Below are 106,585 nucleotides of genomic sequence, written 5' to 3' on the forward strand. Positions count from 1 at the left end.
TGATGGATTTGTTGCAGTTCCGCTGATGTGAGAGAAGGTGCACGACTTCAGTTCCCAGAGAAATTCCACCTGACGAGCGTTTCACACTGTGAACAGAAAACCTGACGATTCCCAAGAGCCAGAGTCACATGGTGCCGTACAGTACACACACACACACACACACACACACACACACACACACACACACACACACAGACTGTAAGATTTTATTCCAGATCTTCATACTTGAGGTTCCTGGGGGAAAGTGTGTGAATAGATCCTGACCCGTGTTCTCTGTCAGAGTCGCAGTCGAGTGTGATGAAGAAAACACCTCATGTTCATCAGTGGAGAACACACACACACACACACACACACACACACACACACACACACACACACACACACATTCAGTCTTGGATTTTTGAATTTCAAAGCATCTCTGTTCGTTACCATAAATATTAATAATAAGACACTTTATTTACATTTAAATGGGAATAGAGAGTTAACTGGGATGACACGGTGTCCTGGTTCTGGTTCTGGTCCTGGTCCTCGGCGACGCCCTCGTGATTCCATCAGTTGAACCTTCTGCATGTTTCTATGTGTGACTCCTCCCATCGAGCACAGAGGGTAAAGAGAAGCGTCCGGACGATGTGACTAAAGCAAACATGTTGGAACTTTATCTTCGCCATCGTAATAACTGGAGATGTGGTCACGTCCCGACTTTGAGGTTTTGTCGAGTTCACCAAAGCGAATTAGTTGTGTTAAACATTCCAGTAGTAGCGAGTTGTGTAAGAAGCTTAACAGCGAACGTGGACGTCACGCTTTCCTCTCGGCAGCGTCGGAATTCTGTCTTCGTGCATCGAGCATCGTTTCATTCTCCACGGAAGCTGGACAGAAGACGGCTGCAGCGACATTCTGTCACTTCACAACATCTGAGCTGCATTGATCTAGAGTCAAACTATCAGGGTCTGAATGTGTGTGTTTGTGTTGTTTTGTGTGTCTCTTGTTCTGTGTTGATGCTGCAGAGATACTCATTCATCATCATTAGTGAGTCGTCCTCAAACACTTCTACAAGGAAATGTCACTTTTTAGTGTTTGTGTGCCGGACGTCGCCTGCAGAGCTTCATGTGCACGTCAAGGTTAAGCTTAGGTTTAGGATAAGGTCAGGATTAGGATAGGGTTAAGGTTAAGTTAAGGTTTATGTTTAGGTTGAGATAAACTATTATTTTAGGGACAGTAATTAAATTGAAATTTAAAAGGTCACAAGGTCGGCAAGGCCGAGGGAAAGATATGGGTTAAATTGGGTTTAGGCTTAGACGTGTGTGTGTGTGTGTGTGTGTGTGTGTGTGTGTGTGTGTGTGTGTGTGTGTGTGTGTGTGTGTGTGTGTGTGTGTGTGTGTGTGTGTGTGTGTGTGTGTGTCTTGCCATCATTCCAGTTGCAGCACTCAATGAATTGTATTGCAGTGAATTGATATTGTTGACCTGAAGGTGTGTAACTAAAATCAGTGATGAAGGTGATTACAGTTTAAAATCTGCTGCTCATCATGTGACGACCACATAAATGAATTATAATTAAAGCTGTAGAGGTTATTAGAGGTCATTCGAGAGAAAATTAGATTCCACCGCCGGCCGCTCGGCCACAGTGTCGCTCTTGTTCCTGAACTTTAATTAGTTTTCAGCCAAGACTCACAATCATCATCATCATCATCATCATCAACAATTTATCATGTGAAAACCAACTAACATAAGTTTTTTATATTCTCAAATCCTGCAACGCTTCGACTCATTCCTTTTTGAAACAACTGAAATGTGGAAAACAACCTTGAGCTGAAATATTATTAATAAAATAATGAAGTTAATTATCAACAGTTTTGATGATCGATTAATCACGTATGAAGTTTAAAGTTTCCTGCTTTTCTCACGTCATCGTAAACTGAATATTTCGGTGCTTTGGACAATTCAGTGAGATATTTCCCAGCACTGGCACCAGTGAGTTCAGATTAATGTTTGATTTTGAATAGAGTTGATTTTGAAGTGAACCAGAGAAGAACCTGTTTCCGTTTAGTGCCGATTATTAGGTTATGTTTTGATTCCTGTTTATTAGTCAGCAGGATTACTCAAAAATGACTCAACTGATTTCCATTAAACTTCAATGGCGGAGTGGAGCATGACCCGAGAAGGAAGTGATTAGAGTTCAGGATGGATCCAGTAAATGTCTAGAGTCTAAAGTCTCTGAGTTTCCGTCTAGTTTCTTTATTAATATTTAATCATTTCATTAATCCATTATTTGACCATGGGACCCAGGATTGTTCCAGTTCATCATTATGAGTCTTTCAGCAGTGATAACTTTTGAATTTGCTCCTCGTTGCGTTCGGTATTTTGTTCTGTCGCCGAGGAGACGAGATCGTGGATGTAATGGTCGAGGGGAACCGAGCGGATTCCCCAATATTTCAGATATTTTCACACCAGACTGGGTTTTACTATAATATCTGACCACACATGATCTTCAGTGTTGATTGCAAAGTCCAATAACGTTAAGACCTTGTTGCAGAAATACTCATGTGGCATAGTTTGGTGTTGTTTTGTTTCTTTGCTCCACTGACTGCTGCCAAAATAGTAGTTTTTCTTAAATGTTTCCACGAGTTCTTTCCATGATTTTCCATCTTTAATTTGTTTCTCTGTACGACGAGTTTTGTTTCGAATTGACCCGACCTCTAACTTCCCCCGTGTTTCCCCTTTTCAATTAGCGGGTCCACGTGGTCGAGGGGTCACGGCCTCTGCAAGAACGCCGCGCTACAATCCATCACGTCGGCCGGTCTGTCCCTCTGTCCATCTGTCCGTCTGTCCGTCCTCCAGTCAGTCAGCAGGTCTCGTCACGAAAAACAACATACCAGCAGATAATTTGTCTCCCTGTGAAGAATGAATGATGCCGCTTCCAATCGGTTTCTACGTGAGCGCGGGTGTTTGGGTCAGTTCTCGGACCTGCACTGGAATCTGCACTGATCTGAGCGGAGCTTGTAAATCACTTACAGATCATCGCACAAACAGGAATGTGTTCTTCAGTCTCGTAGCCTGTCGGACACATTCCTGCATCGGCCTTCATCAGGAGAGAAATTACCCACAGTCACAGGACAGGAAGTCCTGTTTTTAACCCTGTGTCACTTACACACACATGTTGTTTAATTCTCTCCAGTTTAAAATTCGGCCTTTTCCTACTTTTTGACATTTTGATTAATCTTTTGCCTTAAAAATCGTCTGTTTACATCAATGTATCAGTGCTAAATTCACTTTAATTCTATAGCAACTAAAAAAAAACATAAAACTTCACATGAAATACAGAATTTTAGGAGGAAGTTGTCGAGAAATAAAAAACTAAATATCATAAAATAGTCCTGGAACGATTTGACAATTAATTTACTGGTCAGATAATTTCCTAAAAATATTTCTCATTTAAATAATTTTTAAAGCAAAAATACGGAACGATCGTTTGTTTCTAGCGTCTTAATTTAGAGGATTCAGTGTTTGTCTTTTTATATTTATATTATTATATTTATATATCCGTTTGTACTTGATGATCCATGTTTTCTGATATTTTCAAGGCCAAACAATTGATTAATTGACGTGTTTGCATGATGGACATAGTTTGTACTGTCGCTGTCGAAATACTGACATATTAGCAGATTGTTTATAAAGGCAATTATTTATTCTATGAATTAGTAATTTACACTGCACACTAACTAGTACTAGTAGTGTGCTGCTGTATCCATCCCTCCGTCCGTCCCTTTGTTTTGCAGCAGCTCTCCGTCGTTGTTCTGTGAGTTTTTGCTGAGTCAGCCTGGTGGACGGAGGCTTCCTGAGCCAAACACCGGTTTTACTGCGCCGCAGAAAACCAACGTCTGCCTGCAGAGAAACATTAAACCCAGACTGAGGCTCCACAGGATTCATACTGTCCCCACAGCTTCAGGTTCACCTTCACTGAGTGCTGTGTCATCTGAGGGTGATGGATGGATGGATAGATAGATAGATAGATAGATAGATAGATGGAAAGATGGAAAGATAGATAGATGGAAAGATAGACAGATAGATAGATGCTCTCCTCTCGTGTTTAAGTGGAAGCTGTAGCAGTGGTTGTGTGCAGACGTGCACGTGTTGCTCCTCCTCATGTGAGGCCACTCCCTGAACTCGTCTCACCGACATCGACTGTAACTCTGCTCCCATGGAATGAGATCGATCTATCTATCTATCTATCTATCTCTCTATCTATCTGTCTATCTATCTTTCTCTCCGTCTATCTGTCTCTCCGTCTATCTATCTATCTATCTATCTATCTATCTGTCTATCTCTCCATCTATCTGTCTCTCCGTCTATCTGTCTCTCTGTCTATCTGTCTCTCTGTCTATCTATCTGTCTATCTATCTATCTATCTATCTGTCTCTCCGTCTATCTGTCTCTCTGTCTATCTATCTTTCTCTCCGTCTATCTGTCTCTCTGTCTATCTATCTATCTATCTGTCTCTCCGTCTATCTGTCTCTCTATCTATCTGTCTCTCTGTCTATCTATCTATCTATCTATCTATCTATCTATCTATCTATCTCTCTGTCCATCTGTCAGACCCACACAGATGAACACAGAGGAAATGCAGTTAAAACAACAACTCATGCATTGTCATGTTTTATCTGTGGTTCTATCCCTACATGTGAAGTCTAACCAGGGTTGATGTGTGTAAATATCTCCCTGTGTCCTGGAGCTCGTATCTGATACGTTTCTTTTCCTACTTACCAGTGTTTATCTTTGCAGTTTCCTAAATCAACTAACATGTAAACACACAAATAAATAGTAAAAGGCATGATTGAGTCTCCATGGAGACTCCGTTAATTGAGTTTTCCACGGAGCAGCCATGTGGGAAGCTTTGTGTTGTTGTTAATTAGACTAATTACAGACAGTAAATTACATTAAATGGTATTTTATTAGATTATTTCCATTTAGTGAGACTTTTACATCTCAGTGTTTTTCTGACAACACGAGTAACTAGAGTTCAAACGGCCAACCCGCTCCCTGAGCATCTTCTGAATTACATCAGGTTCATAGTTTGATAATTTGCACTTTTAACATTCGAGAACATTTTGCAGATAATATCAGTTTTTTTGTCACAGAGCATTTTTCCATCGGTTCTTTTAAAGTAGAGCTTTTTATGCAGCTGCAGATCTGCAGCAGAGGAGAAGGTGAAACACGAGATGCAGCTTCTCTCTCAACACTTTCCTCGACTGGGACAGTTTCCAGTGAACTAAGTGACTCTCGGAGGAACCGTGTTGACCCACTGGAACAACCTGTGGCTCTTATTTCAGCAGGAAGTGCACAGATCAGATCAGATTCCCTGCATCCGACTCCGGCTCCTAGTGATGCAGCTGCAGAGACGCCACACGACATCATCAACAAGCACCACAGGACACAATCTGCACAGTCATGCTCACCACCAGCACACTCCTGTCTTTACTCAAAACCTCCTGCAGGGGGCAGCCTCTGCTTTCGTTTGACTCCTCTGTCTTGCATGTAAAAAACACAACAAAGGGCTCGTTGTTGCCCTGAGCTGAGACTCGCAGGCTGCGCCCGGCCTGTAAGGACCTCTCCTGGTCAAATGCTGCAGGTTTTACATGTTGAATGATGCGTCCACATGATGTCGGAATATGGAAAATGACTTCACAACAATTCACTCGTAGTCGAAACAACAACTCTGACCTCGTCACATATTAACCATTAAACATCATTAGCTCTAAATTGTAGATTTTAATGTCGGATGTTTCACTTTTGTCATTTACAAACTTCATGTCCATGTTCATAAGCCATTCAGATGTTTTTTATGAACAACATGCTCATTATTATGCATATTTATTTAAAGGGGAGTTAAGGTTTTGTTTAAACACATAAATACAACACGTTTTGTTTACAGCCTCCGTGTTTTTTACACATTCCGACGTTACAGCAAATGAAATGAAGCCGTCAGAGGTTAAAGCTTGGGTTGGTAATCTCAGACAAGAAGGCAAGAGCAGGCTACAATGAAACATGTAACTGAAACTTCCCATCTCCTCCTCTTCGTAGCCAATTCTCCGGATTTTACCCGCAGGTCATGTCTGAAAACGGCCGATCAATTTATCCGGACTTAATAAAGTGATTGGTCGTGTTTGTTACATTCCTGTGAGGCCACTGGCTTTTTATCTCTTCACCTAAAGCCCTGGAATCTCCTCGTCTTTCCAAGTTGACGTCTTCGTCTTCTGCGTGTACGGCTCCTCTTCTTCATCCTGAGATAATTGGGTTCTTCCAGTTTCACGTCCTCTCGCTCACTGGGAAGCTTCCAGACATTGTCCTGCTGTTTTCTCACATGGACACACGCTGTCATTTTACAAGGGGGCTGACACTTCTCACTTTCAGCTCCTCTGGATGATTTCAGGAAAACGTACAGTGCAGGTCTGAAAGCAGCATCAGGTTCAGTCCGGGGGTTAAGCCTTTCAGAGAAGGCAGGATTTTACTGAAGCCTGAGAGTAATGTTTGCCTGTGAGGCAACACTCAGGGCAGAAAACAACAGAGCACCTCATTGTTTATGCACGGCTGCGGCACAGGCATGTTTTTATATGTTTTAAGAGGTTTGCCGGAATATTAAACGTGTAATTATTAGTTTTATTGTTTGTCTTCTTTTATATCTTTGACCCAACAAACGACACAAACCAGTTAAGAGTGTTGTTGCGTAAATGGAATGAAGACTCACACCGTGAATTCATTTTCTTTTACTGTGTCATTGAATAAAATCTATAAAATATTCCACAGAAAAATACAATACATTATTAATTATCCTCTCATTACCCAGCATCCTTCAGTTACATGTACATCATCGTCGTCAACAACACATAGCTTGTGCTTTAAAGACCCAAACAATTATAAATAACTCTGCAGCTTTCTGCTGGTTCGATTCTTTCTGTCTGATAGATTATGTAAGTGGGGGAAAAAAACAGCAGGTCTTTATTTCGCAGGCTGAAATGCAGCTGATCCACACACTGTCTGTGCATCAGGAGCGAAAAACAAGTTGTTGTTGAGGCAGCAGCCCGCTCCTCCCACGCCTCGTGTGATTGGACCCTGGTCCGAGTTCGGGGCAAAACAAGCTTGAAACTCCTCCCACTGAGCGAGTGACGCAAGTCTCCACCTCCTCCGCCTCCTCTTCCTCCCACCTCCTCCTCCACCACTGCTTATTTTTCCCTCCTGGCCCGGGCTGCCACCTCCTCCCTCAGCTAGTTCACTGTCAGCCTGTCAGGATGCGTTAAGCTCATACGCCGGCAGTGTTCAGTGAGCGCAGAGAAAAAACAAAAAGGGCCGAGAAGAGGCAGGAAACAATGACGGTTCTGAGGCTCGGTGCTTTTACATAACACCCCCCCCCACTGTTCTTAGGTTGGTTTATCAATGAGGCTGGAGCCCAGACGGCCACAAACGGCCCAACACAAATAATTAAAAAACAGTAGTAAGGCACATTGTGGACATGAGACCAGAGACGAAGACGAGGACGGATTACTTTGGTCGTTGGATTATCGGCCCAGTTCACAAACAATGAATTAAACAGCTGTAGATGGTGTCCACCAGTAACACAGAGTCACAGGAGTGTCCAGGTCAACTGACATACGGAGGTAGAACAGGAGTAAACCACAGGAAGTGAAGGTCGAGCATCTTGACTCGTCGCGACCTTCTGATCTCTTCATCTCCTCTGCCGGACAGGAGACGTGAGTTTCAGGTACAAACACATATAAAAACATTGAACAATAAAAATTCACATCACCAAGGCCATAAAAAGACAGGCATCTGTTGTCATTTACAATTCTGAGACATGGCGAGCTCGTGGTTGACTCGAGGCGATCGTCTCCTCGGTCAGAAGCAGACATTTGAAATACACGTTTTACGCTGCGTTGGATTTAAACACCAGCTGCCGACGAGGAGTAACTGTTCACGTGGCGTCGTCATGGTGACAGGATATTACTTGTACAGTTTGTCCCGAGCGGTGCCACAGGAGGGGTCACCAAAAGCAAAATGGCCGCCATCACGCCGCGTAAGCGGTAGGTTGCAGTCGCACCCGTACAAACGACAAAGCACAAATAAAATCTGCTGCGGTTTTTCATTCATAAATAAGGATGAGAATAAAGCCAGTCCAGGTCCTCTTGTGATTGGACGTGAGCGTGGCGTTCGGTGGTTTGAGTAGACGGTCGTTTCTGCTTTAAAGATCCTACACGGTGCATTAAAGTCCCCGAGCTGAAGGGAAACCCAGGCCTTTGCCCCCCCGTCCGGCTGAAGCACACCCTCTTCAAGTAATTGAAGGGATTTCAATTAATAATCAACCCGGGGCCGGTCTCACAGCCGGAGTGACGCACACACACACACCACGGCTTCTCAGGTTCCTTCTTCCTGAGCAGCGGATTCACTCACTCACATAAAAACTTAATTTAAAAAACAAACAAACAGAGAAAAGTGACATTAACACTTGAGACGTTTCAGTTTCAACCTGCGTTTGTTGATTTAGGGGGAAAAAATCCACTTTTGACATTTTAACACTGTCAAATGGCTTCGAGCCGACGTTACGACACTTCCCTCACGAGTGCTGCAATACTCCTTTTTCACAGATTACTCAAAAGACAACCTGAAGCCGGACTTTCTGTCTGCTGCTGTAAAGTGACAATTATAGAATAATTTCTTAAATAACTGATTCATAATTTGGTCCAGAAAATATCAGAAGAAAGTGTAAAACAGTAAAATACAGAGAAAAGCAGCAGATTCTCTCGTTTGTCTGATTATTCTGGATTTTCCACCTGAATGTTTGTTCTGTTTCTACCGTTTGACGCCACAACCACAGTGCAACGTGTTTTAAAGTGGATGTTTTCTTCACAACAGCTGAAGCTTAAAACTCATTTTCATGTAAAATGTCAAATGGAGCCTTGGATGGACCATCATCGACCCTCACACCAGTGTTTGAGAAGCTGCTCGTCCTTGATCGATCAAGTGTCGTAAACGTCCACAACTTCATCCTGGTGGTCAAGACTTCACCAGGATCTCCATGATGTGGTCCAGCTCATTCAGGTCCATCCGACACGACTGCAGACTCCCAGGTGAGACGTGGCCTGGCGAGCGCATTTTCACGTCCTCGTCCGCCCACAGCGACACGCTGACGGGCCACAAAGAGCCCGTCGCCCAGGCAGAAGGCAGATCTGAAGTCTCGTACATTGACGTGTCAATGTCCTCAAAGATGTCATCCAGGGTGAGGTCGCCGAGGTAGCCCATGGCGTTTACTGCATCACTAAAAGCACTGATCGTGGCGGCGGGCGGCGGTTTCTGCTGGTCGGCCGAGCTGTTTGCCTCCTGAGAGGGGAACTCAGGGGACAGCGGTGGAGACAGGGGCAGGTCGTCCCTGTCATCCTCTGCACACCCCGGGCATGTGACCGGCATGTCCTCCCTGATGTCGTCCCTGAGAAGACGAGACTCAGGGTGGACGCCGTGGAGGGGAGCGTCCGGGCTGCAGGCTCCAGCCCCGTCGCTCTGTATGTCCTCCTGGATCTGCCGGAGCGTGTTGATGAGCAGCACCGAGCGGCGGAGGCTGAGCTCCATCCCGGCCTGGTACCGCTGCAGCTTCTCCAGACAGAGGCCGAGCACCAGCTGACGCTGCTGCAGGTGGTTCATCTCGGATATGGACGGCGCCACAACGAGCTCCACCTCCCCATGCTGCTCCTTCTCCTCCGTCACTGCAGCGGGGACCATCTCCGCCTCCAGCTCCTCCAGGCAGCTCCACTTTCGCTTCACGCCACGACCCAACATCGACCTTCATCAGAGAGAGTCCATCAGTTAGAATGGGATCAAAATACCATATGAAGACCGATGAAAAGCAGCTGATACCACAACTAATATTAAACTTGTCAGAATAAAACTTGAGTAGTGAAATAAACTCTTTAAGACAAACTGACTCGTTTGAACTTAATCAGAAGAGAAACATCAGCTCAACTTAACAAGATTAGTTTTAGTTTAGTTTATTTCACACAACTTAAATACAAAATACATAAATGAAAAGTTAAAATACGTTTTGGGGGGTCGGAACATAACACAAAGCTGGGGACACAATTATTTTCATGATCAATTTCTTTGTAGATAATTTCTTCCTTTATTCATTTTGTGCGTGCGTATTAAAACTGTAGGTAATAGGATGTATTTATTAGACTAAACCTTGAATCCCCTTTAAATCCGAGCACCAACCTTTCAAACTTCGACTCTCCCATTCACTTTAAATACTACCCAACCAAGTACTAACATTAAAGTACAGTTTCACACAGATATTCATATGACACAGACGTTTAGAAGGTGGGTGTGAAGATCTGAGTCACAGTCAGAGACAGACTGACTTTACTCATCTATGACACATCACTGTCTCACACACTTTACTCATGACAAACACAATTAAACCCTTTTAATGACAGTTTCTCACGTGAGCAGAATCAAGCTGTGACTTCATATCACGACACATTCAAATGTATGAAGAACAAACTCAGTCCTTCACTTTAAAGCCTTTAAAATGAAACGATAAGATAATAATTCAACTCTTACTTATATATAAACTTAAATACAATATTACTTATTGTACTCAGGAAACCACAGAGCGACCCCTGACGCCTGAAACAGACTTCAGCTCAGAGTAAAGCTCCAGGAGGAGAAACTACTTTCAGATGATAAGAAAATAAGAATAAGGTGTAAAGTATTATCAGGTGTAAAGTATTATCATGTGTATAGTATCCTCAGTTGTAAAGTATCATCAGCTGTAAAGTATCCTCAGATGTAAAGTATCATCAGCTGTAAAGTATTATGTGTATAGTACCTTCAGATGTAAAGTATCCTCAGATGTAAAGTATATTCAGTTGTAAAGCATCTTAAGATGTATAGTATACTCAGATGTAAAGTATCATCAGCTGTAAAGTATTATCATGTGTATAGTACCTTCAGGTGTAAAGTACCTTCAGATGTAAAGTATCCTCATGTGTAAATATCCTCAGGAAGTATCTTCATGTGTAAAGTATCTTCGGATGTAAAGTGTCCTCGTGTATGACGTCTCCTCATGTATGAAGTATAATAAAGTATAATCATGTACAGAGTACACAGTCCCGTGTCTCCTCCGTCTCGTCTTCTCTTCTTCTCTGAGAGGAATGTACTGTACACATCGAGGGGGCGGGGCCTGAGCGCAGGGCCGCCGCTGATTGGTGGACTCTGACGCTGATCAAGCCTCCGCCCCCGCATCTCACGGGGCAGCGAATGTGCGGCCGCTGCGTTCAGGGGCGTCCCGGAAAAACCAGCATCGCATCTTCACAGAACACGTGAGCGGCCTGAGTGGAGGAATATGATGCAGGGAAATGTTGGTGTTTCTTGCATTGCCTGTGTTAAAAAACAGACTTAAACATATGTATGATAGGTTTGGTTTAAGGTCATTTAAATAATAGTTCGGCCCGACATTCAAATCCAACTGAAACAGAAACAGCGTCATGTTTTTAGACTAAATGACCTTTAAAATTACATTTTAAATGCTTTTCTTGCCCTGTTGGTGTTTGAAGCTACTGGTGCACACATTTCCTTTGGGATCAATGAAATATTGATCTGTCTGTCTGGTTTAATCTTTAACTGTGCTTCATATTTTATAACCTAATTTCTGTTTTGCATGCAAAACCATGATCTAAAGAGAAACTTATATATCTTAGTGACGTAAATAGTGGATTCAAACGTGTAATATTTACCCCTGGAGTGTAAATAAATAGAGATATAGAGCAGCAGGAAATAGTCAAGTTAAGTAAAGTAAATATAATCACAATACCAAAGCGATTTTGGATTGAGCAGAAATTCCAAGTGAAATGTGTTGGAATCCTCGTGTTTTTCAAATATGTTCAGGCTTTAAAGCAACATCAGACACGAGCTGAAGTGTCAGTGAGTCCCTGAACGCAGCGTTTTAAAGAGACAGATGACTCAGAGGGCCGGATGTGACGGAGGAGCGGGGGAAGGCAATGCCCATATAAGGAAACTGTTCATTCACAGTTTTTCTTCCTCTTCCTCTTGAACCTGCCACAGACTCGAACTTCTTCTTTCCTCTTCTCCTCAACAGAAAGTAAATGTTCAGCTGCTGCTTCGTCGTCCGCTGAGCGACAGTTACACACGTTGTAGGAACACGACTGCAGGGCCACTCAAATACACCCTGAAATACAAAAACACAGAATACTAAATGTGCCAAAAATATAGAATTATGATACTTTCACTTGTCTTTAAAACTGCTGCTTTTCCTGTATTGTCTTTTAACTGGTTGTGCAAACAGGTCTTGATAAACACATTTCTTTGCACTGTTTGTTTTACAGATATGGCTCGAATGATATAATCAATAAACTTGAATCTTGAAACCGCACGTTTTCCAATATTTCTCACGCACGAACAAATAATAAAATGGATGTTGTGTCGAGGTTTGACTGCAAAGAAACTACAGAGTCATCCTGGAGACACAGCTTGTTAGTAGCATCAATTCATTATTGGCTTCACAGAATTACAGGCTATCACCACTTTAATGTGTCATTGAAGAGCTGGATTATAACTTGTGTTACGTCTCATTCAGAGCAATCCATCACTCACTGAGGTAATTCATCAGAAATAATGAGAGTAACTTGGCAGTTGTGTGGAGAGAAATTCAAAGTGTGCTGTATTTATCTACCACCACAGAAAAGTTTCTCTGTTAACTCCCACTGAGTGAATACTGATTAACTGAACAGTCAATTAGTCAAACACGTTTTACTGATACTAACCTGATTAAGACAATAGTCTCAATAAGACACTGATAACAACAGTAAACAGCATTTTCTCATTAACTGATTAAGATCATGTGTCACATGTATACGTCTTAAATTAATTAGAACGTCCTGTCGGAGTTTTCATGGCTTTTCACAACATTGACAATTCTGGCGAGAATGACGAACGTATGACGTAGTGGATGGAATTTTCATGAATATTGTCCATTTAAAAAGGAACCATTGCCTTTGATTAGTAACATTATTGTATTGATCAGAAGGTAATTGATCAAACAAATGTATTATTATATTTCAATATTCCAAGGCCACCTTCATATCCACAGCTATGTCTGCAGTCCCAGATCAGTTGGATTGGAGTTGTCCCTCCAACATGTGAGTGATGTCAAACTCCTGAAAGTGAGTCGTGCCTCGGCTGCAGTGAGACCTTTGTCCTCCTGCTCCCTCACGTGTTGACGCTGGGCCGTGAGATTCTGCATTAGATATGCAGAGTCACAATGGATTCAACCGAACGGGACTATTGTCTGTGGGGGGGCTATGTGCGCACAGACAACCTGTTCACAGCAGAGCAACACTAAACCCATTTTAAACATGGTCTTAGTAATGAATGGCCCGGTTCAGGAGAGCAGAGAGAGGCTCTTCATATTCTCAAACATGTCGCAATGAAATAATTTTTCGCATAAACTCTTGTCTGAATCAGTCAAAAAGGTATTTGTGCATAAAATTGTGGCTTACTCTGCATGTTGGCCGGCCGCCTGGTCTTGGTTAGACTATAGTTAAAGATTAATGGCCCCTTGGTGAGTCAGCAAAACGGCAGCCGGAGGGAAAAGACTCGAGAGAGAGAGAGAGAGAGAGAGAGAGAGAGAGAGAGAGAGAGATTGAAGAAGCAGCACCGGTGAAAACAGGGTGAACATGATGCAGAGGATCCGTGCAGGGTTTGAAAATGTGCACTAGAAACACAACTGTTCCACCATGTGATGTCCCAGTGGGCGTGTTTCTGGACTTCTGACATGTCTGCAAGCGATTCACTCTGAGCTGCATGATAATAAGAACATGCTCGGCTCATAGCACGTGTGTTGTCTGTTTGTCAGAGGACGAACCTGCGTAGAAAACGTGAGTCTTCAGGGTTAATGAGTAGACAGGCTGCTGCTCTCGTGGTGCCTTCAGGTGCTTATCAAAAACTAGAGATCTGAAGTCCACACGACCGTTTGTCACATTCAAAACGAAAACAGTTTGGTTGAAAATAAAATACTCACAAGTAAAATGTTTGAGTACTTCCTTCCCCACTGCTTATTTCAAACTTGTTTACCTGCGAGCTTAAAAGGTGTAGATCTGATTTACAAATCAGATCTACAGTTGTTTCAGGAAAAGAACGCAATTTAAAAAGTTCAGTATATATTTGTGACCCCATTTCTAAAACGGTTCTGCAGGTTTAATACTTTTTAAGTAGGACAGATATGAATAGTTGGGTCACGAAATAAGTCACACTTCCTCTTAACTGAAGATAAGGTGAAGGAGAGAAAACCCTGGAAACACCACCTTCAATAAACATACTTTAGTACGTGTACAGTTTGTACGAGAGGTTTTAAGACACTGCAGCAGTAGAAAGGAATCGGCCCGAGTGTTTTAAGACGAGTTAACTCATTGATTTGGGGATTTTGGTGACAAAAGTATATTATCAGCTTCAGTTCTCGAAGCTCACTCACATTAATTGCAGATTAAAATCACACCACACAATCTATAGTTGCACCTTTTATTATAAAAAATATTTACAAAGATGCTACAATGTTTTTTCCTTAATATAAAAAAATGCATACATTTTACAACGGTAATTAGTCTTTGAAGTTCTAGCTCCCATTCAGACCAGAGTGACATCCTTCAGGAGTGTTGCGGTAAGGTATTAAGCGTGTCGTAATACTGTATTTTATTCAATACATTTTGTTTGCCTGAGTTAATCTCTTCATCACGATAAGGAACAATTTTGAAAAATGCATTTGATTTTCCACATCTTTAGGAGAAAGGCAACTGTTTGCATAAAGGAATTAAAGGACATTTGAGTCGTATACAATCATTTTGAAACACGTATGACAGAGCTGCATAGTGATTTGAATAGAAACCCGGTTGTTGTTATTACTAATAAAAAAAAAATGTGAGGAATAAATAGGTACTGCATTCAAAGCGGAGGGCGAAATTTGGATAAATATAATTTCATCGGGCCAATGACGTCAATATGGCATGTCTGTACCTAGATATAATAAATACAATAAATAAAACAACAATAAATTAGATGGGTTAACACAAAGAATTCTTCATTTGTTGTAATTCGAACAAATGAGAGAAAGAAATATGGCTTCTTGATGCAGTTATCACCCGGGGTTTCTCCAAGCGCTTCAGAAAAAAAGCTGCTATTATTATTGTTATTAGATCTGTGAAGAAAAAAAAAAAGGGCAGGAAACCACCTTTCATTCGTCCACTGACTCTGACGTCAGCCAGCGTCTGGTTGGCCGGCCGACGGTAAATCCCCTGCCCCGCGTAAAGCTTTAGAGAAAATGAAAGAACAGCGCCTATAAAGTGTGACCACGACACCTGTTGCAGTTGACTTGTTATACCAAACCATGGGAAGACACTGTCTCGAGTCTGGCTACATTAAAATTTTAAAAATCCTGGGAGGGAAAAAAATAATAATATCAAATGATACTTGCAAAATCCCCCAGCTGTATAATGCAAAAAATATATTTCTATATACACATACGTACATATACATATATTCCATTCATAATTGCTCAAATCTTTAGGAAAATATGCATTGATTCATAGATTTGGATTTACAATTTGTTCTGGTTTCTGATGCATGTAGTGTGATGAATTGTTCCTCAGTCCATGTAACAATAAATAGAAATGGACAAAATGGCAGAGAGTACGACCAGAGGGAGGAGCTAGTATGACAGAATGAATGACAGACGTAAACATGGAAAATACGTAAATAAGAATGCATCATGGTATAGGTAATTATCTTTGCCCTCTCACAGGTGTTGCAGAGTTTTGGATTTCATCAACAGAGTAGGAAACTAACTGCGTCGCCCACAGGCCAGGGAGGCTTGTGAATCCCCAAATTTATTGATTTCACCCTCAGCTCCTCAAGCGCCAATTGTTTTGTTTTTTTGTTCAGTAAAAGACGAAGGCCCCAACCCGCAGCTGCCGACTTGTCTAAGTGGCCGTCTGAGGAGACTGACTACGTCTCCAACAGCCGGTCCCCCATTCTACTTGGCTTGCTGTTAATTTCCCAATTTGTCCCAAAACCCCCAACAAAGTCTGTGTGTAACAACACCACATACAGAACATGCACGTGTAATGTGCATAGTCTGTTAAGAGTCTGTGGGATCAGTACAGGCCGGAGGAATGTTCGGTTTCAGGATCCCACTATGATCTCCATGATGTGGTCCAGTTCGTTCAGGTCTGACCTGCAGCTCGAGCTGGAGCTCAGGGCCGTGGGCCCGTGAGAGGAAAGGCTCTCCAGCAGATCGTAAGGCCCCATCTTGGGGGAGCTCTGCATGCCTGTCAGCACCGTATCGAGGTCATAGTAGGACGGGTCCACATCGGAAAACAGTTCCTCGAGTGCGGGGTCAGGGGGCGGCGCCGGGTGCTTGATCTCAAAAGTCCCAAAAACCTGCTCCCCTGTCCTGGAGTCTGCGTTCAGGGTGTCCCGGTCCCCCTCCTCTCCCTCCGACACACACTCCTCGCTGTCCTCCTCTTCGTCCTCCTCGCACTCACCGTCGTCGTCTTCCTCCTCCCAGCAGGGCCCCATGCCAAAGGGTCCGGCCAGGTAAGAGGCCGAGGACAGCTGAGGGGAGACTGGCGACAAGGTGGACATGGTGACCTCTGTCTCCACGTCTCCCTCCATCACCACCTCCTCGGCGTGGTAGCCCTCCTCGAGACCAACCACCGAGAAGGGCTTGGGGCTCTGGCTGGCCTGAGCTGCTGCGTCAGTCTGCCGGCACAACACCTCTGTGGCCACCAGGCGGTCGGCGGGACACTGGGCAGCTGCCAGGGCCTGGGTCATTATCTGCCAGGTGCCGTCCTGGGTCATCTCTTCCTGGATTTGCCGCACCGTGTTGGCGATGAGCACCGAGCGGCACAGGTTTGGCTCCACCAGCATGTGGCAGAGCTGCAGCTTGATCAGCGACATGTCAAGCAGCGACTGCCGCTGCAGGCTGTACGAGGACGTCAACGTCCGAACCGCTGCTGCAGATGATGCCGCCTGGCTCTGGTCGGCGCTGGAGACTGGCTCCTCCCCGGGGTCGGAGAACTTGCGCTTGGTGCCCTTTGGGAACATGTTGTCTCTCTGATGATGTGAGGAGACAGAAACACAGTCAGACACACAACCACGACACTCAGCGACAAATTGATCACACTGAAAAACACATTAATGCCTAATGTACTGAATTTTCACTAGCTAGGGTCAGAGTGAAAGAAATAAGTACCATGTAATTAATAATGTAAATGTGTGATGTAATGAGGCTATGTGGTGTGATATTTGTGTATGGACGTGAGGGAGCTAGCTCTACAATCTGCTCAACAGCAGCTGTGACTGTATAAATAAGCTCTACAGGTTTTAACTCTTTGTAAACTACAGTAAACAGTACATTGTTTGTTGTAGTTGTTTTTTGCTTAAAGTTTGCTATACCTTTCCTGTTGAGAGGCACAGGCAATAGCAATGCAGCTTGGTCCCGGCTGCAACGCTTCAAGTACTTTTGTACGAGCGACAAGCAGCTTTTGTTCAGCACCAGTTCTGCCCATTTTAGGCCAGTCTGAAGCAAGACTCCTGCTGGGCGGAACAACCACACTTTTAACAGACCACTGAGCCACCGAAAATAGCATGGTTACCAACTAAATACGGACGCTGCATCAAAGTAAGCACAGACCAGAGAGACCTTTGTCAGAAAACAAAAAAACAGCACTCAAGTTACATGATCAGTGCACTCACTCTCTCCACTGCCACCTGTGATCAAGAAAATCAAAAAGAGATCCTAATCAATAAAGTGCTTTTAAGGGGGTAAAGGGGAAAATATGAAAAATAAATAGCATTCAAAACATTCACAATACATTGTACCACCGTGAACCGCTAATATGTACAAGGGACATCAGGCTTCCAGGTCTACACACACACACTCACACACCAAGCTTCAAAAACTAGTAGAACGAGATTTTCACTTTCTCTTCACTGAGGAGGGGAAGAAAAGCGGAGTCAACTTCCTTGTTACACACCACTTCGAACACACAGATGTCTTACAGGAACACAACAACACTCGTGCTAGCGGTAAAGCCCTCGGACTCCCAAAATAAATGGGATGCAAGTGAAACTGGGCGACGGGGCTCTGAACGGCAGCCTGTGGCATTTAATTTTCCATCAGACAGAAAAATAGCGTGCAGTGTCCGGCTGCGTCTCCTCAGTGTAAAACCTGTGGGCCGGGCAGTCAACGTGAGGGACTCCACTTTCTTTCGCTGATAAATTTGAAAGACAAATCACAAAAAGTGTCATCAAAAGGTACAATGAAAATATCTGTCACACATGTTGGACTCTAAAGCATCTGGGTTTACAAAGTAGAAAATAAATAAAGAGTTGTTAACAGTTTCACAAAAAACCATCCAAACGTCTGTGGAAACCAGGAAGAAGCTAAATACACTCGACACTGAGGTTATTGTCACAAATCATCTGCAAACCAACAAGGAAGAATTTGTTTTTCTTTAAATTTTAATCTCATGACACCAGACAAAACGAATGCCAATAAAATCGAAAGCATGTTAAAATTAACACATTTAAGAGTTTATGGCCAGAAAACAACACCATATTCTTAAACATTTACACAACATAAATCAAACGTGAAATCAAAAAGTGATTTCTAATTATTAGGAACAAACTAGACACTAGAGTTGTTTCTCTGAATGAGAGAGAAGGATTAAATTACTGTCTTCACCTGACTGATCAGATGATTTGACTAAATCAGCAGCACATTTTCAACAAGTCACAATCCATACCAAATCGAGAGAGGAGAATCTAACGGACACTTGGGAGTCGGGAGGTCTTTGAGTCCCCGCTTGCATAGAATTACATTTCCTGACAGTGGACAGAATAGGAAAAAAAATAGAAGTCATTTATGAAGGTGCCCGGACATCTAAAATACAAAGAGTGAGAGAACAATTGAAAATGGACATGTGTCGTCTTCTTGTGTTGTGCATGTGGTGCTGGCCCCTGTCAAGTAAGAGTCACTAGAGAGCACTATCTCCCTAAAGGAAAAACAACTTGTAAAAAGTGTGATATGAAAGCAGCAGGAAGAGCGACATCCTGAGAGAAAACACACTGCACACAGAAGAGAAAACAGTTTGTGGACATGAGATTTGTTTGACAGGTATATTGATCAATGCTTCTGAACACCCCCCCCCCCGATATTTCAGCATTCTGGGGTTAAATCTCAAAAACTGGAAATTACTTCTAAATACCATAAATCGACAGAGTATTGGCCAGTGTTTTAAATTCTCTTTATTGTAAGAAATAAGACTCAAAATGGCTTTTTATTTGGATCGCTGCCATCAAACATCTGTAGGAGACGAGTGTTACATCATACAACTCACACACGCTGCTTTCCAGACAGTGGAGATCTGCTAGAGATACTCCAACTATGTGGAAGGACATTAATATCCAAAAATCACACGGATACTGCTTCTTTACTCTGTTAATCAATCCTTACATGTGTTTTTCTTGTTTTTTTAATACAAAATATTAAGGGAAAACTGTCAAATGTGATAAAGTTCCAGCCTCTAACACGAGACGAGTTGTTGCTTCTCTGTGTGTTTCACTTTTACGTTTCATGTATTTATCATTAACAACTGAATCTTTGTGGGTGTCTGACAGAAACAAGACATCTGAGTGCATCACTTTGATCCCTGGGACGTCCCCATGATTCATGGACATTTAACAGACTAACGTGTAATCAACAGAATTATTTGCACGTCGATCAATAAGGAAAAGGATAAAAAAAAATGACAAGCGTTAGTTGCAGCTCTGTATTTCGCAACGAATTAAGAATAATTTGCAGCAAATTCCCAAAACTGATGGAGACATTAAAATGAACAAAATGTCAATAACAAAACACCAATAACCTGAAATAACAACAAAACCAGAAAGTGTAGGAAAACCCCCCCCATTAAACATTACAAACTTTAATTATACTTTTCTGTGTATGTATACAACTTGTACTATTCAAGCTCCAGACGCTGAATTGTAGTGACTGAAGTTTCCTGCTCATTAAACTCATCCTTCATCTGAACCTCACACTTTGCTGCTGAGTCCTCGGCAGGGAACTAAAAAACTTCAGATATCAGGAAATGAGGGATCGAGTGTGAGAAGAGGAAGAGGAAGCTGGTTGAGTTCTCACACACACACACAACCAGATGTTCCACTGATAAAGGAGTGAATACAGATGTTCATGTGTGAATATGTCGGATCCAGAGTTGGGATTTGAACCGAACACTTGTCCTGTTCCATGCTAGGAGCCTCGCTTTACGTCAATGGCTGCTAGCATGACCCATCCCCCACTGCACTGAAAACCAGCACTTCCACAGCTAGCCGGGCTAAATTAACAATTCAGCCCAAAAACACGGCGGCTCGGACAAACCCGAGTCCTCCCTCCGGTACCGACGTGTGTGTGCGGTGGGCGGTGTGGCCGGGGGAGTGTGGCCGGGGCCCGGGGAGGCTCGGCCCGGGGCTGCTGGCCGTGACTGCCGCATGCTTTGTCTTTTCAGCATCGGAGCCACCGAGCGACAATGAGGCCATTTTGCGCTAGTAGCTAACAGCTAGCCGGCTAGCTAGGCTACGAGCCGCCGCTGGCTAACCGGGCTGAACGTGCTCCCTGAAACGGGGAAATCGGCGCCTCGGCGGGGCGAGCAAACGTCTGGCAGCCGGTTCACTTCGGTTATTTCCTCCCGCTCCGCTCGCTTGTTAAAAACACCACATGCTAACAGGCTAATTAGCCCAAAGAAGCGCCCTCCCACCTCCTCCTCCACCGCCACCCATCCTCCGCGGTCCTTCCTCCCTTCGAGCCTAAAAACAAGAGTTTTCGCCGCGGCTCGTCTCCGTAAGTTCCCCCGAAAAACAACAGCCCGCCGCCCGCGGGAGGAGCGGCCGCCGGCGGACGTGTCGTGTGGCCGCACTCACCTCGTGTTTTGCGTTATTCGGGTCCCGTCTCGCTCATAGGATCGACGGCAGGGAAAGCGGAGATCAGGTTCAGATGAGATCATTCATGCCACGGCTCCAGAAACTGAAGTGGCTGCTGTGTCCTGCTGCTGCTGCGGAGCGGACGGCAGGAGGGACGGCTCTGAGGGGGGAGGGGAGCCGACACCAGCAGCCATATGCCCGGGATTCCTCCCTAATGATTCCTGCCTGCTCCGCGCACATCCGACGGACAAGTGGAAACCTGCGGTCCGCTCGGCGAACACAGAGAAAATGGCTGAAATCATTACGGATGTTACAGAGTATTTGTAACATGGGGCACGTGTACTTTTACACACACACAAAAAATCTTCACTATTTCTTACAGAACATTTACTTTTAACACTGTATATTTCTACACTGTAATAATACTTGTTTATACAATTTAAATAATAAAGTACAATAATCCTACAATTACCTCAAAAGTATGCTTTAGTACAGTGAGTTACTTTGGATTGTACTACACTTATTCAAGTAATTTACTTTGGTATTTCCTTTTTATAATACTTCTCACTTCAACTATTTGCATTACTACTACTAAAGAGTATTTCTTCAGCTAAAGGCACATTACATTTTTACTCCAATTTATGTAAAAATAGAATTAGAACAATAAAAATTAGTACTTTTTGTACAAGTAATAATACTACTACTCAGTTAGAATACTTTATGTTATATGCTATTACACTACAAGTGGTAGTTGAAGAAGTACCCAGGTCTTTATTAGTAATGGTCGAAAACGTGTGCAGTTACATAACATTTAAGTACTCAAGTACCTTACAAGTTGAGTATAGTACTTATATAAGTTTACTTGGTAGGCTAAGTACCACACAAGTACTCTGCTGAGGCAGCCTTTGAGGTAATTGTACTTGACTTGAGTATTTCGATTTTATACTATACTTTATACTACTTTATAGCATACTAAACTATACTATACTTTAATACTATATACTTCTACTCTTTTACATGTATTTAATATTCAATAGTTACATGCTCCTTGTTTTTCTTGATGAAGATTAAATCACTGGTTCCAAACTGTTTTTGTATAAGTAGTAATAACAAAGTGTATAAATACTTTGTTTCAAGTATTATATTGAAAATTAGTATCACATTTCTTTATAATTTTCATATGTTGAAGCAATAGTGGAAGAAGTACCGTGTTCTACTGGCAGTAGAAGTGTGAATTAGCATAAAATTGAAATACTCAAGTGTATTACAAGTTTCATTATTGTACATAATTATAGTACTTGAAAAGAAGTTAACTTAGTGAGTTCAATCACTCACAGTACTGTACTTAAGCAGACCTTTGCAGTAATTGTGCTTTACTTTAGAACATCATTTTTTAAATATAATTTCTTATAATACACTTCAAACCTAGTACATTTATCCAGTTATACATAAGTCACATGCTCCTTCCCACATTAAGATTACTCCTCTGAACTACTTTGTAAAAGTGGTAATACTACAGTGTATAAGAATACATTTTTAAAAAGAGTGGTGCTGGAATTATTGATCCTTTACATCAGTATAACAGTACACTACAACAGTTGTGGAAGAAGTACTCAGGTTTTTAACTTCAATTAATGACTACTACTACTACTACTACCAATAATAATAACAATAATAATAATAATACACCAATCATAATAAACAAGTGAATGTGTTTTATGCATCATTGTAGGATTATGTATTTTAGGTGTTGGTTAAATTATGTTTATGCCCCTTTATGTTTGTAAATTGCAGTTGAAATAATGAATCAGTAAATACTGTTAATCAAGGCCTTCTGTATCAGTCGTCTTATTTCTCTCTAACACCACGACCCCCCCACACAGCACTCTTCACTCTGACTGCTGTGATTATCAGTAATTATCAGTGCTGGTGATGGTAATTACCTCTGTCACGGAGGTTTTTGTTTTCAGTCCCGGTAATTAATCTAATCAGCCCTCCTATTAATGATTTATTTCAAACATAACAACCGATTGAAAAATTTGTTGGAAAACAAAAAAAGAGCTCATTAGTCTTCACTGTTGTGAAATCCAACGGGTTCCGTAATTATGCTTGACACCAGCCCTGCAGGGGGCGCTGTTTAGGGTCAGATATTTGATTTCACTCAGTTTAAATTATCAAAATGATATCGAGCACGTTTTATCCATCACAGGTAACTTAAGTTAGTTTCATTGACAAACTGAAACACAATCCTCCCCGACCAGTACCGGGGATTAATGACATGATCCCAAAGTTTTTTAACAGTGTATTTTACCTTGAGCCCTTCAAATTGATTGATTGATTTATTGATTGATTGATTGATTTATTGATTGATTGATTGATTGATTAATCATATGTCTGTGATAAGAACTACCTAAAATGAAAAAAGAATGTATTTAAATAAAATGTATTTGACATGTACTTTGACTTTTTTTGATTCATGTCTCATCTGCTAACATGGAGGAGGTGGGGTTTCTGGAATGTACTGCAGCCAGCCACCAGCACAATCAGTCATTTTAGACTTCAAGGTACTTTTTAGATGTCATCATTGTTCTTACTAAAATGAATATATCTGAAATAACAACACCTCTCTAACTTTCTTACCTTTGTTATTGAACATACACATAATACTCACAGAGAGGGTTAGGGGTTACCGACCTGTAACATTTCCCATATTCTTTTTTATTCGGACAGTCTAGATTCATCTGAAGGTTGACATGATAATCCTAATGGGTAAATATCATAGTCTCTCTCACTCTGATCCCGTGAAGGTCATCCATGCTTTTATTTCATGTTGTTCAGATGATTGTAGTTCATTGTATTCAGGGGTGAGCCAAAAATAAATGTCACGCCCTCAGCTGGTTCAGAGCGCAGCTGCTCGGCTTTTAACAAACGCTGGAAGACAAGATCATGTCAGGCCCGTTTTAGCCTCTCTTCCCTGGTTAGCTGCTAGTTTTAGAATTGATTTAAAATTTTTACTGATGACTTTTAAAGCACTTCAGCTCCCAGCTACATTTCTGAACTGCTGCTCAGGAGCCTCAGATCCTAGTCAGGGCCGTGCTGACTGTCTCTAAGTCCCGGCTCAATGCTAATGGTGATTTGACATCTTTTAAATCACTTCTCAAAACATCTTGTTGGGGGTCTTATTTGTTGTTATATTGTTTTTTTTTTTTTTTTTTTAATAATTGAATATATTTGAATCTGTCCTGTAAAGCACTTTGTACCGTTTTGAAAAGTGCCGTTTAAAGCTAGGTTTTTTTTAAGAAAACAAAGGCAAATAAGGGCTTTGTAGCACTTTTCTGTATATGCATGTGTTGTAACCTTTTTGCAGCGCATGTCATCAAATTGAAAAAGTAATTTTCTTAATTTTCAGTGCGCTGAGAACTCTCGGCCAACGTAATTATTATTATTCTTTTTCTTGTTATTCGTATTTTTCTAATTATCCTTTCAAGCCTTTATACTCGGTCTGTGATTAAAGCCACAGACTGCGAGCCCGCTTCAAAGGACTTCCGGTTTGACGCGGAACCTTTCTTCGGCAGAGGAAAGAGGACATTTTCTCCTCCTTCCACAAGGTTCCGGTTCCAGCACTTTCTGCGCACGGCCTACTAACGCGGGAGCACCGCCCCATAGCGCCCGCAGCCACCGGAGGCTTCTAGAAACAACGTGCACCGGGACACTCACCGGCGAACTCACCGGCTCCCTGCTCCGTTACTGTTCAAAGCGTCGCTGACCGGCTCGATGGCGAAGTGGGGAGAAGGGGACCCTCGCTGGATCGTGGAGGAAAGAGCCGATGCTACTAATGTCAACAACTGGCACTGGTGAGATGTGATGAGAGGACACCGACTGCTAGCTAGCAGGCTAATGCTAATACCCCCCCCCCCCCCCACACACACACACACACACACTGAGCTGGTTTTAGTCCCACACTGCAGCTGCTGTTGCCTCCAACTCGTCCCGCTGCTCAGACCTGATGGTGTCACCACCTCCTCAGCGTCACACGTTCGATACCCGTGAATCAAAGCGCCTCGGTGGAAGCTGTTAGCCGCGATTAGCTCACCGTAGCATCCCTTTCAAGTTAGCTTCGCGTGTGGCTAGCTGCTTTAGCTTCTTGTGCATGCACCGAGGCGGTGGAGCCTTCGGTCGTGAGTTCAGGACACAACAGACGTGTCTGTGCCTCACGCAACACGTGTGTTCGTGTGTCACCACGTGTGGAACGAGCCTCGTGTTGATGTCAGTAGGTTTTCATATAGAATGTGTGGAGAACACGTGAGGAAGCCCCATGCACAACGTGACTGGCGGGTTCTGACTCGCAGCTCGCGGGATGCGATCAACTATTTTACTGCTTCAATAGTTTGAACAGTTCTAAGAAGCATCTGCAAATGAGTCATGATGTTTGTTTCAGTGGCTGAAGCAAAACGGGCTGGATAAGATATAATTTATTCATTTTGATTTACATAAGTTTATTTCATTCATTAAATGCAAACGCAAAACCTCAAATGTTGAATGAAGACAACTACATCATCCTGATGTGGTTCATTCATTACATTTGATGTAATGTCCAACATTATTGTGTAGTTTCACCTTAAGTATTGTATAATCGTGCACAGCATCAAACTGAATGGAGATGAAGTGAGACTGACAGCTAATCAACATGGTTCCCATTTTAAAGAAGGAAAGAAAGCTGTGTGTTTGTGCCGTTTACCTGTTTGGATCTGTGTGTTTTCATCACTGTGAATCTCTGCCGGACTTTTCAGGACCGAACGAGATGCAACAAACTGGTCGTCGGACAAGTTAAAATCGCTGCTCCTGGGTCTGAGCGTGGAGAACGACGAGGGGATGTGCGAGGTGACCGAGGTCAGCAAGGTGGAGGGCGAGGCCTCGATCAACAACCGCAAAGGGAAACTCATCTTCTTCTACGAGTGGAACCTGAAAGCTACTTGGACTGGTGAGGACTCTGGTTCCTGTTAGGATGTTCAGTTTGAGTCATGAAGTGGATCGTTATTCTAACAATGGAAGGAAACTAACCTCATCACCCGTCTACTGCAGTTGGTCGTGTCTTTATATCTTACTTTTTAAAATGCATCAGTGGCTCGTACAGGAAAGCAGCGGATCCAAATCATGCGTCTTCACATCTTTGTCGCGCTCGGTATGAAATAAAAAGAAGCAGCTTTGATTCTGTGCTGACACTTCTTCCCTTTGTTTCACCAGGAGAGTCGAAGTCAGGAGTCAAATATAAAGGAGCGATTGAAGTTCCCAACCTGTCGGATGAAAACGACATGGAGGATCTGGATGTGAGTTCCACAGCATTGTGTGTGTGCAGTGACTGACTGACAGCGGGGGTGTACGCACCGTGTGCTGATGCTTGTCATGTGACCTTTGTCCAGATTTCTGTGTCGTTGAACAAAGACGAGCCCGACACGCCTCTGACCAACCTGATGAAAACAAACGGAGCTGAGAAGATCCGTGAAGTCCTGGGAAGCTACGTGGGTTTCTTAAAAACCGGTGAGTGAAATCAGACGTGGAGTTTTGCTTCCATCTTTAAAATTCAACCAGAAATAGGAAAAACATCTAAATTCAAAATACTGTCAGATACAAAGTCCTTGTCATGAGTTGGATGTATATACTTGTAATTAATATGATTGGAAAAGTCAGTGATCATTGATATTGGTCTGGATAACCCTGTATTTTCACATTATCTTTTTTCATTGTGATATAAAGTTTTATAATTAAACTCTTTGTATTTGATTGAAGTTGAGTTGATGGAGACGAACTTGCTGTGAAGCTGAAGTGTTTATCTCCTTACAGAGTTCACACAGGGGATGATCCTGCCGACAGCCAACGGAGTGACCAAGCTGCAGACCACGTCCCAGTCTAAAGCCAAGCTGAACAAAACTCAGGTTCGTGCTGAAACAAAAGACAAACAAACAAGTGTAACAGAAACCTCGTGGTGTTTTACAGTCTGTGGTGCTGCAGATCTTCACCTGACCTTTCCTTCTGGTTCCGTCAAACAGATTTCCTCCTCGAGCGGCACAGCTGCCCCAGTCAACACCGGCGTCAAGATCCCCACCTGTAAATTCAGCATGAGAGAAAAGTTCCTCACGTCTCCACCGGACCTCTACAGGGTCTTCCTCCACCAGGAGGTGAGCGTCACCTGCGAGTCCTCAGGCTGCAGCCATGCTTTAAAACTAAAACTAACCTCCATCCACACCAGCCTCTTAGCTCCACATCAGAAGTAATACTAACACCTGAAAGCATGAAACACAGCCCCCCAGTTTTCAGACTGATACCAGGTCAGCTGGTTCAAAAACTTCTCTGTTTCAGGAGCTTGAAAACTCCTCAGTAGTGTGGACAGCAGGTGTAACCATAGCAACAGGGATGAGTTTTTAAAACTAGAATATAGTGATGTGGCTGTAGCCTCAGTTTCTCCTCCTGCACTGGTTCAGTTTTCAACAAATGTTCACTTCATTCTCTCGGACAATGAAAGAAGTTAACGGATACAAATCTGAAAGTTACACAAACTCCACAAAGATCTGATTTGACTTCCTCCGACCAGCAGCTGTTTGATTTCAGCCGTGTGATTACATGTGTGTGTGCTCACAGATGGTCCAGGCGTTCACACACGCTCCAGCCTCCGTGGACGGAGAGAAGGGAGGAAAGTTCCGTCTGCTAGAAGGAAACGTGTTCGGTGAATTCACGCAGCTGGTGAGAACAAACGTCCACTTCTAAACATGAGAATAAAGAGGATTAGTCAGTGTCACAGATCATTTAATTAAGAAGCTTTTTTATTTCATATTGGTTGAATTGAAAATGTCGTGTTTTGCCACCAGGTCCCTGATGAGAAAATAGTAATGAAGTGGAGGTATAACAACTGGCCCTCTGGTATGTTCACTCTGTTTTATATTTAGGAGACTTTTTCTAATGCAATCACTGTTTTCTCTCTTTTATTTAAACAAACTTAAGAACTTAATGAATATTTTTAAGTGACTAATGCTAAATTAAGCAATTAATCATTTTACTGACCATTTCAATTTGCAGGTTTTATTTGCTTTGGTTATCTTTGATATTCTTATTTATAATTTGGATATTTTGGGGGTTTTGCTTTTGAGTCTTTGACAGAATATATATTTTAATCGTACTAATCCAGTGAATGTTCTGAACGGGCTGTTCTTTTCTCTTGTGGTGACGCTTGTGGCAGCTTTTCTTTCTGAAACAGTCGAAGTGACCTGCAGTAATTGAGCCGCTGCAAATAAAGAGCTGCTCAGTGAAGCTCACTCAGTATTTAATGTCCAAATCAAACCAAATTCAACTCTTACTTCCTCTTGCCCGTAACAATACACATGAGAAGTGAGAAGCTGATAAGATAAAGACAGATTATTATTATTAGTAGACAGACGCGTTGAGGCAATTTTAGAAATATTATTTGCACATTTTATATATTTGACAATGATTCTACAATTTTAAAATAAGAAATGACCTCGACTGCTGAGTCATGAATCAGTGTTCTGCAAAAAAAAAATAAAAACTTTGAATCAACTGAAATAAAAAATGTTTCCTGTCTCAGTGCCGAGGTTTTTAATAGAATCTATTTATGTTGTATTTGATATTTAACGTCCTTGGCTGCTTATTAATAGTCTTTACCACAACGTTAGTCACTGACGGTGGAGTGACTGGTTTTCTCCACAGAGCATTACGCCACAATCACGATGACCTTCTTGGACCGGAGCAGCGAGACGGAGCTGAAGGTGGATTGTCGAGGCGTCCCGGACAACGAGGAGGAGCGGACGAAAGAGGGCTGGAAGAGATACTACTTCGAAGCTATCAAACAGACTTTTGGCTACGGAGCGCGGCTCTTCTGAAGACGGTCGGCTGTTTGTCTTCTGTCCTCGTGTCCTCAAACCTCTTGATTCTCTCTGGCACCAGGCGTCCCATTTTAAAGTCGAGCAAACGAAAGAGACGGAGCTAAGGTGAGACCAAACGCGTGTCGCCTGTCTGTGAGTGTAGATGTTTTTAATTTCTGAACTTATTTAAATTTAGGGTTTTTCGTTTCCCTCTTCAGTATTTGGGTCAGTTCGTCATAGGAGTGTAAATGGACTGTGCCTCTGGATTGAAAATGATTTGAATAAAGCAAAGAAGAATTTATTGAACCACTAATGCAAATTGGCCTCCACTTCTATAAATATGTAATTATCGCAAGAGTGACAAATTAAATGTTTTTTTCTTTTATTTGAAGTAAAAAAAACTAAAAAAAATGTTGCTTTGAAAATGAACTTATTTTACTCTTTAAGTGTAACTGTAGTGAAGATGCTTTCAGCCACGATGCATGTTAGACGGAGGAATCACCGCCGGATCTGAGCCGTACTCGTCAAGTCCGTCACCTCTAGATCAGTACTGTACTTTCTGTTATTTCATTCACGCCTGATTTCATGCACGTTGTCGTCAGTCTGTGATCGGAGCAGCTTGGTCCTTCAGCAGGAAATTCAAATGTTAAAAGTGTCAGAACATCCACAGTTTCGGTTCCTTATGCAGCAGGTAGCTAGCGTAGCAACTAAAGAGACGTTTCACTTTATTTGGCATCAAAATGTACATTTCCATTTTATAAAATGCTTTTAGTACGAAGTGCATCTATTTATTCCTCATTTCATCCGATCATGATGTAAAAAGATTCGTTTCTGGGAATAAACCGACTCCTGTATGTTTGTTTTTATTTATGTGAGCACATCTTTTAACTTCTCATTAAATCTGTTCAATCAGGAAAAGTTGAAATGAAGTTATTTATTTAGACTTTTCTTTTTTTTTTACATTTCATCTTCAAATGTTTCCTGCCTTTTTTTAAAACATTAATTTACAAGCGCTTTAAAAATCAAACGCTCAAAATGGAAACCACAAGAGGGCGCTATACAGCTAAACAAGCACTTTGCCTAGTGTCGCTGCAGGTCACAGGTTTGCATCTTCTACAACTGGAAAACAATAAGATAAGTAAAGAAGAAAAAAATATCTCAATATGATCAATCACATGAAAATATCAAACATAAATAACTTAAATATTTTATACCCAAAAAAATAACGTTAATGTTGACGTCAACAGTTTCCTCTTGTTTTCTCACAGTCATAAACAGATGTAGAGCTCCGACTCCTGCAAGAGGAGGAGGAGGTCAGTCACAGACCATAAATAATACATTTTGTTTGAACGGTGCTTTTAGAGGAAAAGGATTGAAAGATTACAAAGAATGACTAAAAGATAAAAACATGTCGCACATTGAAAGCTGTTGTGAAGAGGTGAGTTTTGAGAAGGGATTTACAAGTCTGTGCACTGACGGACTGGGGGAGAGAATATAATAATGATAATAAAATATAAAACACAAACATTGAAGTTAAACAACATGACTTTTCTTTGATGCTCAGAAAGTAAAAATAGTGTTTTCTGGAGTGTAATGAACATTTTAGCCTCATGGGGGCGCCACACAAACAACCTAATGCTGAAGTGTTTGATCTGTGATCTTATATTAATGTAAAAAGATAAAACATCTTATTGTTTGTGTGGGGGGGGGGGGGGGACAATGAGGATACGTACACTGGAGCTGGAGTCGAGGCTCCTTCTCGTCACCGTGTCGACCACATCCGGCTTTTTCTTAACAGAAAGTTCACTTTGTTTGGTCCTGGAAACAGAATAAGAATAAAATGGTTTAACAGAAAAACATGATAATAATTCTCAACTAATTGATAATTGATTAGTAATTAAAAGCTGCAGATGAATCAATAATGAAAATAATTATCAGTTAATATAATAAAGCTTTATCCCCAGTGTCCAGTCTCTACCTGTATAACGGCCACATGCTCAGGCCTCTGTTGTCCCTCTGAGCCGTCGTAGACGTCGCTTGCTCCGCCAGCTCCTTCAGGAAGTGGAAGAGCTTCTCTGACTCGATGCACTGCTTCCTGAAAAATAACATCATGTTCTTCATATACACACACGACTCAAGTTCCATATTCTGAAAAAACAGATGCTGCTCCTGATTCTTAATACAAACTAAAATAAAAGACAGAAGTAAGTTAATTCATTTGTAGATTGTAAGAAATGTTGATTTGGGGTTTTGTGACAATCCAGTCAGCACAGCTGCAAGGGCAGAGCAGAAACACACAGGAACAGTCAGTCAGTGTATATATGTAAACACTGCATGAGGTGAAGTAAACTCACGGAGCTGCAGGGGACGGAGCTTCGTCTTGTGCTCAGCTGCACATGATAATAAACAGGCACAGCAGTGTGACGGTGGAGCAGCGGACGTACTCACATGTGAGCCACAGACACCACGGTGCTGTGCTTGGACTGAGTTATCAGACAGGTCTTGGTCAACAGGGACTTCAGGAACATCTCCAACGCCCGAGCTGATCTCTGAGGTTCAGGACGCCACCGCTGCACGACTGAGGCTGGCCACACACACACACACACACACACGCACACGCACACGCGTCCCCCAGGGTCTCAGCAGAGAACAGATTCTATCTATCTATTCTATTAAACGGCAGATCCAGGACTTTAACTATATTTTATGGAAAATAAGTAATTTAGGTTATCAGACCACTTCATGTTTTCTTCTATATTTTTACTATAAAGATGCGTTTTATTAAATTGCTGATTGTGAGGTCTTTCTTTTAATTAAAGTCTCATTGTAAATGTATTTTACTGAGTGAGGACGGAGCTTTCACTGTTTCACAGAGCGACAAAAACTGGGAAAAAGAAGAGTTAGTGAGACTTTTAGTTGCCAATAATAATTCCTCACAAATGTTTAACTGTAAAATATGAAAACAAACAAGTACACTAATAATCGTACATTCAGCAAACCGTTCAGAATAAGCTTTGATTGGGTTTATATTGAATATTAGAAGATGTTGCACGCCGACTACAACTCCCAGCATGCCTAGAGGTGCTGAACCTGCAGGTCTGAAAGGATACAGATGATCACGGGAACCGCCAACGCAATCCTCCCCACCTCCGTGTCCTTCTGCATGATCTTCTTGATGCGACTCTGCGACAAATAACAAAAACACAGATTCTCACACAGACCTTAAAAACAAGTTAAGATGCTGCATTCGTGTGCTCCTCGTAAACTCCTGAACTCTGTTGGAAGGGTCTCATTTAGTTTGTTCCTAACTGAGTGAAACGACCCAGAAGGAATTCAGCAGCCGCCATAATAAGAGCTGTTTGAATTCTCTAAATAAAGTTATATTCTCCTGACATGATCCATAGATCCTCCTCCTAAATAATTACAAATATAAAAGTTACTTCAATCCCCCTGATTGGAGAATGCACACAAAGATTAATTCTCTCCACTTATTTAAGTTTTTCTCCACATATACTCCTCACATTATTATATTATTCCCACATGTCAGTCCTGTTTGTTATTTCCTGTGAGTAGCTGATGGTTAAATGTTCCCTCAGGACGTGTGCTTGTGTTCTGACTCTTCTCTGAGGAGCCGGACTCAACGTGTCGGACCTCCAGCTGTGAACAGATTCATAAAGTGAAGCTATTATTACTAATCAGTCCATTTTGCCTGATTTTAATATGAACGCATGAAGCTGGAGGAGATGATGAACATGACGAGACAGAAGTTAAGTATAAAAGACTTCAGATCACTTCTCTTCAACGCTGGAGGTAAAAACACGAGCAGCACCGAACACCGAACCTCCCTCCGCTGCTGATGTGGATTCACCTCGGTGACTCTCTGAATGAAGTCAAAGACTGTCTCCACCACCACTGACATGTTTTTACTTTGCTTTGTCTGGTCAACAATCAAGACTTCCCACTGTCCCTGAACGCAGCATGAGCTCCCTCACTCGGTGCTAGCGTCAGTTAGCATGTTAGCAGTTAGCATGTTAGCATGTAGCCGGTTAGCTCCGGCGGTTTTCTTCCGCTGTAACGCAGGAAGGAAACAAACACTCACCGGGGGGAATCGAACGTTGTACTTCCGCTTGTGTCCGGGCATCTCGGTCGCTTCAGTCCGAACCGGACCATCGCATTTCTCATGTTTTCACCGAGAAGCTCCGCGGAGGCCATTTGTTTACCTGCGGCAGGAAGACACGTGACGAGGGGTGACACCTGAGGTCAAGGCCCGTGACCCCCGACGTGACCCCGTGACCCCGGGAGCTGTTTGCATTGTATATGTCATATGTATATATGTGGTTTACATCCCATTTACTTTGTTTATATCCTGTTCACATTGTACATATATATTTGATATGGTATAGATATCATGTTTACGTGGTGTATATATGTTTTTTATGATTGTATATATCATATTTACATATTTATTTACTTATTACTCTTTTACCAACTCATCTTATTTCCACTGTCCCCTTCACTGCTGATGTGAAGTTTGTGAGACTAATTTTGAGATTAAAGATTTATCTCATCTTGAAATGTTTTAGATAATGTAACGTTTTTAAGTTTTGATAAATGCTTTTACATTTAAATGAATTGTGTTTGAACAGTAACTGAGTTAATTTGATTAAATAAATAATCTTTTATTTGTTTAACGGCCTCTTTAACGACTTGTTCTATTTGCACAAGCAGGAATAAGGAGGTAGAATCCGGTGCAGATATTGTTTGCACGTGAAATCCTGATAATCTGCAGTTTATTACTCTGTCAACTCGTTTTCTTTTGCTTGCGGCTTCAAAGGTCAAAGATAAGACTGATAATTATTCACTGCAAAGGTCACACGACATTAAACCGACCCGACCAAACTCTCTATTATTATTCCTCTTTTTCTCTTATTGGGAGAAAGACGCAGTCATGCTGCTCTGGCTTCTGTGTGTTTTCTGTGTGTTTGCCACTCGTCATGTGAACGGTAGGTGATTAAATACACGTGTGACTGTTTATGTATTTTCTTGTTCGTGACGGTGAAACTCACTTTAATGACTTCACCGTGGATTTAAACCAGTTTGTGAAGAGAATCTGTATCTAAATGTGTAATTTCTCTCTCACAGGCCAAACGCTGAGCGGAGGAGAAGACGTCCTCAACCAGGTATTCTGATGCGTCTCCATCCAAACAGCCGCGGCTGCGAGTCAGTGTGGACACGTTAGATAAAACCAGTCGAGTTGGTGGAGGACACAGGTTTCATTCCATTAGAAGGTCGACTATTTCACTGGTGGGCCGATAAAAATCTGCCGATATGAGTCTTTCGGTATCAGCGTCTGTGTTCGCAGATATGAAAACGTTTTTATTTTACAAAATAGATGATGCAGAAAAGATATTTTAAGTAAAAAATATGTTTATTTTCTTGATTCGAGTTCTATATGTTTGTTTGCTTTTGTGTTTACTTTTTTATTTTGAATTAGGTTCATGGTTAAATTGTAGTTCCTGTAAATCCCAGTTGGCCTCGTAGAGCTGAACAATCTGTGCAACGTCCTCTGCTCTTCTTTGTTTGGTTTGATAACAAACTCTCAGGAATCATTGCCAACGTTTTTAAAAATACATAAATCTACAAGTATATGAGTATAAGAATTTAGTTTACTCCTGAATATTGGTGTCGTCATTTGCCTCAAACATCCAGACCTGAAGTGTCAGAATCCACAGTGAGCTCCAGACCATCACAACGATAAACAACACAACTAATTAATGTAAAATCATGAATGATATTTCTAACACAATCACGTAGAAGGATTTTATCTCCTAAAAACTATTTTTTCTTTTGGTCTTTTTCCTGCAGGATGTTTCTGGATCAGATTTTCTTCAGCGTCGTCTTCATCCTCTGTTTCACTGCGCTGACGTGAGTCCGTCTCCAACCGTCCCCTCCTCAGGTACCTGTCTCCTCTTATAACATCTGTGGGGTCGAATCCCTTTAAAGTGAGAACAGCTGCACTGCAGGTTTACATCCGCTGAGAAAAGTGACTCCATTGTTTTATGTCTGTTTTTGAATAATTTATGTGTGAGCGTTAAAAAAGCGCAAAAGAATCTCTGAAATTCAGATAGAAATAGAAATATAAACCTTTGTTTTTATTCCCTACAGACACCTCATGCTGGATTTTTATCAGGAGAATAACTCTGCTTTATTTTTTAGGACTTATTCTATAATGTTTTTAGTGCCTTTGAAGTTTTTTCCTTCTGTTTCAGTTGAATTTGTCAAAGCTGCAGACGTGAAAGTCATCGCTGCTCTGGGAGACTCTTTAACTGTGAGTGAACAGACAAATGTATATGATATTCAATCATTTTAATGGGAGATATATAATTCTAATTTGTATTTGCATAATAATATTTCTTTCTCTTGTTGCAGACGGCTATTGGAGCTAATGGCTCCACAATTGCCTCGGTACCTTTTGAATTTCGCCAAGTTTCCTGGAGGTAAATCTGAGATCTCTGTGTTTTTCTACCTGTGAAACCAACAACTCCTCCTTTCACCTCAGAGGTCAGAGGTCAGAGGTTATAGTGACATAACTCAAACGAATCCAGTTTGTTTTACAACTGTGTTCAAGTTCATTTCCCTTCATCTTATCTAATCAGTCAGATTAGAAATACTGTTAATTAGAAAATTAGTTTTCTATTATTAGGACTCTTGTTATGGTTCCGATTTACAATCCCTGTCGCTTTCTCTTCTTTCTCTGCAGCATCGGAGGTTATGGGACTTTTCAAAATGTCATTACACTGGCAAGTAAGTTGTAGTGAGTGTGTGTTGTGGTTTACAGAATGAAAAACTCAAAGGTTCACCAGAGCAGAAGTAATCAAGGCTCCAGTGTCTGAAGCCCACAGACCACAGGAAGTCATCTTTATCCTGAAATCTGTTTTTCCTCGTCTCTGTTTCCAGACATTTTTAAACTCTTCAATCCCAAACTGCTCGGTCCGGCCCCGATGATGACGATGCACAGTCGACCCACGACCGTCAACGAGACCGGCTTCAACTTCGCCGTCACCGGCCACAACACGCTGTGAGATCTGTTTTTACCTGTTTCTCTTTTTGATATATATATATAATATAATATGAGCCTCACTGAGGATATTTTGGGGAAAGTAATCTGTTATTTTCAACATTTACACGTATCTATTGACTTGCACCTAAAAACACCTTTAACCTTAAATACTTGTTTTTTTAGACCAATGTTTCAGCTGGATAACTTTCTATATCCTTATTCTACTTCTTTCTATATATATTGTCATATTTTTTCCCATGTCTTATATTTCTATTAATAATTCTCTAGGTCTTTATATATTTCTATTTTTGGTTGAAGCATCTGTAAGAATCCCAAATTCCCACACAGTGATAAATAAAGTATTTCTGATTCTGATTGTTGAGTTAATTCAAATCAAGTCTGAATTAAAAGAATAAGTAAATAATTCTGTGAAAGTTGCAGAGAATAGGATTAAAAAATTATTCTAAAATAGAAAATTTTAACATTAAATTAGATCTAAACTGATGGATGGTGGGACAGGATCTAATGTGGGGCAGCAATTGGGTTAAATCCCAAAACATTGAAAGTGAGCTGGAGGAAAATAAAGGATTTATTTTGCAGCATTGTTTTAGCTGAGACTAATTACAGCTGCAAATCATTTGATAAATACATGATCAAGTTTTATTGACGTGAATAAAGCTGGTGACTCATCACCGTGTGTCTACAGGAACGTCTCCGATCAGATAAGACACATGATTCACACGTTCAAGTCGTATCCAGTGAGTATCAAGGTTCAGACGTTTTTAATTAGACGATTAATAACCTCGTAAACGTGAAAATGAGAAGTTTCTCCTTCAGGGTCTGAACTTCCTCGAGGACTGGAAGGTGGTGACGATGCTGATCGGCATGAACGACATCTGTGATTACTGTAAAAACAAGGTGCTGACAGTTTGACCTGAAATATATGATTATTATTATTATTAATCTCTTCTTCTACTCCTCTTTATTCTTGTGAAACTAAATATGATACAAATGTTTATTTTAATAGAGGCAGGAGACAGAAAATGGGATATTTATTAAATGTTATAAATTAAAAGATGTGTTTTAAGAAAAGTTCCCGATGTGTTCGATCTCTCCACAGATTTTATTCTCACCCGACAATTTCATCCGCCACATAACAGAAGCTCTGGACATGATGATGAATGAGGTGAGATTTAATAAAGATATCTGTAAGAAATCAAAAGCATCAGAGGGACGATATTAACCCTTCACGTACACTTCGCTGTACACGCAACAATCAGACTTATTTACTATGGAATAAAACAAAAAAGCTTTAATTTGGTCAGAAGGAGGTTTTCCGAGATACAAGGGAGAGATAACAAAGCTTTGATAAGTATAATTCAGCCTCGTAGTCACAGCATTCAATTACCATAATTAATAACTATAACAGCTGAGCAATGTATTTGGAGTTTATTTAGCAAATGAAGCCAGATACAGGGCGGCTGTGGCTCGGAGGTTGATATATAATAATATTGATAATGATGATGATGATAAGAAAGATAATATGAAAGAAATGATCAAAAACAAACAACATCCAGTTAGAAATCAGGCATCAAGAGGCTTTTAATGCTTAAATTATGTTTGAAGAAATGATTTAAAGAAAAGTAAAGAGCTGGAAAGTAGTTCCAGAGTCTAATGGCAAAAACTTGTTACCAGTCTTGACTTTAGGACTAGTTAGTGTTGGTTAAAGATCTTGGTTTATGGTTTGGAGCACACAGAGTTAGTGTCTCTGGGGTCCCGACCTTGCTGGGAGAGCAGCTGGTACGTCAACTGGAGGGTCGGTAGATCCTGGCTCGTCCAGTCCCCAGTTCCCGAGATTCCCTGGGCAAGAAACTGGAGCCCAAGTTTTACGGCCGAGCCTGAAGCTCTGTGTGAATGAGTGAGTTACAACTGTACTGGGAAGAGCTTTAAATACCTTCCACTCAGTGGGAGAGACGGCCGCTCTGAGAAACTCCTGATATCTCCATTTCAACACGAGCATAACAACATGCTTTTGTGCTCTTTTGGAGGCAGCGAGTGAAAAGGTCGGGAGGTCGACGACACGTTTAGGATCCAGCCTCGGGGGATCACTGACATCTGCAGCAAATGTCAAGTCAGCACGGCTCATATTTGTCAGGATATTTTCAGGCTGGACCAACGAGCTCGACTCTAAACTGACTAAAAATACACAAATTAACAGATTCATTCAGCCGGTGTCACAAATCAAACACACACACACACACGAGGTTCTGTGGAGGATCTCTTTACACACTCTCTATGGTTCAGATCTCTTTACTCACACTCTCTATGGTTCAGATCTCTTTACACACACTCTATGGTTCAGATCTCTTTACACACTCTCTATGGTTCAGATCTCTTTACTCACACTCTCTATGGTTCAGATCTCTTTACACACACTCTATGGTTCAGATCTCTTTACACACTCTCAATGGTTCAGATCTCTTTACACACACTCTATGGTTCAGATCTCTTTACACACTCTCAATGGTTCAGATCTCTTTACACACTCTCTATGGTTCAGATCTCTTTACACACACTCTATGGTTCAGATCTCTTTACACACTCTCTATGGTTCAGATCTCTTTACACACACTCTATGGTTCAGATCTCTTTACACACACTCTATGGTTCAGATCTCTTTACACACACTCTCTATGGTTCAGATCTCTTTACACACACACTCTCTATGGTTCAGATCTCTTTACACACACTCTATGGTTCAGATCTCTTTACACACTCTCTATGGTTCAGATCTCTTTACACACTCTCTATGGTTCAGATCTCTTTACACACACTCTCTATGGTTCAGATCTCTTTACACACTCTCTATGGTTCAGATCTCTTTACTCACACACTCTCTATGGTTCAGATCTCTTTACACACTCTCTATGGTTCAGATCTCTTTACTCACTCTCTATGGTTCAGATCTCTTTACACACACACTCTCTATGGTTCAGATCTCTTTACACACACACTCTCTATGGTTCAGATCTCTTTACACACTCTCTATGGTTCAGATCTCTTTACACACACACTCTCTATGGTTCAGATCTCTTTACTCACTCTCTATGGTTCAGATCTCTTTACTCACACTCTCTATGGTTCAGATCTCTTTACACACACTCTATGGTTCAGATCTCTTTACACACTCTCAATGGTTCAGATCTCTTTACACACTCTCTATGGTTCAGATCTCTTTACACACTCTCTATGGTTCAGATCTCTTTACACACACTCTATGGTTCAGATCTCTTTACACACACTCTATGGTTCAGATCTCTTTACACACTCTCTATGGTTCAGATCTCTTTACACACTCTCTATGGTTCAGATCCCCAGAACCATCGTGAACGTGGTGCAGATTCTCCCCATGAAGCCTCTGAGAGACGTCCAGAGACCGACGCTGGGATGTCAGCTTCAAAAGTTACGAACAAAACAAACATTCTCTTCTTCTTGTTCTTCTGGTTCAACCTGCTAATCTTGATTCAATTATTATATCATGTTAATAAGGTTTGACTAGCTCCCTTATAAAGATTGTTATTATAGATAAGTCTCTGTTTAATCACTCAAGCAGCCGCTTAGCTTCATTTCCCTCAAACTTAAAATCCTATAATCTTATTCATGTTCATATTCAACCAGAACCAGCAGGAAATCATATTTACCTTTTTAAGAGAGTTTTTTAAATAAAATATTTTAGAATATACTGAATTGTATAGCATTTATATTTACGTATTTAGATGGTATTATTTCATTGTATCCATATTGTAGTATTTATATTTATTCTTATATTTATGTCCATTTTAACCGCATTTCATTATTTCATCTTTATACTACTATTTGTATATATCATATAATATTTATGTATTTATATTGTATTATATACATCCTGTAGAATTTAATCATATACATGCTGTAGTATTTAATCACACAGTGGTATATATGCAGTATTGTAGTGTCCAGGATCTTTACTTCACCGGCTTCATGTCAGAGTCGAAGACGACAGCTCATACCTGATAATCTGATAATCTGATAATGTGACAACCTGATGAAATGATAATCCAGTCGTGTGATAATCTGATGAAGTTATGATCCAGTCATGTGATAATCTGATGATCTGATCACAGGAGATTCTGCTCGTGTCTCGTTCAACCTGAAGAAAACTCCACTGAGCTGAAGGAGCTGGTTGAGATTAACTATGAATTCCAGGTGAGTCTCTGTTCAGTGACGTGTGAGGAGCCGCTGCAGTGAAACGTTTGATAAATATGATCAAATCTCGAGCAGGAGAGTGGAGCAGAAATATTAATACTATCCATAATCTGTCATTGTGAACCAATAAGATGAATTCATATATTAGATTCATGACATGTTGCCTTTTTTAACATTGATTCTTTCCAGAGACGATTAGAGAAGCTTCTGCACAGCGATCGCTTCTTTAAAAACGACTTTGCTGCTGTTCTGCAGCCGTACTTAGAGAACGCAGAACCACCCAGACTTCCTGTACGTCTCACACAAACACACAAAGTTTTCTCTTTTTAAAATAATCACCTTCATTAACTAAAAACGTTCTGTCTTGGCTTCAGGACGGGACAATTGACTTGAGCTTCTTCACGGCAGATTGTTTCCACTTCACTGTGAAGGGACACGAGGAGCTGGCGAAGGGACTGTGGAACAACATGGTGACGCTTAAAGATTTTATATATATTTATATTATACTGTGAAAGTAACGTTTATTTAGTACAGCACCTTTCACAGAGCTAAAAAAAAGTACAGCTGTTAAGATTAAACTAGAAAAGAGTGAGACAGGCCCAACAGTCTTATTATGAAATCCACATTTAAATCCACTAGATCCAGATTTTTATTTGATGAATCTCACACTCTGATAAATATCAAGTTTATTTGTCATATTAAAGTTGACACAGGGTCAATGGTGCAATGAAAAGTGATGGACAGGTCAGCTGGGACTGTAATGACCTCTCACCTCCATGTGAGGTCACCTGGAACAAACATGAGATCACAGCAGGTTGCTCAGACTAATATATCAATGTTTGCATCAGAGGTTGTTTTAAAGGTGAATTTAAATCACACAAACTGTTTAACTATATAAAAACTCGACATGAATTGTTATGACACTGACTGTTTCCTTAGTTCCAGCCTGAAGGAGCCAAAGAGACGATCGAGACGTTTACAGACCCGTTGAAACTCATCTGTCCACCAGAGGTACGAGACACATGAGGAGTTTTTCACGTCTGTTCATGAAACACGTTGATATGAGCATGTTTTTATTTATATTTTTATTTCTCACTCTTCTGCAGGATCATCCTTACATCTACACCAGACCCACAGATGCATTGTCTGCTGCGGCCCTGAGTCGTGTCTCCGTGATGCTGATGTCTCTGCTGTCTGTGTCCCTCATGTTTTATTTACTGTAATTCAATATAATACCTGGATTAAAGATTTAAGATCCATAAGAGCCTCTGACCCTAAATCATAAACACTCAGGGACGTTTAAAGGGAAATATCTGATTTATCTTTTAGAAATAAGACATAAGAAAAACAAAAGTCAGGTAATACTATATTTATAATGCAGATTTATTTTTAAATGAGTAAATTCTGTGGTCAAATATGTTTACAAAAATCATGATCTGATCTTTGCTGACAATTTAAATTTTAAATTAAATAAAGAAGTTTCACTCCACAGTGAGACAGATGTGTCCAAACATCCACATCCTGTTTTTAACCTGAAAACTGTATTTCAGAATAACTGAATCTTCTCGTTTACAAGCTGCTGCTGTTGATCAAATCTCTAAAATATAATTTTTTATCCTTTAATATCTTGTCAATGTTGTTGTGTATACGTGAGGCTGAGTTGTGTGTCTGCCGTCATTGTAACCAGGACAAACTTGACATTGGAATATTCTGTGGTGCAAATGATCTGAATAAACTCAAAGTGAAATACAACCGTGAGGATCAATTGGTATAAGAAGCGAAAAAAAGTATTTTTAACTAATGATACAGTTTAACTGTAAATAAAATACAATAATCAGTTAGAACTTTTAACTTTATACCTTTTCATCAGTATTTCAAATTCATTTTATTTCAGCACATTTTATCTGTTTCTTTCAACTTTTTTTTCTGACAAACTTATAAGAAAATAAATCTATAGATAGATAGACAGACAGAGAGACAGAGAGAGACACAGAGATAGAGACAGACAGAGACAGAGCGACAGACAGAGACAGACAAACATATAGACATATAAATAGACAGAGAGAGAGAGAGAGAGAGAGAGAGAGAGACAGACAGACAGAAAGATCAAAAGACAGAGAGACAGAGAGATAGACAGAGAGAGAGACAGACAGATAGAAAGATCAAAAGACAGAGAGAGACAGACAGATAGAAAGATCAAAAGACAGAGAGAGACAGACAGAAAGATCAAAAGACAGAGAGACAGACAGACAGAGTGACAGACAGAGAGACAGACAGACAGAGAGAGAGAGAGACAGAGAGAGAGACAGACAGACAGACAGACAGAGAGAGACAGAGAGACAGAGAGACAGAGACACACAGACAGACAGACAGAGAGACACAGAGAGACAGACAGACCGAGAGACAGACAAACAGACAGAGTGACAGACAGACAGAGAGAGTGACAGACAGACAGACAGAGAGACAGAGTGACAGACAGAGAGAGAGAGACAGAGAGACAGAGTGACAGACAGACAGACAGACAGACAGAGAGACACAGAGAGACAGACAGACAAACAGACAGAGTGACAGACAGACAGAGAGAGTGACAGACAGAGAGAGAGACAGACAGACAGACAGACAGACAGAGTGACAGACAGAGAGAGAGACAGACAGAGACAGACAGACTAGAAAAACAAACCTCTAAACACACATGATTTAGAGTGTGGGCTGTAGTAGCGCGGTGTGGCCGCCGGCGGCAGCAGAGCCACTGTTTACAGGCAGAGAGCAGCAGGCTGCACGAGCTGTGGACGCGTGGAAACCGGAGGTCGCAGGAGAAGCTCGTGTAAAGTTGGTGAAACTCGCGGGTGAAGCGGTTCGGGTCGTGCGGGTCTCATGGTGACACTCTACCGGCTCCCTGGTAACGACTCGCCGGCTTCAGAGCGTCGATCCGGGCGGTAAATCGCCACATTCCGCCCGCGGACTCCTGCACGCTCGCTAGCTAGCTAACAGCTAGCTGCAGGAGCTACTCGGCTAGCTGGCTAGCGAGGTCCAGCCCCAGAGAGGAGTTGTTTACCCCAAGTTGTGGATGCGGTCGCCCCCCGAGCTGCCCACGACTTTTCTCCGGGACCAGAGGGCCAGGACCCCCGCGGCACACTGGATTTAACACCGCGAGCTGTTAGGAGACCAGCAGGATGTCCGCAGAGGTCGAGAGCAGCCAGGTCGACTCCGGTCTGACAGCGGAGAAGAACCAAAACAAGTCCGAGGCGCAGAGGGAGCCGCCGGGGCAGAGGGGCTCCGACAAGCCGCTGCAGGGCGGCTCCGAGGCGGACCGGAGCCCCGCGGACACCCACAGGAAGTGCAAGGAGAACGACAAGGAGAACGACCAGGGCGGCGACGCGGACGCGGCTGTGGAGGCGGCGAAGAGGAACGTTGTGGAGGCTCCTCCGCCGAAAGTCAACCCGTGGACGAAGAGGACCACGGGCAGGGTCGCCATCAACACCATCAGCTCCCAGGACAAAGGTGAGGAGGAGGGGAGAGGGGGGGGGGGGCTTTATCCCATACACGTTACAGTGGAGCAGAGTGAAACTTTGTACAATGTTCGGACGGTCCGGGTCGCGGCGGCCGGAGCTGAGCACATTGCTGCCGCAGCGTGTGACAGCTTCTCTGCGGGGGGGGGGGGGGGTCGGTCCTCCTGAACCCACCCGGGCCTGTCCCACTTCGGCCCGGGTTCATTTCCACCACAGCCCCGTGCACTCATTCGACTGTCAGCTCGGTGCTGAGGTGTTGCTGGTGCCATGTTCGCCCCATCCCCCCCCCCCTGCTCGGATTGCTCCCTGAGCACCACGTGTTGATTGCTGACAACTGCTACTTCTTTAGCCTGCGAGCTCCCACCAGCTACCCCCACCCCCCCACTCGGCTCCACACAGGAGCTCATCGGCGTTAAATGCAGCACATGGTGGGGGGGTGTGGGGGGGTTATTCTCGTGGAGTGCTGTGTTAGTGCAGCAGGGCTCGTGTAGCCGTGTGGAAGCTAGTCAGGCTAACGGCTGCTGCTGTAGAGACACGTTGTGCATGTCCAATGGCCTGGCTGCCTGCAGGTCCTCCCACCAGCCTGCTCCCACCAGCCTGCTCCCACTGTCACCAGTTCAGAGAGCGTGGGCGAAGTGGCCGGACAGGTGGAGAGGTGCTGCAGGAGCTGGTTCAGTGGTCATCAGACACTTTAGATTACTCTTTATTATTCAGTTAATTGTTTAGTTGGATTAAGTCTCCACCATGACACACTTTGCAATTAAGACAAACAAGTGGCAAAGCAAATAATGACTCTCGAAGGGATAGTTCAGGGAAAAGTGAAACTGTTTACACTTTTTGTAAACAGTGTTACAGCCAAATACAATTGAAGTAGCTGGGGACAGATAAAAAACACAACGTTTCTCCATATATTAGATATTATATATTAGATATATTGACATATATTCCGTTACATAACAGAGAAAATTACCAAAGTGATTAATTTACAGTTGAAATGGCGACTAATCCATTAATTTCCCTCTGATTAACAACCGAAAACTCAAATACATTAAATTTGCACTGTTGCAAAATGGAGAAAAACAACAAATCTTCCCATTTGAAAAACTGCAACTAATAAGTATTTGTTTAGTTTTATTTAATTAAAATGAGTTGTTTGTTGTAATTAGTTTATAACTTAAATCTTTGTATTGAAGATCTACTCAATCGATAATAGTTTAAAAGTTAATTATTTAAAACGTATTTGTACTTTTTTAAACTTAACCAGTAACAAAACTTAAAGGACCACATGAAGTTCTGTGAAAGTGTCCCTGGCATCATCAGAGTTAGCTTAGTTTCAACTCCAGGCTTTAAAGCAGTAACTGAAGACCTGTGTTACAAAATGTACAGTTTGGGCGATGGTAAAACATTGGGGGGGGGGGGTGGGGGGTGGAATCCTAATGGTAGGTGCTGTTGCATTGTGGGTAATGTAATAGGATCCATGGTTTTTGGTTTGTGACTCATACTTGGGAGTAAAATCCCGGACGCTGCCCGTCTCTCCTGCTTCGTGTTTTCTCTTCCGTTGCAGCCTCAACTTGAAGTTTGCCTGAACTTGGGAGTTTGATGTTGACAAACTTCAGATTGATTAAACTTTCTGTGTGTCTTATTAACCCATTTATTCAACACCTCATCATTTCCCCTGCCAGTTTAAATGTTGAAACAATTCCCCCGGATACGTCCACTCGTTCAGATGTAAAAACTGTCAAACTGTGGTGGTGTTGAATTGAGCCTGAATCTGAGTTGTGAATGTGTGTCAGAGCACATAGCGACCGGAGGAGCTATATTTGAAGCGTTCCACTCTGGCAGGAGAGCAGGCATCGTTTTACAGCGCTACTGTACAGGCAGCTCTGTGGGTGGACGCCTGCGGGCTCGCTCATGCATACACCCAATTTGTATGGAAGCCCCGGCCCCTGCGTCGCTTATCAATCCGACCATCCCCTGCCGAGCGATAGGGACTGTCAGGCTGCAGCGGGCCACTCCCAGCGTGCAGCTGCCTGCAGAGACGCAGCCGCATACCGCTGCTGGCTACACACAAAACACCCTCGACTCGTTCAGTCGCTCAGTCCCTTGGGGGGAGGAGGATATTTATTCGTTCTGTACTGACAGAAATTCCCTGCGCTACACACACACACACACACACACACACACACACACACACACACACACACAGACGCACTGAGCAGGGCAATAGTACATGACTCAACTTTCTGACTCCAGCGTGGAGCAACCTGCTCACCTGCGCTAAGACTGGGGGAAAAAAAAAAGGGGGGGGGGATTTAGATTTGACTCTGTTCTGGTAAATATCATGATGTCACTTTCACTCATTGACTCTGTGTCTGCAGATCAACAAAACGCTCTGAAAGTCGTCCGAGCCAGCAAACCCAGGACGAGAAAGTCCAGCAAGGTAACGAGGATCTTTATTCTTTTTTTATTTATTCCTTTTTCCAAATCTGTTTGACATTAAAGTTGTCACAAGCCGGAGCCTCCAGAAGCTGCAGTCAGGAGTCGTGGAGGCGTTGGAGCGGCTCCTGTCACCCACTTGTAAATAAACCACCATGTTGGACTCTTTTTGAAGTGATCACATGTTCCTATATCACCAGGCTTAAGTTCTGCCTGCTGGTGAAATGCAGGATGGGAAATCAACATCTGCTGCTGGCGGCTTGTTTTGTTTGCTTTTCTTTGTCATTTCAGATAATCATGTTTCTCAGAAAGTTTTCACAGGTTTCACGTCCCTGGCGTCTGTTTTTTAAAATCTACGACAGCCTTGACACAACAGCACAATTACCACAATATGAATTCATGTTTTATAAATGTATATCACAGTATTTGCAATATCAACATTTAAAAACAAATAGTTTTCTATATGTGAAGCAGAAACTTATTATTGATGGTTTGTAAGATTGTGAAAAAATTATCACCATAGTTTCCCAGAATCTAAATTAAACTCTTCAACTGTCTTAGTTCAGAAACCAAAAGATTTTCAGTGTAGAGCTGAAGCTAATAATTAAATTGATTAATTTTGCTTCTCGCTTCAGAATCATTGATTTGGATGAAAAAGATAAGTTCACAAAGTCAAGAAAGAAAGACAAAATATGAGTAAAACATATAATCATCTGATTTTTGCAGTAAACACAACTTGAGTAAGTTAAGTTTACACTTTCTAAAATATATTTTTTTAAATTGTAGCACATGTTTTGCAACACAACACTGACTGCACAATGTTCCACTGACCAGCAGGTGGCAGTAATGTGCCACCATCTGCAGCAGTGCACCAGCAAAGAAGCTGAAGAACAAAGTTACTTTTAAACATGGACATAAACAAAGCTGGATTTAATAAACCTTTCAAATATGACATATAACCAAATAGTTTAGGTAGAAGGAAATTAAACTATGTTCCAACTTAAGGTTGAACACACGAGTTCTGGTGAGAAACCGTGAACGATAACGGGCTTTGTTTGTTGTAAGTAAACTTTACATGCAGCTTTACTTACCAGTGAACTGATTGTAAACAAAACACAACTTAACACATGAAGCAAGACTCTGCCTTTTCAATTTAAAGGTATTTTAACGCATAATCATGAATATATAGAAGTTATTAAGATTCACTGATGCTGGTTTTATTTGTTTGGAATGAAAAATGGTCCGTAAAAGATTCCTATGGTTTCTGTTGTTATTTGACGATCACATACATTTAATTCTCAATTTGTGTGAACTAACCTTTTGATTAAGTTACTTCCAAGTGAAGGAAAACGTCTCTGTCACTTCACCTGCATCAGTTAAGAGTTTTTAAAAAGCCAAAATACCCTTTAAACATCCTTCTTGTTTCCAAAACCACTTTCCTCCCTCTACTAGAGCAGCTGTGATCAGAATATCAGGATTTTATTTTTCTGACCCTCGTCCTTCTGACCTTGATCTCGTATCAGATTTCCCAAATTTACATCATCCACGTTGCTGGAAAGTGGCTCGGCCTGTTTATCGGTGTTTGCAGTTCCTCTGCAGACGGAGCACTGACCTCTTCCCTCTCCTCCTCCTCCTCCTCCTCCTCTACCTCCTCCTCCTCCACCTGCTCCACACGCAATGTTGATCTAACCAGTGGAGGTGACAGGGGTCGACTTGTGAAAACTAAAATATTGATCTGTTGTCATTAATGCATGTGTTCATTTCTCTTCATTTTACAGTCGAGTGACTTCAGCGATATCACAAACTGGCCCACACCCGGGGAACTGGCCAAAGAGGTGCGTCGTGTGTGTGTCTGTGATCACGTGTGTGGCTGATGTTAGTTCAATACAACGTTGTGTTAGTTCCCTGCTACCAAACACACTGGTTGACTGACACACAGGCTTTTCTGATATGTGCTCACCAGACGGAGCATTAAAAAACACGCAGCCATGTTTTAACAGTCCTCGTGCTTATTTGTCTCTAAAGACAAATACGAATTTGAAAAATCGTGGTAGTAAAGATCGACTCTTTAAATGAATCCATGTCCAACAGAAACAACTTATGTTCAGTAGTTCAACTAAATCATTCACAAGAAAAAGGCAAAAGTATGAGTAAAGAATAAAAAAAATATATACTATACAAGAAATGTTCTTTTATTACTTAATTTTTTTGCGATTTGTCAGGTTTTACTTTCCTGATACATTACATTACGTTGTTGGGAACTTCTACATGAAGTAAATTCACTTTTTAAGTTTCAGAAAAGTAAAAAAAATATATCATATCTACATCTGGTAATCAATCTTTAGTACTGGATTTTACCGTCCAAGCAGATGTTTAATATTTGGCGTAGGAACCAAAAATGTAAAGGCAAAATTAGATTTTTTACAAAGGACACAGAACAAACGGATGCAACCAAATTTAAAAAAGTGAAATATTAAAGAATACAAAGTTGAATTGTTATCGAATAAAGCACAAATATAACCTTGTGCCTGTCCGTCTCCGCAGCAGCAGCAGAATGTCCTCAACAACGGAAAGAAGCCCAGCTCCTCTCGCGGGGAGAAGGAGAAGACGAGCGAGCGACCGGACAGGAAATCTGAGAGCAGCCACGACGGGGGTGAGAGCAAAGAGAACCAGGAGGCTCAGCCCGACCCGCTGGGAGAGCTGCCCAAAGACGGAGAGTCCAAGACGGCACCGGACGCCAAGAGCGCCAGCCTGAAGAAGAGAGGAGGTGAGGGTGAGGAGGCTTTTCTTTCTCTTTTGGGTTCAGCGTGTTCAGCTGCTGCAGTCCTGGTTTGATTCATTCATATTTCGTCGCTGTGTCGTGAAGATAAATCTCCAGAAGAAACAACCTTGATCTAAACTTTGTGGTAGAAAGTGTAATGTAGCTAATTCTTGTATTGATGCTGCACGTCTTCCACCGCACAGCGACGACTCAGATCTCTTCTGCATTGAGGGAGCATGTCAATAACTGTATCGATCATGATTGGTTGCATGTTCTGCTGTGATCACCTATTTGCTGCACTTCCACTGATTCACTCCCACTTCATCAAGTCTGAAGCAGAGATGAAGTTAGGATACGAGATAATTCACTAAAGCTTTGAAAATCCTTCATATATTACTACAAAACTCCCTTTTAAACCTCTTTTTGAATATTGGACGACTTCATTAATATCAGTTCATGATGTATTTAGACAGTTTGGGCTATATATTAAGCTCTATATGCTTAATAGATAAAAGGGTTAATATCATATGTGCATATACTTGTACTGTATATATAGATATAGACAGCAGCTACTTGTTTTAGTTTTGCATGAAGTCAGGAAACAGGAGGAAGCTGCTGATCTGGTTCAGTCACCAGCAAAACTGATGTTCACAAATTTACATGTTACATCTCGTGTAATCTTTACCGTGTTAATTAAACACACAAAAATATCCATAAATACACCTCTTTTCTACATTTTCTATCCTTTGAATATAAGTCATATTGGCAAACATACAGACTTATTCATAAATCTGTCAGGCTCCAATGATTCATCAAACATATTCCTTCACTTTATATCCAGTTGAGTTGCATTAAGATCAGAAGAAGAAGTTTCCTCATCGATTTGATCTTTATATTCGAGTCGCACTGAGTTTTATTTCAATTTCAATTTGTTCCAAAATGAAAATCCATTTGGGAACAACCCTCTTGAAGCTCTTGTTTCCGGTTGTGCAATCATCGCTAGGTAACAAACGTAAGTGGGTTTCTCTGCCGCTGGAGGAAGGGTCCCGGGACGACGGCGGCCACGGCGACAAGACGCCCAGTGGGGCCCACACACGCTCGGACACGGAGCCCAACAGCGACTCCCCCGACCCCACGTCGCCCAATCACACGCTCCATAATAACAGGCCGCATGATAGCAGCAGGAGTAAGTGGCCAGCGGCTCCATGTTTTCTGTGCACGACCTCAGTCTCTGTTTTGCTTCTTCACTCGTGGGTTTGCAGCGTCTCTGTGTTTCTGGGTGTTCGAGCTTTTTTTTCCCTTCAAACTAACACGTGGCAGGATGAAAGCATGGTGTAGAAACACAGCGGAGATCAAACTGACAATTCAAACTCCGGTTCAGAGCCTGTGCACGTCTCGCTGCTCGTATCACTCTGGAGGTTTTCTATTAAAACTCCAAAAGGCACCAAAATAAAATGACCTTTTTTAAATCCAGTAACCTGGGTTTTTATTGTCATAGTTTTATTTATTTCTATTGGTTATCATAGCATTTGAAACACCCAACTTTATATCTGAGGTTTAAGGAAGTTTAATCTTGAGTAAGTCAGATATTCACTCACGTTGTAAATAAACAAAACTAAATCATTAAGATAATACCTGATGGGGGGGGGGGTACGTGGTGTACGTGCGGACAGTGGACTTGAACGTTTTCTGGTCCGCAGGTTGGAGAAGTGGGCCGCGGGACTTCGGCGACGAGGCCGCCAGCGTCCGAAGTGACAGTGGGAGCGTTCGTGGTGGAGTACGAGGCCGAGGGAAAGGTCGTGGGCGCGGGAGAGGTCGTGGACGAGGTTTGTTTTTTTTAAATACTTTTACACTGGAAATACCACCTAAAAGTCACACAGTCATACTGATGGTGCTATGTTTTCTTTCGTATAGAAAAGCTTTTCATCACTTTCTTTTCCATAAAACAACGTTTCAAAGCTCTCTTGTTATAATCACTGCACAGATGAGTTAACCATCTAAAAACTTTTCGTTTCTTCTGTTTCTCCTCTGCTCTCTCAGGTCGTTATGAATTCTCCCAGAGCTTCAGAGACTCTCAGTCGTCCGACGGCTCTGCTCAGGCCGACTTCGGCTCCAACATGGTTTACTATTACGACGACGGCAGCAAGGTCCAGATGTACACGGTGGATGAAAAGCTCCTCAAGGAATACATCAAACGTCAAATGTAAGAAAATGACAACTCTCTCCTTCCCTGTTCTTTTAAATCATGCAGGTTTCAGTACGTTTACCTAAACAACCGACTGGGCGACATGGGAGCATAAAGACGCTGAACGCAGATCGGAGGAATTGATTCAGATTCTTTTTTTTCTTGCCACCATCACCTCCTGAAATGTCCAGAACCTAAATGAGAACTGTTAAAACACAGCTAGCGCACGTTATTGAATAAATAGCTTTCTATCATTTTGAGTGATTTTCACTGTAGGTTTCATTGGCTCTCCAATTCCAAAAGTAAATAAATGGATCTTAATCTTTTTAATACCACTTATTAGAATGAGACATTCACATTATTTATGTTTGGTTGTATTTTTACAGCTGTTGAGGGATGAATGAGTCACTCAGTTGTAATTGGCTCTTGGAAGCTGTGATTAAAGTTTTGCTCCACTTTCTGCTGTGGTTTTAATCAAAACAGGGAAAATACCCTTTGAATCAATAACTAATGAAAATAATCATATGTAAGAAACAAAAATGTACCTCTTTCTCCTTAAAATTTTACTTGAGTAATTTGTTCCAGCTAAGTTTATTGTGTTTTAATCCACTTACATTGTTTAAGCTGCTAAAACAGGATGTGCATCAGCTGCAAAAGGTCAAACTCTGGAAATGTAAAAATACTGTGACTAAAAAGAATCTCCTCCAAGCGTCAGTTTCAGAAACGAGTATTTATGGACGTGAGAAGCTCTGAAGTGAAGCGAGTCACAACACGTTGGCCTCAGTTTTATCAGTACGATGGAAAATTATACCTGCAAAGGTCAAGGTGGGAATATTTTTAACCGCCGGAGAAGATTGTGTTTGTGCAGCGCAGCTCCGAGGTGTGAGCGAGTGAAAGAGCGATAACAGAAGTGCAGCGTCGTAAATCTCCCCTGCAGGTCTCCCTGTGACCTGCAGGGGGCAGCGTGCACTGCCCGTCTGACTGACAGCTCTGGCCTCATTACTGAAGCAGACTCAGAATAGTGGAGGGTGAGGTGCGTCCTAAATATAGTCTGAGTGCTGCTGGGGGGATGGGGGGTGAATTATATGCAGGCCTGTGCAAGGAAATGTAGAAAAACTTTTAGGGAGGAGGGAGAGGAGAGAGGTATAAGGGGGGGGGGGGGGCATTCTTGTCTTCTCCTCTCTCGTCTCCTTCATGTTATTCAGGCTGCTCACTCAGCCGGCGTTACTCCACATGAAGCAGCCCCTGCTCATCGCCTGCGGGCCGAGCCTGACCTCCGTGCTCGTGTTTGTACGTGCACGCGCGGGGGGGGGGGGGACTTAAAGTGCTGTGACAAGTAAAGGAGATTTCAGAGATTTCCCCGTCTACAGATTCTGGTTCACAACTCACGAGTCGACGTGTAGAATAGATGAGAGAAATCCTTCAAATGATGAATTATGAAAATAGTTTGATTAACTTTAAATCGATTGACAACGTGGTTGATGTCCAGATTGTTTCAATTTAAGCACTACTCATATATTTAGGAGTGCTCGTATTTAACTGTGCTTCCTTCCTCCAGCGAGTACTACTTCAGCCTCCACAACCTGGAGCGAGACTTTTTCCTGAGGAGAAAGATGGACGTGCAGGGCTTCCTCCCCATCTCCCTGATCGCCAGCTTCCACCGAGTCCAGGCCCTGACCACCGAAGTCAGCCTCATCGTGGAGGTAACGTCACATCGTCCGTCTCTGAGACACAAACTCTGCAATCGTGCGTTGCTCTGCTGCGTCTGGGGATTAGTTTAATTTCATCGTGGCTTCAGGTCAGAAGGAAATCGAGGACGACATCTACAGTCGTGTATTAAGCTTTTAATCCCATTTTGAGAAAAATCAGGTGGCGAACATTTGTAGCGATGCTTGGTTTGGAAGAACCACCCGTGTTAGAGAAAGTGATAAAAACTCCTGGATCCACATCCTGATCCCCTCTCTTGGGTCCTGCTCCCCCCCCCCTCCACAGAACTTGATGGAAATGGGCTCAGTAGTTTTTAAATATTCCTCCTGATGAAAACGTGACCTCCTCTGTGGAGGTTACAAACACAATAAAAACACAATAAGACAATTGAAGGCAGTGAAAATGCTGCCACACAATTCATGGATACGAGTGTGAACGTCCTTGTACTAACGCTTCCTGCCCCCCCAGGCCCTGAAGAGCAGCACGGAGGTGGAGCTGGTGGACGACAAAGTTCGCTGTAAAATTGAGCCGGAGCGCTGGCCCATCCCCACCCCCCCCGTCGGGGGCTCCCCCCGAACCGACTTCTCTCAGCTCATCAACTGCCCCGAGTTCGTTCCTCGTCAGACTCTCAGCTCCACAAACTCCGGTCAGTGTTCAACTCCGTGCAGCACCAACGTGAAGTCTCTTCATGTTTCTTTATTAAGTGTTTGTGTCTTTATTCCTCTGAGCTGCTTCTATTAAAACACATGAATGAGCTGCTCCATTCACCTTCAGCACTATAAACACACACTCTGGTTTGTTTTAACTCACACACACAGTCCACCTCCTGAAAACTGATAAAGATCCACTGCTGGAAACAGTCTGATGGGTTAATGTTCATAGTTATGAATGACTCTCTTTGTGGAGGATGAATTAGTGCTAAATCAATTATTAGTGGCTTATTATTCAAGCAGTTGAACAATGAAATTAATTGCTCACAAGGAGAATCTGTCACATCATATTTTAAAGCAAAACAGCTAAAAGGGGTTCCATCTTTAATGTAAAGATTTGCTGCTTTTCCCTAAAATCACTGTCAATTAAATATATTTGGGATTTGAAGCAGCGTTCCCTCTTTGACTTGTCACGGTTGTTGTTGATCGACTTTAACGATGAAGAGTTGAGATTCCAGACGTTAGCACCTTGTGGCCCAAATGAGAACTGACAGTGTGAGGTGTGATGTATTTATTTGAAGTGTCGCTAAAGGTCGTCTCCAGTGTTTTTACGATGCCTTTATTCTTTAAGCTTCATCGCCCGTGAAGGAGACTCCTCCTGAGTCTGCCGAGTCTCAGGACTCAGCCGAGGCCGACTCCTCGAGCCAAGAGGAGCTCCCCACCACAGACGTCTTTGAAGACGCCGCCGCCCCCAAGCCGGACCCTGACGCCTGGATCCAGGTGGAGAAACGCCACAAGCAGCCGTCAGCGAAGGCAAAGGTACTGAAAGGGAAAGAGCACTTGGGCATCTTCAGCCCCTCGACACGAGCCGTCACATGCTCAGACAGGTCGTAAACAAACCCTCAGAAAGGACAACTTGGAAAATAATGTTAAAATGTACAGGCTGATCTTCTGCTTGAACTTGAGAACAATGTTAAAATATACCTTAGTTATTTTGAAAAACAAGACGACACTTGAGAAACTAGAAAACGGTTTTGACCGTAGTTGCGATGCAGAGCCACTGTTGAGCGTTTATTTCCTGGTTTCCTGTCGATGTAGTGAACCGTGGTGCGAGAACAGGAAATGACCAAATACTGCCCAAAGGAATCTTGGTTTTGCGTCAGGAAGTGAGTTGGTGCTGCAACAGGAAATCTGAAATTCCTGGATCGTCTTGTCAGCAGGAAACCAAACCACAATAAAATACTTATCACAACTCCGAGAATATTACATTTCAAAGCAAAACACATTCAGGAGAAAAATTAAACGCATTTAAACCTCACATGTCTATTTTCCATCCCTTCCATCATCACTGTGTGTTTCCATTTGCCTGTTTCCTGTCTTCTCTCCTTCATCATGTCTCCTCTCCGTCTGTCCCCTCTGTTTTTTCCTCCTCCATCTTTCCACCGGCAGCATGTCAGTGATGATGTGTGTGTTGTAGCCTCCTCTCCTCCCTCAGCGCTCCCACCCGATCTCCTCCCCTCCTCAGTTGAGTACTTCCCTCCTCACTCGCCCCCTCTCAGACTTTCCCCCCCACCCCCCTGTTCTTCTCATTTATGTCTTCTCTCGTATTAACTCAACTAAAACAGCCTCGTTCATAATGTGCTGTAATAATTCAGTCATGTTTAGTAAGTCACCAGACCTTTGCTTCAATGTTTAACTTCATTTACAGACTCACACTATCCAAAGTACAACAACTGAGCCGTCACTAATATAATAACATGAGCAGCTCAACAAATGTGTCACGTTACTTCATTATAACTGACGTCGGCTGATTTATTTTTGGAACAGTTCTGTTGGTGCAGTTTTTTTTATTTCTGCAATCTCACATCCTGATTCTTCTCCTGTAGAAACAAGGCGAATAACACAACACTTCAAGTTACATACCAGTGATGTTGTTGTTATTATGGATCTTCTGGTCCTTTTATTATAACAATATACAGGTTGAACAGGTTTAATTGCTCTTCATTAGTGGTTTTGTCACAGAACCAGGATCTTCACATTGATTTATGAACCAGAATTTGCTCTCAGGAGTTTTGGACATCATCATCGTGCGGTTTAATAAACGTCGTCACACCCTGAATTTAAAATGTGCTTCTGTGTGTTCGCTGTCTCATCCAGGGCGACAGTAAGACGCCTCCCAGCAGCCAAGCTCCTGTGCCGGCCGTGCCCGACCAGGAGGAGCTGGACTTCCTATTCGACGAGGAAATGGAGCAGATGGCGCCCAGGAAAAACCAATTCACCGACTGGTCAGACGAGGACAACTCGGACTACGAGCTGGACGACCAAGACGTCAACAAGATCCTCATCGTCACCCAGACTCCTCCCCACATGCGTAAACACCCCAGTGGCGACCGGACGGGCAACCACGAGTCCCGTGCCAAGCTCACTACCGACCTCGCCAAAGCCATCAATGACGGGCTGTACTACTATGAACAGGACCTATGGACGGGAGAGGAACAGATCGAGGTCATCAAGGTAAGAAAAACATAGATGCAGATCAGTCACAAGAAGATGAAGATGAACTCTGACGGCAGCTAAACACGACCAGGACGAGTGTTTCCTTCCAACGTCTGATTTGTTCTGCCACAGTTTCCTACTGATCTAGAGTCTTTCTCACTCTCACTGCGTCCGTGGTCTGTAAAAACATCCAAAAGGCTTTTACCGTCCTCTGCAGACGGGCAGAATCCTGCATTAGTTCAACCACACAAACTTGAAGTTGAAGTTGTTGGACAACACAAGATGCTCGGTTAATTGTTGTTGCAAATAAGAAATTCAAATACCCTCAACTTCATTGTTTCATGAAGGGAAATCTGCAGATGAGCTGCACAAATAAAACCTGGTGAAATATTTATATATATTTATAAAACCATCACGCCACAAGATTAGTTTTAACGTTTCTGGAGCTTACACTTGTATTCACTGGATTTTAATTGTTAAAATGTCAAAACAGAGCTGTTAAACCTCACAGTGCGAACAGGGGGACAAAAATAAACTGTTCATCGCCCACGATCCTCCAGACGACACACGTGTCACACAGCTGCTTCCAGAGCTCAGCGTCCCACACGGGGCGCGAGGGCCCGGGGCCGGGGAACCTCGTGTGGAGTCACTGGTCTTCTGCTTAGTAAGAGACAGACGCTCTGCTCTCTGTGAGGTCAAAGGTCAATTTCAGTTCAGAAGTCAGAACAAATACAGATGTTGTGATTCTCTATCAGATGATTAATGAGGATTTCAGCGAAAGAAAGAACTGTGATGTCAACATGAGCAGTTATTATTATATTATTATGTAGTATTTGATCTTTCCCCTGAAACACAGACCACGGAGTTAAGAAATAAACAGAGAGAAGAATTTCAAAAATGTTCCTGTCCAGTGAGAAAAGTTAAAGTCCTGCTGTCGACATTAATATATAATAGAAACAATACGTTTTGAAATCTGCTCTGTATCGTCCTCTGAAAATTTCATATCGACTCTGACCTTCAGTCAATATTTCAAGTCTCAAGAGTAAATATCTTTCAAACAACATTATTTACTCCGTGTAAAATCTTAAAATGTCAGCGGACGTCTTTTTTCTTTTTTTCTTGGATGTTTTTTCAGTGTGTTCAGCTCATTCTGGGCTCAAAGGTCGTCAGCGATGTCGCCACATGTGGGAAACGTCACGCCTGAACACACACACACACACACACACACACACACACACCCCCCCCCCCCCCCCCCCCCCCCAAGGTCGCCTGTGTTTTTCCTCCTCCTGTTGCTGATGTGTAAAGTTCGAAGTCCGACTCACGGCTGCTGAGTGTCACACCGGCTGCAGCCGCTGCCAACATCGTGTATTTTTACCACCATGTCTCACTGTTATCAGTTTAAACAGCATATTTCAAATATTACATAAGTGCGGCGCAGGAATACGGTGATTGTTAATGTTGATTATATTCTTTTTTTTTTCTTCACAATTACAGAGAAAAACAAATTAAAACTCTCAGTAAAGATTATAATTTGACCATAAATTGATTTTGTCCAATTAAGTGTTAGATTAAACAATAATTATTTCACTATATTGTACAACAAAGAAAAGCACAAATTCCTCACGTTTGAGAAGCTGGAATCAGCAAAAATATAGTTTTTTTTCTTAAAGAAATTACTTAAATCATAAATTTATTTATTTTTCTAAAGTTGGCTTATTATAGGAAATCAAATCAGAACCTTGTGAATTGTAATTAAAGCGATTTTACTCGTGTTTCTGTGTCTCCGCAGCAGGAAGCGGAGAATTTCAAGAAGCTGAGCGTCATCACTAAAGACGAGTTTGACACTCTCGCCCCCAAAGTGCCTGTTGACCCGAACCAGGAAGTGCCACCTCCTCCGATGCCAGGTGGGTTGACAATCCACTCAGGAGCAGAACTTTGCATGTCACATGTAACTTATCACATCATCACGTACAAGGAATGTTTAAAATCTGCTAAAACGTTTGAAAGCCAGTTATTTATTCCTAGTGGACGATAATCAAGATGTGTGACTAAGATCTTCTCTGGTAACGTGTGTTCTCAGTGGACAGCGCCGCAGAACTGTCCCACTCTCTGCCCACAACGGTCCCAGAGTCGCCCAGCACTCACGAGCCCCGAACCCCCAGAACGCCTCGCACCCCCGGACGCCAGGACCCTAACAAGGCGCCGCGCTTCTTCCCCGTGATGAAGGAGAGCGGCACCGTCGACGGACAGGTGAGCCGGCTTCAGGTCACACGGGGTTTACCTGATTTAAACAAAGGTTTAACAATATGAACGTACGATTATCATGAATGTGTTGTTTTCCTTCCAGATGTCGAGGAAGAAGAAGACACGCCACAGCTCCAACCCTCCACAGGAGGCGCACATCGGCTGGGTGATGGACTCCCGTGAACACCGGCCGCGCTCCACATCCATCAGGTCCGACTCCGTTGTTGACTCGTTTCTGTTTAACGATGAGATGGAAAAGAAGAACACGGACCAGCCACTGCCGTCTTTCACTGTCTTTGTCTTCTATACAGAATATGAAAATAAAGATGTGTTTTTAGAGAATAAAGGAGAGAGGTTTTTAAACATGACACTCACACGATTCGTCTTCGTCCCTCCACAGCAGCTCCAACGCGTCTCCATCAGAAGCGGCGCCGCTGTCGGGAAGCTACGGCTGCACCCCCCAGTCTCTGCCCAAATTCTGGCATCCATCCCACGAGCTGCTGAGGGACAACGGCTTCACCCAGCAGGGTTACCACAAGTACCGCCGACGGTGCCTTAACGGTACAGAACCAGAACCCCCCCCCCCCCCCACTCAGTCACGTTTTATTTGATTGTTGCATTCCCCTGTGTGCTGAAGATGAGAAGGCGTTTCTGACATGTCTGATGTTTTCCCAGAGAGGAAACGGTTGGGAGTCGGTCAGTCCCAGGAGATGAACACCCTGTTCAGATTCTGGTCCTTTTTCCTGAGGGACAACTTCAACAGGAAGATGTACGAGGAGTTCAAACAGTGTTCAGTGGAGGACGCCAAAGACAACTACAGGTGAGGTGGTGGGAGGAAGTCGCTGATTAGAAACTGAGATTCCTTGCAAACATGTTTCTGATGATTAATAAAGGCTCCGATAGTTACACTCACCAGATTGTGGTGAAAATGAGCAAACGTCTTAAAGCTCTGAAGCTTTTTTGTTTTCCGTTCCCTTGTGAACACAATATCTCAACAACGGCTTGAGGGAAATTCTTCAAATTTTGTTAAAATGTTCACTTGGACTCAAAGATCGCCTGATTAGATTTTGGAGGTCAAAGGTCGAGGTGACTTTACAAAAAAACTGTTCGCCTCATGAAGACAAAGTGGAATTTATAGACTCATTAAGTTCGAGAGAATCCTTTTACATTTGGCACAAATGTTCACATGAGCTGCTTTCAGACATGAACTGAACCCTGAGATCCTCAACAGACACAAATATAAAAAACAAACAAAAATGGAACAAATATCTCGGGATGCCGTCATTCGACATGTAGAAGAAATCCAAAACATCAACGAGAGCTGTTTGTGTTGTGTAAACGCGTCTAAGTGGAGAATCTCCTGCCGCATTGTTCACGTGTAAAAGAGACAAACTCTGGAGAAAGTCCAGACTCGATTCTGGGAACATCCTCCAGAGTTCATGTGTAGAAACATCCCATAATCTCCCTGATATGAAGAGAAGCTCGTCCCCTGTGGTGTGTGTGTGTGTGCAGACAGCACAGGGTTAACAGCAGGCGGCCTCCCTGCTGCAGCGTTCGCCAGAAGCACATTCGCACATCTGCCAAACCCACATTCTTCTCTGGATAAGTTGACAGCAGTTGATGTAGGAGCAACTGCAGTTTCAGGGTGTGTGAGCTGACGCGGTGACTCCCCCATCAGCTGATGGTGCAGCCGCTGGTATGGACTCCGTCTAACCGAGGACTCGTCCGTCCGGTTCCCCCCGTCGGCTTTATTAGACTCATTAATAACCCCCGACACAAAGCAGCTCCTGTTTGGAGACACGTGTGAGAACAGACGACCTCCCTGTGCAGACACCACACATCTGTCTGTGTAAAGATCCCCGTGTCCAGGAGCCAGATGTGCAGCCGAGTGTCACTGTTTATTTGTCAGTGAGGTCAGAATGCAGGTAAACATTTGTTTCTCTCTCCCCCCCCCCCCCCCCCCTCCCGCAGGTATGGACTGGAGTGTCTGTTCAGATACTACAGCTACGGTTTAGAGAGGAGATTCAGGTTAGATCTGTTCAAGGACTTTCAAGAGGAGACGCTCAGAGACTTTGAGAAAGGTAAAGTCCCCGAGTCAAACTTCACCTCACTTCCCCTGGAGGAAACAAACTGACTTCACACATTTCATCTTTCACTCGTCAGCTGATTCAAGAAAAACACTTTACACTTCAAACAGAAAAATATAAGATGAACATATAATTTAGTCACATGTTTTATGACAGAACAATCTCATCACATTGTTATTATATATTTTGACCTTTTATATAAAAATATATCGTAAATATTTGGGTATGGAAGAACCACACAGATTCACTGATCAAGCCTAAAATAAAATTACATTTCAACTGATTTTAATAGTAATAATATTTGAGTAACCTTTATTTAGTATTTATAAGCAGATTCAAAACAGTGAAATAATGTTTATAAGAATATTAGATTGTAGTTTTAATCAGATATAAGGACATTTTCAGTGTTTTTATTATGTGATAGCTAATAAATTTATTTTATAATAGCTGATGAATGATTTTGTCTTCAATTTTACAACTACACAGTAAAACTTAAATGATTGACAAATGATACATGACTAAACTTTGCAGAATTTAACTTTAATAAATGTTTAAGAAGTAATTTGATCCTTTTACAGCTACATTACAAATAGTTTATATATTGTATATGAAAAGCAGAATTCAAATTGAGTGTTAATTCCTCTTTAAACCTGCTTTACCCGACTAAAGCTCCTCTAGGCTGAATGTGCAGTTGAGTAAAAAAAGAACAAGACACGATTCCTCAACCCGTTGAACACTGAGCGAGTCAGTGAAGCAGAACGGACGATTCTCAGTCCTGACATGAGACACTTATTTCCAGTTAAGTTACTTTGGTGTTCGGTCAGAAACGTTTTGAAACTCCCTCCGACTGGAGATCTGAGTTCTGTGCAGACGCAGACAAAACCAGAACAAACTGTCTCCACCTCTTACTGGTGCATGAGCCTCTTATCTCATCAGACGAGTTCATGGATCAGTGGTGAAGTGTTAAATAACTTCTAAATGATATAAGCTTAATATTTGACTTTTAAAATTATCTTCCTGAGTTTATGGCCTGAATTCCCTCAGCATATGTAAATGTTTTACTGTTCACACATTTAGATAAAATCATAAACGATATTCACAACTGAAATGTAGAATGAGAGAGAACGTTCTGGTTTATCAAGTCAGATAGAAACTTTCAGAGGAAACACTGAGCTGTAGATGATGTTCCTCTCCGTGTTCTGGTGAAACCTCCAAGTCCTCGTGTTGAACCCGTCTCTTCCTCCAGGTCAGCTCTACGGTCTGGAGAAGTTCTGGGCCTTCCTGAAATATTCAAAGATGAAGAACCAGCCCATTGACCCCAAGCTGCAGGAACACCTCTCCCAGTTCAAGAACCTGGAGGACTTCAGGGTTGTGGTGAGTGAAAACCAGTTAATACGTGAAGCTTTTGGCTTTTTATTGTAAATCGTTACCTTTGGCCTGATCAATACAATTAAAAGAAAAATCTGTAAATAATGGTTAAATGATTAAAAGGCAATGATTTAGAATAAGAGGCAGAGATTTCAGCTCTGGTGGTTTTTATTTCGGTTTCTGCTTCATAGACATTTAAACTTCATTCGAGGACGCCTCAGGTCTCTGTGATAAACCTCCGTGTTTCTGTTTTCTCATGTTAATCCTGACCTTTGACCTGTGTCTGCAGCCCCCGATGGGAGAGGAGGGAGGCAGGAGGAGACGCCACTCGTCCTCGGCCGGGGACGAAGGGAGGCGTCGGCGACATCCTTCCAACACTACCTCAAAGCCCACGCAGGCCTCCAAATCCTCCAGTGCTGCTGCTCCACCTGCCGCCGCCGCCGCCGCCGCCACCATCGCTGCTGCTGCTGCACAGAACGCACCCAAAGACAACGCCCAGAAATCCACCGCAGGAGCGAGCGCCCAGGCGAAGAAGACGGAGTCCGGGGCCGGGAAGAAGCAGAGCGCTGCACCAAATAAATGAAGCTCCCTCCCTGGAGGCGTGGGTTTGGACAGAAGAGAAGCGGCGCGGCTCTGAGCTGCGGAGTTTGCTCTTGTCAGCGGGCAAACCGTTAGGGTATGAAGAGAGACTGAGCGTGGTTGACTTCATTTGATTGTTTTTATCAGTGCATTTCATTTTAAAGCAAGCAAGCATAGGCAGTGAGCTTGAATCTGTGCAGCTCGTTTATGTTTACAGAAAGAAAAAAAAAAATGCATTCCCTGCATTTTGCCTTTTGTTCTCTCAGATGCCAAACTCTTCAACAAGTGTGTCGATCTGCACGACCTGTCGACCGCTGTGGTCTGTGACGAGGTGTTGAACTGTGATTCTAGTTTGCCAAGATAAGAGACGCTGCAGATTGTCTTGTGTGCCTTAAATCTGACTCACCAGGACGACTGGAGGACGATTGGTGACAACAACAAAAAAAAGTCCAAATTCTGCTTTTTAAAGTCTTCCCAGCTGATTATTTTTGGGGTTTTAATGTTTTTTCAAAGTGACACCACTCACATTTTTCTATTTTTTATTTTTGTCATGAGGCATAAATATCTTCATCGTCTTCATCGTGACAATCAAAGTCGACATCTGCAGTCATACAGTTTCTGGGCAGCCCCTCGAGGCTGCTGCTCCGGGACAGATGTGCCCTGATGTTTTTCAGTCTGACTGACAGACATCACAGCTGAAACCATCACATCGGATTTTAATTAATTTAATTAAAAACCTGGAAAAATGTTAAATTCATCTGGGAAGCTTTACTTACTTTAAGTCCCATTTTACACCCAGAGGTAGAATAATTTATTGTTTTTGTTTTTATTTTTCCTTTTACTTGATTGATGAAATAGTCTTAGGTAATCGATGCAGTTTTAAATAGCTTTTGCTATTGAATATGATATAAAAAATTAAAAAAAAGTTAAATATTTCTGCTGGAACTATGGGTGTGAGCTAGCTTCATAAAAAAACTACAGTATATTTTAGCTTGAAGTTTACTTCATATTATATTTGAGGCTTAGTGCTCTAGAGCACTTTAATCATTAACTTTCCTTTACTTCATCAGTGGACTTAAAGAGGATTTAGAGTTGAATTTAAAGAAAAAAAATGTAAATACTATAAAAAATCATTTGCTATTCAGTTATCCTTTTGATTTTAAGAAGTGATTTGTTTTATCGGTAATGTGTTTTTTTTGTTTTGAGTGTGTTTTAGGACAAAGCAATGCATGTCGATGAATTGTAAAATGCAAAAAAATATATAAAATAACACTTGATTGTACGAGCTCGTGTTTGTGTCGTGTGATCTGTTGCTCTGTCGCTCGTCTGTCAAACTCAGTCTGTTGCGAAGTGTCGTTAAACCTGATCGGCCGGTGAGCGCCTGAGTGGGAAAGAGCAACTCAGGTGATGCGTGAGCAGAAAAACAAACAACTAATGATGTTAAACAGGAGATGAACATATGTTCTGATCATAAAACGATCAAATGACGTTTTGTTAAGAAGAAAATGACATCAGTTGTTTTAGAAAAGCAGATTTTGAGCCAAAATAGATTTATCGTTGCATCATCTCGTTTTAAAAAAAACCTAAGAGGAAGAAATGAGTAAACACATCCAAGCTGTGTAATAAATAATTAAAGATGTTTGAGTTATTTTAGTTTTAATTGACGTTTAATTCGCCTTTTCTGTCTACGGGTCGCGGCAGAGGGACAAAAAGCTCCGGGACTCGAGTCTCGGCTCACAACAGAGGTAGGCGGGTGTTTTGATGCCTTCACGTGTTCCTCGGAAATCCCAGCTTCAAAATACAACGTGGCTCCACAGAAGACTTCCTTCACTGAAGTGCAGCGACTGTAAATGTTAAATGTGTCTCAAAATGCATTTCTATGGGAATTCGTTAACTAATGTTTTCTGTCCGGTCGTCGGTGGATTAAGTTTGTAAGAAGCTTTTATTCAGTTTGGTGCTGCGACAAACTAACAATAACACAAATATGAGACATAACAACTGGGGTGTAACACACACGCAAACAGACAATAGTGAAACAATAACAGACAACAGTTAACAACAGACAGTTGTAAAAAAACACAATGTCAGACGAGATGTGATTGTTGAGAACAAAATGTCCTCACTTCTGTCCTTAGACTTTTTTTTTATTGAATATGTATTCAGTGTTTGTAAAGGCTGAACACACGAGCTCAAAGTAAACATCACTGTGTTCATAACAGTTTTTTTTATAAAGTTTGTCCTTTTTACAAAGAGGGCACGAGAACATGAGCACATCTGGGCAGAGGCAAGTGAGAGACCCCTCCCTCCTGAACACAACCTCCAGACTAACACACAGAAACATTGGTGTGTGTCTCTTTGTGGTCATTCTGCACCTATTTGTGACACTGTTGTGTTTACTGGTTTACTCCTTTTTTTAAAGTTTTGTCTCTTCTTGACAGTTTTGTGTCTCTATGTTGTCATTGTGGTCTTTTTCAGGTCTTATTGTGTGTTATGTCAATAAAAGTGTGTTTTTTTTTACATGGAGGAATGAGGAACTGGGCAGAGGCAAACCAAAGACATCATAAAACCTCCAGACTGAAAGAAACTAAAAAGTTGAAGTTGTTTTGTGTCTCGTTTTGGTATTTTGCAGACATCATTAACACTTTTGTGTCTCTTTGTTGTTCCTGTGTGTATCGCACATATAAGATAGCAAATGAAAGCAGACACTTGAAGCACCAGGAACTAGTGATGTGTAGATTGTGCAGATTCAGAATTTACTGGTATTTTACCAACAATGATGAACTGATGAATTGTTGGAGAATGAAAAGAATGTGTTATGGTTTGTTTTTTTATCTTTTTGTTGTCATGTATCATGTCTCATTTCTTTATTGTTGTTTTGTGTCTTTGTTGTCATGTTGTGCTTCTGTTTCATAGTTCTACAGGAGTTTATTGTCTTGTTTTTGTCTTTTTCATCTCTTAGTTGTTGTTTTTTCTGTCTTTTAAACATATTTGTGTGTCTCTGTTGTTCTGGTCTGTTTTTCACCTATTTCTTGTCATGTTGTTCTTCTTTTTCACAGTTTTACAAAGTGTAGTGTCTTGTTTTTGTCTTCTTAATCTCTAAGTTGTTGTTTTTTTGTGTCTTTTTGACATGTTTGTGTGTCTCTGTTGTTGTTCTGGTCTGTTTTTCACCTATTTGTTGTCATATTTTGTGTTTTTTCTCATCCACTTGTTGGTGCTTTGTTCCAATGTGCATCCCACACATTAGATGAAACTTTTAAAATCACCAGCCTGGAACCAGTGATGTGTGGATCTAGCAGATTCACTGGTGAAAGAACCGGTCTCCTTCCTGGGTGAGTCCACAGGCGGAGGTAGGTTCCTCCCCCCCCCCCCCCCGTCGCTGGAGCCCAGCGGAGCTGATGGATCAGTTCTCACCGAGAACACGATGTAACAAAGCAGCCGCGGACTCCCCCAGCGAGTGTGTTCTCTCCCACGGTCCGTGGAGGCAGCAGCAGGGGCGTGCAGTATGGCGGACGATGGAGACACTTGGAGCGGACCCGCGGACTCCAGCGGCGGGCAGGGGGCAGCGGAGGAGTCGGACGGGCTCGGCCTCGGCGGGATGTTGCTGAACGTCGGGCTGCTGGTGGCGGTGGCCGCGGTGTGCGTGGCGGTGTACCGGCGGTGGGCCAGGCGGCTCGGCCCCGACGCGGCCCAGGGCGTCGAGGCCTCGGCTCTGCCCAAGATGAGGAGACGGGACTTCACGCTGGAGCAGCTGCGGGAGTACGACGGGCTCCTCAACCCGCGCATCCTCATGGCCGTCAACATGAAGGTGTTCGACGTGACCAGCGGGAGGAAGTTCTACGGGAAAGGTGAGCGGCCGGCGGGGCGAGCCGCGGCCGGGCGGCGGGCTGGGTTAGCGGGCTGACTTAGCGGACACGTCCCGCACAAGGCGAGCCGTCCCGAGACTCACATTTGGGCGCTAACCGCTGGGGTTAGCTTAGCTCGGATGCTTTTTGCCTGTGTCTTTGAATGGGCTGCGGGGCTGTCAGCTAGCTAGCACGGCTGCGTTCAGCTCCCTACGCGTGCCATGACGTTCACGCACGTTTAAACTTTAACACTCACGCGCGTTTAACCTGTTTTTAAAACTTTAAGTGTCGGAAGTTTACACCTGGGGGTTGAACCCGAGCTAGCTTGTTAGCCAGCTAGCTTGTTGACGTGCACGTAGACGCGCCGGCTGTCCGGACGTGTTTACACGGGTCAGACTCGCCGCGCACGGACACAAGACACATCTTTAACTTCCGATGCTACTTAGCTTAGCACGTCTGCTAACGTGGATGCTAGTTTTGTGCAGAAAACACGTGTTTTTATCCAGCGGGGGGGTCAGCGAGGAGGAAGAGGAAGTCTCGGGCAGGACAAGAAGCACATGGATGGATAAACACACACATATCTACTGTATTCATCCAGCAGCAAACACAACAGCATAATAATAATAATAATAATACACAGTCAAAACGAGTCCATGATGAAGTTCACTGCAGGGACATGAAGGTCCAGCAGCCAGATGTCCCACCGAGCTGTCACTGGGGAGACGTCATGGAGCTAATGGAGATATTCACAACACACATATTTTGAAGTATAAAGACACCAGAGTGTTGAAGCCGAATATAAATACACATGTAAAGCTGAGTAACTGAAGCTGTGCATGAGACAGACAGCCGGTGAAGTGATGGTGCAGCAGACGTGAGGGTGACTGCGAAAGTAAAACTGAAAATACAAGACATGCGATATATAAAAGATATAAAGATAAGTACAGGTGGCAGCCCTGTGACCTGGTTAATGAGTGAACACGTCTGAGAGGAGCTGCACAGTCGGATGATGAAAGACCTCAGTCACCATATAATCATTTTTTTAAATTTTTGATTATGTCCTCCTGTCTGTGCCGAGCGGGGACGGCCGGCTCGTCCACATTGTCTCTGACTCGCACCTCAACATGCAAACATTCTCAGCTGCAGCCTCGTGTGTCACGTCCGCTTTTCCACAGCAGCAGGTCTGAGCCAAGTCGGCCTGAACCTGTGCAGCTACACAGACACACACACACAGACTCACACAGACTCACACACACACAGACACACACACACAGCGTATATCTTTATCTGTGGTCGGTCGGTCACATCGACCTCGATCACTGGACATTCAGGTCCAATGAGACTGGTTTGAATAACAAAATCAAATATTTTCGAGGTTTTCCTCCTGGGAAACGAGGATTTGTTGCTTTACCTTGTTTTTAATGTCGTTGTGAATTAAAAACCTCATTCTCAAGTCAAAGTAAACTTACTTGTCAGTTCTGCCACATGTACGGGACCGATGGGATTGAAATGCCGTTTTCCCGGAGCCCAGAATACGGTGGCAGAGAGAGTTCGACTCGCTACAAATTAAGAAAACAACTTCCATCGGTTTGACGACACACGTGCTGCAAATAGTCACAAGACATTTAAAGTTCAGCTCCGTCCCCACTGACGAGCAGCGGACTTCACCAACGCCACAAAGTGTCGAACTGCAGCAGCTTCCTCGCTTCTCCCCGGGAAACGTTTACGCTGTCGCTATTTGCAGAACACGTGTCGTCAACTGGATGAAGTTGATTTCTTAATTTGTACGTGGGTTTTTTCTATTTGCACGTGTTTCTTTAATTCGGCCGCCGTACACCACAGTAAACAAGTATACAAATGGGTACACAACATGTGATTATGGAGTAGAAAAGGCCCGTGGCTGATGGGATGTGAACTGCAGCGTTTGAAAAAGAGACGAAGCAGTGAAAATACTTAATGTGCAGATAAAGTAGAATGGTGACGAGTGATGTTTATCCACAGGATGAGTATTAAAGCAGCATTTACAGTAACATAGGAGCAGATGTAGCGACTGGTGCGTGTGCACGTTGTAAAGAGATCAGCCGGGTTTCAGTAAACGTCCTCAAGACAAGAAGCTGAAACTTTAGCATTTCTTGCTCTTTACTTTTGACCCAGTTATGAATTAATAATGATCGGATCTATTGGCTGCAGCTGGACTGGCAATATGGACAAAAGCATTTTCATATCAGTTATTATCACCGATTATCACGATAAATGTCACATTGTGATTATTGCTTTTCTGAGTGAAGTTTGTGGTTTTTAACTCTGTTATAACTCCTCACTGTTCTTGCACAATGCACAAGAAACATATCGATATAAAACTTCTCTTAATGAATTTTATTTCGCAATAATGGCCGACGTTGTTTTCTTGCTCAGCCTCTGAGCTGCAGCTCTGCTGGTTAGAGAAGAATCTGTTGACTCTCTCACATGTTTTCAGATATTCAGGTGTAAATCTGGCTCCTGCTTTGTTGTGAGAGTTTCAGGATTAAATAAAAACCAAACACTATGGCTCCAATAATCAGCATTAAAATAACAAATATCAATAAGTTGCCTCGTCCTCAGGTGCCCTGCAGGAAGAGCTGTTTATCTGTGAGTTACCGTAAGTAACAGCACATCTAATCTTTGAGGTGATAAGGGGCCTTTGCTTCACGGGCTCTTTAACGTGGCTGTGAAAACCAGACTGAGTTTGTTTTGTTCCCTGTTGCACAATTAAAAGCAGAGAACCTGAGGGCAGCGCGGCGTTCACATGCTCGTCAGATGATTTTCTTATTGGAAGATGACGAAGGATTTAAAGGACTTTGGGGGGGGGGGACCTGTGATAGAGGCATAATATCACCAGTGTCTCTGAGGGGATGTTCAAATATTGTTCATCTGTAACTGGAATTTCCTGAATGTGACGCACGTCGTCTCAATGTGTTGCTCTGTGTGAAACCCTCTTCTGCAGTTTGTGGAAATATTAAAACTATTTGTACAGAGTGTTTCTTGGCCAACGTTTGTCGGGACCGGAACACGTGATGAGCAATGTTGTACAAAAACAAATATCATATTTTTTTTCAATGAATGTCTCAAGATTGATGATCTGATATTTTATCTACAGCTTCAGACTAAAAGAAAACATTTTACTCCTAAAACTACTTAGAGCGAGACGGATAAATGAGGCTGTAGATACATCTGTCACAGTTTGCATCAGTGTGTGTCGGCTGATAACAAACCATAATACTAACATGTCAGTCAGAAGAACACGTGCCTCATACACTCAGAGATATCATCTGATTTTAATCAGAACAGTTCCAAACGCTAAGGGGTTCCTCATGGGCCAACACCCCCCCTTCTGTCACCTTTAAATAATATTCAGTTCAGTCGTGTTTGTGTAAACTTCACAGACAGAGAATGAAAACGAAACATCCACGGCTTGAAATGTTACCGATTATAAATGAATTTGACTTTCAAATACACACACACAATGCATTCTGGGTATTTATTACTATGAGACATTGCAAACAGAATGAATGTTGAAGCTCTTATAGTTTTGTGTCTATGATGGATTTGAACCGGATCCTGTAAACAACTATCTCCTGTGGGCAGTGGAGAGAAATCCCCTGGTGCCACCACCCGCTTTACCACATTCGCACCATTTTGCTAACTCACTTTCTCTGCACTGCATCCAGTGGTTTTACGTATTTGGCGGCTCTGGGAGGTTTTTAATGTGAAGCAGCAGCGTCAGTCACTTGATGTGGGTTTGACTTTTTGAACCACTTATGTTTCTTCTGTAGATCTTTTTAAATCCTCAAAAGAATCGACACCCAGCACAGGAAAGTGACTCGTGTGTCCGCTGGCTCCAAACTCGCTGGCAACACACGGCACTTTCACAACGATTGTGAAGCTGCAGAGTTGAATATGAAAGAAAACAACTACTCTGCTGAACTTTGAGTTAATCCTGACGTTTGTCGTTTTTTTTTTTTCCCCAGACGGTCCTTACGGCATTTTCGCAGGCCGGGATTCTTCGAGAGGCCTGGCCACCTTCTGCCTGGAGAAAGACGCCCTGAGGGACGAGTACGACGACTTGTCCGACCTCAACGCTGTACAGATGGAGAGCGTGAGGGAGTGGGAGATGCAGTTCAAGGGTAGGCAGAGTTTCACCAGAGAAAACTCTCCTGAGATATCGATTTGGCTCCGATTTCACATGCGTGGTGTTTTGAACACCTGAACCGCAGCGTCTCCATCTACGTCTCAGTGTGTTTACTCAGACTGAGGATCCAGACACAGACAGCGTTTCTGTTACTGAAATGGAAGAAATCAATAATAATAAAACTTTTATTTCTATAGCACTTATCTAAACAAGGTTAAAAAGGTGCTTTACGAATTACATGGGAAGCAAAACAAGACAGGACAAAAATTGAATAAAATGAAAGCAGTTAACAAACTATCCTTCAGTTTGCTTTGAATCCAAATATAATTTTGGTGTTTCTCCATCTTCAAAAACAAATCTGCGTCTCGTAGTTGAGAAATTAAAAAACCTCCCAGATCAACTGCAGGACTTGATTAGGCTGATTATTTTCTCCATTGATCCATTGATGGTTTTTTTCCCTGTTCAAAGTTTCCCAGTAGGAGGATGTTTAAAGTGTCGTCATGGTGAGAATCCTTCAGTTACAACAGATGTGAGGTTTCAGCCCAGAGACGACTTCAGAAGGATCAAACCTGATTCTAGTTTATTTTACAGATGTGAACACTTTTCTTCAACCGACAAAAGGAGACAAATAAAATGAGGTTTCAGCTGAAATGGTTAATCGATTTAATCAACAGAAACAGAAATATTTAATAACTAATAATTATATTTCAAACTCTTTATCAAACACTTTGTTATAAATGTGTCACAGTGGGTTTGAAAAATTGCTGATGGACTTTTTTCCCCTTTTTATAGACTGAAGAAGTAGTAATTTTAAAAACTTAATTCAGTTTCATGAGAAAATCTGAAAATATTCACATTTGAACCAGTTAAACTGATCTTTTATCAAAGTAGTTCAGACATATTGATTAACGGAGCTTTGTTAAACATGTGCAGATGAAACAAAGAGCAGCAAGTGAATGTTGGACGGATGAACCCAAACTAATAATTTCTCCTGCCGCCACATCTTCTGTAAAACAGAAACTGAAACCACACGTGTCGCGTGTTTAGTTTTCCAGTGCTCTAATGTCAGTCGAGGGTCGTGTGCGTCTAAGTTTGGACCGAATCCCTCTGAGCAGCATCAGGTCGCTGCTTCTTCAGACGCCGACAGTGAGCACAGTGGATGACGCGTGTAAAGCTGGACTGGGCAGCTTTGGAAGTTGGCTGAGCCCAAGCGGTGACGGATTAAATCATGTTCGAAGATGCCAGTGAATTACTCGCTGCGTGTGGTGGCAGTTGGTGAGATGAGAATCGACCTCAAATCAATCTGCAAATTGTTTTTAAACTATTACCGACAGCGACAGCAGCGCGTGTGTCACCGTGTTGAAATGTGGTTCACCTGCTTCAGTGAGGAACCAGCACAGATTTGGTCGTGAGTCATTCGGCAGGTGTTGATCTGTCGGGACAGATTTTTACCATCAGCTAACGTCACAAACCACAAATAGCTCGAGTTCTATGATTAGTTCAATCGTGGATATATAAAGATGGAGAGAACATGAGCATCTTGATGTCCCCCTGGTGGCTGGATGCCATACTGGTTACAAACCCTGCCGCCTCCATGTTTGCAGATGGGACATGGACCAGACACCACATCCTTCCACGGGAGTTTCACGGGAATCAGATCTGTAGATTTTGCCTAATCTTGCTTATAAACAAACCAATTAAATAACAGACGGCCGAAAACATAACCTCCTTTATAAGAAAGTGTTAACAAACAAATTACCAACCCTACCTTTAATTGAGAAAATGGCAGGAAGATTAATCGATAATGAAAATAAGCTCTGGTTGCTGCCTTAATAATCCTTCAATCAGCTTAATTATACAATTACTAATTGTTTCATCTCTAACATAACGTCAGTGTGGATTTTTTTCATTGCCATATTGTTTTTTTAACACATTTTGTCGATGTGTTCCAGAAAAATACGATTACGTCGGGAGGTTGCTGAAGCCGGGGGACGAGCCGTCGGAGTACACGGACGAGGAGGACATCAAGGACCATCTGAAACACGACTGAGCGGTTCCATCACACCGACCAAAGCCAGGAGCCCCAAACAGCTGCGACAGACACCCCCCCCCCCCCACCCCCCCCACCCCAGACCTCCTCCTGCTCCTGCTCCTCTCACTCCATCGACCTACCTGCCGCTGTCTTGACCTGCCCTGCTCCCCGACCTCCTCCTGAATCTGTCCGGTGCCGCGGCTGTTCTCAAAGGACAGGACTCAAGTCTCACCGCCCGGACCTCCCTCCCTCCCTCATCATCCACCAACAGAAAGCAATTGGAAACCTTTTGAAGAGTGTGGGGGGGGGGGCGGCTTTTCTAACGACGGCAGACATGTCTGGGGGCAGAGAGGTTGATCGATTCGATTTATTGAAACAAAACCACAAAATATTTAGGGGGGAAGGAAGGAAGGTGATGGGGGTGAATGTGGTTGTTGTGGTCGCCGCTGGGTGGAGGTTGGTCGGAGTCGGTAAGAAACCCATTGGTCGAAGAGGACCAGTGGATCGGGATGGGGAAACGGATTTCTCTCTCTTTTTATCTGTGGTTTAGTCACATTGCAACTGAAACTGCTTCAGCTTCGGACAGCTTATCAATCAATCAAGCGATCGTTCATTTCTGTGTTTTGTTTCAAATCAGTTCCCACCACTTGTTGAGAGGGCAGTGTTGTGGCCTAACCAAAGGTAATTGACGGGGATGGCGCATTTTCCTGTTGTGTTTGTAGTGTATGCACTACTAGTTTTCTTCGTTTGTCACCATGTGATTGTATTTGTTGCGTAGCATAGAGGGAGGGGGGGGGAGGAAGGAAGGAAAGCTTCAATTTTTATTTTTTTGGGATGCGTTTATGGGGGGGGGGGGTGGTGGTCAAAGGTCCTTGCCATATGATACCTGTTTTCAATCACATCGGATGGACTGAATCAGTGATCGGGAATACAAAGGGAAGGTGATAAGGCAGTCCTAATCAATCGACTCAATTGTTTACATGCCTCACAAGCCAGCTGCAAGTCTGTAGATTCCCCTGAAAATGGTCCAAGTATTAATTGTGCCTTATTTTGTTTGTCCTGACTGGTCTGACCGGAGGTGAGCGAAGGGACGGGGGTGTTGGTTTCTCCTCGGCTCGGTTCCCCAGACTTAAAGAAGGCATAAGTTCTGACAGTCGTCCGTGCACAGACTGTAATATTTCCCCCACTTCACCAACTTTGTAAATAGACCGTATGAATTACTCAGTGTTACTGCCATATTTATGTAGTTGATGAACTCCATACACGTATAATGCTATGTCGTATTGGCCAAAACCCCCATGGTTTCTGTTCTTTATATATATTTTTTTTCAGTTCTGAACTTCCTTTTAAACGTGTGTGAATTTCCAAAAAACAATAAAATAAAATTGAAAAAAAAATGACAAAAGGAGCGTTGCAAAGTGCTGCAGGGCGGGACCGGGAGCTGTTTGTGCGAATTTCTTTCGGAGACGTTGCTTATCCTGTAAATATATCTATCATTTTATTAAAGCATGTGCAACAACAAAGTCAGCTATGCCGAATTCCCACCACGTCATGTATTTAAATGTTGGGTGTGTGTGTGCGTGTGTGTGTGAGCGTGTGAGCGTGCGATCGAGGCAGGAAGGGATTTGTTCATGCATAATAAATCGATTTGGTTAATAACTGAAGATGTTTGGAATTTATTTGCCTGTGAGAGAAGTTGTGATCCGAGCAGGAAAGTTCATTCGTTCTAAAAGTTAATGTTTAAAGGGCTGTTTTACTACAAAGTGAAAAAGTTAATATATTAAAGATGTGAACTTGCAAAAGAAAAAACAGCAGCATGCAAACTTCTGGGTGACGAATATTATTAAAACCAGATGTTGAGAAGCACTGAAGCAAATCAACAAGAGAAGAAAGTTTGAAACTAAAATGATTTACCTGATAACGATGAAGACGTAAAGAGCAATGTTATCGTTTCTACGCCTTTTTCTCGTACTATTTACTTTCTGTTCGTCACAATGTGTTTACACAACTGAGTGAATACATACAGAAATTTAATAAAAGCATATAAATAGGAAATACATTGATTGTAAAAATATTAATGGAGTACAGACGAGCGAGAATTCATAATTTTTAAGATTATATATTTGGAAAAGGTTACATTTATGTAGAAAACAATGGTTGCAAATATACAGATGGGTAATGTAATATAGAAATCAAGTAAAGTATAGAACGTATTTCAATACAGAGTAATAAGGACCAAAAATACATAAATAAAACATACTTAATAAATAAGTAAATACACGTATAGCCCATTTGTAACCTTTTTTGCCAAATCAAAATGTATGAATTCTTCCTTGTGTGCCACCATGAAATATAGTGAGGGTTTACATTTTATAAACAGGTGTAGTACAGTTAATGCAGTGTTACTATAAAATGGGAAATAAGTGTATAAACAAATACTGTTGTTTTCTTTTCATTTATGTTTATTATCAGTTTTTTCCCAATTTATTCTGGTTCCTTATTCATTTCTGTATTAATATTTTTATACTTTTGTAATAATATTTATTTAATTTTCATTAATCTCCATGGTAACAAATGAGTTGAAAGAATTTGCATCTTTATATTTACTGGCTCGTCTCTGATTGGTCAACATCATGTGGAGACGCCTGCAGCAGCTCGACGGCGCCATCAGGCTGCTCTGGTTGATCCTGGAACTACACCGTCTGGCTGAAGGATCCCTGTGCGTGTGTGTGTGCGTGCATGTGTGTGCGTGAGTGTATATGTGTGTGATGCGTGCACGTGAGTGTGCGTGCGCGTGTGTGTGTGCGTGTGTGCAGATCAGCAGCAGCGACCTCCTCCTGGATCACATCGTCTTTTTATCCGCTGGAGATCCGACGTCCATTTCACACGGACACACAACGCACCAGCGACATCTTGGCTCCGGGTTCCGACTGAAAGAAACCAAAACTCACACAAATCAAAAATCACAAAAGGCTGAAACCTTCCGTCTTTTGTCCGGATCCGAACATCTCCGCAGTTCGTCCAGTCTTTGGTGAGTGATGATCCGGGAACATCTGGATTTGTTCCTGTTCTCAGAGTTGAGTTAAAGATGCTGTGTCTCCTCTCAGGAGCAGTGATGGCTGAACATCTGTCCCAGAGCGAGCTCGACTACCCCTTCAAACTTCTGGAGTATTTCAATGGGTTCAGGGTCTCCAAGGTAAAACCTGTTCGTTACTAAGAGTCCCTCAGCAGTGATGGATCCTGGCTCCACGGACTATTCACTCATGTTCCTGCATCTGTCTTCTGTTTACTCTGGTGATGGAGGCTCCTCCACTTCTTCTATATACAGGAATGTTCAGCCACTCACCAGGACCAGTGTCACTTTGAGTTTCACGCTCTGATGCTTGATAAGAAAATGTGTTTTATTTTAAAATACAGGACAAGATGGTGAATATCTCTTGTACGTTCGAAGGTCTTATGCACAATTTAAATTACCAACCGCCAGTAGATGTCCTCAGGTGTTGGCGGCCACCAGCAGATGTTAGGGACAGAACCTCAGTCGTGCACCTTAGTGTCATCAAGTGTTTTAAAACGTGTGTAACCGACGATACAGGTCGACCTCGATGGAACGCTGAGGCTAAAGGTCAACCTGGCTGCTGGCTTGTATGGCAGCACTAATGAATGTTAACGCTTTTTAAATTATTTGACCTTGTTGTCCAAACCAAAGTCTTACTGAGATTCTGACCTGATGGCGCCAGATTCAGAGGGTCACCAAAGTTACGACCCCCTTCCCGTCCACCAACATGGAGGAGGCGGGGGTGTATGACCCGCCGAGGTGCTGATATGTGGTCCAATCCCTCCAGGTGATATTTTCGGCGTGTGAGCTCGGCGTGTTCGACCTCCTGCTGACGTCCCAGGAGCCTCTCAGCGCGCAGCACGTGGCCCGGGAGCTGAGCACCAGCGTGGACGGGATCGAGCGGCTGCTGGACGCCCTGGTGGGCATCGAGATTCTGGAGGTGGAGACCAAAGATGGGACGGGTGAGGAAGAGGAGTAAATGATCTCAGACAGTCTGAACTACCACATTAACGTAGCATTATGAACTTCACGCAAATATTACAACCATGTCACAACAGGACTTTCTCTATTGACACAAATTTGAAATCATGCTGTCGTCTATTATTTAAACCGTAGAATTAGAACTAAAGGACTTTGACTTGACTCAATGAGGACAGCTTCCATTACTTTGACTTCATTCTTGTCTTTGGAAAAAGGAGCTAACGTCCATGTCGTAGCTTTTCTGGAGCTTTCAATTTTGATTCGTGTGTTTTTTCGTAAAACAGCTGTTTACAGCAGCACCGATGTGGCGAGCCTTTACTTGGCCAAAGGCAGCGCCAAGTCTCTCCACGACATGATCGCCTACCAGTCCCAGACCATTTACCCTCTGTGGAACAACATGGTGGACGCTGTCAGGTCTGTGGGTTCAAAGGTCACTCAACTGAATACGGAGCCGACATGTAGTAGCTTTCAAAACAGCAAGAGCAGAAGATCTACGATTTTTATGGTGTAATTATTTTTCGATTGAAACTGTGAAAGAGACGAATATTCATGTCTAAACAAGTTAATATTGTATTATATTAAAGTGAATAGCCTCAAACTCTGTTCTTAGAATTAAACCAACTCTGAATAAACAGAATAAAACTAAGAACAAACTGCATTTGAATGATCCCTTTCATGAGTTGAGTTTTCCAACCACACAGGGAGGGGAAGAACCAGAATGAAAAGACCTTCGGCCTCCCCTCAGGGGATATTTTCAAAGCTATTTACAGGTTTGTTGCTATAGTTACGTCATTCTATAATTTCATCCCTCAGTCGTCGAGTTTTAAGATTCTGTGTTTGATCCTAAAATCTTCCAGATCGGAGGAGGAGATGCTGAAATTCATGGGTCTGATGAACTCCTCGTGGGTTCTCGACGGACACGACATCGTGACAGCGTTCAACCTTTCCGGCTTTCAGACAATCGTAGATCTCGGAGGTAAGAGGCAGCGCCACCGACTGTGGAGCCGAGGCTGCATAATCAGATCTAATCTGTGTCACCGGAGCCGATATGAACTCAACCAGCAGGTTATTAATTTACAACATCAGGAGTCGATCCATTATTCATCTAAAGAAAGTTTTAGTGGAGCTGTAAGTGAATCTTTATCAAATAAGACTATTCAAAGACTAAATGCAGTGAGTATACAGTTAATGTGTATAATGTTACCATGTGCAGCTGATCAGTGGTTCGCATGTTATTTTATGCAAATGTATGAATTCTGGTGTCCCTCAGGGATCCATCCTTGGTCCTCTGCTGTCTTCTACTTTCTAATTCTCTGTATTGTTTCACACTTAGTTAGGATTAAGTCTCCATTCACTTCTATGTAGATGACACCCAACTTAAACATACAATCAAAACATATTCAAAAGATATGAAATATATAAAAGTAATGAATATACAAACATGTTGAAATTTGATTTATTAACGACCATAAATATCTTAATTGGTATTTTTTCAGCATCTGATCATGTGTTTGAAACATTTTGATTTAACACCTAGCAACAATGTGACATTGTTCGGTCTCAACACTTCCCAGGATGCACCGGGGCTCTGGCTCGAGAGATGGCGAAGGCGTATCCGTCCTCCTCCGTCACCGTGTTCGACCTCCCGCAGGTCGTAGAGACGGCTCAGAAGCATTTCTCCCAGGAGGACGATACCGTTGTTTTTCAAACCGGTGAGATTCATTCAGCCTCATTCATTATATCAATAGTTGAGTTATTACTGAGAGGAGATCAAACTGAAAAATGCCTAATTAAACAAAATTGTAACCCTAACCCTAGCTATAACTAAAGCAGTGTTAAAAAATATCTCACCACAAGGTTCATTTAGCTGTAGCAGTTTTGGTAACTTCTCTCACATCACATCATCGTCATCACTTTGCTCAGTTGTCAACAAAATCAAAGCACAGTTTGTGAAAGGAGGATTTATTGCAACAAAATAAACTGTAAACTGACGTAAACGCTCTGTTTTGCAGGAGATTTCTTCAGTGGAGAGGTTCCTGCTGCTGACCTGTACGTTCTGGCCAGAATCATTCACGACTGGCCTGAGGAGAAGTGTGTGACGCTGCTGAAGAAGATCTACGACACCTGCAAACCAGGTGAGTTTACTGCACGTTCACTTCTCCACAGGGAATCTTTTATGTGTCTGTAAACTCCACCAAGGATTAAACAACCATGTGCAGGATTGTTTGGCCTTGGCCGGAGGTATTCGCTCATATGCTGCCTTTCTAGTTGTGTGTGTATGTAAATCTATGGCCCCATTATTTTATCTTTCCTGTCTTAAAAGAGAATCCTGGTTTATTTTTTATTCCCGTTGCGTTTGCACTCATCTGTTGTTAGCATTATTTAATATTAGTGCTGTTAATATATTTAGAACTTTTGAAATAGAGGAGATGATGGAGGATTGTCGACTTTCTATCACGCTTTGTTTTTCAATTTTCCACCTATCAAAGGAAGCGTAACATTAAGAAAATGCACATTTGACGCTTTTCCATCCTTGCCAGGTGGGGGCGTCCTGTTGGTGGAGGCCATGCTGTTTGAGAACCGACGAGGCCCCATCATGGCTCAGATCTTCTCCCTCAACATGCTGGTGCAGGCGGAGGGCCGCGAGCGCCCCCCGTCCGAGTACACCCACCTGCTGAAGACGAGCGGCTTCCTGAACGTTCAGGTGTGTCGGACCGGGAAGTCCTACGACGCCATCCTGGCCACCAGATGAGCTCGGGCTGGATCAGCCGAGAGAAGCGCTCCTTGAAAGTCGGGGAAAGTAAAGAACATTTAACTTAAACATTTCAAGGCCTTGAAAATGTATAAAGAATTTCTCAGTGTGACGAGAAAAGTGCGTCTCATGGATGTGTTCGATTATCTCAAACCAAGATTCTGCTGAGTTCAGGTTCCCTCGTAGATCAGACGTAGCAGAACCCTTCCAGACAAACCTCAGTTTACCTCCGTCATGTCTCAGCTGGTGTTCTTACAAAGTTCTCTTTATGTTTTCTCTGCCCGTCACAGTGTGAAAAATCTATTTACTACTGTTTAAAACTGGTGCTTGGTGACGTCTGTTCTCATTCTGCTGTTCCGTGTATTTTATTTTTATCCCTGTGGACAACCATGATGCTGCGTTACCTCCAGATTTTGGTGACATCACACAGACGTCTCACCATCTATCATTCATATCATCTCATGGCTGCTAAGACGTTTGCATATTGATGACTCAGTAGAAAACTGTGTGTGAGAGATCAGTGAGTTTATTTTTGGTTTTTGTGCGATTTGCATGTTATCGATGACGCAATAACTCAAACTGTAGAAACGTATAAAAATGTCTTTCTGTATAAAGCACAGACTGTAAATGAAGATGGACGCCGGGTCTCAGGTGGAGCGATGTCATCAAGATCCTGATAAACACACTTGACCTAGTCTCAGCTGTCAGTCATGATTTGTTTTATACCATCAATTAACTAATTAAAACCAAACTTATCAGAAACACTTGAGCAAACATCAGTGTGATAAGAACTTTATCTACCTTATGACCCATATTGCAACCACCTTTATATACAGTCTGTAAACACATGGTATCATAAGCTTGTTTTCCGTCCTCTGGTCGTTCCACTAAACATCTTTACAGCATGTTTCCCTCAGATTAAATCATAGACACATAATGTTTACTGTCTGCAGATGGTTCATTTTTTATTAAAATGTTCGAACTAAAAGATTTGCATGAGTCTATTCCAACCTTGTTGTGTCCAGCTGAACAACATTCCTGTGTTTCTCCGTGTTGTAGACGTGATGTGTGAACATGTGGTTAACGTGATGTGTGTGAACATGTGGTTAACGTGATGCACGGAGACGTGATCAGAGAGTTCAGGGCAGACACTGAACAAATGTCAGACGTGGGCGTGAAGCCTTGAAGAATCTGCCGCAGCAGAAAAGATGAGAGAGTCACAGGGACGACAGTGGTCATACATACGTTCTCTCTTCTTTGTATTGCACATGATATTTATTTATTCTGTTTAAAATCAGAGGACAAAGCTCATTAATAATTCTGTAATTGAGGCAGTTTAGCCATTCTTCAACTGTGGTCCCTGGGCAGGTGTGCAAACATCTGTACCTTCTCACTGGTATCACACAACCACCTCCCACCACCTCCCACCACCTCCTTCCTCTTCCTACCACCTCCCACCACCTCTTACCACCTCCTTCCTCTCCCTACCACCTCCTACCACCTCCCACCACCTCCCACCACCTCCTAGCACCTCTTCCTACCTCCATTCCTCTTCCTACCACGTCCTACCACCTCCTTCCACCTCCCACCACCTCTTACCACCTCCATTCCTCTTCCCACCACTTCCCACCACCTCTTACCACCTCCTTCCTCTTCCTACCACATCCTACCACCTCTTACCACCTCCTTCCTCTTCCTACCACCTCCTACCACCTCCTTCCTCTTCCTACCACCTCCTACCACCTCTTACCACCTCTTACCACCTCCTTCCTCTTCCTACCACCTCCTTCCACCTCCCACCACCTCCTTCCACCTCTTACTGACCTCATGTGTCTATCATCAGTGGTTTTCTGCTTGATAAAAGAGGGGGAGGAGCCAATCTGTGAAGAATCCTGTACACAAGACAAGCATCTGAAAATTTGATGATATTGTCTCAGCTCAGTAAATAATGTTTCTATTTTTATCTTGTTTATTTTTGGATTCTTATTCCATTCGTCTTTGTGCTGCTACGTTGGATTTCATTTCTCTACAGGGATCAATGAAGATAGATATCATCTCATCTTATTAACATTGATCATATGTTTGTTGATCAAATGTTTGTTGACATGTTTGTCCATGTGCATCCTGGCTGATGTAACCATGGAAACATTGTGCTCCGGGAGCTGTGGCGCCCTCCAGCGGGCCTGAGGCGCAGCTGCGGCCGGGGCAGGGTAACCTCCCCCCGGTGTGTGTGTGTGTGGAATGCGGCGGGTCAAGCGGAACTCTCGGCTCAAACTGCGCTTCACATCAAACCCTGACACCTGCTCCACCAGCCCGACGTGCTCTGTACGTACCGCCCGCTTTCTCTCACTCTCTGTCCGGGTTCGAGTCCCGTGTGTGTGCGGCTCCCGACGGGCCTTTAGGTTGTGTGTTCCCGACACCGTCATTTAAAATGGCGCCAAAGATTAACCAGTGGATCTGTGGCGGAGCTGCCTCTCCGTCCCGCCGGGTTAGCTAACCCTGCTCACCGCCCTGCTCCGCACCGTCCGCCCGCGGGTCCTCTCCGGCTCCAGGTAGCTTGTGTGGGTCGATATGTGACCCCTCACCTGTGGAGGAGAGCCGGGGTTGGCCGAGAGGCTCAGCGGGAGTCAACACGGAGTTAGCCCCGCGGGCTAATGCTAAACACAACCGTGGTAGTTTACATTAGCTTAGCCTCCAGCTAACCAGCTAGCCGATGTTGCTAACCACCAACGTCAGGCTAACGCAACGTGCATTCTGTAGGAAACAACCCATGAAGTGATTTAATGAGGGTTTGAGAGAACAGCTCGTCTTCATTTCATAAACATAGTTCATCATTTTTTAAATATACTCGTAACATTTTCACATTTTCGTGGAAGGGCCCGCATGTTGCATAACCAGTGGGAGATTAGCAACCAGGCTAACGTTAGCTAGCCCGAATCTGCATTTTGCTTTTAATAATAAAACCTCAAACATCGTGTTGTGTCGCAGCTTTGGACCGAAACTCTGATCACATCGTAAACACGCAGCTTCTCGGTTTGGTTTCTCAGCACCGGGGGCTCGTTACGGTGGCCAGCTGTTAGCTAGGAGCTAGCCGCTACACGGTTAGCTCTCTGCTGCGCCGTTCGCTGGAAGAAAGGGCGTCGCGCTAACTAGCCTGCTGCTAGCCTAGCCCGCTAAGCCAGAGTTAGCATCGCCCCCTCCACCACCACCACCCCCCCACCCCATGTGCACGCTGGCTGCAGCGGACTCAGATGTTTCTAGTTCCTGTTGATGTTGGTGTTGGAGCTCACGTTGTTTCCTGTGTGCGTCGCATGTGCCAACTTGTTGTTGTCATCGCTGGGGACTGTGGAGTGTGTGTGTGTGTGTGTGTGCACGCACATCGCTGCAGGGCTCGTGTGCTGTCAGATCAACAAGGAAACATGTGGATCAGTGTGTGGCTTTGTTTTGCACTGAGCTGTTTTTGAAGAAGAGACTCAAACACAGACAGATCCTTGTTTGTAGCACTGTTGGTAAAGACTGTATTTTAAGTTATTTATATTTATATTTGTTTGCAACTAACTTCATAGTTCCTTGTGTATCGTTAGTGTGTGTTTTAAAGTTGTTGTTATTGTACTTATCCTCAACACAAACTGCTGTACGAACATTGTCTGAGACAGTCTGACTTCTTGTCTCATTTTGAAGTGTGGACATTTTCTAAGTCCCCACTCGTCTCCCTCCTGTCTGGTTGCAGTGTCCTGAGGCCGGAGCTCCGCACACAGACGACCATGAAGAGAAGCCGACTCCCCAGCAGCAGCGATGACTCTGACAATGAAAGTAAGCAAATATATTGTTTCTGCTGACTCCTTCATACCAGGACCAAATTTAGACGTGAATGAGGTCAGCGCAACCCGCCACCATCCTTCCAATTCACAAGTGAAAGTGCAGCGCAGAAACTTGTTTTTTCACAAGTTAAAGGGACATTTTCCGGGGGAATTTGGATTCGCAGTTTCTTTCCATCTTGTAATTGTCGATACGTTTATACTTGAGGTGAAGAAAAGAAACAAAGAGACAGAAAAAGGAGGTCGGGCAGCAGAGGGACAAAGAGAAGCAGGGACAGGGTCAGGCAGACGCTCTCATATCTGAACCCAGCGAAGACTTTCAAAACTGGTTTGTGGCGTTTGTTTCATTGTCCCAGATGCATCAGGTTTTTGCCACATTCAACAAAATGTTGGGGCAAGTTCTCACTTACAGAAATTGCATAACATAACCACAGTCTGTCAGATGTGCTGCTTAATTTCTGCTGATGAAACAAACTAGAAAGTGGACGTGAAGTTTTTTACCGATTAAGTCAGATGAGGGAAACTGTCTTTTACTTCCGTAGATATATTCTGTTATATGTAAAACACATCAAAGATAGATTATACATTGTTCTGCAGCGTCTAAGTAAAGATTTGAAGTAACAATACTTCCGTGTAAATGAAGGCTCTGTGTTTTTTAAATGTTATTACACTGGAGTTGCACCTTCACTGATGTTCTAATAAGACAAAGTCAAACTAGTAATGAAATGGAAAAACCCAAATTGTCATTTGCACAACTTTGTTTATCCAAGTGAGTTACACATGTTTGATTGATGCGGGAAAATCCCCACTTGAGTTTCTTCATTAGAGCAGAAACAGACGAAGAAGAAATGCTGCGTCCTTCATTAACTGTGTGGTTTCTCCTGCAGGTAACTCCACCTGCTGGTCCCAGCATTCATCACAGCCGAGGAGGGGCACTGGACAGAAACCCTCCGAGGTACGTCCGTCCAATCAGAATCAGATTTATTGGCGATGTGTCCCTACACATACGAGGAATTTGAAGTTTGTTCGTTGCTCAATGTTCAGAAATAGACAAATAACAGGACAACAAAGCAGATCAAGGTTCAGCATCATCAGGACGGTTAAGGATGATTATGTTTAGATAAAAACATGAACAGTTACTGAGTCATAAACAGTGTTCTGCTTTCACTTTGTGTTCTGGTTATTATTTGATTATACTTTCATATAATGTGTCTTCAAAGATAAAACACTTTAATGTGTTCAATCGTTAATAAATATCAGTAAAATGTCTCTTTATTTTAAACATTGATTTATGTATTTGGCTGGATGAGTGGAAACTTTTCTCTTATCTGCTGCACAGTCTGCAGGCCGCTGTGCCGTCGCCTCCCTTTTGACCAGGGGCCAATCAAATTAAAGCAAAACAATGACTCTGCCCTTAGCAGCATCCTGATTGGCTGGTTCCTGTTCAGCTGACTGCACACAGCCTGGTATCTCTGTGTAAACACTGATATACACAAGCTTTATGGAGACGAGACATTTAAAAACATCTAACTCATTATTAGTTACATAACTCTCAATTGATTGATTTATAAATTTGATCTTTGAAACATGATTGCTTGAGACAAAACGATTGATTGTGATTTATCAGAGTTGAAAGAGTCAGCTTCTCATGCAGCTGCTCCTTGTGTCTGACTGTTCTCAGATCAGCGCTGTAGTGACCAGTCGTTGTCACATGCTGTGAATTACAATCATAAATTCAGTGATGTGTTAAACTCATGTGTTGTTATTCGCTGCAGGTTTTCAGGACGGACCTGATCACGGCCATGAAGGTTCACGACTCGTACCAGCTGAACACAGAGGACTACTACGTCCTCGCCGACCAGTGGAGGCAGGACTGGGAGAAGGGCGTCCAGGTCCCCGTCAGCCCCCAGTCCATCCCGGAGCCCGTCGCCAGGTAGGACAACAGACGGGTCGTTCAAAGACTCCAAAGTCTCACAGGCCAGTTCAGCTGCTTTCTTGTACCGTCAGTGTTTAGTAGGTCTCAACATCTCTGTGCTGTGCAGGGCGTTGGCAGAGAAAGGGAAGGAGGTGATGTTTGTGAAGCCAAAGAAGCTCATCCGGACGTCGGGCGCCGAGGCGTTGGGCTATGTCGACATCCGGACGCTGGCGGAAGGGATGTGCCGCTACGACCTGAACGAGGAAGACGTGGCCTGGCTGCAGAACATCAACGAGGAGTTTGCTGAGATGGGTGAGTCACGGACCAGATGATCGAGTCTTAGGTCTTAGTGTTATTTCTATGTATTAGACAAAATCACATAGAAACCTGTGACGCAGGTCGACTCATGTTTTGTTTTAAGAGGGAACAAGTGGAAAAGATTCGTTCCACTGGTTTTATTTTCATGCTTTGTTCGGCCTCAGTTGGGCGTTGATTTTGAAATTTAATCTGTTCAATGTGAAGCTTGTGAAGCAGAAAAACAAGGTTCCTCAGTTTTACTTTTATCATCATCTCGAGTTACAAAAACAGACGCAGACTTACGCAGTCAGAAAAAGTCATCAACACAATAGTTGAACTTCAATCTTCTCAAGCTGGACTCACTGTTTGTATCAGGAAGTCTAATGTTCTCAAAGATCAGAGTAGAGACTCCTGATGTTGTTCTGGTTCATTTCAGGCTGCCTGTGTTGCTTTGAACACGTCTTTGTTTAGATGCACGATATCATCTGCAGCGTGGAGCTGGTGTCACAGTGAACTGAACATATAATTAAGTGTTTTGTGACTAAAAGGATTAACTCCAAACTCGCAGCGGTAAAAGAAAAAGAGAAATTATTGTTTTGAGTTTTTAAAGTAAGTTTATTTTTGGTTGAGTTCATTAGTTCAACTCTTAAATGTCGTACTTTAACTCCACAAGTGTGACATTTTCAGAAAAGCACTTGATACTTTCATACAAATAAGATTTAAATGTCAAATATTAAGAAAACCAGACAAATTGTACAACTTTGCCTCCGTCTCTGTGCAGCGATGCCGCTGCTCGACGAGATCACCATGGAGCGGGTGATCGAGGAGTTCGAGCACCGCTGCCACGAAAACATGACGCACGCCACGGAGACGGAGGAGGGTTTGGGTATCGAGTACGACGAGGACGTGGTGTGCGACGTGTGCCGGTCGCCTGACGGGGAGGACAACAACGAGATGGTGTTCTGCGACAAGTGCAACATCTGCGTCCACCAGGTCAGAGGTCAACACACGGACTCTTAAACTCACTCAACACGAGGGAGAAAACAATCTCACTACGATGACACGCTTCCTTTCCCTCTCTGTTCATCTTCTATCGATTTCTGTTTGCTTCATGGAAGTTGAGACGCCGCCTGTTTGCATTTCTCACCAGGCGTGCTACGGCATCCAGAAAGTCCCGAAGGGCAGCTGGCTGTGCCGGATCTGCGCCCTCGGCATCCTGCCCAAATGTCAGCTGTGTCCCAAGAAGGGCGGAGCCATGAAACCGACCCGGAGTGGAACCAAGTGGGTCCACGTCAGCTGTGCCTTGTGGATTCCAGAGGTGAAGACTAATCTTTTATGAAGTCTTCAACATCATGTGTTTTCTTTAGAATCAAAAATAATTATTGTACTTTAGATGCAGTTGCTTCCAAGCAACAGCTCAACACATTAAAATAATGTTGAAAGAAATAAACAATTCAACAAAACAGAAATTTCAACATTTAGATTTTTCTGTGAGACAAAACAATTGTTTTTGGAACTTGAAAGATTTGAAGCTTTGTGTTATTAATGGCTTCAAACACTGAAGTCAGATGTCTGGCTCGGCACGTGGAGCAACACGAGTCCTAATCCTGTGTTTAATGTGCAGGTGAGCATCGGGAATCCAGAGAAGATGGAGCCGATCACCAACGTGTCCCACATCCCCAGCAACCGATGGGCTCTGATCTGCTGCCTGTGCAAAGAGAAGAGGGGAGCGTGTATACAGGTGCAGTCGCTGCTCATGTTTCTCCTTCTCACACACACACACACACACACACACACACACACACACACACACACACACACACACACACACACACACACACACACACACACACACACACACACACACACACACACACACACACACACACACACACACACACACACACACACACACACACACACACACACACACACACACACACACACCTAATGAGGCATGAAAAGCAAAGCGTGACCGCGTCCAGTAATTCAGACTCTGCAGTTTGAGATGAGTGTTCACAGCAGGCGATGCTGCGTCTGTTTCCTCTGCAGCCAAACAAATGAACTCATAGATCCTTTTCTTCTTTCTCCTTCTTCTTCTTTCTTCTTTCTTCTTCTCCTCCTCCTCCTCCTCCAACACATCTCACTGAGCCCTGGGTCTGAATCTTGCTGTTTTCATTGTAGTTTTCCTCAATGAAACGCTTCTGTAATCTGCTTTTATATTTCTATTATATTTCTCTCCTCTCTTAGTTTGTCAGTCATCGTCTAAAATTTTATTAAAAACTTTTTTTTAGGCCAAGACGGCTGACAAACAAAAAAACCAACCTACATTTCCCACAATGCACTTCACCCTTCCTGCCAGTATTTCAGCGAATCACAAAGCATTTCATCACAAGTCTTAAACGACGACCTTGTGGATGATCATGGTCCGAACGTTTCCAGTCTTCATGGGTCACGTCACATGATCCCGCTTCTTATGATGAAACGTTTTAAGACACTTGATTGTTTTCGATGTTTAACTCAAACTCTTTCTTCTTGTTTTTGCTGCAGTGCTCAGCAAAGAACTGCCGGACTGCCTTCCACGTGACGTGCGGCCTCCACGCCAGCCTTGAGATGAACACCATCCTCACTGAGGACGACGAGGTCAAGTTCAAGTCGTACTGCCCCAAGCACTCTGGGCTCGAGGGCGCCGAGTCCAGAGACGGAGACTCGGGGGACGAGGAGGAGAAGGAGGGTGCCAGAGACAAGAAGGGAAGGAGGAGAGGCAGGGTGAGAGGGGAGGAAGACGCCGCCTCCTCCTCTTTGTCGTCCTATGTGCCTCCTCAGCTCGTGGACAGAGCGTCCAGCGAGGCGGAGGCCCTCAGCAGCCGCCAGCTGGAGAATAGAGTCAACCTCCGCAAGCTGAAACTGCAGGAGATGGAGGAGGAGTTCTACCAGTTTGTGGAGGTGGAGGAGGTGGCCAGTCACCTGAAGCTGCTGCCGGAGGTGGTGGACTTCCTCTACCAGTACTGGAAGCTGAAGCGCAAAGCCAACTTCAACCAGCCGCTCCTCACGCCCAAGAAGGACGAGGAGGAGAGCCTGGCACGCCGCGAGCAGGAGGTGCTGCTGCGACGCCTGCAGCTCTTCACGCACCTCCGCCAGGACCTGGAGAGGGTAGGTTTCCACTTCACTGGGAGCACTGGGAGGAGGCAGCGACTGAAGACACAGTTCAAATAAAGTCTGAGTGAATTTCAATAAAAACACAACTCAAAGTCATTTGAAGACTAATTGAACAAGTGTATAAATAATACAACGTGGAAAAGAGACAAGTCCGATAAGAAACATGACGACTATCACATCCAGTCTTGGTTTTTCTTTACAAATCAAAGCTTGTGAACATGGAAGTTGCATCAGTGACTGTGTGTTAAAGTGTTTTTTTTAAAAAACTGTGTGTATTGATTTGTGTTTCTGCCGTTGGGCTCGTCAGGTTCGTAACTTGACCTACATGGTGACTCGGAGGGAGAAGATGAAGCGCTCGCTGTGGAGAGTCCAGGAGCAGATCTTCCAGCAGCAGGTGAAGCTGCTGGACCACGAGCTGCTCACAGGTTGGTCCACGAGAACCACAACTGAAGACAAGACACTTTCTATTCAATGTGGACATGCAGATACTTTTCTTTATTAAGTTTGATGTTTTCCCTCTACAAACTGGATCAGAGTTTTTAATTGTTGTAATTAGGAGCGTATAATCATCCGTACTGTAATAATATTAATCAAACTGTCACATAATGGCAAATATATGCAGGATGAAAGCTTAATGAAAAGGGAAACTTCATAAACTGGACTTTGATTTGAAAGAGAGAAAGTAGGTGAAGTTAAACATTATAGCTTCATACTGTCACACTACGATTCCACTAAAGGTTTAAATGCTGTGTGTTGCAGGAGACCCTTCAGCGAAGGACCTGGAGGAGCTCTTCTCTCTGGGCTGGTTGAACTCTCAGGGCTCCAAGTCTCGCTCCTCCTGGAGCCACTCTGGACTCAAAACTAAACGAGGCTCTTTGAAGCAGGAGAGAAGGAAAAGCACCGACAGGAGGAGCTTCTCTGACTCGCCACACATTCACAAGAAGGAGAATCTGAGCAAACAGCCGGAGACCAAGGACGGTAAAAGCTCCAGAATCAAAGAGGCGGCAGAGGCTGCGAGCGACGCCCACATCCAGAACTCTGAGATCAGTCAGGAGTTTCTTTTCCCAAAGCTTCAGGAGGCCATCGCTGTCAAGCTGCACAAACCTGAGAGCAGGAAAGGGCCCAGGAGAGAGCCCCCGGGGCCCGAACCCGAGGCGCCGACCAGAGGGAAACGAGACGACCACGAGCAGGAGGAGAGGAGGAGGAAGAGGAGGAGCGAGGTGGCAGAGAACTTCTCCAGTCAGGTCAAGAACAAGTTCGGGTCCAAGCATCTGGAGAAAACCGTTTCCATCCGGCTGGTGGACATCAGAAGCTCCGACACCGACGACTACTTCATCGACGAAGGATTGAGCAGGAGAAGCCCCGCCTCTCTGGATGTGACAACCAACACTAAGTTTAACAGAGCCGGCGTCGGCTCGGACGCCAAAACCAACGGGTGGCTGAGGAGAACCCAGGCGAGCGGCTCCCACTCGTCCCACGGAGCCGTCGGCCACATCAGAGGCTGGGGGAAGTTCAGGATCCCTAAAAGGAGCGAGAGACCTCTGACGATGAAGGAGGAGGAGGAGGAGCAAGGCAAGCCGCTGCTGAGGCCGCTGACCAACACGCCGGAGCCGCCGTACGCCAGAACGCGACTCCGCACGGGGGCGGAGAACGACGGCTACGCCTCCGACTCCAAACCGAGCGACGGCGAGGTGGAGCCCTGTTTGAAACGGTGCCACTCCCACCAGCTGAGGGGCGACTCGTCTCTCAGCCGCCGCTACGGCTCTGACATCATCCGGCGAGGCGTGCTGGCCTCCTGATGGAGGAGAGACACTGAGAATAAGCTGCACTGTTAGTGGAGAGAGAACGACGGTCGCTCTTTGTACCTTTATTTTTCTCGATGAATCCTAAAATGCCTAGATTAAAAACAGAGCTGATATTTATTTTTTATTTGTAACATATGTAAAACTGGGAAATATTTTACTTTCTACTTTATTTTGAGCTAGTTCTTTGACTATTCTTTTCCCCGTTGAAGTAGAAAGATGTCAAGTTGCCACTTAAACGCTCGCTCAGACTTTTACAAGCAAAACCATCAACTGGGAAGAAGTTGTGTTTGTTGCTTGGGACCATAAGCTTGCAATGTTATTTGTTTTTGGCAAAGTATTAAACTCGGCCATGAGTCAGTTGCACTTGATCGATTAAAGCTGAAACAGATAATCCTCATCCCGACACCGGACTGTGTAGGTTTCTTTTTATTGAGCTTCACCTGCGACCAACAGGGAGTCAAACTGCCCTTTTATCCATATTTAAACTCCAGCCGCCATCGTTTGTTTCCGTCTCAACGCGACGAGCCGAGACGCCACAGAGAAGGAGAGAGGAATCCAGGCGGACGTTTGACTCGTCGGCAGCACTTAAGTGTAATTGAACTGCGATCGTATCGTACCCATCACGTGCCTAACTTTTATTTGAAGCGTTTGCACTACGAGAGGACGGCACAGGCGTGAGGACGGTAGAGTTATTTTTACACTGAAAAATTGAATAAGCATTTTGTACCCTCGGCCACTGCTGTACTACTACTGTTATGCAAAATGAAACTTGTTTTGTCTTTTGTCCTGAAGAGGAATAAACACTCAGCAAGACTTCAGGCTGTGTCCAATTCTGCTTCTACTCAAAGAGTCAAACTGTCCACATGGGACGTTCAGAGAAGACGCCGGTTGAATGTGTTGTTTTTGAGCTGAACTGATTTATTACATTATATTTCAATCAAAAACATTAGGTTGTTCCTGCTGTTTGATCAGTTATATTATTAAAAAAAAGGAGTTTCAGTCTACAAGTGTTTTCCATATTCAGTTATTGACCTTTGACCTCTGGAATCTAATCCGTTCATGTTTGAGTCCAAATGACAACTGAGTAAAACGTGAAGAAATTCCCGTAAATCAGATTTGAGACAAGTTCAAAAAGCCACCGTGACCTTTGACCTGCAAATTCTAATCAGTGAGTGTAAGAAGGTTTTGTGCCAAATTTGATAGAATAATTTTTTTTTAGGACTAGAAACCAAATCCCAACTTGCATCATCTTAAAGCACGTTCCATTAAAAACGTTTTACAGTTCCCATAACGAGCAAAGTAGAATTCTGAAGGTGAGGTCACAGGGACATTGAAAATTGTTTAAGTTCATCTTTGAATCAAATTGATAATGTTCATAAAGACCTGAAAACATAACGTCTCCAGACGCCAGCACAGAACGTAAAGGACGATTCACCTCAAGTCAAAATGGTTCAGACGATTGTTTTTGAAAACAATTGTCTTAGTATTTTAGAAGATAGTAAAAAAACTAAGATCCATTTTACTCTAACTAAAAATAAATTCAATTTTAATTATAATCAATAGATTTTCAAAGTAGTTGCCACTTCATTTTTTCCATCAGTTCAAATCAACTTCAGAGATAAGTTTAGTGCAAATTAGTTAAATCAACAAGTTGAACTAACACCCATTTCTTTAAGGCTTCAATGTGAATTTCAAATCCTTTCAATTAATTTAAAAATGGTGATAAAGTAGTTTCAGATATCAAGTTAAAAACCAGCGTCAGATAAAAGTCCAGTGAATTCGGAGTAGATGCACGTTCCATCACTTTTTATTGCACGAATCAACAGACGAGTGAGATCCTGCACAAAAGTGTTTTTCAGCATCAAGAAAAAAACAAAAACAAAAACAAAAAAACATACGTCAGAGAACTTGTATGATATTTACAATAGATGCATCACTATAACCACTTATACATTATGTACATATTAGTCTCTGGTTTACTATGACAGTAGTTACAGAATGAAACCCCTACGCACACGTTACACTTCAGCTCTACAGGGAATTACAGTGCTTACAAAAACAACTGGCTGGACTACATCCACTCAACACACATTAGGGTTAGGACGACGGTCGGAACGGAGGAAGTCGCAGAACGCGCCTCAGGACGCGTCCCGCTCACGTGACCCGGGAGAAAAAACAAAAATACTCAAGATAAAACCCAAAAGGTGCAGTTAAAACAAAACGAAACCTGCTGTCGTGTGAGTTCAAGTCAAATCCTGCTTTCGGGAGATGTGGAGATCACGGAGAGGAGCAAAGCGACAGCGAGTTAAAAACTAAATGATTCAAGATTCCAACGTTTTTTTTTTTTTAAAAACCAAAGTCAAATATGAAATTAAAGATACAAGAAACGTCTGTAGCCTCAATGTTAGAAAATATCTTATAACCGACGAAGAGACAAACAAGTGAAACTGTTCATGATTTGGTTTTTGACACAGGATAAGCACAGTGAGGAATTCTGGGTAACGACGCGGCGTCTCCACATTATTAAACGTGCGTCGCTACGTGCGTGAAACTCCAGAGAAGCTGTGAAAATCCTCTGGTGTTTATGTCTGAAAACTTCTTAACGTCTTTCAGTTTCTTAATTTCCAAATAAACGCACGGATTAGAAGATACATGGGTTCAATACTGAAACCAGGAATTAGCCTGAGCCACTGGTCACAGAGGATCTACAGATGTGACGCCGAGCTTCTGTAAACACGGAAGTGGAAAGTGAAGGAGATGAGTTATTTCTGAGTGAAGGAATTAGCCAGTGTGTCGTTAGCTTGTGTTCGAGTATCAAACAACAAGATGCAGTTTAGAGACTAAAAACCTCCTGAGGATTAAAATAACGAAAGGCCGAGGTCTTGAGGCTGTTTTCAGACATTGACTGAGTCCAGGTGAGAAAACAGAGAGACACTGGTCCCAGGAGGAGGAGGAGGAGGAGGAGCCTCACACGGAGAAGACGAAGTGGTCAACATGGAAAAACGAGATTCCAGAGATTTTTGATGTGCTGTAAACAAAACCATGTGATTTCCACTGTCAGGCTCCACCCCCTCATCTGGTCATTTTTCCCTGTTGTGAAAAATTAGGAGAAAGTCTGGACCCAGTTGTTCCGGACGTTCTCCAGAGGTCATGTCTGAAAACAGCTTCTCAAAACCTCGGCTCCAGATGAACGACTCAGTGATTACCATGTTGTCTAAGTACCTTGGTTTGTCAGATAAATCAGTGGAAAGCACCTCGATGTTAGCACCAAACGCTCAACGTAGGAAAAAAGGTTCAAGTCGTTCCTTCATTTTCTCTGTTTTAGTCGTTGAGCAGAAAACGTCAAAAAACCTTTAAAACCTCCCAGTAGTGTTTTTTTTTTTTTACATCAGTTTCTGGGTTTCTAACACTTCCTCTGATCCCTCGTTCTCCGGACATGCAGGTAGATAAAAGGTTTCAGGCGCCATCGTTCAGCATCCTGATACAAAAAAAATAATCAAATCTAAAAAGGTGAAACTGAGCTAAAACAAAATAACAGGTTGTAAAAAAATGTCTACGGTTAAATGTAACCTATGGCTACGGTATTAAAGTAAAGAGGTCATCTGAGGCCGATCCATAGTGTCTTGGTGTTTGATATTACATCTGGAATATATATACTATATATAAAAATAAAAGCGCTCCATTTGGCAAACCTGTCTGATGTCTCACAATATTCCAGTAATTATAGTTTTGGTCTTTGATAAACACGTATATAGATATAGCTCTAAAACTCGTTGAAGACGGTCCACGTGGAGTGAGGGGCGGTGGCGGCTGAGATTCAAGTGAGCGACGCCGCTCGCCGCTCCGGGTTCTTTTCAGCAGAAACCAACGGGCTCCTTGTGTTGGTTTGAAAACTCAAGTCAAAACTAAAACAAAATAACAAAAAGGCAGTTTGGTTGGTGGAAGAGTTAGAATCCGCAGCTTCCTGACCTGCGCTCGCTCGGCTGCTTTGTGCCTCAGTGCAGACAAGTTCAAAACAAAACCTGAAAATGGTTAAAGATGAAACGAAGAAACGTTTGAGCGGCGGAGCTGGAGCTCGTTGCCGAGCACGTGAGATATAAGCGGCTTTCCCTGACGACGAAGATGAACAGTGCCTTGGTTCTTGTGATCTTGAAGACGGTATAACGTGGGGTTTGTATTTGTTTATAACGAGGGGAGCAAGTGTCAGAGTCTGGTTTGGTCTTTTGGCTCTCGGAGGGGTCAAAGGTCACTCAGGCCTCTGCTGCTTTCCTCTTAGAGCCCTTTGTTTTGGCCTCGGCTCCGTCTGCCTTCCTGGAGCCTTTGGGAGGACGGCCGGCGACGACGACGACGACGGCGGTCGATGCCGTTGCCTCCGAGTTGATGCCCGGATCCTGGCTGTCGGTTCCCTCCAGCTCCTCGTGCTCCAGACAGCACAGCTGCCCTGTGGGGGGCCACGGGCGCAGCGCCCCCTCATGGTGAGCCTTGCAGAAGGAGTTTGGGCAGAGCTGACAGAAAGCGTCCGAGTTTTTCCCGCAGACGTCGCAATGGTGCCAGGGGCAGTCCCATCGTCCTGCAGGGCGGGTCCAGAGGAAATAGACAATTAGTTAAGAATACACGGCTTTAATTAAAGATTACTGTCATTATCAATTAATCAGCTGATTATTAGTTTATAAAGTAAAAGAAAGTAATGTATAAAAACCCAAAGATGAAGAATTTACTCTCATGTCACAAGAAAGCAGGTCTTCACATATGAGCTTAAACCAGATTTATAGTCGAAAAACATTTATTTATTAAAATAGTTCCCAGGTAAACGTGGTTATCACCCGTGTTAATAACCTACGTGCTGCAGTCTCTTACCGAAGGGCCTCTTGGTGAGGTTCAGACAGGACAGGTGATAAGCTTTGGTGCAGGCCTTCTTGCCGCAGAGCACCAGCTGACCTCCGTCTCCACAGCGGAAACACTCGTCCTCAGACTTTTTCTTTCCCTCGCTCTTCCTCTTCTTATACTTTCTCTTCAACCTCTTTGCTTTAGGATCGGCTGTTTGGCCGTTCGAGTTCTGTGGATCAGATGCAGAGATGGAATCAACGTGAGCAAGAAAACACACATCTGCATCGCTATAAAAATACATACAGAGGTATTCTTTAATTAAGGGCGTAATTATTCTGTGTCTCCATCCATGTTCCAGACTTTAACATGACTGTATCCATGTCCCATCATTTGGAAATTGCAGTTGTGATAATAAAGGTAATAAATCTCACCTTAGGCCGAACACCGAGGAAGCCGCTGCAGTTCGGGGCGTCGCAGCGACAGACGGTCTTCTCGTTGCCGAGGCAGTCCAGGTTGTAGTTGAAGGTCAACTCGGTCCCTGGGAACAAAATAAAAAGAATAAAGTGAATGAACGTAAACATGAGCAGGTTAGAGCTGGAATAAATAAAAACAAACACAACAAGCTACATCAACGAACATAAACGCTGATAGAAATCTGTAAAAATCGGATTGTTATATGTGCAATTATTCTTGAAGCTCCACGGATCCTTCACTTGGTTCGGGACTCGTCTCACCTGCTGGGATGTCGCGGACGGCGAACAGGCCGACTCGCGTGTCTCCGTTCACCGTCCACTTCTGCGTCTCGCAGTTGGGCTGACAGCTGTGGTTCATGAAGCGAGAGTAGTTTCCCTTCGGCCCCGCGTCGATGATCCGATCCTTGAAAAGAAACCGTGATTTAGGGTTTAAAGACACCGCAGATACTGGAAAAGATGGTGCGAGGGTCAATCCGCCGGATGTGGTACCAACCTTGTCTATGGTGAGCATGTAGAAGTCAGTGATGTTGTTTTCGTGGGCGTACTTGATCCTCGCCCTGCACTCCTCCTCGTCGACCAGCTCGCCAATGTATTCGTTCACAAACTCGCCCTGTTGGAGAAAAGCAACCATCAGACCAGATTCACACTCCTCGAAACGTTTAAACGTTTTTTAAGAAGAATTAATTATTTGATCGATATCTTTCATGTCCCTCCCGCTCACCTTCTTGATGTCCCGCAGGGCGACCAGGCCCCAGCCCTTGCCGGGTGTCTTGATGATCTTGGTCTCTGGGTAAAGACGTTTGGTGAAGTCCTGGTTACAGCAACGCTCGCCGCTGGGACACACCTGAGGGTGGCACTCGTACTGCAGCATGCGGTTCAGACACTCGGACTCGAACCCGCACGGCCTCTCGTCCGTCGGCTTGCAGTTGCACTTGGGGATCTCAGAAATGTCTGCGGTGTAGACCTGAACTTTGCCGAAGGGTTTGTTGACCTGAAGGAGAAACATTGTTCAGTAAAACATCAATAAAAGTGAATTTTATATTAAATTTATGCTATAACATCTATTCCAGAAGAAGATAAAAATAGCTTAATACTATTATCAGCAAGATCTTCATACTTTAGAGACAGAAACATGGGATGTCCCACCTTGATAAATTTGTATGGCGGCGGTTTCCGACTGTTCTCCTGCGCTTCCTTCGCCTCTCGTTTTATTTTGATCTCCTTGAATCGAGCTTCAGCCTCCAACAGAGCTGAGGAAACACAAGGTAAAAACGCTCATTAGATTTCATCTCAACATTAAACATTTAGCTCAAGATGATGCTACAAAACTTTTCTAAAATGTCAAAACATGATATTTAAATTAGGAAAGCTATACTGGTTCGGTGAACTGTACACAATATTAAAAAAATCCTGATTCCTGAATGGAGACAGACTGAACTTCTCTCTATCCCAACTTTAAATGGAGAAACAACCTCTTCCATGACTTTCATTGACCAAGGAAGTGACTTAGCAGCTCTACCGTTCTTAAAGACTTTGCCGATTCCGGTCCTCTGGTGCTTGCTGCCTCGGTCTCCCTCCATGTAGGGAAACACGCGGCCCTGGTGAGTCCAGAAGTAATCCTTGGATCCGAAAAAGAAGACGGGAAACTCTCCGATCTCATGGCGAAGGTGCTGGATGTTGGTAGGGATGGTCCTCGGGTTGTAGATCTCTGCAGGCCACCATCTGGCGAGAGGAAGCAGCGGAATGAGAACCAGAGGGTACAGAACATTTTTGAAAAGGAAAAATCTGCATCTCAAGCACTTTCTCTCACCTGTATGTTCCGAGTTTGACCCAGATGATGTCTCTGTACTTGGGTTTCTTCCCGGCTCTGCAGTCGTTGCAGAACCAGCTCCCATCAGGCATTGCGATGTTCAGACAGTCGGGGTGAAAAGCTGCCGGACAGGACTCGCAGCACAGCAGCTGTCCCCCTGCGACACAACGAGAAACCACATGAAACCTTCGAGACGAGGAAGCAGCAGCAGTGAAACTAGCAAGTGAGCTGATTTACAGTCGAGTCTCCTGCACGACGGCGATAAAAACAAACACAATAAAGTGTAAATGTTCAGTCTGACAGCCGAGGGGGAAAAAATCTGCCTCATACATTAATCAATTTGTGTGTGTTTTTGTCGTGAAGCTGAAAGGAAACACACGACTGCAAAACGTCTAGCAGGTAAACATTCACGTAAACAAGAAACCAGTGATCCTGGCTTTGTTTCTGCGTTTCAGTATCATCTGACACCAATTAAAAAGCCGTCTCTACAGAACTGGCTTTTATTTAAAATGAAAATTGACTCAGGAACTGTTCAGTGTTTCCTCAGCAGCATGTGGGATTTATAGCCACACACACACACACACACACACACACACACACACACACACACACACACACACACACACACACACACACACACACACACACACACACACACACACACACACACACACACACACACACACACACACACACACACACGTCATAGTTAGACTTCACTCTGTTGCTGTCGAAGGACATCTACAACCTTTGAACTTCACACAACTCTTTCTGTTACATCATATACAGTAGGGACTGTAGCAGTGTTTGATAGAATTGGTCCAATTTGATCTGTTAAAATAATTTTATCAGATCAAGTGTGCAGTTTTTGGGATGTGATCTGGTTATAGCAGCACTATAGAGACTGTTGTGGTTGGATAAGTAGTTAATATATTATTATTATTATGTAGCTGCTGGTGATTTCCCTCCTTGTAGGTGAAATAAAAAAGAAGCAGTCTCGAACCTTTGGAGCAGACGAAACACCAGCTGACGTTGACGTGACTGTGGTGGCTGTAGCCCTTCTTGGCGTTGAAGTGGTTGGTGCAGATGATGGCGGTGTTGGTGATCATCTCACTGCCGGCTGCCACACACATGTCACCAATGTGGTACGCCACGGGGCAGCGCAGGCAACGCATTAACCTACCTGCAACAGGGACAGCGGGACAAACGGGTTACAACAAAACTTTCTACAAGTGAGTTATATTCCATCAGATCACCTCTCTTTCCCAGTTCATGCTTCCAGCTACACTTTTACTTTAGAGATCAACTTTTCCATCAGACCAACGGCCAGAACCTGATACTTCATACAGAAAGTCTGACTTTACCGTTTCCATGCACATAGAAAGTATGTGACCTTGAGCAAAAATATTTCTATAATGCTTATGAATTTGTCCCCAAATGAAAAGGAATCCAACTGTAAACAATAGTGTGTGACGTCCTCACCCTTGGTGGACTTGTGCTTGGCGCGGCAGCCGTAATGGCAGCTCAGGCAGGTGTGGAGTGGGCAGCGGATGCCCTTGTTGTCGAACAGGGTGAGCGAGTTGAGGCGGACGCACGCCTCGTGGTAAAACTTGCCGCAGTGCAGGACGTGGCAGCGAAGCAACTTGCCCTCCGACTGCTTACAGGTGAAACACGAGTGAATTCCTGAGAAGAGCAGCAAGGGAAGGAAATGTCAAACAGCAGCAACTACAAAGTGCAGCAGGAAACATAAAACATCTGCCCAGTGAAGGTTTCTCAGACAGAAAGTGAACTTCTCACCGGTGCTGCACTCCTGACACAGCAGCTTGTCGTCGGGTTTGAACGACAGACCCAGACAGTGGAGGTGAAACATGCCACAACATTGTCCTTCACAGGGAAGCAGGTCCTCACCAGCCTGCTCACACATCTGTAGGAACAAACCAACAAGGACACATCAACACACAATAAAAGAACATGAATATCTCTATCCCACATTATAAAATGATGGAGACTTGATTCAAACAAAACTTTAAATATCTTTTCCATAGAAACAGAACCAGTAGAACATCACACTACTGGCCCCTTCAAATTAAGAGCTTCCCCTTTGCCCAGAAGTACAAGATGATGTTAACAATCTGACTGAAAGTTGTGCAGCCATCATAGAGGTAAACTAATGTATGAATGCATCTGATGTTTTATTATCTTAACAAACCTACCTGGCAAACAAATTCTTTCTTCCGTTCGCCCTTTTTTGTCCCGTCCAAGCTGTCGCTCGGAGAATCAGGACGTCCTTCACTCCCAGAGCCCTGCAGCAAACAGCGTGTGATGAACAAGACATTGGGGATTGTGCTTCATGGAGGAAACTGATCACATCTGGAAATGTGGTGTAGTTACTTTAAGAGTTCTGCTAACAAGTGGAAAAAGAAGCCGAGCATTTTAAACCAAACCGGTTCTCTATAATTGTTGAATTAAATTCAGTTGGGGACTTGTAACGTTGATGACAAGCTTGTGTAATTTAAGATGGAAACACCCTGAGGTCATTTCCTCTCACCTCAGGATCAGGACACGGAGAGGCCCTTCTCTTCTTCGTCTTGGCAGGTGTGGCCTGGTTCTCTCCATCCTGTTTCCTTTTCCTCCTGCGCTTTGGTTTCACTGCGTCTTGATCATCTGTGCACAGTCAAAATGTACAACCTATAATTAGCAGTTGCTGCAGTGGCCACGATAAGGTCGCCAAGATGCGAGTGAGGCCACAGGACAGAGCACAGAGGTGTGAATGAAAAAGAGATGCTCGTCGTTTACCAGCCAGAGGATCTTTTGACTTTTTCTGTCGTCTCTTGGTTTCCTTCACTTCTACGTCAGTTTTCTTCGTTCGTCTCCGCTTTTGTTGCGTTCCCTCCGAAGTCGAGGCCTGAGGACGTAATAAACAAGGAAATAATTGAATATCTCCAAAGTGAGGTGTTTTTCAAGCTCAATCATTACTATTCAAGAACCGGTGCAGTTTTGTGTCGGACGTGACATCAAACCAAATTTAAACAAACCTGTTTCTCAGCATCTTTGCTCATTTTGCGTCTCTTAGGCGTCTGCTCCTTGTCGGCTGCGGAGTCCGACAGCTTCCTTTTAGGCGCCTTCTTTCTCTCCCTCTTAACTGGAGACATGGTTGTGAAGAAAAATATAAAATCATCTTAATTTGGTTGAGAATCAGACCATTTCTATTTTAGTCATAACAGCAAATATAAAATCTTCTCTTGTGTTTTAGAATTAGTGACTAAAAGATTTTCTGCCAAATGACTCACCTGAGGAATCGGTCGTCTGCTCTGCAGGAGTCGCTCTCTTTCGCCTTTTCTTCACTTTGTCAACTACGACAACAAAAGGCTCAAATTAAATTTAATGAATTGACATATCTACACGATTGATCACTTCTCAAATGTTACAAGTACTGTTACCAGCTTATTTTAAATATTCTGTAATTTATAAATAGGAAAATAATGAGCAACCAAGGGCCATTCGAATTTTGTTTTCCACAGGATTATCAAAGCAATTGGGAAACGGCATTATGGGTAAATTCTGTGTCTCTAAGTTCCAGTGCTGTGAAGTACAGCTTTCTTGGATCTTGCATTCTCTCATCATGAAGTTACCATTGCTCACCAACCAGGAATGGCCCCATTAAGTGATGAATTCTACAAGAATCCGCCCACATCACTACTTAATTGGCCACATACGGAAATTTAAAGCATGAGATTCCACCGCACTGTTAAAAACACACACCAGCCACAACCAGATTTAACCAGCCCTCGATTGATGGCTAGAGTTGATCCGCCACCCGGGGTTTTAACTTTCAACCAACCTGGAACTGGAACTGGGGGTGAGACGAGTTCTGAAGCGTCGTCTGTTGGAGACGCCAGCTTTGGTTTCCTCTTCTTCACCGGATCGGCAGAGTTCTCCACTGCAGGTTTTTTCCGTCTCCTCACCGTCTTGGTTGTAGACGGAGTCTGTCTGGGTCGTCTCTTTTTCTTCTGAGGTATGACTGGTTCAACTGGTTCAGAAGAAATGGGACCCTGCAAAGACAACAGATCATCCACTGGTAAAGGTCTGCTCAGGCTGTTTAAGTAAGATCATGGTATTATATTATTAGGGTTTTAAAAACATGTTTTACTCCAATCTTTTTTGTATTTTCTATGTTTCTTTGCAGAGTTTAAAAATATTTTGGGCTGTGGGTATTTACCAGCAGGGAGGGAAGATCTGGGCTCAGGCGTGACACAGTTTCCTGGTTCATCTCTTCGCAGAATTTTGGCTTCAGTTTCTCCAGGATCCCGAGGTTCAGGCGAGGCCCGTCTTCGTCATACTGAAATGTAAAGTTCGTCATGCGCTCATCCAGCGACATGCTGAGGGCCTCCTTGGCCTGAATGATGCCCATGTTCCACTGGGCCTGGAGCTTGCGGGGTACGGATGGAGTCGTCTGCAGGACGCAGAGAAAGCAACAAGGTTAAACGGCAAGTTACTGTGGTGGCAATTGTGTTGGCTGAAGAAAAGGGTCAACGCTGCAGGCGGACTCTCAACACATCACGTATATGATGAGAGAACAACACAATACGGTAGAGGTGTCTTGTCATTGTGTTGCCATCAACAGATATTTGTTTTACACTGTTGGCAATATTTAGAAACAAGATTGCAGAAGTGATAAGATTCATGAGGAAGCTGTGTAAGAGAAGATTTGCCAACAAAAAACGTCAAGAGTTACTCGCACAAATCTACAATTATGGTTCCTTAATTGTTTGTTGGTGAAAAGCAGCTAAACTGAGCAAGTTGGCTGAGAGAAATAAAAAATAAAAAAAACAAGTAACATTTGATTGACGAGAGAGAACCTTGTGTAAAACGTTTTGAAGAAGTTCAGTGTTTAAATGCTGAACGGTTTCTGAGCCAGGTCTTTCTTAGCAACAGCAGAAAGACCACATCCCCCACTGAGGCAACATGAAAGAAGCAGATTTTTTACCTTTTTGTGAATGTTGCAGGAGGCTGCTTGTTTGTTGCCCAGGCTGAGCTGCTGGTATTGATCCTCTCCAGTGAACAACACCATGTTCTTCTCAAAGATGTAGCCTCTCTCCGGGGCATCTCCAAAATACTGCACATGGTAAAGGAGGCCTGACCTGCTATTGGCCGCTAAAAACAAAACAAACCAGAACAATAGAATTAAACAATGGTGTAAAAATCTGACTTTAAAAATTGAAATCTGGCGTTTTTCAACCTTTACAACACATCTCTTGAATTTGAATGTAGCAGGCGGTTGTGGGTGTAACTCACCTTTCTGTTTGAAGTGATGGCTGAATTCTGGGTCTGTGGTCACCATGCAAGGCCACCAGGGGTACCCCGACACCTTCGTCCAAACCAAGTCACCAACAGCAAACCGGATCAGCGAGGGAGACTTCTCTGACGCCTCCGCCTTCACCTCAGGGAGGAGATTGAGCTGGAGGAGAGAAAGAAGAATACGTCCATCGATAGATTAGAATTTAAATACATCAAGTTTCATTTCCACGTATAAAAGAAGTTACTTTTCCCACACACTATTTTAGACACAAAATTTGTTCCTGCAAATATTGGTGAATAATTAAACACATCTGATTCTTTGTGGGAGACTCAGCAGCTCGACGTTAACTTGCAAATGTTCAAACTATTTATCAATTTCTACATCTATGGAAATCCTTGCTTAAAATTTTGCGTAAACATTTAAATGTGACTAGATCAAAGTCAAGCGTCACCATGAAATCAGATGTGGATCAGAGGCTTAGTAGAGTTTGATCTCATTAGTATGTGTGATCCTTTTGGCTTAATATCATCTGTCAGCAAATAGTACATCATTGTTTTAAACTAGTATTAACTGGACAATGCAGTTTATTGTATTATATTACCACAGGAGAATACAAATTCTAGCTTCTAATTGAAATGAGTTAAAAATGAAAAACCTTGTCGTCTGCTCCGGTTCCATCTGCAGCATTTGTGTGGTCCACTTGCTCCAGAGGGACGAAAGAGGAACTGTGGTTTAGCTGAGGTTTTGGTTTGACAGGTCTCCCTCCTCTCTTCTGCACGTCCTGTCTCTTCTCGGGACCAGATATTGTACCTTCGGTGGCTGTGGCCAAACTGGTCCCGTTGGCACAGCATGGTTCAAACGGCGGCTGCTCTACCGCCTGGGGCACTGTCACCTTCAGTTCAGATTCCGTGTGAGGGCTGCAATTGTGCTGATGGGTGCCGTTGGTGGCCGGGGCCTCGGCACCCTTGAGCATGGGAGGCTCTGGAGCACAAAGCTTGGGCAGCGGGTCTTGGTCGCCGTTCAGCACACGGGAGGTGAGGTCTTTGAGCCTCTCGTGGCTGTGGTTGTTATGACTGTGGCCGGCCATCTTCTGGAGGACGCCGTCTTGTAGTTTGGCGGCCAGCTGGGCAGCGGCTTTGTCCATAAGCAGAGCCGGGTCACTGCTCATGTCCCCCCGACCTTTCCGTACGCCGAGGGACTCCGGCGGCTGCTTCATGCTGATGGGGTTGGCTGGTTCGGGCATCGAAGGCAGAGAGCTACCTTTAGTGTCCATCCCACCTCACCCCCTCCAGGCTCGCTGAGCTGCACAACAGGGGACACAGAAACTTCTCATTCCACAGGTTCAGTCACAAATCATTACCACCAGGCCCCACGCAGTCACTTTCTCACACTGGGATTCGTGGGATGTGAATTCTTTGAGCACAGCGTTGTACAGTTTACAAAATGGCAGAGGGCAGAGAGAGAGAGCTGCACCTGTCACATAACGCTCCAGCCTGGATGTGTTGTAGGAGACAGTGTGAAGCCACAATGGAACAGTCCAGTGAAATAACACTGAGATCCAAACACGCGTGAATGAGGTGAACCCCCGATTGAATCCAATGCGTGCGAGGAAAAGCTCCCCGGCGGGTGGAGAGCATCTTACCCGGACTAGTCGCCTCTCTCCTGGATAAAGGACTAGCTATGGCTGCTAGCTGCAGACCGTGGAGGAGGAGAAAGCAGCCTGCAGCTCCACCGCATGCAGCGAATGCCCGACGAGTGGGTGGCCGCGTAATCACCGCATCACCGGCGAGGAAAGCCGCGGAAATGGAAGCAGCTGACAAGTCGGTGTAATGCAACTGGCGTGCGGATAATTGCTGGAATTGCGTGCATCCTGCTCCGGATAAAAGCTAACACGGTGCATGGTGATTCGTGTTATGTTACTTGGTTTAGTTGCAACGCATCAACAACACGGTTGAACTTACACCCCCCACACACCCCCCACCGACATAAGCATCTGTAACATCCGTTTTTAACTCGATCTCTTCTGTTCAGCAACGTAACACATCCAGCTCGCCAGCAGCCGCCCTGTAATGTCATGCATGAAATGGGCTCCGACTATAATCTGAAGCGGAAGCCACGATGTGTGGATTCCAGCTGCGGACAAGCGTTCACCCCGAACCGCATCTCTGTCAGAGCTCCAGTCAGCCATTACGCCGCATTCCAGCAAATAGACAAAGCCGCCACCCAAACGCTAAATTCACTAAACCCACCCGCTAACTAGCCTCCTAGCTTGATGCTACCGGGTAAATAAATAACCGTGATTGTCGCTGGATGACTGCGGCGGCTTGTTTTTAATGTTTTCCTATTCTTTCACTAATATGCTCAGTTTGTAGGCGCCATGACAGCTTGTTTCAAAAAGGCTAGCCGTGCTAGCCAAAGCTAACCATCGTTCCATTGAAGCCCAGTCAAAGGGCACACTCAAAGTTAGCATAGTTAGCTAGCTCACTAGCTAGCAGCTCCTCTCGCTAAAATGGATGATGGGCCCGAACAAGTGTACCCGAGCGGACCCGTGCCGGCTCGAAGCCCCGGGGCGGCCGGCCCCGTGGAGGTTAGTGCGCGGTTACCTGTTGAGGTCCTGTCGGCGGTTAGCGGGAGAAAGTGTCCGGACTCATCCCGTCAAACGGAGCCTTTCATTCAGGTCGAGGCTGAAGCAGCTTGCGGGAAAATCAAACACTGCGGCCAACAGCGCGAAAAATACTCACTTCCGATTGGTCGGGAGCGAAGCGAGGATCCAACCGGTCCGTTCAAAAAACCAACCGCAGGAAGTGAGTGACCCGGAGAGTCTTCATCACCTTCATCATCTTTAACATATTAATCATCATCTTCATCATATTTATCACCTTCATCATCTTCATCATTATCTTCATCACCTTCATCATCTTTAACATATTAATCATCATCTTCATCATATTTATCACCTTCATCATCTTCATCATTATCTTCATCACCTTCATCATATTTATCATCTTCATCACCGTCATCATTATCATCATCGTCTTCATCATTAACTTCATCACCTTCATCATCTTTATCATATGAATCATCATCTTCATCATATTTATCATCTTCATCATTATCCTCATCATCTTTATCATCATCTTCATCATATTCATCCTCTTTATTATCATCTTCATCCTCTTCATCTTTATCCTCTCACCTCTTCATCATCTTTATCATCTTCATCTCCATCTTCCTTATCATCTTCATCCTCTTCATCTTTATCCTCTCCCCTCTTCATCTTTATCTTCTTCATCCTCCGTGTTGTATATGGTTATTATTTGTTCATGCTAATCATTAAAGTTTTGAAATGATTATTTTTCTAATCAAAGTCTCAGTAAACACATTTAAAACATAAACATATGAAACAAAAGGTGTAAATATGAATGTAACCTCAGTGACCTTGTCTTGTTTCCTTGTATTTAATGATATTATAAATACTTCATAATAAACTCCACTGGAGAACAATATAAAACAATTAAGGACTTAAAACCGGATTTTGACAAAGGAACCTGGGGCTTCTCATGGTTTGGGGGGGCCCTCATGGTTTGGGGGGCCCCTCATGGTTTGGGGCCCCTGCGTAGTTGAGCATTTTGCCTGGAAACAATACAAATACCAGGTTCGATCCACAGTTACACACAGTGTGGACGGAAATACATCAGGTGCCGGTGAAACGTTTTCTGATTGATCATGTGATTGTTTAAAATAATAACACGATGATAACACGTCAAATGAAGAGTGGACAGTAAATTCAAACATGAACCTGCAGTACCAACAAAAGAAGCTAGGAGGTGTAAAACCTACTGGAACAACACAACCCCTATTTCCGGTAGTTACAAAAATATTACGAATGCATTAATAATAATAGATAATCAAAGTAATAAATAATTAAATAATAACAAAAGTCCATGTCCTTAATAAGACATTATTGAAGGATGTGGAACTGGGGACCCTGGAGGGTATTTTAAATAACAAGGGGTCAATTGATTAGAAGTTACTGTGATTTCTTCCCTACTATAGAGTTCATATCTGTGTTTTTTATTTTGCTGTAGAGTATAACAGTGTAATAGTATATATTTGCCTTA

General features: G+C 43.2%; 10 protein-coding genes across 29 annotated transcripts; 6 read left to right on the top strand and 4 right to left on the bottom strand.

Annotated features, from left to right (window-relative positions):
* Positions 1 to 6,743: 6,743 nt before the first annotated feature.
* Positions 6,744 to 11,179, bottom strand: si:dkey-177p2.6 (uncharacterized protein LOC568712 homolog). 5 transcript variants are annotated; one of them, XR_004612841.1, is made up of 3 exons: positions 11,001 to 11,168; positions 8,958 to 9,820; positions 6,744 to 8,826 (listed from the first exon to the last, which is right to left on the bottom strand). XR_004612841.1 is itself a non-coding variant. In XM_034577516.1 (2 exons), the coding sequence occupies exon 2, from the start codon at positions 9,814 to 9,816 to the stop codon at positions 9,040 to 9,042; it is 777 nt and encodes a 258-aa protein (XP_034433407.1). In that variant the 5' UTR covers positions 9,817 to 9,820; positions 11,001 to 11,179; the 3' UTR covers positions 6,744 to 9,039. The 5 variants fall into 5 exon arrangements, 2 of the variants coding, with proteins under 2 accessions (XP_034433407.1, XP_034433408.1); XR_004612842.1 differs by having other exon boundaries at positions 10,984 to 11,168; XR_004612843.1 differs by lacking the exon at positions 11,001 to 11,168 and adding an exon at positions 10,865 to 10,904.
* Positions 11,180 to 14,555: 3,376 nt separating this feature from the next.
* Positions 14,556 to 21,336, bottom strand: cdca4 (cell division cycle associated 4). 3 transcript variants are annotated; one of them, XM_034577513.1, is made up of 3 exons: positions 21,031 to 21,336; positions 17,503 to 17,640; positions 14,556 to 17,160 (listed from the first exon to the last, which is right to left on the bottom strand). In XM_034577513.1, the coding sequence occupies exon 3, from the start codon at positions 17,149 to 17,151 to the stop codon at positions 16,228 to 16,230; it is 924 nt and encodes a 307-aa protein (XP_034433404.1). In that variant the 5' UTR covers positions 17,152 to 17,160; positions 17,503 to 17,640; positions 21,031 to 21,336; the 3' UTR covers positions 14,556 to 16,227. The 3 variants fall into 3 exon arrangements, with proteins under 3 accessions (XP_034433404.1, XP_034433402.1, XP_034433403.1); XM_034577511.1 differs by lacking the exon at positions 17,503 to 17,640 and having other exon boundaries at positions 21,031 to 21,335; XM_034577512.1 differs by lacking the exon at positions 21,031 to 21,336 and having other exon boundaries at positions 17,503 to 18,201.
* A 3,291-nt stretch (positions 21,337 to 24,627) lies between these two features.
* On the top strand, positions 24,628 to 29,822 carry LOC117756741 (activator of 90 kDa heat shock protein ATPase homolog 1-like). The gene is made up of 9 exons (XM_034577509.1): positions 24,628 to 24,884; positions 25,821 to 26,011; positions 26,275 to 26,357; positions 26,451 to 26,568; positions 26,872 to 26,963; positions 27,078 to 27,206; positions 27,667 to 27,768; positions 27,894 to 27,945; positions 28,750 to 29,822. The coding sequence occupies exons 1-9, from the start codon at positions 24,805 to 24,807 to the stop codon at positions 28,920 to 28,922; spliced, it is 1,020 nt and encodes a 339-aa protein (XP_034433400.1). The 5' UTR covers positions 24,628 to 24,804; the 3' UTR covers positions 28,923 to 29,822.
* Positions 29,290 to 33,200, bottom strand: LOC117756755 (dr1-associated corepressor). The gene is made up of 6 exons (XM_034577534.1): positions 33,004 to 33,200; positions 32,015 to 32,087; positions 31,353 to 31,446; positions 30,883 to 30,999; positions 30,638 to 30,722; positions 29,290 to 30,199 (listed from the first exon to the last, which is right to left on the bottom strand). The coding sequence occupies exons 1-6, from the start codon at positions 33,043 to 33,045 to the stop codon at positions 30,173 to 30,175; spliced, it is 438 nt and encodes a 145-aa protein (XP_034433425.1). The 5' UTR covers positions 33,046 to 33,200; the 3' UTR covers positions 29,290 to 30,172.
* A 652-nt stretch (positions 33,201 to 33,852) lies between these two features.
* LOC117756495 (phospholipase B1, membrane-associated-like) lies at positions 33,853 to 41,559 on the top strand. Its single transcript, XM_034577041.1, has 16 exons — positions 33,853 to 33,907; positions 34,047 to 34,084; positions 34,770 to 34,860; positions 35,174 to 35,232; positions 35,334 to 35,401; positions 35,665 to 35,708; positions 35,862 to 35,982; positions 36,671 to 36,722; positions 36,802 to 36,882; positions 37,085 to 37,150; positions 39,335 to 39,426; positions 40,128 to 40,209; positions 40,399 to 40,500; positions 40,584 to 40,679; positions 41,149 to 41,220; positions 41,316 to 41,559. Exons 1-16 carry the CDS (start codon positions 33,853 to 33,855, stop codon positions 41,430 to 41,432), a joined length of 1,236 nt encoding a protein of 411 aa, XP_034432932.1. The 3' UTR covers positions 41,433 to 41,559.
* A 1,353-nt stretch (positions 41,560 to 42,912) lies between these two features.
* Positions 42,913 to 63,519, top strand: larp1b (La ribonucleoprotein 1B). 5 transcript variants are annotated; one of them, XM_034577414.1, is made up of 19 exons: positions 42,913 to 43,710; positions 46,097 to 46,158; positions 47,933 to 47,989; positions 48,699 to 48,921; positions 49,919 to 50,101; positions 50,616 to 50,741; positions 50,956 to 51,118; positions 52,659 to 52,803; positions 53,276 to 53,453; positions 54,089 to 54,276; positions 55,615 to 55,971; positions 57,743 to 57,857; positions 58,034 to 58,203; positions 58,301 to 58,407; positions 58,598 to 58,758; positions 58,873 to 59,017; positions 60,169 to 60,278; positions 61,531 to 61,658; positions 61,942 to 63,519. In XM_034577414.1, exons 1-19 carry the CDS (start codon positions 43,383 to 43,385, stop codon positions 62,233 to 62,235), a joined length of 3,240 nt encoding a protein of 1,079 aa, XP_034433305.1. In that variant the 5' UTR covers positions 42,913 to 43,382; the 3' UTR covers positions 62,236 to 63,519. The 5 variants fall into 5 exon arrangements, with proteins under 5 accessions (XP_034433305.1, XP_034433301.1, XP_034433302.1 ...); XM_034577410.1 differs by having other exon boundaries at positions 42,939 to 43,710; positions 48,699 to 48,927; XM_034577411.1 differs by having other exon boundaries at positions 42,955 to 43,710; positions 48,699 to 48,927; positions 58,601 to 58,758.
* Positions 63,520 to 65,616: 2,097 nt separating this feature from the next.
* On the top strand, positions 65,617 to 73,934 carry pgrmc2 (progesterone receptor membrane component 2). The gene is made up of 3 exons (XM_034577524.1): positions 65,617 to 66,076; positions 70,081 to 70,236; positions 72,194 to 73,934. Exons 1-3 carry the CDS (start codon positions 65,734 to 65,736, stop codon positions 72,289 to 72,291), a joined length of 597 nt encoding a protein of 198 aa, XP_034433415.1. The 5' UTR covers positions 65,617 to 65,733; the 3' UTR covers positions 72,292 to 73,934.
* A 1,016-nt stretch (positions 73,935 to 74,950) lies between these two features.
* On the top strand, positions 74,951 to 80,062 carry asmt2 (acetylserotonin O-methyltransferase 2). Of its 2 annotated transcripts, XR_004612840.1 has the most exons (10): positions 74,951 to 75,304; positions 75,381 to 75,469; positions 76,116 to 76,290; positions 76,594 to 76,723; positions 77,011 to 77,079; positions 77,167 to 77,285; positions 77,884 to 78,021; positions 78,322 to 78,444; positions 78,850 to 79,152; positions 79,220 to 80,062. XR_004612840.1 is itself a non-coding variant. In XM_034577508.1 (9 exons), the coding sequence occupies exons 2-9, from the start codon at positions 75,389 to 75,391 to the stop codon at positions 79,059 to 79,061; spliced, it is 1,047 nt and encodes a 348-aa protein (XP_034433399.1). In that variant the 5' UTR covers positions 74,951 to 75,304; positions 75,381 to 75,388; the 3' UTR covers positions 79,062 to 80,062. The 2 variants fall into 2 exon arrangements, 1 of the variants encoding a protein (XP_034433399.1); XM_034577508.1 differs by having other exon boundaries at positions 78,850 to 80,062.
* Positions 80,063 to 81,197: 1,135 nt separating this feature from the next.
* Positions 81,198 to 93,724, top strand: jade1 (jade family PHD finger 1). Of its 5 annotated transcripts, none has more exons than XM_034577420.1 (12): positions 81,198 to 81,386; positions 82,792 to 82,874; positions 83,767 to 83,834; positions 84,655 to 84,812; positions 84,922 to 85,106; positions 85,873 to 86,084; positions 86,242 to 86,409; positions 86,716 to 86,832; positions 87,642 to 88,244; positions 88,558 to 88,675; positions 89,010 to 89,817; positions 93,000 to 93,724. In XM_034577420.1, the coding sequence occupies exons 2-12, from the start codon at positions 82,826 to 82,828 to the stop codon at positions 93,160 to 93,162; spliced, it is 2,649 nt and encodes an 882-aa protein (XP_034433311.1). In that variant the 5' UTR covers positions 81,198 to 81,386; positions 82,792 to 82,825; the 3' UTR covers positions 93,163 to 93,724. The 5 variants fall into 5 exon arrangements, with proteins under 5 accessions (XP_034433311.1, XP_034433308.1, XP_034433312.1 ...); XM_034577421.1 differs by lacking the exon at positions 93,000 to 93,724 and adding an exon at positions 90,605 to 90,873 and having other exon boundaries at positions 81,202 to 81,386; XM_034577422.1 differs by lacking the exon at positions 93,000 to 93,724 and adding an exon at positions 90,600 to 90,873 and having other exon boundaries at positions 81,206 to 81,386; positions 89,010 to 89,470.
* Positions 93,725 to 93,909: 185 nt separating this feature from the next.
* On the bottom strand, positions 93,910 to 105,218 carry nsd2 (nuclear receptor binding SET domain protein 2). Of its 5 annotated transcripts, none has more exons than XM_034577404.1 (23): positions 105,068 to 105,218; positions 103,120 to 103,766; positions 102,461 to 102,623; positions 102,153 to 102,319; positions 101,385 to 101,618; positions 101,007 to 101,217; positions 100,456 to 100,518; positions 100,201 to 100,307; positions 99,962 to 100,070; positions 99,714 to 99,829; positions 99,379 to 99,468; positions 98,963 to 99,089; positions 98,648 to 98,848; positions 98,169 to 98,348; positions 97,166 to 97,322; positions 96,875 to 97,077; positions 96,502 to 96,605; positions 96,077 to 96,346; positions 95,849 to 95,965; positions 95,617 to 95,758; positions 95,314 to 95,420; positions 94,913 to 95,111; positions 93,910 to 94,625 (listed from the first exon to the last, which is right to left on the bottom strand). In XM_034577404.1, the coding sequence occupies exons 2-23, from the start codon at positions 103,735 to 103,737 to the stop codon at positions 94,306 to 94,308; spliced, it is 4,005 nt and encodes a 1,334-aa protein (XP_034433295.1). In that variant the 5' UTR covers positions 103,738 to 103,766; positions 105,068 to 105,218; the 3' UTR covers positions 93,910 to 94,305. The 5 variants fall into 5 exon arrangements, with proteins under 5 accessions (XP_034433295.1, XP_034433298.1, XP_034433299.1 ...); XM_034577407.1 differs by having other exon boundaries at positions 102,153 to 102,316; positions 105,068 to 105,215; XM_034577408.1 differs by having other exon boundaries at positions 101,013 to 101,217; positions 105,068 to 105,215.
* Positions 105,219 to 106,585: the final 1,367 nt, after the last annotated feature.

Source organism: Hippoglossus hippoglossus, chromosome 22 (assembly GCF_009819705.1).
Source record: "Hippoglossus hippoglossus isolate fHipHip1 chromosome 22, fHipHip1.pri, whole genome shotgun sequence".
NCBI lineage: Eukaryota > Metazoa > Chordata > Actinopteri > Pleuronectiformes > Pleuronectidae > Hippoglossus > Hippoglossus hippoglossus.

Coding starts and splice junctions, on each gene's coding strand:
- si:dkey-177p2.6 (XM_034577516.1), bottom strand. CDS start 9,816: ATGTTGGGTCGTGGCGTGAAGCGAAAGTGGAGCTGCCTGGAGGAGCTG.
- cdca4 (XM_034577513.1), bottom strand. CDS start 17,151: ATGTTCCCAAAGGGCACCAAGCGCAAGTTCTCCGACCCCGGGGAGGAG.
- LOC117756741 (XM_034577509.1), top strand. CDS start 24,805: ATGGCGAAGTGGGGAGAAGGGGACCCTCGCTGGATCGTGGAGGAAAGA. Junction 24,885..25,820: donor AATGTCAACAACTGGCACTG/GTGAGATGTGAT, acceptor CGGACTTTTCAG/GACCGAACGAGATGCAACAA. Junction 27,207..27,666: donor GGGTCTTCCTCCACCAGGAG/GTGAGCGTCACC, acceptor GTGTGCTCACAG/ATGGTCCAGGCGTTCACACA.
- LOC117756755 (XM_034577534.1), bottom strand. CDS start 33,045: ATGCCCGGACACAAGCGGAAGTACAACGTTCGATTCCCCCCG. Junction 31,447..32,014: donor GGCGGTTCCCGTGATCATCT/GTATCCTTTCAG, acceptor CTCAGAGATCAG/CTCGGGCGTTGGAGATGTTC. Junction 31,000..31,352: donor GTGGTGTCTGTGGCTCACAT/GTGAGTACGTCC, acceptor GTTATTTTTCAG/GAAGCAGTGCATCGAGTCAG.
- LOC117756495 (XM_034577041.1), top strand. CDS start 33,853: ATGCTGCTCTGGCTTCTGTGTGTTTTCTGTGTGTTTGCCACTCGTCAT. Junction 37,151..39,334: donor TGGACATGATGATGAATGAG/GTGAGATTTAAT, acceptor TCTATGGTTCAG/ATCCCCAGAACCATCGTGAA. Junction 41,221..41,315: donor AACTCATCTGTCCACCAGAG/GTACGAGACACA, acceptor ACTCTTCTGCAG/GATCATCCTTACATCTACAC.
- larp1b (XM_034577410.1), top strand. CDS start 43,383: ATGTCCGCAGAGGTCGAGAGCAGCCAGGTCGACTCCGGTCTGACAGCG. Junction 47,990..48,698: donor CCGGGGAACTGGCCAAAGAG/GTGCGTCGTGTG, acceptor CCGTCTCCGCAG/CAGCAGCAGAATGTCCTCAA. Junction 51,119..52,658: donor GAATACATCAAACGTCAAAT/GTAAGAAAATGA, acceptor TCCTTCCTCCAG/CGAGTACTACTTCAGCCTCC.
- pgrmc2 (XM_034577524.1), top strand. CDS start 65,734: ATGGCGGACGATGGAGACACTTGGAGCGGACCCGCGGACTCCAGCGGC. Junction 66,077..70,080: donor GAGGAAGTTCTACGGGAAAG/GTGAGCGGCCGG, acceptor TTTTTTCCCCAG/ACGGTCCTTACGGCATTTTC. Junction 70,237..72,193: donor GTGGGAGATGCAGTTCAAGG/GTAGGCAGAGTT, acceptor GATGTGTTCCAG/AAAAATACGATTACGTCGGG.
- asmt2 (XM_034577508.1), top strand. CDS start 75,389: ATGGCTGAACATCTGTCCCAGAGCGAGCTCGACTACCCCTTCAAACTT. Junction 77,286..77,883: donor GACAATCGTAGATCTCGGAG/GTAAGAGGCAGC, acceptor AACACTTCCCAG/GATGCACCGGGGCTCTGGCT. Junction 78,022..78,321: donor TACCGTTGTTTTTCAAACCG/GTGAGATTCATT, acceptor TCTGTTTTGCAG/GAGATTTCTTCAGTGGAGAG.
- jade1 (XM_034577417.1), top strand. CDS start 82,826: ATGAAGAGAAGCCGACTCCCCAGCAGCAGCGATGACTCTGACAATGAA. Junction 84,813..84,921: donor ATCCCGGAGCCCGTCGCCAG/GTAGGACAACAG, acceptor TGTGCTGTGCAG/GGCGTTGGCAGAGAAAGGGA. Junction 86,085..86,241: donor GCAACATCTGCGTCCACCAG/GTCAGAGGTCAA, acceptor ATTTCTCACCAG/GCGTGCTACGGCATCCAGAA.
- nsd2 (XM_034577404.1), bottom strand. CDS start 103,737: ATGGACACTAAAGGTAGCTCTCTGCCTTCGATGCCCGAACCAGCCAAC. Junction 102,320..102,460: donor CCATCACTTCAAACAGAAAG/GTGAGTTACACC, acceptor TTTTGTTTTTAG/CGGCCAATAGCAGGTCAGGC. Junction 96,347..96,501: donor CGCCATACAAATTTATCAAG/GTGGGACATCCC, acceptor TTTCTCCTTCAG/GTCAACAAACCCTTCGGCAA.